Raw genomic sequence first — 144,179 nt, 5'->3', positions numbered from 1 at the left:
ATGACACTTCATATAAATACATAGAACAAAACAGAAAAAGTATGTTAAGGACTGAAAAGTTTCTACACCCTGATAAGCCTCTCTGCCAATACAGCAATCCAAATCAGACCAAAACAAACTGAATTAGAAAAAGCCCACATTTAATGGATACAGCTCTCCGAGGTAGCCTTCCAGCCCCCCAGAGAGGAGATGGGTAAGGGAGATAGAAACACCAGAAGAGAAACTGTTCTCTGGGGGACAGTTTAAATACCCTGTGGAAGTTGTCTTGAATATCTCTGGGAGAGGGGCCATCATTTTTGGGCTTTCTGAGATGCAGAAGGGTTTGGAGGGAGATGGGGGAGGAGGCTTGGGTGGAGCTTCCACCATAACATCCCAGACTCTTGGTATATGGATGCCAGGGTCTGGGGCAAAGCTTTTACTATAACATTCTAGACTCTTTGGGTATATGGATGCCAGCAACTGGAGCAAAGCTTATACCATAACAAGGACCATTTCAAAATTTTTTGTAAACTCTGCCCTAATCCCAAGCCAAAATTCATTTAAGGATTTTTTTTTAAAAGAAACTCAAATGAGTAATTAAAGTAACAATTTTTTAAAATCAAACTTTCTAATATAATAGATTCAAATATATATTAGCTTGATTCTTACAGACTAAGAAATATTGTAGAAAAATATTAACAATCTGTTTCATGTGTTAAATAACTCTGTTTCTGTAAGAGCAGAGAACTTAGTATACACATATAAAATCACTGTGATCCTGACAGACTCAAATCTGAGTCTGGATATTTCACACAGTGTTTGTTGGTTTTTTGTGACATTGTGGTGTGTGTGTGTGTGTGTGTGTGTGTGTGTGTGTGTGTGTGTGTGTAGCACAAAACTCAAGCTTGTGTGTTTGGAGTGGAGACTACAGTGAAGTGAAATGATATAACATGAGTAAGATCTACCAGAAACATAATAGATTCATAATGCCTTTGATTTTTTTTAAATTAAGTTTTATTCATTCCATATTCAAAGACCTTTTGTTATTCCTAAATTATCCATGGCCTTGACTTTAAGTTAAATAACTCTACATGGGAGTCATAGTTAAACCCATAGTTTAAGAAGCTAGGACATGACAATTTATATGAGGAAATACTTTAGCTTGTGGTTTTGGAGTGGTCAGACCACATTTTTTGGCTCTATGCACCTATACAGAATATAGAGTGGTAGCAGTATGTGGGGGGGGGGGTTGTAGAGGACCACCTTCTCCTGAACATAGACAGGAAGCAGAGAGCAAGACAAGAAGACTCCATGGAAAAGGTAGCCCCAAATGCCACTCAAGTAACCTACTACCTAGAGCTAGTTTCTAGATCATTCTGAAACTATACCACTAGCTGGAGATCAAGGATTTAATTAATGATATACTGAAGAAGATTTCATATTTAAATTTTACCAGGCCATGTGCTTCTATAGTCTGGAAACGGAGCAGGGAGATGGGTGCCTTCTCTACTTTTAGCCCTTGCCTATTCTATCTTCTTGATTGTTGACATAGGTTTATTTTATTTTGTGTTTGATGCTTGAATCCAATAGTTTGGTGGTAGCTGGCAGTTCAGCTTTCCAAGCTCTGCTGAGTTTTCTGACATCTTACTGACATCTTCTATTGGCTATACCTCAAACAATATAAGTAAATCAAATCTGAAATTCCTTATGCCAGTTTGTCAGTAATGATATAACAATGAAGCCAGAATTGACTCTGATATAGGGAGTATTACCAGCAAGTATCATGGTGTAGTCTATGGAGCAGAGACTCTTTACGTGACTTCATATAACAGCACAATGCATCAAATGTATTTGTATTTAAAAATAAAAAAGAATATAGTTTTCACAATCAATTTTATCCACCAGCCATTCATTAATATGACTTCATAAGATAGTTGTTGGTTTCAAGTAACAACAAACTCAGCACAGTGACTAAAGTAATAAAGAGAATGTGGCTCATTTAAATGACAGACCATAAAGTAGAAGAGACTCTAGGCATGAATAAAATATAATCAGTCAGCACATCAGTCCTGCTGCGATCCTTCAGGCTGTCTCCTTTTCTTTGTGCCTTTCTCATCTGTAGGTAAACTTGATTAGTACACAAATCAACTTCATACTTGTATTCCAGCCCATATGAAACAAAAGATGATGGCTTTCCCAGCCTTTTAATATGTCTGATTATTCTCGATTTGGTCATAAAAAAATTCCTGAACCAATTCCTTTGGCTGAAGAGTATGTTGTTCCAATTGCCTTGCTTTAAGTTATGCTCATTTGTTTTTGTTTGTTTCCTAGAGCTAATGAGTAGTGTTATTATTGTCCCAGAAAACACATGAAAGACAAAGTAGGGTCAGAGGCTATTGAAAAGTGAATGAAGACTGTGGAACAACCTAAAATGTCAAGTAAATGGGGGGCAAAGAGGGCAACAAAGATTCAACTGTGCCTTTTATTTGTTCAAGAAATCAGTACATGTTTTTGTGGTGAAAAGAAGAATAGAACTCTCTTGGTGGTTGTCTTTCCACAAAAGCATCAGTTTGAAGGACTCTGCACACATGAACATACTTTCTCAATAGCAAGAAGAAAATGAATTGAAGAGGTAGGAAGAATAGTTTCTTATTACCCTTACTTCCTTAGTGCTCAACACAAGAAACATAGCAAGAATGGATTTGTCAAATGGTGGGAGTGCAGTTAGAAGTACATATGATCAAAGTTATTAGAGTAAAATAACCTAGAAAATATTATTTGAAAGGTGGCCAAATATTATAGTGAATACCTGTGAAATAAAAACAGCCAGGTATGGTTATGCACACCTTTGATCCCAGCACTTGGTGACAGAGGTAAGTAGATCTTAGTAAGTACTGGGACATCCAAGGCTGTTAACGCAGAGAAGCCCTGTCTTAAAAAAAAAATCAAAAACAAAGTGCAAATTAAACAAAAATGAATAAAACCAAACCTGGGCATAATGTTATATCTATAATCCTAGCACTAGGGAGGCTGATTCCAGAGAATTTTCACGTGTTTGAGGCAAGCCTGATGTGGTTTGAATAAAAATGGCCCCTGTAGACTCATGTGTTTGACTGTTTGGCTCATAAAGATAGGCACTATTAGAATATCTGGCCTTGTTGGAGGAAGTATGTCACTGGGGAGGTGGGCTTTGAGGTCTTATACGCTCAAGCCATATCCAGTGTGACAAGATCTCCTTATGCAGAACTCTCAGTTCTGCATCCAGAACCATGTCTGCCTGCATGTTTCCATGCTTCCCATCATGATGATAATGGACTTAACCTCTGAAACTATAAGCCAGACTCAATTAAATGCTTCCTTTTATAAGAGTTCCCATGGTCAGGGAGTCTCTTCACAGCAAAAACAAAACAAAACCAACCAACCAACCAACCAACCAACAAACAAACAAAAAACCCAAAACCTATATATCCTGGGATATATCCTGAGTTCAAGGCTATCCTGGTCATATTGTGGGTTTCTGTCAAAAAATTTAAAAAAATAGTAACAGTAAAAAACAATAAATAAGTAAATAAATAAGCAACATGCCACTAGAGATAATTACTTGACCATACACACAAAAATAAGACAGAGACAGAGGAAGAGAAAAACAAATGGTATTTAACTATTGCAGAAAATATTAATAAATGAAAAATGTAAGTATTAGCTGTTTATCTATTGAAGTTACATTGAATGCAAACAGTTTATATTATTCAATCAAAAGTCATATATTGGCAGAATGGTTTGAAATATTTTAAATGACTCAGCTACATGCTACCCATAAGAGACTCCTTATTTGGGAAAACATACATTCATAGGAGGAAAAGGTTATTGCAATGAAAGTGGAAACCCAGGAGTATAGAAATATTTATATTTGTTGCAGATAAAATAGATATTTTAACTAATAGTTTTGAGAAAGAGACCTAAAAGTTCTTGTGCTACATAATGAAGAATGAGTCAATTCAGTAAGAAGACAGACTATTTATGCATATGTATGCACCTAACATTAAAGAACTTAAATATACCAATCAAATACTAATGGCCATGCAAAGAAAGCGTACAGTAAAGTTATAGCAGAGAACATCAACTTTTCACTGTCAGCAATGGGCAGATCATCTGGATAGAAAACTAATGAAAGGCTTTAGACTTAAACTAAACTCTAGACTCAGTGCCCCCCAAGATATAACTCATAGGTAAAGAATACAGATTCTTATCAATTCCATAGGATATTCTTCAAATTGAAAAAGACTCAAAGTCTGTTATGTATTTTCATTCACCACAATGGGGTAGAAACCATTAAGTGGAGATTCTTTAAGCAATCCATAAATACATGGACATTACCCAAGATACCACAGAAACACCAGGAGCCTGGTGGTTAAAGAAATTAAAAGGGAAATTTAAAATATCCTATTGAAAAATGAAAATAGAACTACAACACATCAAAAGCTACAAGACAAGAAAATACAATTGTTTTATGTGCATTGATGTTTTGCCTGCCTGCATATCTGTGTGAAGGTGCCACATTCTCTGAGCTGGAGTGACAGACAGTTGTGTCATGTGGGTGCTGAGAATTGAACCTGGGGCCATACTGATGACAGTGGCCTGTGCTGCCACCTGAGGACATGGGGATGTCTGGATCTGCGCTGCTGCTGACAACCCCTATCCCCATTCCACCCCCAACACCCTAAAGAAGGGTAACCGCTTAAATAGGAAGCCATAAAAGAGAGCTCTTAGAAAGTGTGATACAGATGCTGAGCTTGGCTTTCCACAATTGATGGCTTCATTGGGAATTTGGGAGGGGAATGACTCAGTTCTTAAGGGGCAGGCCACTGAGAATTTGACCATGCTCCAGTGAGTATATGGATAACACAAATTGAACTTTTATTTGATTTTTTTGTTGTTGCTTTTAATTTTAATTTTTTCGTGGGGGGGGCAAAGGTCACAAGGGAGGAGGAGGCAAACATGGAAGAATGGGAAATGAGAGTGATTGGGATGCATGACGTGAAATTCCCAAAGAATCAATAAAAATATACAAAAGAAAAAAGAAAAAAAACAAAGGAGTTGTTGGGAGGGGAACGTTTATAGAAATAGATTCCTACATCAAAAGGATAAAAGACCTCCATTAAGCAACATACTGTTATATCTTAAATTACCAGGAAAAGAAGAATGCAGTAAGTGAAAATCGATTAAAAGGAAATAAAATAATCAGATAGAACTAAAAGTGGAGATTTGAAAATTAATTTTAAAAAAGCAATTAAGAATAATGGTTGGCTTTTAGAACATTTCACAAAATTAATAAAAATTTAGCTAGTTTAAGATAAAAAGGGAGGAGAGAAATAATAATACAGAGAGAAACAGAGTGTTCATAAAATCAGAAATTATTAAAGAACACACTAAAATTGATGCAACAGAAATATAAGATCATAAGGTACCATTATCAGCAATTATACATCAGTAAGCAGGATATCTTAAAATATAGATGAAATGAGCCAGGCATTGGTGGCACAGGCCTTTAATCCCAGTACTCAGGAGGCAGAGGCAGGTGGATCTCTGTGAGTTCGAGACCGGCCTAGTCTACAAGAGCTAGTTCCAGGACAGCCTCCAAAAGCCACAGAGAAACCCTTTCTCAAAAAACCAACTATATATATGCACATGCAAGTTACCAATATTAAATTATGAAAAAATACAGAAACTCCAAGGAGGTTAAGAAAAAGGAATCTTCTATATAGCAAATGGGAGAATCAAGAAACTCAAAAGTCAAACTGTAGAATGAAAGGAAAAATTTGCACACTATTGATCAATAGAGTTAATATCTAAAACATGTAAAAACTCAAGCTCAGTTGTAAAAGAAAAGGTCCACCTAATTAAGAAAATTGTATAGCACCTGCATAGGCTTGTCTCAGAAGATGAAAAATAGCCTATAAGCATATGAAAAGATGTAAAACACAAAACCCCCAATATGTTAAAATGGCTATTATGGAAAAGTTAAAAGATGGAGCTGTTAGACTAGGGAGATAATTTTTGCACTCTTGATGGAAATATAAATTAGTAAAGCCATTATGGAAGTAGTATGGACATTTCTTAAGCAATTTGAAGTAGACCTGCTATTAGGATCCTGTTGTTGACTTTTTCTTTTTTACTCTTTACTACTCTTTTGGGCTCTTTTGGGGACCCACTACCCAGCTTCCAAATAAAGGCCTTTTCTTACTTTTAAATTCCCAGCCTTAGCTCAGCTTATTTTTGGCCAGCTTTTCTAAACTTAAATTATCTGACCAGAGGTTTTTTTTTTTTTCCCCTTTTTCTTATGTCTGTATATCTTACATTCACTCTTACTCCAGGTCTTTCTGTGTAGCTGGGTGACTGGCCCCTGATTTCCGCCTCTCCTTGTTTTCTCTTGCTCGTCCTTCCTTCCCAGATTTCTCCTCCTATTTATTCTCTCTGCCTACCAGCCCCATCTATCCTTTCTCCTGCCTTGTTATTGACCATCAGCTCTTTATTAGATCATCGGGTGATTTAGAGAGGCAAAGAATCACAGCTTCACAGAGTCAAACAAATGCAGCATAAGCAAACACATCACATCTTTACATTGTTAAACAAAATGTTCCAGAGCATAAACAAATGTAATACACCTCAAAATAATATTCTACAACAGGATCAATCCAGTAAGCTCACTACTAGGTATGTGTCCAACAGAAATGAAATCAATATGACCAAGAGAATTCTGCACTACTGTATTTAATGTAGCATTGTTCACAATGTCCAAGATATAGCATCAGCCATGTGTGGGTATAGAAAATATGAATACCTCTTCAGTGGAATGGTTTTCAGTCTTAAGGACATCCTTCTATTTGCTATGACATGGATAATACTAGTGGACATTGTGCTAGGTAGAAAGGAGCAAACACACACAAAAAAATATGTCACATGATCTTACTCATAGACAGAATTACAGCTACTAGAAACTAGCATGGTTAAGGTAGGAGAGTTTAGAGAGATGGAAAAGGGATAAAACTACAGGTGGGTGAAATCCAAAGATCGATTATAAACTAAGGTGAGTATAGTTAATAATAATATTCTTGAAAAATTCTAAGGGTGAACTTTAAATGTATTCTCCACACCACATAAGAAACTACATACGGTACAACAGAGGCTAATTAGCTAGCTGTGGTCATTTCATAATGAGTACACTTCAAAATGCCATATTGCACATGACAAATATAAATGCACCTGCCAATTTTGAAAGTAGAATAATAAAAAGAAATTTGCATGTGAACTACAAATTCCTCCATTGCTTCTGACGGTTAATTATCACACGTCCATTTTGTGATGACTATTATATCATGGTTGGTGCATGTGTAATAAAATTAAGGAAAATTTCTTTACCATCAACAAATTGTTCGAACATGTCATCACTGTAACTACTTTCTACAATTAAAAGCCTTAGTAACAGTAAAGTGTTACTGAATGAATTAGCTGGGACAAGATCCCAGCAACTTCAAAAATATTACCATTCCTAAAAATAAGCTGATAACAGTGAAGTACAGGTTAGCCCCTTTGCAGATTTTAAAACAAAACAAAGTAGCAAGTATCAGGGACCAAAATAAAATATCGAAAAACAGGACTACAGAGAACCAGAATAGAATATCCTAAAATGTGACTGTAGGGACAAGAATCTGAATTCTATATCTGACTTTTGCATGAGTATTATTTTGAGCTGATTATTTTAAGAAACAGCATACTAAGGACAAGCTTTGAGAAGCGGGTGCACATCTGTCTTTCAGAAGGGAAATAATTTGCAGTTTTAAAGGAAGTCACCAGTTGTACCAAGCCAAGAGGTGGACTTTAAATCTCTCTCTCTCTCCCCCTCTCTCTCTCTCCCTCTCTCTCTCTCTATTTCTCTCTCCCTCCCTCTCTCCCTCCCTCCCTCTCCTCTCTCTCTCTCTCTCTCTCTCTCTCTCTCTCTCTCTCTCTCCTCTCTCTCTCTCTCTCTCTCTCTCTCTCTCTCTCTCTCTCTCTCTCTCTCTCTGTGTGTGTGATGGGAGAGGGGTTATCAGATGACCACCTGCAGGAGTTTGGTTTCTCTCTCCACCCCAAGTTCCAGGGATCAAACTCAAGTCACCAAGTTTGGGGAGCAAGCACTTTCACCCACTGAGCTATCTCACTGGTCCCAGAGATGCTTCTTAGTACAGAAAGCACTGAGTTGAATTTGCAGAACAAAACTTACTCTTGTGCACATACTCTTTGTTACTTTTCCAAACTTAGCATTCCACCCTTCTTTTTTTACCATTACTTAAAGTTATATTCTTAAAATTAAACTTTATTATTAAAAACTTCAAATTTAAAAAATTACACTTGGAAATTAGTGAGAACCAAAGACTATACAACTCATTGAATTTCTATGCAGATAGAGTAAGCCACTCAGAATGGAAGCCTGAGAACTTCACATTGGATTTTATACATTCCAATTATATTACTCGTCTTACTAGCAAGTGTAATTACAAACACCTTGTTGGGGTTAGCTTGATGACTAGATATAACATTTATAAACCTTTCAAGTGTTTTTGTCACTATCATTATTACTCACAGTACCAGAGAAGAGAAAAATCCTAAGAAGCATCCTATGTTTTGACATCAAAAATTAGCTTCCTGCCTGTAGATACAATGTGACCAGATTCCTTATATTCCCACTGCCAGGACTTCCCTACCATAATAGACTGTGCCTCCAAACTATGAGCCAAATTAAACTTTTCTTTCCTTAAATTCCTTTTGTTGCATGTTTTGCTGCACCAGTGGGAAAATAACTAATGTAGTCACTATGTGTGTTTTCCTCCCTATAAAAGCCTTTTGTGTAAGTTCTCCAAAGTGGAGTTTGTGTTCAATAGACTTCCATCTTCCCATATACCAGTCTTTGAATAAACAGGATTCCTATTAACTCTAGTTGCTTATTGACCATTAAGCAGTGAGGGGATCCAGATCTTCTCCTAGGAAAATGATGAGTTCGTGAACGAAATCAAGTGAGTGGGTTCTTGGACATGAGCATGAGTTCATTCCCATAACTGTAGGAATTCAAGTCAAACCTCTCCAAGAACTGTTAAAACATGGTCAGGTACCTTGGAGAAAGTATCTGTGGTTTATAATATAAAATTGCATCATCTTATCTTTGAAGAAAGAATTGTCTTAGAATTAATATAGACTTGCTTTTGCCTTTGGGAGATGAAGAATCCAGGGCAGTACTGACTAAAGAAGCCAGAAGATGCTTCAAAACTTTCTAGTTCTAAATGGAGACTATATACAAACTCAGAGTATATATCCATGTAGTCTGAGTCAGACAACACATCAGGCAATGCTTATTTAAGTCACAGACATACAGTAGCAAAAAGAATAATCAGATGGTTAAGATTCCCAGCAAGCCGCCTAGTAGTCCAAGACCAAGGCAAGATGCACAGGATAGATGGATACATTTCTGTGCATACTTTACTTCACACCACAGCTGAAAGCACTCTGTCCTGGGTGATGTACCTGGATGTCACTGGAATCACTATGTAGTCTTCACCAAAAAGAAGAACACATCATACACTGTTGCAGATACTCCCTCCTTTTGCTAGGATATTTCATTCCTGATTTATTCTTCCCAAGAACTGCAAGCCAACAGGAGAAGTGCTAGGTCAGCCAAGGTAACCAAGGTGATTTCTTCCTGCAAATTCCTGCTTCACAGTCCCACTCTGCATTAAACCTATCTGCTTAAGGTTAAGAGTTGTCTTTGAAGGGGACACAACCACAAGTATTGCCTTGATCTATTCTGTCTGGCATAAACATTATATAGGAGGTAGTTGATGAATGACCAATACTGGTTTTAGAGACTAGCAACTTGAGGATCAAACAGTCAGGTGTTTTCAGATTCAGTGCTTGGTGGGGGCTCTCTTTCTCATAGATGGCACCATCTTTCTTGTCGTGACCCAGCATGCCTCAGCTCCAAGCCACGACAGCCATGAGGTTCTGCCTGAGTGAGGGTGCATGAACCTGGAACCTCCTAGCAACCCAGCGGTGATAAAGACCAAACACAAGCATCTTGTCATCTTTAGAGAGCTTTCAGTTCCATGTTGTAAAACTAGAGTCTCTTCTTTATTTTCCATCTTTTACGCTGTTTCTTAACCATGGTTCCATGGCCATGAGGAGATCATTTCTGTCCTCCTGTTCTCCTCTCTGCTAGATGACTCCTAGTTTCTGTCCATAGAGATGCAAACTAGGAGACGTTCCCCACTGAGGCCATGCCATTCAATAGCAAATCAGTTAGCATCCACCTTTCAATGCAGACAGGAGCTCCTGGTTCCTGGAATCCCTGGAAATCTGTCTTTTTATGTAATAGAAGGTATAAAAATAAGCTGCTGTACACATTTTTTGTTGGGTTTTGTTTTGTTTAGAGATAATGTTGCCTTGCCCCAGGTCAACCTGAGATTATATTCTGCTGAGTCCCTAGCCAACACCTTGATGCCACTTTGTTTGCTTGTTATTTTGATGCCCATGATCATACTCAACCTCCCATACACTATTTAAGCAATCTACCACTGAGCTACCACCACAGTTCCTTAATGTAACTTGGTAAAGAGTGTGAAGCAAAGGACTCAGATAAGACATGCTCAGTTCATAATGCAGAGAAACTATGTGGTAAGAATGTGTTATTTTAGGTGATTGCATTTTGAGGCTACTTGTTATACACAAATAGCTGCCTGATACATTATTTAAACTCTAATCTTAGAGATCAAATTCACTGCTCTCAGAGGCAAATTGCCCCACTCTGCCACCAACAATCACACAATACTTTTCAATTTCACTGGCAGTAAAAGCCAAGGTACTTAAATCAAACGCCAGTGTGGTTCTATATGATCACCACTCCTGTTTGCTCTCTGATTTGTTCTTTTGTGTGTCTGCAATGTCTTTGCTTCAAAATAGCCTCTTGATCATTCTGGAACATGAGCATATGCCCCATCATTCAAGAGTCTCTGCACTGCACTTTCACCTGAGGCTTTCTCCAGACACTTATATTGTGGTGGTTTCAATGAGATACCCCCCCAAAGTCTTGAGCATTTGAATGCATAGACCCAACCCAAGTTAGTGGCACTATTTGGATAGGCTTAGGAAGTGTATGTAGCATTATTGGAGGAAGTAAGTCACTGAGGACTGGCTTTGAGGTTAAAATGGTTTGCACCATTCCTGCTTTCCTTTATTTTCTTTTTTCTTGAGGTAGTAGGTATGAGCCCTTAGGAAGGCTTTTTCAATCATCATGGACTCTTATCCCTCTGGTACCATTAGCATCAATAAACTCTTCTCTATGTTGCCCTGGCCATGGTGCTTTATCACAGCAACAGAAAAGTAACTGAGACACATGAGGTTTACTCTTCCCTGTTTAGTCTTCTTCTGCTCACCCAGCCCTTCATTTGCCACTTTATAGAAAGCAGCAATTATTTGTCCATTGTAAAATCTAGCTTCCTTCCTACTTTGTTTCCTCCCCATTTATCACATCTAACCAATGCCTTCACTTGCACAATTCTGTCTGTCCTTCCATTCTCTATCAAAATTAAAACTCCAGGGAAAAAAGGACAGATGGATATGCTGCTGTTATTCCCAGCACCAAAACAGAATTCAACATACAATAAACACTCAGTAAAATAAAATAAAACTCTTGCCAAATATATGAATATTCTTGTGATTCTTTAGCAGTAGAACCAGTACATGTGACAGCTGTAAACATTTCATGGGGGAAATGAGGACAGTGCACGTTTTTTACACAGAAGCTATGCCGAACATAACACAACAACAACCCCAGGAACATGAATTACCATTAACAACCCACCATTGGTTAGGAGACAGAGCAAAATTATAATTCAGTGCTATTATAAACTAGTAATTTTTCACATAAAGAAAAAAATCTCTTCCATAATCACAGACTGTACCCCTAACCTTGGCTAATCATCTTGCAAATGCATGTGATTAGTCACCGTGGGTAATGGGAAAAGGAGTGCCAGGAGCTGGGGCGGCACAATCCATCACCCACACAGGGGAAATAACTCAGATTTTGTGCCCTCCTAATGGTGGGTCAGTAGCATCAATTCTGTTCTTGAAGGGCAATCCAAACCAAATTCCCTAAAGTGCACCAAAATTTGGATAACGCCTCTCTGCTAAAAGTAGCGTTATCTAGCAAAACAACAGATTTAGCATTAAGACCATTTGTAGCAGTTGGGAAAGCAACAGAATTAAAAGCATAAAAACAAATGGTGCAAGACAATCTTAGTGCTTTAAAAGCAGTCCTGACTATACAGCTATATTTGTTTAAGGGGATAGTGTTTTATCAAAATGTTATGAAACCTTACTCATTGCTTTATGGAACCCAATAATTTGTTTGAAATTGCCCTACAGTATGGGTACCATATACTGAAATCAGGTAGAAAGGTGAGTTATATTGCCCCACATGGAGTCATTGTCACATCAGTTGTGTGATGCAATGTTTCTAGGCTAGAAATCTGAGAGTCACCTTCTCAGAAATTGAATGCAAAAATATGTCACTAACCAAGATTTTTCAGGAATACAAAAATAAATAAGGGTATCTAAAAACAAGAAAGAGGCAGAGTGGCATTTTTCAAGGGAGATATTGTTGTTTGTGCACATGAATATCCATGTGAATCTGTGTGTGTGTGTGTGTGTGTGTGTGTGTGTGTGGTATAATGTTAAAAGGTGACAGCACACTAAAATATTTCTATTTTGTCTCCTTCAAGTTAATTTAAAAATTGTCTCCCCAATTTTTAAAAAAGGATTCTGGCTCAAGATAGTGGAAAAGATAATAAAAAAAGGCACAGAACCACTTTAAGTGAATTTAAGTCTCCAAGACCAAGCAAATTACATCCTCAGAAGCTGAGGGAATTTGTAGATGGAATCTCAGCCCTGTTATTCAGGATGAAGAATGGTGTGGGAGCCAGAAACTTGAAGTAGACTTATGCTGCTGATTTTTACATGGTATGAAATATATAATGTTTGTTAGGGATAGACATGGGCAACAATCAAGACTGAATTTTGGAAACACACTTTAAACACCTAGGAAATGAAGCAATGAAGCTCTGTGGAGGTTTATGATAACTGTCAACATGACATGCTCTACAATCACACTGGACATGAATCTCTGGGCAAGCCTATGAGGGATTATCTTCACTAGATTAACTGAGGATGGACGGCCCATCCAAAGTAGCACCTACCCTTGCACTAAAGTCCTAGACCACATGAAAAAGCAAAAGTTGTAACACAAATAATAAAACAGAGACAGATATTGGGGTTCAAGCTGAAGATCAGAGAAGCAAAGCAGCTAAGCCACCAGAAAGCTCTCACCTCTACCAATACTCAGACCAAAGGAGTGATCCACCGAACCTCAGATTGCATCTCCAGACTGCACTGCTCCTCACCAAATCACCGACTGCTGTCTGAGACTGCACTGAGCTCCTTATAGTCTATCTAGTGCTAGGATTAAAGGCATGAGCTGTTTCTCTCTTAGACTGATTCACTCTCATGAAGCCCTGGGTGGCCTTGAACTCACAGAGATCCATCTACCTTTGTGTCTTGAGTCCTGGAATTAAAGGTGTGTGTTACACCACTGCTCACTTTCTATGGATGTGGCTAGCTTTGCATTCTGGTCTGCAGGCGAGCTTTATTACATTATAAACAATATATCACTACAGAAAATGAACTGAACATTGGGTTTCCTTGCTCTACTTTCTGATATGGCTATGGTGTGACAGGCTGCCTCAAGTTCCTGCATGTATGACTTCCCCTCTATGAGAGACAGTATGTTCATCCTGAACATTCCCTTCTTTTCTTAAGATGCCTTTGTCAGGTATTTGTCCCAGTTATGTGTAACATAATTAATACACAAATCAGCAAAGTGCTTATAACCCAAGGTCAGAACACAACTAATGATTATTGCTGTTGCTTTGAAATTGTTCTTTTTGCTTTTTACATCCAGAAGGAGCAGATCTGGATATGAGGCCATTTGTATATCAGAGTCAGGAAGCTGAGCATAGATTGGAACTCAGGCTCTACCACCTTCTTCCTGATTGACATTGTGGAAAACCTCTCTCTCTCTCTCTCTCTCTCTCTCTCTCTCTCTCTCTCTCTCTCTCTCTCTCTTCCTCCTCTTCCTTCCTTCCTACTTTCCTTCCTTCCTTCCTATTCTATCTCCTTTTCTCTTTACTATTTACTCATGTGTATGTGGGTGTGTGTGGGGGGGTGCATGTGTAGCTGTGTGACCTCACATGTGTGTGGTGCATTAGAATGTCTGTGGAGATCAGAAGAGGGCATCAGACTCCCTAGAACTGAAGGCACACTTTGTCCTCTGGAAGGGAAGGAACTGCTCTTCATAGCTAGTGAAAGGGGAGAGCTATCTATCTCTCCCACTCGTTAAAGGCTTTTATAAAGATCTCATGGACAAAGCAAAGTAAAACGCAAGCAAAAAAGCATATCAAAGCCCCCCTTCACTATTTCCAGCACATACTGGGCTTAGTGATATGACTGGGTAGAAACACTCCATGTCTGTAACTCTGTAATCCCTTGAAGAAAGACTTTATTCTTGGCCTGTCTTCTGATTCCTCCTATTAACCTTATTGACAGGTATAGGAGAAGGAAGTAACTCTGGCCAGCTCAGACCCTCTTCTTGATTCTTTCAGAGCCAGTTATTGCAAAGATGCAATCATTATTATGACCGCTTCAGCAAAGCAGACAACTTATCAAGGTAGGTTTGATTCATATTAGGAGGAGGTATTTGGTTGTCAACACTGCCTGTCTTAATGTTAGTTTTTATGTGATAAAACACCATGACCAAAGCAACTTGGGGATGACAGGGTATATCTGTCTTACATTTCAACATCATAGTTCATCATGTGGTGGTTTGAATGAAAATGGCCATCATAGACTCATAGGGAGTGGCATTATTTGAAAAGATTAGGATGTGTAACCTTGTTGGAGTAGGCTGGCCTTATTAGAGGAAGTGTGTCACTGGAAGTGGACTTTGAGGTTTTAGAAACTCAAACCAAGCCCAGTTGCTTGCTGTCCCTGCCTGCAGCCTGAGGATCTGGATATAGAACTCTCAGCTACCTCTCTAGCACCGTATTTGCTGAGCTTCCATGATGATAATGGATTAAACCTCTGAAATTGTAAGCCAGCCCCAATTGAATGTTTTTTCTTTATGAGCTGCTGTGGTCATGGTGACTCTTCAGAGTAATAGAAACCCTGATTAAGACAATCATCAAAGGAAGTCAGGACAGGAACTCAAACAAGGCAGGAGCCTGGAGGTAGGAGCTGATGCAGAGGCCATGGAGGGGTGTGTCTTACTGGCTTTCTCCACATGGCTTACTAATCTTGCTTTCTTATAGAACCCATGCCCACCAGTCTAGGGAATGGGCCTTTCTCCATCAATCACTAATTAGGAAAATACGCTACAGTCATGCCTACAGCCTGATCTTATGAAGGCATTTTCTTAAGATTTCCTCCTCTCAGATGACTTAACCTTATATCAAGTTGACATAAAACTATCCAGCACACTGCCTGTGCTTACATAGGTAAAACTACTGCAGAAAGATATCCGAAAGGCCTCTGGAGGTAGATTAAACCCAGCTTAGTTTTATCAACCAAAAACTTGATATTCTAATTCTATCACAACCTGATCCCCATGTTTCTTTCACCTTATGGTCAGTTTGGGGTTGAGTCTCAGGTGTTTAAATGTCAGAATGTCCTACTGTGTTCTGATAAAGAAAATAGTGAAATGTATATTATTAGCTAAGTAATAAATGTCATAATGATCATTGATACTTTAGCTATAGAGATCTAAACTTTTCACAGGCCTTAGCCTACATATTCTTTGTATCAGCCACGTGAAACAGTTATCTTAATTCCCTATTTCACAAATGAGGTAGCTAACTGACTTAGTTGCTTATGGTCACAGCGCTACACAGGGCTAACAGTTTAAAAAAATCAGAATACAAACTGATCTAATTTCTTTCCTTAATTTTTTTCCTTGGGAGTTGGTCACAATGTCACAAAAGTCTAATATACATATATATACATATACACATATATATATACATACATATACATATACATATACACACACATACATATATATATACATATATATATGTATATATATATATATTCTTCCTAGAGTTTCTGGATTGATTTCAAATTACTAAAAATTCCTTAAACTGTATTGCTTGACTATAACAAATTTGACCTTTTGAATGAACCAGTGTGATGACTAATGATTATGAATATTAGGAACAGATTCTAATCTAAACATACAGAGATTTATTTTCAACTTTTTATTGCAAAGATTTTCAAACTGACATGAAATTAGACAGTACAGTTGATGTTAAGATGGCATGCATCCATTTCCCCAATTCAAAATTATCTACAATGAGGCTAATCACCTCTTACTTATAAGCTAGCCCTATCTCATAACTGCCATGGGACAATTTGATCCTAGTAGTAGATAGTATAATCTTTCGCCCATAAACATTAAATTTGACCTTAAAACAGAAAAGAGTACTGTTGTAAGAAGGCCGGAGCATATAAGTGCTGTCTGTACTCTGGAATCAACAGATCTGCAAGCATGGACAGACTCAACATCATAATACTTCTATCAGTTATTTCTCTATTTATAGTTCTGTGAAAAAACTCCACAATAAATTACAACTTAGGGAAGAATTTCTTTTGGCTTACGGTTCCAGAGGGATATGAGTCCATCTTGGTAGAGTGGGGGCATGGCTGCTGGAATGGGAAGCTAAGAGAGCTCACATCCTCAAACTGTAAGCACAAAGCACAGAGAGCCAACTGGAAACTGCATGAGTCTTTAAATTCTCTGAGCCTGCCAGGATTATCTCTCTGGGAAAATAGAAATTGAGCTTATTGGCACCTTATGAAGGCTTAAGGTATCTTTACCAATAGTTATTGGGAAGACCTTTAAATATTCTTTGCTTTTGTATATAATGCATACTGTACAGATGCTGTGAACTGGGTTTTTGGCAAAGGAAGAGAAAGGGACACACAGCCATCTGCATATCTCCAAAGCCCATTTGAGCGAATAAAACTCAGTCTGTTTCCAATTAGCTTCACAGCCTCAGGTGCCCTGCATTTGCTTTGCCTCAAATTTCTTCAGCAGAATTTTTCATGAAGGAAGAGCGAGGGAGGTATGTCAGTTGAGGGGTGTGTGTCAGTTGGTTGAGGGAGAGAATACAGCGTGTTTGTCACCTAAGGAAAATTTGTGACTTTCAGTGGTCTGCCTATTAGCTTGATGTCCTTTTTCTTTAACTTGACATTAATTTTTTAAATTTTCTTTTTGAGATTGTAATAAAAATCACATTTCTCTTATCCCCTTTACCCTCCAAATCCTACCATATACCTTTTCTTGCTTTCTGTTAAATTCATGCCTTCATTTTCATTAATTGTTACTACATGCCTATATGCATATATTCCTACATGTTACCTGCTTGGCCTTTATAATGCTACATGCATTTTCAGGTTTATTCATTGTGGAGGTGTCATAACATACCAAGGTACTTGTGTGGAGGACAGGGTAAAACTTGTATGAGTTGTTTCTCTCTTTTCATTATGTGGATTCCAGAGTGTTGAACTCATGTTATCAAGCTTGGTGGCAAATAGCTTTTCTCATTAAGCCTCTTCACCAGCCCTTAAGGTCATTTTTGAAAATAACTAATGAAAGTCAGGCAATAGTGACACATGTCGTTAATCCCCACACTTATAAGGCAGAGACAGGTGGATCTCTGTGAGTTTGAGGTCAGCCTGCTCTACAGAATGAGTTCCAGTACAGTGAATGCTATACAGAGAGATCCTGTTTCAAAAACCCCCCAAAAGAAAAAAAACTAACACTTTGGGCAGCAATGGGTCTATAATGGCTACCTCTCCCATCTGCCCCACCTAAAACAGTATCTTAAAATGTAGCTCTGACTGGCAGGGGACTCATGATGGGGCTATGGGTGCCCTCAGATTTGTGAGAATCCTCCTGTTCCAGTCATGTGCTGTCATATACCTGGTGCTGCTATTGACAGCTGTTCCCTCAATTCTCAGAAGCACTCACTCTTATTCACCTTCTAATCATGCACACAACTGCCAAGCTTATCTGCCCTGAGTGTGAACAGCAGCTCCCTTCGCCTTACTACTACTGTACTATACCACCAGAGGTACATTTGTTCCACTGTGGCTGATCTCACAAAAACCAGTATAATGCGGGACATACAGGTTGCTATGAGACACCAGGGTTTAATGTATATGTTTTTAAGCTTAATTACATCACATACATTCCACACTGAAGTCTTTAAAAGAGGCTGAGCAAGGGAAACTATGGGGAGACTGAGAACATGGGTTCTCTTGGGACATGGCTGTCACCTTGTCAGTCAGGGAGTTTTCTCAAGCTTCAGGAATCTACTAGTCTGAGGTCTGAGTCTGCAGGTTATGAACCAAATTAAGTTTTCCTAAAATTTATATGGTGAAATCTTTACTCCCATTTGTGGATGTATATGGAGACATGACTTTAAAGAAGGTAACTAAGGTTAAATGGATTTCAAATTGTAGAGTTCTGGCCCTATGGGCTCAATGTGCATTCCCTCCCTCCCTCCATCTCTCTCCCTCTGTCTCTCTCTCCTCTATTTCTCCAGTCTTCCCTCCCTCCCTTCCTTCCTCCTTCCTTCCCTCCATTCTTCCATCTTTACATTTCTTCTACCTTCCACTTCCTCTCTTCCATTGAGGACCAACTGAGAAACCAGCAGCCAACTGTTGGAAAGACAGGAAGATGCCAACACACTGGCATTTGATCTTGGATTAATCAGCTTCCAGAACTGCGAACAAATAGATTTTTATTGTTTAAGTCATCTAGTCTATATATTTTGTTACACTACCCTGAGCTGATTAGTATAGTACACTATTATCAATGTGTTAGGGACTTTAAATATTTGTCTTCTGTTTGGTGATATGGTATAATTACCTCTGTAGAATATCTCTCTTTAACTCATATTTCAAAGGAAGAAAATAATGAAAACATAAAATAGGGAAAGAATTGATCCCAGGTCATCTGAACAAATTGCTTTTATATAAAGAATGCATTCTGTGGAGAAATAATGTTGATTTTCTGAAAGGCGGGCATCAGACCATCTTGAATGTAAACCAGTCAAAAGGAATTTGCAAGAACTCTTTACTTAAATATATGGCAGATAACAGGGAACAAATCCAAAGAATGAGACAACTGTAAAAAATAAAAAAGTTGTACAGGAATCTGGCTGACTAGATAATACTGGTTCAAGGTCATTTCAGGCTAAAGGCTCCTGAGCATTCAATGTGCAATTCAAAAATTCATATTGATTTTGTAGGCTGATACCAAAAGAAGAACTTCATGTGCTAAATTCCCTCTCAAAATGGTTCTAAGTGCTTATAATTACATTTCAAACATCTGCTGTAACAATCACAGCTCCATGCTAGTTTTTGCAACACAGATTGACTGACAGCATCTCTACTGACAACAGTTCTGATTCAGCTTCAGCTTGAGTTGTGAGAATTTGCAGTTGGGAGCCTTATCTAAACTGTCACCATTATGTCTTATCACTCTCAAGCAAATAGCCATTCCTGGATGGTACTCACCAGTAGGATTGCCTTAAATTAGAATGTTGGTGAGACTGGACTCCAGTATTTGCCAGTATTTTTGCCCCATAAAGTTTCAAAGTTTCATTTTGAACAATTGGAATGTAACTTTCCAAATCAGTAATTGGGGCAGTCTAGCAGGTAGTGATAACTCAAGTAAAACCCTGCCCTGATGGTCAGCTTACTATCCATTTATACTAAACCCACTAGGTCTGCTGTCCTTTGTCGTGGACATGGATGGAGGTGGTCAAAATAAGAATAATACTTGGTAGACCAGATGGCTCATTGGAATGAAACAATTTCTCTTACAAACCTGAAGACTTGGTTTTCATCCTTGAATCTCACAGTGAAGGAGAAAACTGACTCCTGAGAATTGTTCCCTGACTTCTTAATGCATGCTGTAATGTGTACCCTCCCTCACACAATACTACTATTATTGCTGCTACTACTGCTGCTCAAAGACTACTCAAAGACTACTACTGTTGCTATTGCTGCTGCTACAACTACTAAAAGTAATAATAATAGTAAATGGGATTTAAAAATTAGAATAACAATACAGTTTCATGTCAGAATTATATGGAAGTTTAATTTTGGTGCCTGTTAACCAAGTCTGACTGGACTTGACATGCATTGATTTATTCATGCACTATTTCCCAGTGGTTTTGTCCTAGTAGTTATACCTGAGACCATACAGCAACAAAGGCTCACATACTTACCATCTGTTCTTTGCATAAAATGTTTGCTGATTCCTGTTGTGTAATCCATAAGACAATGGAAACTCCCTTGGAAAGTCAGTCCTAATCCTATTACCCATTTTGTTTTGTCCCCCCACCCCCCAAAAATAAACTTTTACTTCAGGGAATGTTTACAAGAAGACTAGCCTAGATGTTTAAGACACACCCATGGGCAAAAGTTGGCTTTAGTTGTGTCTTGAAGACTAGAATCTTGAGAAGCATACCATCAGATGAATTTTTAGCTTTTTTCCTCAAAGACTCAATTGAATGTGCAAGGAGCTGAAGGGGATTCAGCTAAAAGACTCGTGTTTTTAGGCAACATAGAGGCAAGCTCACAAAAAGTTGTGCCACCAGTTGCAGAATTATGTAAACATCTGAGTGGAGGTGTACAGAAAAGTTTGGGAAGGAAAGAGAATGGCTGGTTGTGGCATGAATGAGGATAGTTATGCACTTTTGATATTAGCATTATTTGTTCCTGACCTGAGTACGCTATGCCAAAAACATAGAGAAACTCATTTATATCTTTCTACAATGTTAGAATTTGCTGAATAACAATAAATTCATGAGTACTGGCCATTTTAATAGCCATGATTTGTCTTAAAATCCACCTGTCTTGGTAGCCTGGCTGAGGAGAATGCAAGTTCCTTACTTCCCTCTTAATTACTAAGATTAACTCATATCACACACCACATAGCACATGACAAATACACCATTTAAAGAGGAGGCTGCAGTGGCACTTAAGAGGTTTCAGAAGTGGGTGGAGAAAGTGTCTGGGTTGTTAAGATAATGAACCAACCAGTGCATCGAGGGGGTTGCTGCTGGAGTAGTTAGAGATGGTTTGAGAGTGAAGCTGCAGAGTTCAGCAGGGAGGTGAAAGACTGGAGCAGGAAACAGGGTCAGGTCAAATTCAGGTCCAGAATGGCAGATGGTTGACTATGCTGCTTTAATGACAGAGGACCAAAAGGAGTTGGGGAGTTCTTGGTCTTTGAGGCCCACAGCGGGCACCTGATGATAAGGTGGCATGAGGCCATGTTATTTAAGTTTTAGGTGTTCATCACTTTATGACATTACAACTTTTCCTCTACCTGGTATGTCTGATAAGTTCTTGGACTGTTTTCTGTGAAGTGGTTATAATATGCCAGTGTGTGTCCAAAGTCTTAACTCACTCCAATAAACTTATTGGGTGGCTCCTGTTCTCCCAGGAATATGTCATTTATCAGCCTGTGCTGAAGAGGTGGTGTCTGGAAGATAGTGAAGTCTCCAGGCCCACCTAGGGCCTATGGTCATTCTCTTCTCTGAAATGGAACCATAAGCTGCTTGTAACATGTGGACTCTTAGGGCAGTGCATAATGGGAAATCCACTTTATTTTATACAATACCAGTGGAGTAACCCAGAGTGGAAGGCAGCCTGATCTCAACAGTTCCTTTGCAGTTTAAACTGGTGTTTGGCTCCTCCTAAAGGCAATTTAAGAATGGTTAATTTAAACGCATTTTTGTCTCTGATAAACAAAGGTTATTTTGAATCTTATTTGTCTCTAAAGGATCTCATTAGCTATGCAAAAGTGGACAAAAATGAGATGCTCACAGGGATTAATCTTCAACCTTTGTTACATCATCAACACAAAAATGCAACACTTGGGCTTTATTCTCCATTTCTACTCCTTTCTCTGACACCAAATCCTTCTCTGACTCCTCCTTCTCCTCTTCCGATAGTTTAAAGAGCAGAGTAGAAACTAGCCACTCAATTTTGCTTTCTCTTTTAAATTTTGTGTTTAGAAACCCCCATCTACACCTATGGCTTCAAATAAAAGGTTTTTTCTTCAGTTTAAAAGAGCAAATAATTCTCCAACTTGTGCTGAAAATCTCAGACTTGTCATCCTGCTTGCCTTGGATGTATCACCACTGTTTTGAAAATGAATTTGAGGTTCAGTAAGTCCCAACATAATCCTCCTATGAAAACCAGTCTTCCTCCAGAGGTATTTCCTAAGAAAATGTCATCATCAATCACTCAGGCAAATCAAGACATCAAATGTCTTCTTGTCCTCCATTTCCTCCACTCAACCACAAAAAGACCCTGTGGTTTTCTGAAATACTATAGGATTTAGCTCTATCTACTTTTTCTCATCTTCGTCCCTTCTGTCCTATTTTAGATTGTCTAAATTTCTGATCTGTAGCTACAGGTTTCTAATCACTCCTAAAATCCACCCTTGTACAGTTCATTTTCCCCCTATAATCTCGCTCCTGCATCCAAAGAAGCATATAGCATGTAGTTTTTCTTGCTTTATAGCCTTCAATAACTTCCAAGTGTTATTACAATATGGGCTATGTGTGTGTACGTGTGTGTGTACATGGTACTTGTGTGTATGTAGCATATGTGTGTGCATGTATAGAGTATGTATGTGTATATGTGTGTTCATAGTACTTGTATGTATGTGGTGCATGTGTGTGCGTGTGTATTCAGATGTGTACATGTTTATGTGAGTTTGTAGTATATATGTATGGTACATATGTGTATATAGTATATGTGTGTATTCATATGTGTACATGTGCACATATGTGTACTGTATGTGTGTGCATGTATGTATACAGTACATGTGTATATATAGAGTATGTGTATGGGGTGTGCATGTGTACATGCATATGTGCATATGTGCATGTTTGTGTGTTTGTTGGAAAAGGATCCAGGTCCTTATGTGCTGTGGAATAATCTTTTTGTACACTATGAAGATAAGTCTTTGCCAAGGTACCTTTTTATTGGTTTAACAAAAAGCTAAGTGACCAATAGGTAGGCAGGTGGTATAAATGGGACAGCCAGACACAGAGGATGCTGGCAAGAAGTAGGGCAGAGTTGTGAAGAGATGTCAGGACTAGGAGGAAGACGCATGGGCAGAGTAATGATAATAAAGCCTCAAAGCAAAAGCAAATAAATAGAAATGGGTTAATTTAAGTTATGAGAGCTAGTTTATTAACAAGCCTAAGCTATTGGCTGATCTTTTATAAATAATAAGTCTCGTGTTATTATTGGGTAGCCAGCAGTCCCTGTGAAAAGGTATGACTACAACTGTATATATACATGACATTCTTTTGTTTTCCATAACATTCTTTTTTTTTTTAGACAGAATTCTCTGTGTAGCCTTGGCTGTCCTGGAATCCACTCTGTAGGTCAGAATGGCCTTGAACTCACAGAGATCCACCTCCCTTTGCCTCCTGAGTGCTGGGAATTAAAGCGTGCACCACCACCTCCTGGAAGTCCCAAACATTCTGAATAATGATAATAATAAACAAAAAACTAAACCAGGAGCATTGTCCCTGCTGGGTCTAACCTGCACCCATATCATGGATCTCATTGGATGGCTCTTTTCATGTTTGTTTCAGTGTTCTGGTCTTTAGTATTCCCATGTTCTGGTTTATTTTCAGTTGCAGGAAACTTCCACAAGCTGTTCCCTTTTCTTGGGTTTAATTTAAAATGTCTCTTACTCCCAATAGAACGACCTGAAGATGAAGTCATTAGAGATATAAAGCTTCAGAGGGGCCTTGGCCTTCAGAGTAGCCCTTTACTTCTGAGAATCCTCTCTGACCCCATGCAAACTTACAGTTTCCACCCAGTTACATCTGAATGACAACAAAACAATGGGTTTTAGTTAACCCATTGAAATAAAAACAAAACCAAAAAAAAAAAACAACAGAATCCCATAAGGCCATGGTTTCCTTCATTGCTTATATTCATAACTCCTGCACAATGAAGAGGATTCCTTCCAGGGACTCCTGAAACAGAACATTCTTTGGGATCATTTGCTGTCTATTGATGCCAGAAAATTGAAAAAAATGTGCTCATGATTGCTTGTGCTTTGTCTATTTTTAAATCAATATGTCTTTTGATTAAAAAGTAGAATTAATCTTTCTTTTAAAAAGTAAACACATAGATTTTAAAAAAGGACTCAAATAGTTTAATACAAGTGTATGTAAAATAATGTAAGTCATTTCCAGATCTTTGACCCTTTTCCCAAACATGAAGAATTCATTATCAATATTGTCTTTTTGGGGGGGTGGGAGACAGGGTTTCTTTATGTAATATACTGGCTTTCCTGGAACTTGCTCTGTAGACCAATCTGGCCTCAAACTTACAGAGATCTGCCTGCCTCTTCTTCCTGAGTATTGGGATTAAAGGCATGGGCCCAATTCAATAATGTCTTTTATATCCTTACAGGAATACTCCATGCACACACAGTACAAATACAATACAGACACAATAACAATAGTATTTCAAAAGTTTTCTTTTCTGAGCCAGGAGGTGGTGGTGGATTCCTTTAATCCAGCACTTTGAGGCAGAGGTGGGTGGATCTCTGTGAGTTCAAAACCAGCCTGGTCTACAAAGCAAGTTCCAGGACAGTCAGAGCTGTGACACAGAGAAACCCTGTCTCAAAAAATAAAACAAAACAAAAACAAAACCCACAAAAAAGTATTTTCTGTACCTTTTTGGAAGCCAGTACCAGGTTATCCTAAAGAAATAGTCTCAGCTCTTTGTATATCCTCTAGCCATCCATGTAGGAAGATGCCTATTTCCTTGTCACTGAAAGCCAATAAGTGTGGTCTGGTCCACTTGTTTCCAGTTTGCTGGGTAAAAATTGTTGTCTTATCTCAGTTTTTGATGGTGAATTGATATGATTGCTTATATTTATTTAATTATTTGATGGGGCTAAAGATTTTTCATAGTATAAGAAATGTTTCTATTGTTCTACTAGCTAGATAGTAATGTTTCATGTTGTTCAACAAATAATTTCTTACTAAAATCTTGATTTGCTTTTTCATAATGTGTATGGGTGTTTGTCTTCATGTGTGTCTGTTCACCATCTGTGTACCAGGTACCTTCAGAGGCTACAAGAGGGCATCAGATCCCCTGGTACTAGAATTGCAGACAGTTGTGAGCTGCAATCTGGGTGCTGGGGATTGAACCTGGGTCGTCTGGGAGAGCAGCCAGTGCTCTTAATCTCTGAGTCATCTTTTAGCTCAAAGTATATTTTCTTACATATTAAGAATAATTATTTTGTATATAGCATTTTTTAAAATGTCAATTTATCTTTTGATTTCCTGTGGTTGATCTAAAATTTTCAACAGATTAAATGTATCAAGTTTTGTCTTACTGTGGTACAATGTATACATCCACAAAAAACATATGTGGTTATAAATGCATATGCGACATGCTTTTTAATGTGTTAATCTTATATTTTTATATTTAGGAGTCTTGGTCTCTGCCTTGGAGAAGAGGAAATAGGAGGAAAGACATGAGCCTTTTTTGTAATACTTTTTATTAGTTCAAATTAGGAACAAGCTTGCTTCACATGTCAATCCCTTCTCCCTCTCCCTCCCCTCCCCTCCCCTTCCCCCTATCCCCCACCTACTCAACATGATCGATTATAACCAGTGATTTTTAGATGATTGTTATCCACAGCTGAAGGAATTTAAAACTCAGGGCAGCAACACCGCCCATGCTTCTTTATTCTCCCTGAGTGACATTAAACCACATAGCAGCAGCCAAGATTTTTCTTCCTTTAATTGGTTCTCAACACTCAGCTGAGGATTGAACTGAGAGCTTTGCACATGCTAGACAAATACTCTACTGCTGAGCTACATTCCAGCCCTCTTAGCACTCTTTGAAAGAATGATAGACTCTGGACAAAAATGATCATTAGTCCAACAAAAGAAATGAAGTTAAACACAATACTTAAAATAACAGTCATAGTTTATGTACATTTGAAAAACCAAATAACAATTTTTTTAAAACATAAACTAAAGCTCACCTATATCTTTGTCAACCAGATTTAACCATTTTGAGTTTTTTTTTCCTTCCTGTTGTTTTGTCTATGCCAATTACAAGCTAATAGGAATGAGAGCAGGATGGCATACAGCTTTGTTTTGTTTTCTTTTACCATCAGTGAGGACCTTTTCTCCCTCCAGCCTTCCCTGTTCCAGCAAGGGTTCATTTAGCCCATTCTCCACCTTCCCTCCCAGGCATCTGTGCCTCAAGACATATCAATCCTAACACTTATCAGTGTGCTGGGATGTGCATTTCTGCTTTGTTTTTATTTTACCTTGTGAGGGGGTTTTACAATGGGAGGACACTGTGTGGAGAAATGGCTGTCCCTTTACAGGTGAGCAATTCTCTTACTTGAGAACAAAGGTAACACTGAACTAAGAAGTAGAAGAAAGCATTGTTCAAACTGTTTTGGACTCAGCTATGCCCGAAGCAACATCCTATTGACATGGACCAATATCTTTCTTTTCGAGTTTGAACTAGTTGGAAGTTATGTTTGTGTTGCTTTTATTGAAATTGCTCCAGTTGATATTGGAAGAGTTTTGATAGTGTTTGGAGTTGTTACAGTGAGGACTCTGACGTCACCTCTCTTCCTTTCAGTGTTGTGTTACAGTGGAGAATGGAGGGCTTGGGTATGCAAAGAAAACAACAATAAAGGCAGAAGTTCTTCCTAGCTAACTAAAGCAACAGGCTAAGGTACAGATGGATGAGTCAGAGTGCTGGACAGAGCCCTAGGCAGAATCTGCTCAAGACTTAACACATTACCGGATGAGTTGCCAGCGAGGTTGTTTTTATTACATATTTCCATCAAAGTGGACTGAGCTTTATTTAATGAAGATTAGAGAAGTTAATTAAGTGGATTTAGAATTTAATATACAGGGCTTTTACTGCCAAACAGCTTTCAACTACATGAGTAATTTTCCTGATTGGGGCTGGCTACGGAGTCAGACTGCTTCGATTTTATCATTTTATCTAGCAGCAACAGCATCAGACAGTCAAAGCATTTCAAGAAGTGTGACAAGTTTCAAGGCACATCCACTGAGCTGATAGCCCAGTTCATCATACAAAAGTTTTGCGTACATTGTTGGGGACATATTTAATTGTGGATATTTGGTAGTTCTGAAATGACATGTTAGTGAGTGGAGAAATATTATTCATTCTCTTGTTTATTCATTCATCTATTCATCATTCAGTAATTTCTTATGGATCAGTAATTTCTTATAAATCTTGTGGTTAAAATGAGAAATGTTCCCCAGAGGATCATGTGTTTGAACACTTGGTCTCCAATTGATGGGGCTGTTTAGTGAGGTTATGGAACTCAGAGGTGGGGCTTTACGTGTTTATAGCCTTTTCTTACTTCCTGTTCTCTCTTTCTGCTTCTTCTCTGTGGATGAAGACATGATCAACCAGCTCCTGCTATTGTCACCATGCTTTCCCTGACTTTTGCCTTGCCTTTTCTACCATGATGGACTCTATCCCTCTGGAATTGTGAATAAGGATAAACTTTTTTTCCTTAAGTTGCTTTTGTCAGGGTATTTGGCACAGCAACAGAAAAATAACTAATAAAACCACTTTTGGAATGCCTATCACCATTCAAACCCAATAATAAATTAATAAATGACATAGAATTTTCCCATCATTCACTGTACATTTGAAGCATCTCAGTTACATTGAACCAACCTTAGGGTGCATGTGTATTAATCTGTGCAGTGATGGGTATTTTCTTCCAAAGTGATGAGGGCAGTAAGTTATTGAACTGCACAGATAGAAGTATAAATGTGGAGAACATGGGTATAAACAGACAATTCCTATCCCGAGTCTCCGTCCCAAATAACCACTCTGAGGCTTATATTAATTGTAAATGCTCGGTTAATAGCTCAGGCTTATTACTAACTGGCTCTTACATTTTAACTTATCTCATATTCCTTATTTATACCATGCCATGTTGTGGTACCTTTATTAACACTGCACGTTCATTTCCTGCTCTCTCTGTATCTGCTAGTGACTCCTCTGACTCCCCCCTTCCTCATCCCATCATTCTCAGTTTGGCTTTGCCTCCTAACTGTATCCTGTTCACCTATTGGCCAATCGGCTTGTTTATTAAACCAATCACAGCAACATATATTCATACAGTGTAAAGTAATATTACACAGCACATGGTCTCACTTTCTCTGAAATCTTCCTTTTGATTGTCTCAATTCTCTGCTTTGCCTTGTTAGTGGAAGGATAGTATAATACTGTGCAGGGTAATTACTTCATAGGAGTTAAGAAAGGGAGTGATGAAAGGAGCTGATATGTGTAATTATAGTATTATTAAAGATAAAATATTTTCATAATTTGTAATGATGACATGCTATCATTACATAGAAGTTTTTCCCAGTGATTTCATCCATGCATTACTTTACCTTTCTGCTGTGACCAGAAGGCAGGAGTTATCATTATCTTTCAGTAGTACAAATATTGAGTAAGTGTTTTTTGTATGTCAGTGTTCAACCATGTGTAAAAGAAAGTCTGATTATAGGTTTAAAGGGAGAAAAATCACAGCTGCAAAGTTTCCCCAGATACCTCTTTTAGACTTTTCAAGAAACAAGAACCTTAGATATAATCATTTAATTTCTGTAGGCTTAGCTTCTTCATCTGGAATATGAAGAAAGGGCCAGATTCCAATTCTACTTGCTTTTGAGCCATCCACTTTGGACAAGTCATGTGCTGTGTGCTCTCAGTTAGATTAAGTTAAATTTAAACCAGTCCTCACAACATATGAAGAAAACTTGTTTCCAAACTACACAATTTGCTTATAATAACTCAGCTAAGGACACAGTCAATATAGTAATCTGATTCCCTATCTCAAGATCAATGTTCTATGTACTTTTATATTTCCTGTATATTTTAACAGTTCTGGATTTATGTAAAAACACACATATTAAAATAAAAATGTATTTAAATTTATTAACATATAAACTAGTGCAATATTAACATATAGACTTATTAAAGATGTTTTGTGTCATGCTTGAAATAATGCACCTAAATTTTTATGTTTTGAAGAGTCTCTAATTTACACAATCTTTTTGAGATATAGTAATGCTTGTTTGAGGTCTCTAAGTGATAAAAGAACACGGGGGGAAAAATAGACACAGCTGTAGTTCATCGATGAAGGATTTGTGTAGCATGCACAAAGGAAACCCTGGGTTTGATCTCCAGCTTAACAGCAAAACCAAAAATCAAATGTAACAACAAATTGTCGTGTGTGTTCCAAAAAACCAGGATGCTTAGTGGTTCATATTCTGGATCAGAGGCCAAATCAAAGTGGTAATTACTTTGTTGACAAAAGAGTACTTTCAAACATATTGTCTCCTTCTGCTCAGCTCAACAAATGGATTTTGATCATATCAACTGGTCCTGAGAAAGCTATTATTGAAAAGAAAGATTTAGGTGGGCATTTCATGATTGGTAAATCTTCTACCGAGCCTTCCATTAATAGTTATTAGTCTGCTGATTGATGTTAACCACTATGATTTTGTATGCAGGGCTAAAGCTACATGTAGATAATGTAGATAGGAAACACAGGACAATTTGTGATATATTTGGGACAAAGACATGCAAGAAATATTGTTTTGGAAAAGCCATTACATTTCTGTAGTAGACAATAGTTCTAAATTTTCCCAAAGATGTTGTACTCTCTGTAAGGCATTTTCAGTAATAGTTGAGGATATTTAATTCTGTTCTAGAAAAGAAAAATGTAGGAGACATGAGAGAGGGAAAATATTAAGTCTACGAGCAAGGAGATGTGAGACTTGGCAGACATGGGAAAGTAAATAGAGAAGATGTGGTAAGCAGATAAAAGTGATGGGATGTATGAGAAAAGTATTTATACACACACACACACACACACACACACACACACACACACACACACACAATAATGGGAAGGCCCAGGAGATGCCCACTCTTCATGGTAAACTGAATATATATCGGACATTTGAAGCACTCAGTACTTACTGGCTTGAAAATCCACCTGATCATCAACTTCCAATCTAATCAATCTAGTTTAAACTAATCTGGCTTCACGTGTGCTGTGTCCAAAAAGCATATGCACAATCTACAGCCCTTTCTGGGTCGATTGGCTGGTTGTAACTATGGTCAGTAATCATTGCCTCCATCTGTCCAGTACAGCAAGTGGTCCCTAATATCTTATATCTGTCAGCTCACTTTGATTTCTGATCTCAGATCTGAGACTTAAAATCATACTCATCAGTGGGGGACATTGATGTGTCTGAGTTCAAAGATAGAGTAGAAACATATGAGTTAATTAAGACAGTGCCTATGATACTGTAACTCAATACTGAGATATAGAGATCCTTTATCAATTTGTGTCATAGCTTTTCCCAATTCTTTTTTTAAATTTATCTTTATGTGTGTATGCATGTGCATGTATGTAATATGTATATAGGCATACATGTGAGTAGGCAGAGTTTTTCCTCAGCTCTGTCCTGCCAGCTGCTCCCAAATTAACACACAGAGACTTAATATTAATTATAAATGCTCAGCAGATAGCTTAGGCTTGTTACTAACTAGCTCTTACAACTAAAATTAACCCATATTTTTATCTACGTTCTTGGTACCTTATCTTGGTATCTGTGTGACTCGATACCTTATCTCAGTATAGCATGTTCATCTCCTCTTCTTCTGCATCTCCTCACAGCTTCTGAGACTCCACCTTCTTCTTCCCAGCATTTTCTCTGTCCTGAAAATCATGCCTAGCCATTGGCCAGTCAGATCTTTATTAATCAATGAAAGTGACACATATTTACAGTGTACAAAATGGTTGTTCCACAGCACATGCATGCAGATGCTTGCAAAATCCAGACGAGGGTGGCACATCCTCTGGACTAAAGTATAAGAAGACCTGTGCTGCCTGATATCTGTGCTGGCAACTGAACTCTACTCCTTTGGAAGAGTAGCAAGTGCTCTTAACTGCTTGTGGTGGTTGACTAGAAATGATCCTCATAGACTCAAGGAGTGGTACATTAGGAGGTGGCCTTGTTGGAATAGGTGTGGCATTGTTGGGGTGTGTCTCAGTTCACTTCCTGTTGCTTGCGAACCAAATTGTAGAACTCTCAGCTCCTTTTCTAGCACCATGTCTGCCCACTCACAGCTTTGTTTCACATCAAAAGGATAATGGACTAAACCTCTGAAACTGTAAGCCAGCCCTGTCCCCTGGGCCCGCAGCTGTTTAGTCCCAAATAAACACACAGGGTCTTATATTAATTATAAACTGTTTGGCAGATGGCTTAGGGTTCTTCTTATTTGACTAGCTCTCTCTTAATTATTAACCTATTTCTAGTAATCTACGTATCTCCACTTTGTCTTGCTCCTTTGACAGCTAGGCAGCTACATGGCGTCTCTCTGATGGCTCCTCTCTGCCTCTCCTCTTCCCAGCATTCTCCTAGTCTGGCAGCCCCACCAATACTTTCTGCCTGGCTACTAGCCAATCGGCATTTATTCATCAACACATAAGAGAAACATATATTCACAGAATACAGAAAGACAGCCCCAATTTAATGTTTTCTTTATAAGAGTTGTCATGATCATGCTGTCTCTTCACAACAATAAAACCCTAAATAAGACACTGCTGAACCATCTTATCACATTGTCTTTGTTTTCTGCTATGAAACAACCATGTGATTTGAGCATATACTGAGCCTTTTTGGTCCATGAATCTGTGCTAGCCTATCTGGCAATAAAAACACTTAGTAGCTGTTGTTCAATCAAATTCATCACATGGCAGGGCTGGTTAAAATTCCCTTCATATTTCTGCCTTGTATTTATAACTGATAATAATTACACTGGAGTGGGGAAGGAAAATATGATTTCAGAAAAATATTTGGTCACTTAAAGAGAGTATTTTGCTGCCACAAAGATGCATTACAATAATAGTCTGACTGTCACACACAAACAATGAATTCATGGTTCATCAGGACACAAATCAGGTTTTAAACTCTGTGCCAGTTTAAGCACTCATTTCCAAAGGTGAGTTATAGTGACTTGCTGAAGGTCACAGCATCTCATAACGGGTGAGCCAGAGCAGGGGCCAAAGCTGTCTAGGAGGTTGGCAAGATATCTGAGCTAGTACTGCTGATCCATCTGGGTCCTAGGTAATGACCAAGCACACATTCTAGCACATGCCATGAAAATACTAAAAATACAAACCACAGCTGTCACAATTAATAGATTAACATTCAAGGACACAAAAACAAGCTGAGAATGTTTCTTCATCAGTGAGGCTTACTAAAGGTGTTACAGAGACATTTCAAATGCTAACAATTGCTGTCCTTCCCTGCTGTAAATTTGATCATGGCATTATACATTTCTATCTGATCCTAGACAAATGAACTTCCGTCATTTCACATTAGTTGACATTAGTTGAGAATTTGTACCTGGCCATCCAAAATGCTTAATTCAACCAAACTTATTCAATAGACAACACGGTTGAGAGGTAAAAACAGGCATGAGAAACATAAAAATGAGTAAAACTTAAATGATATGAAATAACAAATGCTTTTGAGTTCCTTCTTTGTGCCAGGAATGACCTAGGTGGTAGAATGTTATAACAATGCTGATGTAAACTCAAGGACACTCACCAATGAGAGAAAGAAGTCCAGAGGCTTGATTGACAGTTCAACCATGGTCTCAGTGAGCTGAATGCTTTCAATCCTTCAACATCCTTCTATGATTTGGAAGTTTTCCTTGAGGCTTTTGCCTTCTGATCATAAAGCACATGTTTTATCTCAAGGTAGCACGTTCTCGTAAGACCATGGCCAGAAGCTGGGCAACGGAAGTTGTGGGAGAAAGGGTTGAATTATTAGCTTCCTTTTCTCTCCTTTCCTTCCTCACCATTTAACACACACAGAGGATATTCTGAGATCTCTTATTAGCCTTCTAAAATTTTGTATTTTAAAGTGTATTTATTCATTTATTAATTATGTGTATGGGTACTTTGCCTGCACTGTTTACATGCATGCAGTGCCTGTGGAGGCCAGAAGAGGGCATTATATCTCCTGTGATTGAAATTACATATGGTTGTAAGCCTCTGTGTAGGTGCTGGGAATCTGGCCACTGTCCTCTGGAATAGCAATCAGTGTTCTTAACCCATGAACCCTCTCTCCAGCAGCTAGCCTCTTTTAAACAGAAACACAATGAAGTTTCTGGAACTACTGTAAAGTGTGCACAGTCCACAATGGTATTCATCAGTTGTGAGTGGTTAGGAAGCACTGACCTGAGGGACTAAGCAATACAATTTTTGGTTAAAAATCCTGACAAACTTTTAGTTTAAATTTATAGAAACTTAACTTTAAGTACCATATTGAACAGCATAATTATTGATTCCTTCTGGTAGGTCACATGCCATTAATTGTAGTAAGGATGGCTGGATAAGTGATTTGCCTGAAAAGTTTGAGAATGGCTTTTTGGCAGCAACCTACCTCTAAAGCCATAGGAAGTAAATAGGGAGAGTCATGGAGCCGAAACTGTAATAGGGGAGAAGTAACATACACAAATGTGAAATTAATACAAAAGGAAACCATGTTCCAAGTTTAGATAAATCACCAGAATCATCTAGACTTGATGTAAATAATCCAGATTACAGAGGCACATAACTGAGGGGACAGAAATGGCAGAGAACAATTGGAAAAGGGGATCAAGAAAAACTTCTAGAAGCTCATAATCTTGTAGAGAAGGCAGATATGTAAATGAAATTGTTAGTAATAGATTTGGATAGACACATTATTTGTGAATACATATATTAAAACATTTCTTACTATACTTATTCATGCAGACATACACAGTTAATACAGTTAATAGTTTTTTTCTTTTAAATCAAGAACAAAGCATCTTTGATATCTCTTACAAACCTTTCAAGACAAGATTCTCAAGACAAAGTGTTGGAATTTGGTCCATATACCATCCTTGAAGCAACAGTGGATGTGATACTGGACTGTGTGTGTACACATATGGTTAACAAGCAATATCTCAGTTTCTATAAGACTTTCTACACAGAAAGGACCTATGAAACCACACAGTTCCAAATGTTGCCATTTACTGAGGCCTGAGGAGGGATTAGCAGTCACTAGACCTGTCTGACAAGAAGCTGTCAGGGTGACAGTAGCTTAATTCATACTTAGGTTTTGGTGTGACTGAGGGGCCAGAGACTGTAAAGTTCAGATAATGCCATCCTCTGAGATCTGTGCAGTGATAAAAAACTTTTTTCACATCCTTGGTGTTTCTAAAGATTAAGAGAGCTCTGTACATTCCAAGGTACACAGTGCTATGCTATTGCTATGAACTTTTTCTTTTTTTTTTCTGTTTTGCCCCCCCCCTCCCCGGCCCCCACTGAAAGACACAGTTTCTCTGTGTAACGCTGGGTATATCAGAACTAGATCTGTAGACCAGGCTGGCCTCAAACTCAGAGATCCTCCTGCCTCTGCTTCTTGAATGCTGGGATTAAAGGTGTGTACCACCACTGACCAGCTGTTTTGTTAATTACTAAAGCCTGCTCAAGTTTGTGATTTTTAAAAATGAGTTATTTTTAAAGATGGTTTGAATGGCGTCCTTGCAAGAAGGCTGACTTATCCATATAATAAAACCTTTTCCTCCATATTTGTCTTTGGATTCAATGGTCTTATTTGTGACATCCCTTTTTTTCTGGTGATTTCATACTTTAGTGTTCTCAACTATAGTGACATACAAAGATAACATCAAACTTAAGGCTTATGCTAAGTACAGCTCAGAACAATCACACACATTTGCCTCCATGATAGGTATCAAAATTTTCATATAGTCTAAGTTCACAGGCCTATCTATAGCTGTATCAACAGCAACATGGCAATTAAAAGCTTTCAAATTACTATGGTAAGATTTTATCTTTATTCGGAGAACAGGTGATGATGGCATTGTTGATACCATTTTTGTTAGGGAATAATCATCTTCAAATAAGTTCTACAGAAACATGACTAACCTCATTTTAATACAAAATACAAGTTTGTCTCTAAAGTTAGTTATAAAGTTAAAACTACTTAACCGTGGCTATAGTCTCCTACTTTTCCTATTGTAGGTGCAGGCCTGTGCTCTTCAACACATGTGAAGTAGCATTTAAAGTTGAGTTTTAAAAAAAGGATATAAAGTAAAAAAAAAAAAAAGAGCAAAACAAAAACCCACTATTTACGGAATGGTAGATAAATTTCGAGGTCTATGTGGCTACACAAGGCTACCATCAGGTCTGGAACCCTCTTCCCCCCGAAGTGATACGCCAAGTTCCAGATCCAGGATAATTCTATTGCCATTAGTAGATGGTAGACGCTATTGGGCTTAGATATTGTTCAATCTTCAAGAAGTGTTAACAGATGCGCCGTTCACACTTATCTAAGTCTATGGTAAATACACGTAGATATTTACTATTGAGAAAGTCAAATATCTCTGAGACGTGACTTTGGAAACATTTTTTTGGGGGGGGTTTAGGCCCAAGTTAAAAAAAATTCCTGCTAAGGACTCTGCCTCTTCCTCCAGTTCTCTAAGTGTAGGACCAAGAAGCTGGATTGTCCACTCTTGTGCCCCTGTGGCAGCATAAAGGTGACTGACTGTCCGAAAGATCAGACAGACTGAATGGTCCAGGTGTCCACACATGTGCCATGCCCCTCCTGTTGAGTGGAGCTGGCACAGGAAGCAAAGCCAGCAGGGGATGGACCCCCAAGGGCTGTGTGATCCCATGCTCTCTTTATGTTACAGGGTGAGATTTCTGTATACCGAGCCGCTCTTCCTGGTTGTTAAGGAAGTCTGTTTCTCAAGGGAGAATAAAACTCATTTTGTTGGCTTGTATAGTGTCTATAAAATTTAAAGATAGTGTAGATGAGCCTTGGTCTTACAAATGTTAGGGTGGGGTCTGCCGTCGTAGGCATGAATAATGAATTCAACTGGGGCTTCTTGGCTGCTTCATCACTATTGCTCCAACTGTTAACATGAGAGATCTGTGGCCTCCAAATTTCTGTCTAAAGGTTCCATGGATCCTCAGCTGGCTCAAAGCTGTTGGCGCTGCAGGCTAGGGACAGCTTCGGAGTTCAGTTTATTGGAAAGAAACCTGTTTCCTGCTCCGGCGGATAATGGGACTGGTGAAACTTTCCAACATTGCCTTTCTTCCGAATGATTGGTTTCAGGCTCTTTCTCCTCCTCAGGTTGGAGGAAGGAACTTCACCCCCTCGGGCTAAGGCTCTCGGGGCGCACAGGGCGGCTTTGTCTGAAAGGCAGCGGCGCCGAGAAACGTGGAGCAGAGCCGTACAGCGGCTGGAGTTGGGATCAGTCTAGAACTTTCTTCCGCCCTGTGCAAGAGTAGCCGAGTTCCGGCCAGGACCTGGGGGCGTGCCCGGGTCGGGGTCGGGTCGGCCCGCAGCCCCGGTAGCGCGCGGGGCCGGCGTGGGAGGAGCGGCCGCGTGGGGAGGAGCCGGCTGGGAGGAGGCGGTGTTCCCGCGGGCCGAGCAGCGAGCTGCGACCCGGCGGCCCTGACCCCGCGTCTCCGAGGAGGGCGAGCGCGGCCGCGGACAAAGGAGCATGTCGTTGCGGAGCAGGACCGGTCCTCGGGCCGCCGGGAGGCTCGGGCCTCCGCCGGGCCCGCCTGGCCCCGCCGCTTCCCTCTAGGCCGGTGGCGCCGCTCGGCTCGCAGGCCCGGCCAGCGGCATGGAGCCGCCACTGCTGCTGCCGCTGGCGCTGCTCGCCCTGCTGTGTGCAGGAGAGCGCGGGGCCGCGGCGCTGCCCGCGGGCTGTAAGCACGACGGTCGTGCCCGGGGTACCGGCAGGGCGGCCGGCGCCGAGGGCAAGGTGGTGTGCAGCAGCCTGGAGCTCGCGCAGGTCCTTCCCCCGGACACGCTGCCCAACCGCACGGTCACCCTGTGAGTAACCCAGGATGCCTCCTGGCCTCTTTCTTGGGGGGAGGTGTGCCCAATGGGCGCGGGGGTCTCCTCTGTTTCCACACTCCTTTGTGTGCGCGCAGCGGCGGGGAGGGGGTGGTGCTGGGAAATACCTTTAGCTTAGTGTGGGGACCAGGGTGGCGGATCGCCCTCTCAACCGTCTCTGCTAGTTTGCCAAGAAAAGTTTTCGGGGTTCCCGGGCGCACCCCATCCCATTCCCTGCCCCGGCTGCCGAGTACCACGTGAGGATGCAAATAAACAGTTGGTGAAGTTAAAGTTCATTCATCCTGGCTTGGGGCTTCTAGAAAAATCTTGCGTGCTCAGAAGTGTTCGTGGAAATGAAGTTGCACCTGAGGTAGATCTTGTAGGACACTTGGGTTTGGGATGGCTCTTTGTGGTTCCTAAACCTTGCCGTTTTCTGCCTTTTCTTTAGTGCTATTTCGGAACAACTTCTGAAGTAAAGCTACTAATGTCTGAAAAACGTGAGATAAAAGTTGTTCAAGTCCATTTCAGCCCCATACTCCAGTCTGAGAGCTCACACTGGAAAGCCAGGAACTTCGGGATTGAAAACTGTGTTTTTTGGGTGAGCCCTCCAGAGGCTGGGGGACTTTGGGTTTTCGCGGTAGCTTTCCACCTGGAAGGAAAAAGTTTAGTCTTGGAAACGTAGTTCTTTGTGCCAATTGGACTGAGCCATTGGCCCAGTGACTTTAGATTCTGTTTTTTTTTTTTGTTTGTTTGTTTGTTTGTTTGTTTTTTTGAACGATGAATTGGTTTGGAAAAGTTTAAGTCAGAGTGTTTCTAATGGATATTTTGTCAAACTGAAATATGAGTCCCTGAGCTTCGTGTCCCCTCTATGTTGTTGTGTTTGGTTTCTTAAAAAAAAAAAAAAAAAAAGAATCAAGGCTACCACTATACACACATTAAAGGCAGAGGCATGTGCGATCTATGAAACCACTTAAAAGTAGGATTTTTAATTTAGCCCAACTCATCAGAAGGATATATGGTGGGTTGGTTACAAATAGATTGTCAACGAGTTTGTTGACTCCCCCCCTCCTTTTCGTGGCCTTATACTCTTTCTCTCTCTCTCTCTCTCTCTCTCTCTCTCTCTCTCTCTTTCCGATTAAAACGCCATTTAACATAAGAAACTGCTTGTATTTCCTTTGACACAGGTTTTTAAAGATGGGCAAAGTAGTTTTTGTTTTGTTGGCCTCTTACCGACACAACAGGTTACTGTTGTCCTTGCCATTTGGTGGTGGCAGGAGTTGTATTTATTTAGTTTTTGGCCAGATGCTTTGAAATGAAAAGTGTGGGTACCTTAATTACAGTCTGAGTCTGGAGGAGAAAGGCCCTATATTGGAGAAGTCCCTTGTGACTGTAAAAGTCAGTCACACAAGCAATGACTTGATAAACACTCAAATGCTGGGTCAGTGAGTGAAACTCAGTTTGATTCCTGTTTATGTTCAGTTTTTCTTAAACGGGTCAACTCCATGTAAATTGTTGAAAAAAATGTTGATATTATAGAAAATCACTTTTTAGCCTATTATCCATTGTACTAGATTTTGCATGAGTGTACTAAGACTTTTGAAGTGTCATTTTGATCCTTTTTTTTAAATATCTGAAAGCTGTTTTGATGAAAATAAAATTAATAAAATTAAGTGACTAGGAGGAAATAATTAAGGATCAGTTAAGCTGATGAGGAACATGTTAGGGTATTTCAGGTCTGCTAGAAGGCCTTGCAGGCTACTTTCTTTATTTTGCTAGGCAGGCTATCAAAAGAACTGTGGGTAAGTGGCAGATCCAAGTTCCCATAGTAATCTGGTGTCTGGGTCCTGGTCCAAGATTCCTGCCCTGCAGTTGAGATGTTTCTCATCAGAGACTCACATCTGCCTCCATCTTTCTTAGTTCAATGCCCATTGCTTTGAATAACTCCTTGGTGGAACATGTTGTGTGGAAGTTTGGATTGCCTGTTTGTTTCCTAAGTCTGTTGTAGATTGCTACACACTTGGCTTCTTGAAATAATAAATTTATTCTCCCTCAGTTCAGGAGACCAAAGTCCAAAAGCAAGACATTAATTTCTCAAACTTTAGGATAGACTCCTTCCTTGATTCTTTTGGCCTTTGATGCGCTTCAGTTTATGACTGGAAAACTCTAGCCTCTGCATCTGACTTTACCTGGCTCTCTTTCCTTGTGTCTTTGTGCCTTAGGTGGCTCTCTCTCTTGATCTCAAAAGGAACAGACATAGATTGAACTTAAGGTCCACTCTAAGTTCATAAGCATCTCATGTCAGGGCCCCTTATTCCATTGTACCTGCAAAGACCTATTTTCCAAGTAAAGTTACATAGGTAGTGGCAGTTATTTATGGCTTGGACAAATATCTTTTTTTGGGAATCACCATGTATTTCTTTACAGCACAGATATAAAAACAAGATCAGGGGTGGAGTGTAGTTCAGTGGTTGAACGTGATGGACCTAGGTCGTACAGTGTTTTGAGTTTGATTTCCACCACTGCAAAAATCAACAAGTTTTCTTCTTGAGGGATGCACAGGTATTTGGAGAACAGTTTCTGAATAAATCTTAGAGCAGTATGGTGAATGTTTTATTACTGGGATAAACAACTAGCAAAAATGAACCAGAGGAAGGCAACAAGTTTTAGTGCTTGGTGTGAGCCAGGATCTGAAGGTCTTGAGCCAATTCTGGGAACAACTGAAGAAAATAGTGGACATGGTGAGGGAGTTGGAGTCAGTGTACTCCACCATGCCAAGACTCTCAGAAGGCAGAACTCAGTTAGGATGCTATGCAGTTGGTGGCACTGGAATGTTAGGAAGCAAATGTCCGTTGCCTGGATGCTCACAAGAAGGAGAAATTCGAAGATGGTTGACTCTGGTTTAGTTTTTAGGCCCCAAGTGTGTGGCCAAAGGTTTCCAGGGAGTTGTCATGGTGCTGCAGACAGGGAATTTAATTGGTTCAGATTGTGAGATATCAAAGACAGCCTGGGTTCCTGTTTGGTGAGGAACATGACATTACTGTAGCTGGATTTTGTGAAGCCTTTCAGTGGTGTTAGTAAACAGCTCTCACTTCCAGGGCTGCATTCATCATAAGAAGTTGAGCAGAAATCTTTGGCTTGACCATGCTTGTTCCCAGGTTCTCTCCTAGGACTTTGTTAAGGGGTTAAATGTGTTTATGAATATTACATATGAGCTGACCCCAAAATGCCTGTATTTAATAGTTTTGTAGGAAACAACTTATTTACTACCTTCCTATGTTCTATATAAAATATTCAATATATTGTCTTAAAAGCTATGAGAACTTCATTGGTTGAAAGTTTTACAGGTTTAGCCAGGTTTTTCCATGTTTGCCTTCACAGTGATTCTAGGAGAACAAATAAGTTAGGAATTGTCACTTAGGCATGAAGTCTAGTTTTCTCTTAGATGGCTTGATAAATGAAAAGAGTATTATATGTTTGGGTTTTTATTATATAAAATGTCATGCTGTTTTCTGTCAGATGATAATTATTTAGGCATCTCTAGTATGACCTAGTATAAGGTACAAGAAGTAGAATTCTTGAATTCTGGAACTTCAGCATTGTTAGATGGAAAGGACAGGACAGTGGGAATGGGTGGCATTAAAGTACAAATGAAGAATGCCTGTAATTACACAGTAAGTCCTGCTCTGCAGAGTTTGTTACCGCATGTTTTAGGAGACTTGAAATGGGGAGAGTTCTGGGTAGGTATGGAGTCACTGGGAAGTATTTTTATCTTTCCTGCAAGAGGGAAGGACTTGAGTGTGGCCTCAGGGAAGGGAATGATTGGATTAGAGGACAGAGAGACTATGCTAGGCATGAGAAGATGACTGGTTGCCTGGCCTGATGAAAGGGAGATTTTGTGTTGGGCCACTAGTGTAGGGATAGCTGACAGTCACCAGCTTTCATGTACCCTGTATTTCATGGACCTGCCTTGTTGGAGTGGTTGGAAGAGACATGAGAAGGAGGAAGGAGTCTTGGGCAGAAACTAGAGGCTGTTAGAACCAGAGGAGATTGGAATGGAGACCACCTTCCTGGAGGAGCCACTGAGGCTGATGGGGCAAAGAGAAAACTGATCCTGAGAGCCTAATGACACTTATATATCAAGGTGGAAGAAGCTGTGTGGTGATGAGGTGCCCAGAGATCATGTGCAGACAGACCAGGACCAGTGTGTGAAGATTTGAAAGCTCTTCAAGCACTGTGTCCTTGCCACACAAATGAAAGGTGCCAGGCTGGGTGGCTTGCAGGGAGTAGGGGATTAGGGAAGATAGAAACATCATATGGATGAGGCAGGAGTTTGGGGTGAAAGAAAGCAGGAGAGTGCGGTGTTCTTAAAGGATGTGTGTTTCCTGGGGAATATGGGGGTGTGCTGAATAGGGTTGGAGACAGTAGCCAAAAGGACAAATGGTGGTGGAAGGAGAGAAAGAGAGAGATGGAGCTGAGCATAAGTGGAATGTGGCTTTTTTTGGTAGCAGGGACTTTCCTTCCCTGCCAGAGTGATAAGAGACAAAGTGTAACCAGGCCTAAAGTAGTAAGAGGACAGGCAGCTGTAGGTGGCAGGGGCAGGGCAGGGGGGGTCTCCTCCTCCTTTGCATCTATGTTCTCAGAGAACATAGGTGAAGGAAGAGGGTTGAAGGAGAAAGGGGGAGAGAAGGGGAAAGGAGAGCCCATTCAGAAAGTAAAGCCATTGGAAATCGCATAGTAGTCAGTAGGATGGGTTCCTGTCCAGGTCTGTTCTATAATGGGACTTAAATTCAGAAGTAGCCAGCAGGCTTGCTTTCTCCAGTTGCATTCAGCCTGTAGCTTCAGCTCCCTGTGGGTAGCATGTTGCTCAATAGTCAGGGGAATATAGTCACAGAGAAACAGTGGTTTTTATGAAACAGCCCCTCTCCCCTTTGATTAGCTTGTGATCCCAGGTAGTCACTTAGTGAGGTTGGTGTCTTTGAATTCAAGATCTTGCCTCCAGCCTGGTTGCTCTATATTCAGCACAGATTAGGTTTTCTTCCTACAGGTGTCTTCTTGCGTTACAGTACTAAATGCTGGTGGCTCTGGTCCACAAGGTGGGAGATGCTGCCCCAGCAAAAAGTCAGAGGGGTCAGTAGGAGGGAGGCCAGTCCATTTTTACTCTATGACTTCTATCTGGCCAGTGTCCCTCTCATTGTCCCAGAGTTTGTACTTAGCTGTCTGTGGAACTCAGTGACTTTCACCCTTGTCTTGGCATCTGTGCTCTGGTAAATTCTGGATCCTTCACAATCTGGCTCAACCTCTGTGAATTCTTCACTGACTGTCCTCTTGGTTTGGTCTTAGGTCACTTGGTTTTTGTCTTCTTTACCTTTTTTTCCTTCCTTTTTCCTCTCTGTTCCTCAGGCCTCATTCAGGCTAACCACACCTGTAGCATGGAGATACATTCTGTCCCACATTTTCCCTGATACTGGATAGCCATGTACATAGCCTCAAAGGGAAGAATTTGGAGGAGACCTTTCTGACCCAGCAAATACCCTTGATTGGCAAGCATATTGTCAACAAAGATTCAAGAGCAGATGGTGGAAAATCAAGAAGAGTGGAGGTTGAAAGAAGGATGTGAATTCAGACTTTCACGCTGTCACCACAAATGAGGGCATTTATTTATTTTCGTCTGACTCAGTAATGCATAGCTGTGGGACCCATGATTCAGAAATGGGTGAAGTAGGTGCATCTACAGTTACACTTGATATTATATAGCAACCCAAATTCCTGCAGTGAGTACTTTATAGAAACAGTGCAGAATGAGGGGCAGACATAGGCATTTTTGGTCCTTGAATGCCTATCTTCAGTTTTTCTGATATGATGTTAAAGTTTTGCATAACCCCACCCCCAAATCCTGTTGCTTCTTGCCTGCTTGGAGTCCTTGAGCATCAGAAATACTGGATAGCAGTTGGTGGGTTTGGCAGTATGCCAGGTCCAGACACAAAGGAACCTGGGAAAGTTTGGAGATGTTTGTTCCAGTGCTGTCCCTGCATCTTTCGCCAGGAACCTATAAAGATGGGTTTAAAAAAGAGAGAGAGAGAGAGAGAGAGAGAGAGAGAGAGAGAGAGAGAGAGAGAGAGAGAGAGAGAGAGAGAAGAAGCAACCAACAAAGAAAAAAAAACAAAAACAAAAACTCTTTTATATATATATATGTATATATATATATTTATATAAAAAGACCAATAATGGCAGTATGTTATGCATCAATAGCAGCAACAGCTTTTCCAGGTTCTGCAGTCATTTGAACAAAATTGTAGAGACATCCAGCACTCTCCATTTACAAAAACTCTTAAACGTAACTCAGAAAGTGACCTAAGATAGAGACCATCCTTTTATTTATTTATTGGGCTTTCTTATTGGCCTCTTTTCTTGGCAGTTCTCCTGCTTCTTCGTCTTTAGTGGAATACTTACCTTTGCTTTCAAGCGTTTCAGGCTTGCAGCCCCATGAATGGTGGATGGGTTTCTTTAACACAGCTGTTTCTTGGGATGCTGTTTTCTGTTCTTTCTTGACTCTGGAAACCTTATGTTCAGAGAGTACAACAAATGCATTATTATATTACCATTTTTCCTGTAAATAGTAGAAACAGCTATAGAGTACTGTAAGTTTTAGTGGCATGTTAATTTAGTCTACAGAATTAAAAAGATATAGGTCCAAACCTGGTCTTTCAGATTTTGATGGTTCCACAGCAACTCAGTTTGATTTTAATGTTCTTTGTATGGTTTATATTTCATGCATGTTAAAGTTCAGTGTAGCACAGAAGGCCATTTGAAAAGCAAGAAGGTCCTATCACTGTTTGGTTCTTCCTTTTGACTGAGTTTCCATGATTTTCGACGTTCAGGAAGGAAATCTGTGCATGTTGGGGTGACCTTCACAGGCTGTCTTGGGTGGCCATCACTCTTATCACATTGGTACTACGCTGCCTGTGAAGCAGACATTGGCTTTGCTTTCCTACTTTTTTTTTAGCGAAGCATTTCTTGTCCTCTTGATTCTTCCTGTTTAGACCCTGAGGAGGTCAAGTACAAGGTCAGACCCCAGCCCAGTGTAGAACCTTGCTGTCCTTCAACCCACAGCCTCTTCCTCCATTTCCTACTTGCCTGCAGACCACAAGCCTGTGTTTGAACCCCATGTCTTCCCACATACAGTGAGGCTGTCCAAAGACTAGAATTTGCTTTTACTTTTCTTGGTAGTATATCGTAGTCTGTAACTATTTGAATTCACTTAACTACTAGATGTTTGTTCATATTTATGGTAGTTTCAGGTCTTATCTCTGGACTTGACTGTTTTATTATTTTTTTTCCTGTTAGATCAAATCTATCCTGATCTTATGTTGTCATTCTGGAGCTCTCCTTCTTGCCTCCTAGCTGCATAATATCTGTCATGCCTTTCCTTGAGTGATGTGGCCGTCAGTCCAGCTCCTCAGGGTGTAAGTTAATCCATGCTCTCCCACAAGCTCATGTCTCACAGTTTGCTGAGATAGAGCAGAATATGGAGATAGTTTATGGGGCTTTAGATATACTAGAGGGAGCTATAGTTCCCAGAGGGTCGTAAGACAGGTTTAGGCAGGACTTTGCCAAAGGGGCCCAGTGATGGATCCTTTTGTTCCATTGACCATGGCTGTGTTGTTTTCTCTTTCTTGTCCATCTCCTGGGCGCAAAGCCTCTCTGCAGCTCTGCTTCTGAGTGTCTCTGGCTTGCAATATCTAACCTCGTCATTATTCATGGAAGTTTCTCCAAGATTTTCAGGCTAGGACTTGTGGATGAAGGATGCTCCATGCCTGTATCCCAGCCCTGGACCAATTGTCTCCGCTTTCCTGAAGCCTGATGGGAATGTGCTGTTGGAAACTTTTATTTCCATCACTCAGGAGCATTAACTATTCCCATTCCTGGACCATAGGACCTGTGTTCTGATGCAATTGTTCAGGGATGGAGCTCCAGACATTAGTGATTTCTGTTGATTCCAATGTCACCTGGGATTAAACACACATTATAAGGTATCTTGGCAACCTTAAGGGTTAATGTAGCTACCAGCTGTCCTGTGCTGCAACAAAGGAAGATGGAAGAAGGAGCATAGAAACAAATTGAGGGCAGCTGCCTCTGGGACAGGAGAGGGGAGAGGGGCTGTACTAAGTGCAGAAAAGAAGGATGAAATTAAGAGACATTCCTGGAACAGTTAGAGAGCTACAGGCTGGGGCCTTGTTCACAGGAGGCTAGAAGAATAGTTTGCAGAGCTAGGCATGACATCTAACACTGGATTTCACTTTAGGTTTGTGGGTGAGGGCAGGATGGTGTTAGAGATGTGCTGTGGAGATGAGTGAATAAACTTGAAAGGGCCTGACAACTGCCAACATTTGTCCCACTGGTATCTGAGGGCCGGCTGTGTGTTTGTTTTTGGATGGGTAACAAAACAGAAAGGGTCCCTACTCAAAGTCCCCTTAATTGTTTCCCTAAGATTTAAAACTAGAAATCGGTTCCTGGCATTACTCAAGGTCTAGTTTCCATGCATGGACCTTCTCAGAGAGCAGGGGCTGTCGAGTCAAGATGATGAGTCACTGGCATCTTGGACACAGTACAACTAGTTGCTAAATGAATTCAAGCAGTTTAAAAACTAGGATTCCCCACTGGGAAGAAAACCACAAGAGAAGAAGAAATGGCAAACACCAATTCCGGTTTTTGGACAGTCCTCAGGGTGTGTGGGAAGACACAGATTCAGAGGGGCTTGCTGTTTACCGATGGCAGACAGGTAGGAGAAAGTAGATGACGATGAGGGTGGGGGGCAGGGTGGGTTTAAGTTTAAATCCGGTAATATTTCTGCACAGAGCTCAGGTCTGATCTTGCACTTGTATTTTCCTCAGGCTTTAAAAGAGAAACAAAAATGTTAAATGAGTGGTCTGATAAAAGAGAACAAAAAGAGAGATGATTTAGTTTTCAGTTTGGTTTAATATAATTTAATGTATAGAAGGATGGATCATTCGTGTTGGCCAACTTCTCTGAACATTTTCTGATAGTTTTTTTTTTGTCCCTCTTGACATCTGAGGTTTGCATGGAGGTAATTCGCCGTCTGATGTTTATTTCATCATTTTCTTGCTGTTTTGGCTGGCCTGAAGGTGGCACTCCTGCAGACCTCCTTGTGTTGTAGACCTCACAGTTGGCAGGTATGCTGGGGATATGGCTGGAGATGCAGAGCACAACACTCCTTTGCCAGGCTGTGAATCAGCTCAGCTCTCGGGCATGTGGCAGTTGCTGTTAGCTCCTTATCAGTTCCCTTGACTAGTATTCTTGGTTCTGGTTTTAAATAAAGCACAAATCTGACATCTGTTCTTTGTGTGCCTCCCATAGTTTGCCTTCTTAAGTTTAAATCCAGTAGTGTTTCTACATTTGTCATATTTTTCCAGTCTGTTCACCATGGGTGTGGGGGCAGGGCACACACAGCAGGTCTGTAGAATTATGTATTCTAACCAAAGAAGGTTGAATTACTACCCTGGCAGTTTGTTAATAACTTTTACTGATCTTATTTAGGGTCTTGCTCAGTGACCGTGTCACCATAGCAAGAAAGAGATTTTTTCTTTCATCCATTACTGTGTTTCTCTCTGTAGCCCTGGCTGCCCTGGAACTTGTTTCTTGCCTAAGAATTCTAATGTTGCAATGGGAGCTTGGAATCTGCATTGTACCCTGTTTAAAATCAGTTAGCTCATCTTGCCTGGCGCTCACTTCCTACCTGTTGTTGGCTTGTGTTATGGGACTTGTCATGTTTATGTGGAATGACCACGTTTGCTGTTCCCATTCTCTGACCAGGCTGGGCTCGAACTCACAGAGAAGAAAAACCTTTATAAGTCTTTAGCTCTGTATGTGAAAGTGCTGTCCCATCCACCTATGGTTGGTGCTTGCAGACTGATGTTTTTCCAGGGAGGCTAAGCATACCATCATCTGGGGTTGGAGGGAAAGGAAGGTTCCTGGGGTCATTTCCTCCCAGATCTCAGTGCCTCCCCTCCCCACCACTGTGTGTCGAGTGTGATATATATGAGAATTCCATTGGCACACAATATGAAGACATTTCTCATTTGGGATGTGTAGTTCCACTGTGTGACTGGTCCCATCCAAATTACTGTCCAGGACTGCTCTGCTCCTTCTGCCAGGATTGCATGCTTGCTGTGGGACAGACAGTTAACAGGAGGACTCCTGTGCTGGCCTGACATTTCAGTCTAAATCCCTCTTGGATTTAATCGAAGGAAACTCTGAGCAGCCTTTCCCTGGAATGGTAATGAAGGTTCTCTAACATGGTGCTAATGTTTTCTTTCTTTAGGCCTGCTTGATTCAGAGTCTCATTAAATTGATTCCCTTCCCATCAAGATAAGACTTAAAGAATCTTCTTGACTGTGCAGTTTTCCCCGACTTCTTATGAAAAAGGTGAAAAGAGATCGCAGTGCAGTGTTGAAGATGCCCTTTCTGTTAGTCTTTCTGTTTTTTTTTTAATGTTTTTTTATTAAGTATTAAATAGAAATGTATATCAAATAGTGCCTCAGTAAGCATGGATATTCTCATCCTTGGGATTAGTAAATAGAGCTTTGAGGCTTTCCCAAGTTGTCTTGTTCTCCTTCCTCAGATACCCCAATATCTGGATTCATCATGTTCTAGATCTTCTGTATAAGCCTATCTTACATTTTCCAACAGTGTGCCACTGTTCCTGCTCACTCCTTCATGTGATTGGTAGGATGATGCGGTTAATATCCTTAAAAATACTACTATTCTACGTGTGAGCCAATTCATTGTTGATGTCCATATGGTCCATAATTTATTTGATATCACATAAGATGATAGATATTATATATCTACAACATATGCATGTATTGTTACTCAGCAGCCTCTTGCTAGTGATATGGGTATGTACTCATGTGAGTGAATATCTGTCCATCATGTCTCTCAATTATATATTTATTTTAAAAACGTTCAGTCAAGTGTACCAGGAGGCACAGACAGATGTTTTCTGTTTTAACATTGGTTTTTGTTTGCCATTCTCTAAGTTCAAGTGTAAGCTCTTCCTTCATGGCCCAGCCTAAGAATTCTAATGTTGCAATGGGAGCTTGGAATCTGCATTGTACCCTGTTTAAAATCAGTTAGCTCATCTTGCCTGGCGCTCACTTCCTACCTGTTGTTGGCTTGTGTTATGGGACTTGTCATGTTTATGTGGAATGACCACGTTTGCTGTTCCCACTCTCTGACCAGGCTGTGGGTTCCCATTGATCACACTGATCTGGGTATCAGCTTCAGGCACAGGAGCTTTCAGTATTTCTCTTTAAAGGACGCTCCCAGTTCCCTGATAGACTCAAGTTGGGCTGGAGAGTGGCATCTCTCCTTATTCTTAGTGGCATGGGATGAGTCTGTGGTAGCCAAGCCTTGGAACATTCACAGCAGACTGTTGACATGTGAGAGTCCAGCTTTACCTCCTATATTCTTCGTCTGATAGTGCAGTGCTTGTCTCTCCCAGGCATGCAGTTCTGTTTGTAGTTCAGTTGTTTCCTGCCTTTTGGAAAGCTTGCCTTATCTTTCCTCTCAGAACTACTTGCATGGTTTGTGAAGGTGTCATTGGCTGGTATGTCTCTCAGCCTCGATTTAAAGCTCCCCAAATATCCCCTGTAGCACCTTGCTTCATGCCCACCCTGCTCCATCTCTGAACGCCTTGAACCTCACTCTGCTGTTTCCTTCCATCTTCCTTCATTCTTAGGCAGTTGCTCTCTAGTTTCCGTCCCCCTTGCACTCATTCAGGCTGCTGAGAGTAGAGCTCCTGGCAACCCCATGGCATTCTCCTTCTTATTTTGGGTCCTTTACTTGGACAACTGCATTTGAAATCACACTCCCAGGTTACTAAATTTCAGCAACTGAATCCACCTTTTTATCTTATGTGACTTGGGCTAGAGAGCACCTAGAAACAGTCTGCGTGGTTTCCCTGCCAAGGTAAATAAACCCAAAAAGATAATGGCCTTTGGGACAAAGGGGTAGGTGTCATGTGGTGTGAATCTTAGGGGAAATTTAGACTGTTTTATTCCAGATTATTTTACATTATTTCTTGCTTAAAAAAAAAAAACTAGATAAATATTTTCAGGGCTCTTTGGAAGAAAACTTACTCAAATTTCCCCATTTATGGTAATGGGTGTATTAGTTACACTTTTTTGACAAAATACCTGACAAATCTCTAACATATTGGAGGAAGTGTTTGCGCTGGCTCAGAGTTTGAAGGAACAGTCCATCATAGCGGGGAAGGCATGGTGGCAGGAGCTTGAGGTGGCTGGTCACATTGCATCTAGTCGGAAGTAGATGGACACTGGTGTTCAGCTCCATTCCTCCTTTATACTCTGTCATGGACCCTTGTCAGTGGAGGGGGGCTGCCGCACATGTAGGGTGCTTCCTCACATCTCAGTTATCCCAGCCTAGAAACTCCCTCACACATGGACCCAGAGCTTTGTCTTATAGGTGATTCTAGATCATGCCAGTCAGTATTTCTCTATGCGACTGTGACTGAACTCAGGCATTCCAAATAGTTATCTGAAATAGGTGAACAATCCTGTCCATCAACTCGCTAGAAGTTAGCAACCATGTACCAGATTTGTGGCCCTTAAGAACTTTTAATAGTTAATATTGTTTATTTAAAAAAATGGTGTAATCCTTGTTTTCCTGTGTTTACTTTTTTATTGTCTAGCATCTGAGTGATTATAAAATCTTTTAGATTGGGCCGTTGTGCTGTTGATGTGAGCAGCAAGTGTGGGGTAAGAAACGGGAAGATCTTCCATCCTTAGTCTTAGTGCCTAGGGAGTCTGAGCAGCAGAACGGTGGGAGGGATTCAGGACCTGCCCTGGGTGAAAAAGAGGCTCTCCCTTCCTCGCCTGGAGGGGGGATAACAAGGCTGGCTCCCAGGTTTTCATGCTCTTGAGTTTGTGTTTTACACTGGTCTATGAAGCACCATCCCCTTGGCCTAACAACCACCATCTTCATCAGAGCAGCTGTGACTACTTCTAAGAGGTCTGTTCACTTTTGGCTTTCACTCAGAGAAGGAAAGTCTGGGGAAAAGGAATCATTGCACTCTCACCTGAGATTTTGACAGCTTCCATCCTGGACCTATGTGTTTACAGTTCTGTCCTAACTGCACATGGTCTCTGGAGGTGCTAGAGTGTAGTATAAAGGGTGAACAGCTAAATTAAAGAGGGCAGGTATCTTGTCTGTGAAACTATAAGGAAGTCATCATCCATCATAGGGTGAGACTTTGAGGAGGTGTGGCAACTTTGGGGTTACTCATGCTTTTATAAGTATCCCTTCACCTACCCTTTGTAAATAAGCCAAATAAACTCATTGGTTTCCCAAGGTGTACTTTGATGGACTAGTACCTTAGTTTGTGTCCTGTAAGCAGAGAGTAGACATTACTTTACAATTCCTCAGAGAAAGAGTTCCTGTTAAATGCAACTGTTACCTTACTCTTGTGTTCTGTAATGACACGGTTTATTTTCCAGTGGTGAGGTTAGTTTTTGTTGCGGTATTGAAGGGAAGGACAGTAAAATGAAAGGGCCTGTACTTAACTTTCTTTTAAGGATAGGATCAGAAGATTCTTTAGAGAAATAGGAACAATAGGATGGGGTATGGCAGGTGGGGAGGGGGGGGAGGTGATGTTACAGCAACTGGCTCATTTGGTTGTAGCCTCTATAAGGAGTAACCCAGTGTACAAACTGGAGAGCCAGGAGATTCTGTGGTGTGATACATCCTCAAGTCAAGGCTCTAGAAGCTGAGCATCAGGTACAGGAGTCACAGTGATGGTGCAAGCCCCAGCCTGGATCTGCAAGTATCAGGCACACAGATGTCTCAAGACAAGAGAAATGATGTTTACCAGCTATCCGGGCACCCTTAGCCTGACATGTGGACATAGAACATTCATTACCTGAAAGGGTTGAATGTTTCTTCCCAAACTGGTTTGGTAGTTACCTTGAACTGTCAGGGCTTGGGGAGCCTAAGGTGTGTGCAGAGCCAGCTCCTTGATTGTAGAATCTCAACATCCTTGGCTGATTTTCAGGTTCTAGAGATAACTGGCATCTTGATATTTGTCAGGTAGTAGCTACTGTGTCCAACAAACACTTTATGAGCAGCAAGTTCCTGGCTCTGTCAGACTTACATGAGGGGTGGTGGTGGTGGTGGTGGTGGTGGTGGTAGCATCCATGATTTACAGGTACTCCAGCTGAGGCACAGACAGCGAAATTCACCTTCTCCAGTTACATAGGCTGCAGATTGCAGAGCCTGGCTTTTGGGTCTTCTCTGTGACTTCAGGACTGCATTTCCGACTGTTGTTATACCATAAAAGCAACCATTTGGCAGTAGGGTTGGCTGTAACTTTGTAAAGTAGTTGACACAAGAGACTGGTGTACACTGAACAGGTTCCTTAGCGATAGCTGACTGACGGGGAGACAGGGAATGAGAAGCTGCACTTAGTAGCACTTAGGTCCCAGTGGCCAGTTTACCACCCCCTTTTCTCTCCTGCAGTAGTTGGGGGAGTGACCAGGGCAATCCTGCTTACATTTGTAATGCAGTGTTGCCTATTAATTAGGTCTGCTCAGCTCATATGCATTCTTGAGATTGACTGTGTCATCCTGTAATCACAAATGACCCTACCTCAAGCATAGTTGTCCTGCACTCCTGAGAGGACTAAGACCATGGCAGGGGGGCATAGCTGCCTTTAGGCTTCATCGGAAGTAAAGCCAGCCTTTGCTACTCTGCCTGACTTTTAGGGAAGGTTCAAGTTTCCCGTGGTTTTGAGCTTCCAGGTCCCTGTTTAATAATGACTCTAGAAAGGAAGAAGCAGAGGAAATAACACCAGACTGAATGAGTTCAGGGAATTCACACTGGCTTTGCCAAGTGTGGATTGTAGCCCTTGACCATTACTACTCTGGCCTTCAACTTCCCCAACCGGGAAGTGAGGCTCTGAGCTAGATTGCCCTTAAGGGCTCTTTAAATGCCAGAATTCTATGAATTTACATAGCTCACAAAACCAAATCAAACCTGACAAGATCACTGAGGTGTTTTTTAAGAGGCACAGACGCTAATGAAGCCCCAGTAGTTTTATTAGAAGGGATTCATTGCATCATTATATGGCATTCACACAGTAAATGCAGGGGCTGTCTTGGCAGAGGCAGCCAGGGAGGGCTGTGGGGGGGGGGCTGTGATTGGCATCTGGCCTGCCTGGTTCCTTCTGTCTTTATTCGATGTTCTTAGCTCCTCTAATTGCCCCTCACTTGCCAGTTGAGACTTGCCCTCCTTCCCTAGGGCTAATCCCAGCATTGGGACCTTGAGCTGTCTGTGTGTTAACCGGATTTCTTTCTTGTCTCACAGTTCCTGTCTTTAAGACTTGAGCACGTTAGGATCCCATTTAGCATGTGAACCCTGGTATATCCCCATTTCTTCCTTCGACACAGGAATACAAATTTTTAAGTTCCAGCTCCATGAGTAGCCCAGATGGCATGTCTGCATTTCTGAGCTCTTGGCGAATGTGTGGGCATCTCTCAGTATAGGAATCACAGGCATTTTTGTTAGGTAGTAAATGGCCACTCTCTCTCTTCCTCCCTCCACTGTCTTAAACTCACTCTTTCACACACACTTTTTCTCTCTCTCACACCCACTCTTATTCTGTCTCTGTCTCTCTGTGTGTCTCTGTCTCACACATACACACACACACTTTCTCAAACTCTTTCACACACACTTTCTCTCTCACACACACTATCACTCTGGCTCTGTCTGTCTGTCTGTCTGTCTGTCTGTCTGTCTGTCTCTGTCTCTCTCTCTCTCTGTCTCTCTCTCTCTGTCTCTCTCTCTGTCTCTCTCTCTGTCTCTCTCTCTCTGTCTCTCTCTCTCTCTGTCTCTGTCTCTCTCTGTCTCTGTCTCTCTCTCTCTGTCTCTCTCTCTCTGTCTCTCTCTCTCTCTCTCTCTCTCTCTCTCTCTCTCTCTCTCTCTCACACACACACACACACACACACACACACACACACACACACACACAGACTGACCTGGACTTTACTCAGGAATTCTCCTGTCTCTACCTCCTCAGCACTGGCATTAGACGTGCTTCACCACACCTCTCACACTTGCCTTGCATTTGATCTCTCAGAACCCTCAAAAGATGTTCTCCCTTCCTCCCTCCCTCCCTCCCTCCCTCCCTCCCTCCTCCCTCCCTCCCTCCCTCCCTCCCTCCCTCCCTCCTCCCTCCCTCGGTACTTATTTTGAAACCAGTGTAATTATTTATTATCTATGCAGGGTAGTAAGCTCTGTCATTGTCCAGATATTGATTCGTGGCTGGGTTCTTCAGTTGGTGAAGTGCTGGCCCAGCCTGCAGAATATCCTGGGTTCAGTTCCAGCGGTGTGTGGATCTGGCATGGTGATGCCTGCGGAAGTAAGGACAGACCAGAAATTTAAGGTTATCCTCAGCTTTGTAGTGCTGCGCTCTATGCCAGCCTGGGATGCCTGAAACCTTGTCTCAATAAAACAAAAATGAGGCAGACCAAACTCCAAAAGACCAAATAACAACCCCTCCTTAAAAACAAAACAAACAAACAAAATAGCCCAACCCAGTTTGAATCAGTCATCTTTTCTCATGTATTCTCTCCTAAGTATTCTGATGGGGAGTGGCTCCCATTGGCAATTACAGATCTTTGGGGACTGTATTGGGGGAAACCAAACGAGAAAGAAAAGACTGACAAGCCATCAAAAATAAAGCCAATCATAACATAATTTTGCTGGATGTGCCAGGTACTGTGATATTTGTGGGAGTGTTGGAGTTAACTTTACAGTTCCCTAACCGGGTTATTATTATGGGAAGCCCTGGTTCCAAGGTCACTGAGCTGCTGAGAGATGGAACCAGGCTTAAGCTCAGGCAGTTGCCATCCATAGCCGGTCTTAAGAGTGATAGGACAGTTTGATCCCAGCAGTGTAAGCTGAGTTTCTTCAGCTCTGAGTCCAGTGTGAGTAGAGCAAACACTGGTCCATGTGCCTACACTGATGAGCACACAGTAGCTTTCACTTTATTTTAATGCTGTTTAGTGGTTTTTTGGACTTATCATCCCTAACTCAGTCCTGTGTTAGCACTTGGAAAATGTCTATAGTTTCTCACTTTTTATCATTCCTATTAATTTCTTAGCTCATGTGTGCTTATCAAAGAAGCCTCCCCCTGACCTGTAAGTTGGTTTCCTTAAAGTTACTTCTTTTACAATGCATTTTTATTATTTTTATTTATGTGTATAGGTGTGTGCCTGGAGTATGAGCTAGTGCCTTTGGGTGCTGGCAACTGTCCTCTCTTCTCTGCAAGAACAGGCAATATTTGTACTCTCAACTGGTGAGCTGTCTTTCCCTCCCTGAGGTTACTTTATCCAGGACAAGCTAGATAAATAATTGGTCCTTTCTTACCGTTTTCAAAACAATGAATTGGCTCTATTTATAGTTTTTAATCTTTTATTCATATAACTGTCTTACTAGTTAGTAATTAAAAATAATCCTTTAAATTGAAAATGCAATGATTATCTGCTTAAAATTTAGTGTTTTGACCCTATGACTCCCTCTGCACTCACACACTCTCTCTCTCTCTCTCTCTCTCTCTCTCTCTCTCTCTCTCTCTCTCTCTCTCTCTCTGTGTGTGTGTGTGTGTGTGTGTGTGTGTGTGTGTTAGTGAGTGAGTGAATGTGAATGCAGGAGCTTGTGTCATGGTATATGTGTGGAGGTCAGAGGGCAGCCTTGTATTTGGGTCTGTGTCTTTCTCCTTGTTTGAGAGAGAATTTCTTTGTTGTTCATCTCTGTATACACCAGGTTAATTGGCCATGGGCTTCCAGGGATTCTCCTATCTCTCCAATCTTACTATGTGAGGGCTGGGATTTTAGATGTGTGCTACCTTGTCTGGCTTTTTGCAGAAATTGGGCATTTGAACTCAGGACCTCAGGCTCACATGGTGAGTACCTTACCCACTGAGCCTCTCCCCAGACCTGTCTTTAGTCTCCTAACAAAACACGTCACAGTAGTGTCCAACTCTGCTTACAGTTGGTAGTAATTTGCGGCAGTTTCATTTAGTACACTGCATTTTAAGTGGTGTCTTTTGAAGTAGGATGGAGTGATCCCTTTTTAGTAGTTCGAAGATTTGAATGCACATTCAAATCCTGGGGAGGCTTGTTCAGCAGGTTACAAGGCTCTGCCTTTTAGGTCCTGGTGTTTCATTCTAATGTCCCAGTAGCTCAAGATACAAAAGGATTGGGAACCTCCATCTTTGATAGAGACAGTCTGCATGAATCAGGATGTAGTATTTAGGACTGTCAAATAGCACCACCGAGGATCTCCCACAATGTCTATATTGATGGTGATGATGTTTGCTTTTGAGACAGGGCTTTGCTTTGTAGAGGAGGTTGTCCTGGAAGCCACTGTGTACCTCAGGCTAGCCTCATGATCCTATCATCTCAGCCATGAGCTGTTACTCCCTTAGTAATATTTGTTCATTAAACAAAGTAGGGTTAAGCTGTGTTATGTTGCTAGTGACACATTTAAAATATAGGTGTGGTCTTAGGTACTGGTTTAGACAAATATCTGTAAAAGATCTTTCTGAGATATTTAGAAATTTGATTGTGGCCTGCAGATGACAGTATACCGAACTGGAAAGGTTGAATCTGTAGCTGGAATAGCTGGCATCCCTGGCGATTGAGATAGGATCTGTGTCTACAGAACCCACCTCTGTCTGTATATGTGGTAGACAGTGATGGAATCTGAGCTTTATGAAGTTGTAAACACAGCTATTTATACAGAAAAATTGTAGTTTACTTTTCTTATCCATGTTCGTCTTTGTTTTCTAGTTCTTTATGCATACAGCCACTGCTACTGTAAAACAAATTACTTAAAAACAAACTTTTTTTAGTGAGAATTGCCATTTACCACTCAAGTTGCTCTTTTCATCTTAGCTAGACCTTAATATCTGTTTTTTATATGTGTTATTTTTCTCCAGTAGATTTTTTTTTTTTCACCAGCCAGCACACTAATATTTTGCTGATTTGGTTGTGTCCCCCTGCCCACTAGTATATAAACTTCGTGAAGACTGGGTTTTATTTTGATTTGTTTCCCCTAGCATCTCTAAAGCTCTCAAGCATGTAGTTGACACTCAATAAATCTCCATCACCAAGTACCTGAACGAGTAAAAATCAATGTGCATGTATATGGAGTTCTCCGAGGGAACTGTGGGTTTCAGTCAAGTTTCAAAACCATTGTATTAAACTATGTTTTGTAACAGACCAAAAAGCCCTTGAGATGAATTAGCTTAAATAAAGTTCGCTTCTGTAAAGTTACTTCTGTGGGGAAGTTTCTAGAACTGGGCTGAAAATGATTTAGTGTATCCCCTCCCACCCCCCACCCCCACTTCTCAGAAGGTACACAGGTTATCTCTATAGCCAGTGGTGAGGAAATGGCCACAGAGGCAGCCCGATTGGCTTGTTTTGGCATTTTTCTTACGAGTTGCAGCTTTCAGCCTCCTCACTGGTAGGCAGTTTATCTGCTGTGACTGGCCAAATGCTGAATTGCTTTGTCAGTGGTATACTTCTAAGTTCCTTTTCAAATCAAGGTGTGTTCAGAGGCACGGAGGCTGTTTTGGGCCAAGCTCTACCACTCCAGTAGATGTAATTTCCCATTTTCTTTCCTAAAAGTTCTACCTGTGCTTAGGGGGCGTATGCCTGGCCCTGATTCCATGGTTGAAGATCTGCTTGTATGCAATATTGATGCACGTTCATTCACCCATCCCCCACTTCCCCCTCTCTCCCACCTTTGCTCTCTCCCTTTTCCTCAGCCTCTCCTTCCTCTTAATAGACCTAGGCTCAAGAAAAAGAGAGGACAAGGGCCTGGGTGCATTTTACCTTCTAATTTCCTTTCCACAGGAAGCTAATTTAATATGCCCCTGTGTTTTCTCCCCACACAGCAATGTTTTTTCCTTTAGTTACTATAAAGCCATGGTGTAGGACTTGCCTTGGAGGAAATTTGTGTAGTAAAGTTTCATGGCAACTTTTGTTTACTGCAAGCTGTACATTGTCAAGAGCTAGGCCAAACACTCCTGTTCTGCCTGTTTTTGTACAACCTGGGAGTGAAGAAATGGTTTTTTACAGTGGAAATGGATTTGATATTCAGAACTTACTTCAGTTAGTGAAATTTTACCTTATCTTCTCCAAAAAGGAAACTGCATTCTTCTTTTTCATTCACGAGTATGTTAAAGAGAAAGTGATTATGACCCTTGTTAAAATGAGAGAAAGGACTCTATTCATGACCATTTTGATGGATGTTAGTTGGGCAGAGACACTGGGCTCAACTCCTAATGTAGTGCTAGCAAATGGAGTGGATTGCCAAGGAAGTTGGGGCAGAGGGTCATTGGATGGAAAATTACTATGTGAAGACATCAAGGGAGAGACAGTTGCAAAACTGACCTAACAGGATTCTTGCTGAAGGCACTAGGTGATTTGCTGTCAGTAGGGATGTCAGGGAAATGAGGAATTCAATCAGATATCAAGAGAAAGGGGAGGGGGTTCTAACTTAACAAGATCATTGTCAAACTAGACTCACTGCAGCAGATGCAGGAGCCAGAGGTGAGGCCTTCTAAAGAGGAGGGTCCAGAGTCACCTGAGTAAGGTTGAGGGGAGCACCTGTGGGGGGTATTATAAAGAAATCTTGCTCCTTTGTTACTGTATTTTGAGCTTCATCACTCAAAGTTTGTGAAATTAAAAAAGTACTGTAAAAATTTATTCTCCATCTCGTTAAAGAACCTACCTACGTTGGATGTTGTGTCTCTGCTTGTTAAACTTGGGGCACTTGTGACAGTATGGTGAGCGCTGCTATAGGGTTTCAGGACTGCTCTTGTGGGTCTCAACAGCTCTACAGTGAATAGGAAGTGTAAGGTTAAGAGTGGCTCTTGTGCACTGTGTTGAGAATGTGGCCACTAGGAAAGCACTCTTGTCTTCCATCTCCTAGTAAGTTCCCCTCTTCCTGAACATTTGCAGCTGCACCCTGCAAGTACAGTGCCGGTGCCACTTCAGTGCCCTCCCCTTCCCTTCACCCTTTTGTGAACCCTGAATCTTCCATGTCCTTGATGCCTTGCCTTCTGTGGCCGGTTCAACCTGATACAGAACCCATCTACTCCCTGCCTGCACTTCTGACCTGCAGAGTTGTGAACTGTTGGTGGTAACCTTTGCACAAGGATTTTACTCTTCAGTCTCGCCAGTACATTCCTATCCACTGGGAGTTGGGGAGGGAGATGATATAGAGTATAGTTCAGAAATGGATTTTCCCAATCAGCTTATTTTCAAACACCTTAAAGTCTATATTCCCTTTGGACCAGCTATACATCCTTCTCATTGCACTTAATACCTGGACCTTGTGTGTGTGTGTGTGTGTGTGTGTGTGTGTGTGTGTGTGTTTATTAGTCCTTGAGGTCTGTTTTTAAATCCTTGGTGTCACTCCCAGCCCAGAGTAGTTACTCAAATATATTCTGAGTTAATGAGTAATTGATACATCATCAAAAATTTCAGCTGAAAAATCAAAACTCTGAATCCTCAAGAACCTCAGTATGTTCCCAGAAGAAAGCTTTCTGTTTGATTAAAATGCCAAATAAACATGCTTTTATTGTACTCATAAATATCAAGTTTCCAGCATTCTCTATGATACACCGACACGACACCTTGAAGAATGGACTTCCTTTGTTCAAGGAGCTAATGTGTTTGTAAGACATGATGGAGTGTTGTTTAATAAACAGTTTTTCATTTTTAGACATTGTTGAAAGATATCTAGTATGGTGTTTAAAAATCTTTTAGATTTTCTTAATCAGTTAAAATCTGTGTAACTTTATGTACACTCACTGTGTTTAATGCTAAGGCTGAAAAATAGGTTATTTACTTTTTATTTATGAAATTGCTAAGTAAAGCATTGAAAACAAATATGGAAAAAAATCAGGCCTAAATGTATCATTTTAACTGTTGGATCTTTAAGAGAAATGCCTGGGAACTTGGAAGGTTATTTAATGAGCCATTTGGAGAGTCAAGGTTTACTGTGTTCCTGGGCAATGCTTGTTGTCTTCCTGTGCTTATTAGAGGCACCTTTTAATCTGAAGACTCTGTAATCATGTGTTACATGCTGATGTCTTTGACTTGTTGTCTCATTTTATATAATTGTTCACTTGGTGCAGATTGAAAATGGGTGATGTGTGCAGGTTTGAGAACATAGCTAAGTTCTACAGGCTGAACTCTGCAGAAACAATTTCTTGGATGAGTAAAGAAATTCTGATGTCTTCTGTTTGGGTTGATGGGGATTCCTGAGTGTGCTTGGTCAGAGAGTTCATTGGCAGGCTGCTGATGGGAACTTCTCTTCTAGCTCTGGCTACATTGTCAGTGGTTGTGGGGCCTATGTGTGTACCCCACCATCCTTAGTTGTGACAGGATACCACCTAATCTCTTGCCTACATACGATACCCTAAAACTAGGAAAGATGCACATCAGCAGTGGAAGGCAGCATGGTAGCCTTGTCTAATTGGCCGTTACCAGTGGGCACTGCTGAATGGAAACTCCTGCCTGCCTGCCAGGCTGACTGTTGTCTGGATGTTGTGATTTGCTTGGGTCTCATGAAGTAATAGTAATGGCCTGCTTTAAGTACCTTCCCACACGTTTGCTTATATGTTCACTAATGCCTTTCATTTTCTCTTGTACATACCTAGAATAGTTTATAGATAAGATATTCAGTAGCAGAGGTTAAGAACCTTGTGTAAAATGATGAAGCCAGATCTTAGTATTAAGGTAGTTTGTGTGCCAGGGTCTACCCTCTATCACTGTGTTTCCTGCTCACTAACTATTGGGGGAAACCTTGGGACTGTAAGCATGGCTCCAACAATGTATTTGTTGATGCATAGTCAGGGAACAGTGCCACATCGTTCTCCTCAGCTGGTCATGTGATTCACTTTGGTGATGGGGTAGCCCCCAGTACTATGCCCATGGCACAGAGTGAATGAATTCTTAGGATTAGGAATATCATATTGTTTTCATAATGTTTCTGGACCTTAGCTTTGGTCCATAAGGCAATTTGTGATTAAAGTAATAATTCAGTTAAAAAAAAAGATGTTTGTAATTTTTTTTTTTTCATCTTTCTCTCTCATTTTTATGCTGTTCAAAATCATGTTGAAAATGATAGCAGAAACCCAAACAGGACTGAAAAATGAGAGAGGTGCTCCTGTGGCCCTGAAGCGCTGGGGACTCTAGAGTAAATACAGCAGATGGATGAGATCTGATGGTGAGATGGCACAGCAGGGAGCTTACGACCCAAGAGACAAAGTGCCAACGCACTAGAAAAATGAATTTTCTGAACAGCATCCTGGAAGAGTCCCAAGAAGTGCAGCTATGGGGAGTGGCAGCAGAAATGGGTAATGAGAGTGCCCAGCCAGGAACTAATGACCTTGAAACAGATGCTCTGTTCAGCTGAACCGCTGGGCCGGGAGGAGGGGATGGTGATCTGAGTTTGCCTCAGCCACAAAACCATTTTGCTTGGTTTCTGACTGTCTGGTAGTCTGCCAACGCTGAACAGAGTGGGAGACTGCAGCAGAAAGCCCCACAGCTTTTGTGTCTCCATCCCCAAGGTTCCAAGACTTCTCAAACTTGGCATATAGAGAGCTTTGCTATACCAGTCTGCCCCAATTTTCATATACGCTGACGAAACCCTCTGCTGCCCCTCAGTATTGATCAGTCCAGGGAGCAATCAGGACGGGCCATTAGACATTTGAGAAGAAATCAACATTGCGAGCTAGCAACAAACTAGTCTTTTGGAAGCAGTGGTGAAATGTTAACACGGGAGAATTCTAGTTGCATTTCAGATCCAAAAGAATAGCAGATCCATAGGGCAAGAATAGTTCGTGAGAAAGGATGAGAAGGGAGTTCTGAGTAGTTAGTCCTGGGATTGAGATGTGAAGGAGGCTGTTCTGGGGTCAGTGGATGGGCTGAAGGGCAGAAGGGAAGCGAGTGGGGATGTAGAGATTAGTGGTCTGGAAAATTGAGCAGAGGATTTATTTGCAAATTCAAAGCAGAAGGATTAAGATGGAAGTTGTGAAGCAGGAGTAAGAGCTAAGAGATGAGTATTAGCTAAGGCGGAGACAGAATCACAGGGGCTCTGGGGCTGGAGAGATGGTTTATTTCTCTTCAGAGCTGGCTTCTCCAAACATGGACGTTACTTTCCCCACACCACAGTGGTGCCAACCCCCAGTCCTCTCTCATCCAGAGTTCCCAGTCATTTAACCATCCAGGGTTTACATAGGATCACTTTAAAACAATGCCTTTCCAGCTGTGATTTGAAATAACTTAGATGAAGTTACAAGCACTGGCTATGGGTAGAAACTACTAAAATTTTTAACCCAATATTGCCTAGCTTTTCTATTACATTTTACCATTTTTAATCAGTGCTTTCTTTATCTTTTTTTAATAAATGCTTGATACTTTAACTGTTGTGGCATGCACTGCATGTGCCATTAATTGTGAGGATTTAACAATTATATTTTGCTTTGCTTTTCTAGTAGGAGTGTATGTATGTATGCAGTGGTGTATACTTGTGTACCATGGCATACTTGTGGAAGTCAGAAAAAAAACCTGTTTTCTCCACTGTATGTGTGCTAGGGATTTTAATAATGAGTTTTGTCTGTGTCCCCCCCCCCCCAGATAGGATTCTTTTCTGGGACTTACTTTGTAGACCAGGCTGGCCTTGAACTGACAGAGATCTGCCTGCCTCTGCCTCCCAAGTACCAGAATTAAAGGTGTACACAACATACTCATTGAAAAATGAGTTTTTAGAGTATCTTCGGTCATGAAAATATAAAATATAATTTGGATGGCTCTGAAGCATTTTAAAAAGTTGTTTATTTACCAACCTTCCTTTTCCTCATTCTTCCTTCACCTTCAATTGAATATTGTTTCTAGAAATGTCAGTATTTGTTTTATAGCTAGATTAGATGACTGCTTAAAAGAGAGATGTGGTTTCATAGTTTTCTATGGCATAGGAATGGACTCAGCCAGCTTCTCTGAAATGTTAAATTCTGAGAGCAGCTTCGTTCGTTCATTCCTACTTATGCTGACCATCCTGGCTTATGATGTACCACTTTTAATTTCAGTGTTGCATCATAATGAGACCTTGATGTGTAAACATTAAGCCATAATTAAAGATCCAGACTTAAAAATTCAACCACGGATTGTACATGTCCCAACAATGGCACTTACTGATAAATTCATGGTTTCTTCCTTTCCTAGTCAGGGGAGATTTCTTTCCCCATTAGCTTTAAGATGAACCTAATGTTAGAAGGGCAATAACGTGGACATACATCTTACGATATTGAAGTAGTAGAAGAAAGACAACTAGACATTATCTGGTAGATTTTCAGAAAATTCCCTAGAGCTTCTGAGAAGAAGGAGAACATGGCCTAGATTTATGATTCTCTATACCACTAGAGGCCACTAAATTACCTACTCTGTGTCTTGTGGTCCTCAGGGGAGGATCCTTGAACAGAAAAACTTAAGCCTAGCCATATTTTCATTTCATTCATTATTGAGCAGATGTTGTGAGCACCTTGTCATGTGGGCCCTCTGGGGACCACAGGCTAGGATGGAGGTTGAAGTACAAGATAATTTACTAGGGAAAAAAGATGACTGAAAAAAAAATGAAGGGGAGCAGGAGGTGCTAAGGGTCCGGGTAGAGCATATCTGACAGCAGAGGCTAAAAGGACAGATGGTAGGAGATAACTTTGCCTCCCCTGCAGCTATAAGCTGGTTTGGACTGGGTCAGCCCAAGTGGCAGTGTAGACACTGCCCAAGGGACATTCTGTACTGAGCAGACAACTGGAATTCTATACTGTGGTCATCAGCCCACTGACTGGGCACTGATTACAGAGTGAGCACCTTCAGAAAGCTGAAAGAGACAAAGATTCTCAACAGGCCAGCAGCTGGGCCCTTTCAGCCAACTGCTACCCTGTGCTATAGCTTTGTGAAAGGAGACATGTGTAGCACCTCAGTGGTTGCAGGTGACACATGCTGTCCTGGTGCTGTTAGAATCTGAACTCCACTGGTGAGTATGAGTGTCAGTCTGAGTGAACTGCCTGACCTGTCATGCAGATTCTTTATTACTGTTTTGGAGGATGTGGTATGTGTGAACTTTGTCATGAGGTTCTCAGGAAGGGTGAAGAAATCCACTTGAGGAGCAGACATGTTCTCCAGCAAGGTTGTTTTTCTGTCTGTGAGATTGATCAGTAATGGTGAAACAAGAAATGAGACATGAACCTTATAGATCTTATGGTGTCTGCAACTTTACTGGTTGTGTATTCAGTTAGTGGAGTAATAGCAAACATTTTGATACATACAAAAACATACCACTGGCATCAGTGAATTCTGTGAGAGTGAATGAATGGATTCATCTAATTGAGTGGAACTGTTGGTGAACAAAGGGCTCAGTTGGATATAATGGGCCCTGGACTAGGTAGAACGTTGAGCACTGTTGGGCTTATAGTTTCATTAGCAGAAAAACAAGCAAAAGCCAAAACAACAACAAAAACCCCAAGCACTACCATTCATTTATAAGGAGTTCCATTTTTGACTTTGGCTGAGGGCAGATGGCCATAAAGGTTTTGGGTGTATGCCAAAAAAGGCTAATGACTCACCAGGCTCTAAACTTGGCCTGCTTTCCTTTCTTTTACACTGTAGAAAAGGTTGTAGGAAGGGCATACATTATTCTACACAATAAACTTAATGTGTATCAATTTGTACTGTAGCTTGTATTATGAGAATAAACTAGACCTCTCAACGTACAGAGACTTAGTGTGTGAATATATGCCTTGTTTTTCTTTTCCCCCTTTTTGGAGACTGGGTTTCATATTGCCCCTACTGCCTTCAAACTTCTTAGCTTTAGGCGGCCTTGCACATATGCTCCTCTTGATTGTACCTCCCAAGTGCTTGGATTATAGGCATGCACCACCATGTCTTGTTTATGAGGTATCAGGTCTTGAACCTATGGCTTTGTGAATGATAGAGAAGCACTCTATCATTTACTTAAACTACACCCCTTGCTCCTGTGCCTAGATCCATGTGACTATTTAGGGAGTTTTATTTCCTTAAATCTGCAACACTTAGTTGTCTTAATACTCATTTGGTAGGCAGGAAAAAAAAACCGGAACCCATAGTAATATTTAGCAACTAGCTTTTCTTAGTTGTAGGACAATAATTTTGCTATACTCATATAATTAAGTGACATGTAGCATGTCATGTATTTTACCTATGTGCATGTATCTGTGTAGGATGGATTTTCAAAGAAGCAATCAAAGTGTTTTCATTGGCATGTTTTCTTGCCACAGTTGTTGTATTGATTCATTGTAAAAAAACTGAGTGATTTTTCCTCCACAATAGGTTACATTTTCCCGCTGTGATAAGTGACGTATAGTGTCTTGATTAAGTCTATATTATCTTCTGATTGGGGATGCACATTCATTCATAAAGTCATGATCCTTTATGGTTTCCTTTTTTTTAAAGATTCATTTATTATGTATATAGTGTCCTGCCTACATGTATCTCTGCATACCAGAAGAGGACGCTGGATCTTATTACAGATAGTTGTGAGCCACTATGTGGTTGCTGAGAAATTGAGCTCAGGAAGCGCAAGTGCTCTGAACCTCTGAGCCATCTCTGCAGCACCTTTTTTTTTCAAGGAGAAGTGGGTCTCACTTTGTCCTTGAGCTCATGGCCTCAAATGATCAACTATCCCATCTCAGCCACCCTCATAAATGGGGCTAAAGGCTCTGTTAAATGTTATATGTTTGGTTTTGTTCTTAGGTGTATGGGTTATCTCTTTAGTCTTTGCCTGTTTTTCTGTTAGGGATTCTCTGAATTGAACTGTGATTTCATCTCCCTGTGGCCCTCTCTGCATTTTCTTGTCTAATGACACCTCTCCCTGGATTTGGGCCTGCTGTGATTCAGAATGGTTTTATTTCTAGATCCTTAATTTTATCTACGTTAATAAACCCTTACTTTGGTTCTAAATAGTCCCTTCCCAGATACCAGGTAGACTTATCTTCCATCCCATTCCACCTGTCCTAGCTTCATTTCCTGTCTTGGATGAAACACCCTGACAAAAAACAACTTAGAGGAAAAGGGGGCTTACTACAGTGTACAATTCCAGGTTAGAGTTCATCATCACAGGGAAGTCAGGGCAGGAACTTCAAATGGCTAGCCATAGTCAAGAACAGAGAAAAGTATATGCATGCTTGCTTGTGTTTAGCTTGATTCATCCACTCTCACCCAAGTCAGAATGCTCAGCTTATGGAATGATACAGCCCACAGTCGACTGGGTCCCCCCTCCCCCCCCAATCAGTCAACTTAAGACAAACCCCCACAGACATGCCCACAGACCAACTTAATGTAGATGATCTCTCACTGAGACTCTCAGGTAATTCTAGGTTGGGCCAAGTTGACATTTAAAGTTAAGCATCACATTCAGTGTGGTTCCCTAACCACACTGGAATTTTTACCAGGCTTTTCCCCCAGCAATAAGTATCCCACATTATGTTCCTGAGGTTGATCTTATTAGTTAGTGCTCTTGAAGTGTATTTTCAAGTTCCTTTCACAAAGGAGGTTAGATTGTGACTCTTGCCTTTCAGTGAGGTTTCCATTGATACTTTCAGGGTTCTGATCCATTTTGGTTCTAATAGTAGCAAGCACTACTAATCCATATCATTCCTTTTGCTTTTGAGTTTTTAAAATCTATCTTGCACATAAAATCTATCTGGTTCTTCCTTCATACTTGAGTGTAGATGATATATCACGCTAATTTGGCCCTCTGTGAAATGATAGTGGGTATCAGCCTCTTCCATACGTTTCTGAATTGAAGAGGTGGGAGCCTGAATAGCATTTTACTCATTGTCTATAGATTGTGTCTTGTTCACATCATTAATATAGAACAGAAATGGGTCTATATAAGCTCTATTACTCTGGCCAAGTTTGAAATTTCAAAGGTGTCAGCAAAAATATTGATTATAAACGGGTTTTAGGTTCATCGTGATATATGATGTTAAGTACCTGCCGGTTCCACAGCCCCCCATTTCAAAATTGAGTATAAAAGCTGTCTGCAGAATAGATTTATTCTTTCCGATCTTGTTTTCCTGCACAAAAATCCTTAAACACATCCAGTAATGTGTAGACGGAATATATTAACTTGAGGTTGTAAACTATATTTTAAGGTTACAGTTATAACTTTTTAAGTGTGATGAAATGTCTTCCTTTTTACTTTCCTCAATAAAACCTATCATTTATTGCAGTAAAGCCTTTATGAGTGAGGAAATGACAGTCCCATTGCTGAAGCTATATGAAATCACAGGCAGAGCCATTCAGTCAGTGCCCACCCGTTCTGTGCAAGTTTCTTCCATATCTGGGTTTCATTCTTCGCTCAGAAATGGCACCTTAAGTTACTGAGCTGGGGAGAGTGTATATTTTCCCCCATATTTTTGGGTTAATGCTTACATATTCTTAGTCACTGTCAAGCTTAGCAGCTTTGCCTGTTAGAACATAAATCAGTGTAGAAAATTAAAAGAAGCTGGGAGGGATTTCAGTACTCCAATGTCCTCTTTCTTAGTCCTAAGGATGTTGTGAAGGCTTCTTGGAAAGTGAAGTGACTGACACAGCCCCAGCCATGTAGGTTAATACCTGGGCTCCAGACATGATTGTTCTTTCTACTTCTTTCGGCGCATGCTAAGGTGACGACTGTCAGTCACTGTATGACCACTGTTTGATCTAAACAAACAGATAAATAAATGGGACTCTGAAATCTCAAATTGCTAGGCATTTCTTTTAGCTTTTACTTTTGAGACTATATATACATATTTTCAAAATAACTCAGTTTAAAGCAAAGAACACTTAAGATTCATATGTTTACCCCTGGTTGGGATGGAGGAGAGAGGGGAAGAAACCCTGAAAGTAAGTCTCACTGTAGATATTTCAGAACTTACAGCATGAGTATAAATAGTCAAAGAGAAGTGAATGTCAGCCTTGTCTCTGAGATAATGTGACATGCACCATGCATGCCTTCTCTGTATTTCTTGTCTCTTTGTTGTTACATATAGATTCTTTTCTACCTGTGGTATGTATTTGGTTGTTTGCTCTTAATTGGTGTGATCCTATCCTTTCCCTCAGGTAGCAGCTTTACTGGATGTGTAAACTTGCATTGCTGGATTGTATTTATCCTCTGATCTTGGCCCTTCACTAGCCCCGGACATTTGTCTGTTATATGCATCATGTTGAAATCGTGGTGTCAGACTCAGGATGCACTTGGTGTTATGTTCTATTTGGTGACCGGGATCCCAGGCTCTGGCTAACCCTAACCCTTGCTCTCTACTGCCTGGCTGCTGGAGAAGCATGCTTGCCATTCTACCTTGGGGCCATATGCATGTATTAAGTCTTCCTTTCTGGAGCCAACTACCTTTCTTTTTAAGAGCTTTGCCATTTTTGTTGAAGAAAACCTATTGTATTTTAGCCAGAATGTTTTTGCACCTTGTTTTTTCATAGTCCCTCTGGTTTGGGCTTTGTATTTGTTTCAGTGATGCCTTGGAGGAGGACAGAATGCTGCCTAATGAGCTACTTTGATTGCAAGGTACACACTGAACCGAGGGAGGATATATATACTTCAGAATCAGGAAAACATATCCTGTATCTTAATGGCTGCTCACTGGGTGTGTCATGCCTTTGAAAATTTCCTGTTAGTGTTTATGAGGCTGTCCTTAGTCTTCATGTCTTATGAGTAAGGAAACTCTTACAGAGAGCTGGAGTGACTTGTTGGAGACCAAGGTTAAGTTGAAAGTGGTATAGCTGTGGCCTGAGCAGGGCAGACTTGACTGGCAGCTCTTAAACAAGTCACAAAAGCTACTCTGTTGTATTTATCCCAGGGCAGGGGTCTCTCCCTTTCTCTTTCCCACCCCTTCTCTCCTTCTCTCCCCTTCCTTTCTTCTTTTTACAAATCTGACTTACATCCGAAGAAAGCTGGATGAAAACCGGCTTTTTTTTCTTGTTTTATTAAGAAGTTATGGTATACACAGATACTCACCTACAATCCTGCCTTTCAGAGAACCCCGTTAGTCTTTGTGTCTCCATGGAATGACTTTTCTGCCTTTGGAAAGGCTGCTCCTGAGAGGTAATACCTCTTGTGATTCAGTTTTCTTCCTCTTGTGATTCAGTTTTCTATCCCAAATGACAGTTGTGTGGCTCTTGACCAATTTGGTTGCATAGGAACATGGGCAGTTCAGATATTGTTTGGGTTCAAAATCTAGCTGGTAGACCTGAAAGGTGGCTCTACAGTTAAGAGCACTCTATTGCAGAGGACCTGAGTTCGGGTTCCAGCACAGTGTCAGGTGGTTTACAACTGCCTGTGAACTACAGCTCTATGATAGCCAACTCCTTCTGGCCTCCGAGAGCACCTACACACACACACACACACACACACACACACACACACACACACACACACACACACATATACATAAAAGGGAAAAATAAAATCTTCAGAATCTAACCACTCTTTACTAATGATATCTGGCAGTTCACTTGATTCTTGACTCAAATATCTCATTTTCCCCCCCTCTTGATGTCCCTACCCTCTTGAACCAGGTTCTTTAGTGTTTCTTTGTTTTTGGAAACTGTTGACACTCAGGCGCTTACCACTGTAGAAAATTAGACTGTAAAAAAGACATAAAATACATACAGTCTCTTTGTGTGGGGAGTTCTGTCAGGGGCGCTGTTCTACCTGTGGCTCTTTGAAAGCAGGTTTTTGTTTTTAGTTTGTTTTTTAGTGAACACTCTACTGGCATGTGAGATAAGCCCTGATGCTGCAGCCACTGTGTCAGTGTAAAGCAGGCATTCACACATATAGATAGTTCAATTGCATATCTAAACTGCAGGTGAGAGCCAGCATTTTCAGCCTGGTATCTCTAATATATTTCTCTGTAAGGTCAGTACTTTTTGGGCCGCATGCTATGCTTTCTATTAAGTATCTAGTAGTAACATAGGTGTTTAAGTTTCTATGTTGACTTAGTGAGTGCACACGGTGACCAGCTTTACACTGTATATTGGTCCTATAGCTATTGTCTGTTCATTTTTCTCCTTTTTTACATTTTCATACAAGTTCGACAAGAATGACAAGATGGGACAAGATCTGGAAGCTATTTTGGGAAAAGAAACTACCTTACTCTCAACTGCCTAAAAAATTCTGTTTAATGATTTCTGAGCATTCCTTCTCTACTTCATCAGTAACTTTGGTATTGATGGTGTGTGCTACACAAGTCATATATATATTTTTGTTGTCATTTTTAGGATTCTGAGCAACAACAAGATATCTGAGTTGAAGAATGGTTCATTTTCTGGCTTAAGTCTCCTCGAAAGATTGTGAGTATTCTCTCATGGTCATTTCTCCTTATTTTGTATAATTGATGTGGTTTCATTGTAAACCTGCCAAAGGAACCCCCAACAATTAAAAAAAAGTTTTCCCAACATTTTATTATGTAAAAGTTCAGGAAGTGACATTTCAAAGAGAAGCAATTACACAGTCAGAGGTCAGCATGCTCTCTGGGAATAGCCAGATGGTAATTCCAGATTGACTTTGCGGGCTCTACGTGTGGTCACAGTGTCTGCACTCTGCCCATGATGTGGTAAAGCAATCTAGACAGCAATGAGTCAGTACTTACTGATGTATTGTACATGACAGCATGATGATAATGAAGGAATTTGTGCGGATCTCTTCCAATAAAGCTGCTCACTAAACAAGCCATGGACCACAGTCTGCTGACCACTCACTGGCTTAACCCAGATGATGTTTTGAAACTGTGCATCCTAAAATGATATGTTTCTTATAAGTAAAACAGAATGCTAACATATCAAGGGGGTGGTGTAGATAAATTGGTATTTTCTTCAGTATCTTGTAATATGATTCTGTGTTTTACTTAGAAGTTTTCTCATGAGTTGATGTATTACACGTATTCATTTTGGGTGGATTTTAGGGAATTGGATATGCTCTTTACCTGTGATCTGAATGCTGTTCAAAGATCCTGATAAAGGTTCATTTACATATAACTTAAAAGTGTGTAACAGAACCACACCGTGTATGCAGTGTATGTACATTTCTGTGAAGTTACAATGTACCCTTATTTTTTTCAATATCTTTGCTCTTGATATTCTGAACTCTACCCCGCTTTCCCTTCATCATTCATCCAGGGGCTTCCGAAGTCAAACTCCCATGGCTTCTGATTGCTTAGGGTGCTGAAGTACTGCTTCAGCACATACCACCTAGAGTTCTGTGTCCTTTTGTGCATGGCTTTGTTCTTTTCACTTGACTATGTGTCTTTAACTTAGGTTATATGTATATACTTATCAATATCCATACTGTATAGCAGTACATTTACATAAGTATATGCATGGACAAAGCATGTGAATAGGCAGGGAACACACTCCACACAAACATATATAGGCACCTCAGGACTTAGTGCTCACTTTTTTTTTTTCCCTACTGTTTCTATTGATGTAGTCTTGTCATAATCCTCACAGTCCATGGATCTCAACTTCAGGCCTGACAGTGCTGAGATTAATCCTTTGTACACATTCTCAGGTTGTTTCAGCAATGGGTGTTTAGATAAGTTTGGTTGAGTGGAGATCCTCATTGGGCTTGAGGGATGGGATTTCCTCACTGTCAGGAAGAGCGAAGGAACTTCTGCATGCCAGGACCAGGTCACTAGAGAGCAGGTTGAGGAGTGACTCTAAGCAGTGGGGAGACTATGTTGAATTCACACCACTCAGCATTAGAATGGAGAAGACAGCATCTTCCCATCACCCATTCTTCCTCACAGAACAATGTTGTTGGCAGATATCCCAGTATTCCCAGCATGCAGCACAATGTGAGGCCTTTAGTATTTGCTGAACTGATAATTGAAAAAAATCCATGTGGTCAAAGGAAGGGATTCAGGCACTTGTGGTTTATTGGTGGTGTCTGTTGTATAGAAAAACACTCTGCTTGGCTTGATGTGGTAGTTCATGTGCACTATAAACAATGTAGCCAGCACAGCTAATACTCTGTGCTTCACTGTGAATTATGCCTTTTGTCCACCTCGTTTTTAGCTTCCTTTGTCTTTGACCATTTTTCAGCCTTTTGTTGATAATAAATCTCTACATAGTTGAAACAAATTAAGTTGCCAATGTGGATGATATTAAGATGAATTAAATGTTTTTAGCCAGGGGCCCATTTATACCTGAATCCCAAAATACCACCATGCTTTTTTGAGAAAAAAATGTTTATACACAAGGCAGACTGCTGAGAAACTCTAGTTTCCGACTGATCAGTGTGTTAATTCCCAATTGTTAAATCAATCTCATGTGTTATGTTGGGGCCACTGGAGTAACTTGGCATCTCTCTTCAGCTGGTGACAGAGTCACTTTAGCTCCTAACAGAAGAGGGACTTTAGAGAAGGAGTTCTTGGTTTCTAAGGAGATATAAGAACAGGGTTTGTTTTTTGTTCTTCCTTTCATGGTTGTGCCCAGAGGGTTTTGGGCACCTGGGATACCACATCACAAATGAGGACTGTGTACTTCCATGCAGTGTAGGGAGCCATCCACATCTGCTCTGCTCCATTTCTGTTCATGTGTGGTTGTAGTTTTATTATTATTACTACATGTGAGTCAGGGATTTAGTTTATAGTCCTGGCCTTTAACTTGCAAAGAGCCTCCTGCCTCCTGAGTACTGGGATGACAGGTGTGCACTGTCGTAGCCAGCTGAGATGAGGGTTGTGATACTTGCTCTAAAGGTACCTCATCCCATATGTCATCTATTCTTTCCCAAAGAAGTCAGTGCTCCCACCCTTTCTGTTGCTGTGGTAAAACACTATGACCAAGGCAGTTTCTAGAAGAGTTTCTTTAGGTTGATGGTTCCATATGGATAAGAGTATGCTGTTGTGGGATACTTTGTATACTCTATGAAGACATATTTGCTGTGATTGGTGTAATAAAAAACTGAACAGCCAATAGCTAGGCAGGATGTTTAGGTGGGATTTCTAGGGAGAGAAAGGAAGAGGAGGAGGAATCTAGGTGACAGAAGCCAGGACACACAGAGGAAACAGGGGATGCAGGATGGAAGACAGGTAACACTAAATGATAGAATGAAGATTAATATAAGTGGGTTAATTTAAATTATAATTGCTATTTAGGAATAAGCCTAAGCTTTCACAATTAAGAAGTCTCTGTGTTATTATTTGGGAGCTAGCTGGTGGGACAGAAAAACATTTGTTACAGTCTGCCATAACTGAGAAGCTTGCAGCAAGAGGGCAGCATAGCACCTGGAACAGGAAGCTGTCAGCTCACATCAGCAACCATGAAGCAGAGAGAACCACTTGGAAGAAGGTGGGACTCTTTGCTCTGGAAGCACTCCTTTGGTGACATACTTTCTCAGCAAGGCAGCACCACCTAAACCTCCCCAAACAGTATCACAAACTAGAGACCAAATATTCAAATGCACAGACTATAGAGGACATTTCTCATCCAGGCCACTGCAGTGATTCTTCTGTTGCTGCTGGGAAGATGGTGGAGAGATTTGTTTTGGTATACAGCCCCGGAGAATACAGTTTACTGAGGCAGGGAAAGCGTGGTAGCTAGAACAGGCTGGGAGGCAAGAGCAGCTGCTTCAGGCTGTGTGAGTTGTCACTGGTCAGTCACACAGTGATGGTAGACAGGAAGCATGCTGGCGGTAACTCTGAAAGGCTAGCCCTGAATGACACATCTCAACCAGCCATGACCCCACGCTAGAGGTTCCACAAACTCCTGGGAACCAAGTGTCCACCCAGTGAGCCTGAGGGAGGACATTCCCTCATGGGACCAGGCACATAAAACAGGCCTTCAGATTTTGTAAAAACATGTCCTGTGCTTCTTTTCAGGTAGGCTTTTATGACCTAATGCATTATGACTTAGCACTACATTCTAAAGTTGACTACTGTGTACTAGACACACTTTGCATTGTTGGGGAGAGAAATATTAAATGAGAGAGTCTGACCATAAATATCTTTTGGCAGTGTCTGATTAATATGGCTATTATTAAATATTATATAATGTGTCAGGATTTTTTATTATTAAAGAAAAAGTGTATCTTTAAATCATATTACAGTACTCAGTTATTCATGAGAGGTATTTTGTAGAAACACACACAGTTTATCACTGACCACAGATTTATGAACTGTTATAGTGAAATCAGTTCTTCGTGTAGAAGCTGTTGAGAATCTTGAAGGGAAACTTATGCTTTAAAAGAAAAATAGGGCTGGTTATTATATATTTCTATTTGCAGAGTTTTTGTTTGTTTGTTTTATTCAAAATAAGTGAATACCAGGATTGTTTTCTCTGAAACTCTTACCACTTTGAGTTGTGCAGTGATGGTTGTTTGGAGAGTGGGGAGCCAGGACCTAGAAAGTCAATGCTGCTGAAGTATGTGCCTCCTTCTAAGCTCTGATACATTGAAGAAAGTTGGGACAAAGGGCATTTTACTATGAAAGCTTGCGTACTGCTAAAGAATGGAAAGGGCCATGTTACCTCTCAAATCAACAGTTTACTCATATTCCACAATTTAATAATAATTAACAATTTACTACCCACCATCACTATTGGAATATGCCAGTACATCATGTACACATTGGAAGTATTGCATGGATGTAGCAACATACATCATGACACTGTTGTTTCTGAGAAGTGTTAATACTTTGGGAAATGCCATGTTCTTCACTCTGTCTGGCTTGGTGGATAGCTGGCTAGTTTTGTGGCTTCCTGTAGTTGACTGAAGTATTTGTATAGTTAAGAGTTGCTCATGCAATTTTGTCTCTTAACTTTGACTTATTGTTGCATAAATTTGTCTTTTTTCCAACCTACCCTCTGTAGATGATCTCATTTCCCTAAGGCACATTAGTCTGTGGTCTGACTTATTTACATGCAAGTCCATGGTCTTACTGAACTTGATGTTGGGGATGGAAACCAGTGCCTACAGGGTGCCAGAAAAGCTTTCTGCCACTGACTACATGCCTAGTGTGAAAATGGTCCTTTCTAGAAAAGTTGCAAAATGTGACCACAGTAAATGAAGATGGGAACACTTTGTAAATGCAGGAGCGTGAAGGAAGGGGTCATATGAAAGATGGACATGGTCAGGGTCTCAGGGATTCTTGCAAGTTTCTTTAAAGACTTTGCTTTTTTTTTTTTTTTTTTTTTTTTTTTTTTTTTTTCCTCAAGTGATGGGAACCTATGGAGGTTTTAACAAAGAGACATGATCAAGATTCTGCTCAGGGAGATCACTTGCAATGGAGAATAGCTGAGGAGATAGGATACACTGTTAAAAAAAAAAAAGTCTGTGCTCAATATATAGTACAAACTGTATTAAAAAAATCTGTGCTCCACATAATGCCATGGGGGTTGAACAAGACCTTAGTGACTTGAGACATTACTATCATATACAATAATTTATTTTTCAACTTCATTTTCAAACATCCAGTGAGGCTGAAAGAATATTACCTCCAGCACCTTGATTTAATGATGACCGACTTCATAGCATGTTTGGTTATCAATTTTTCAATTGCTCTAGGTATAAATTTCCTTAGTGCCTTTAATGAATTTGTGCTGTATGAAAGATGTGCCTAAATCCTGACATCAAAACCTTGACCATATTTTCTTCTTTGTGTGTGAGGGTTTATGAGGAGGGAAGATTCATTTTGCTCTTTTTAGTCCACATGAATGTTGGGTGGGTATGAGAATGCATCTCCTATAATGCAGATAAGAAGCAGAGAAGAGGAAAGGCTTGGTGGCTAGCTGTTTACCTCCAATTCCCACCCCTAGTGAGACACTTCCACCAGTGAGGCTTCACCTCCCAGAGTTTCCACTCCCTCCAAAAGTAGCCTCACCAAGCACAGACCAAGTATTTAATACATGAGCCCTTGGGGACATTTTATTTTCAAACCTTAACTCAGTGGAGGCCATGACTCAGACAGGATTCATAAAAGTGAAACTGGTGTAGTCTAGAGTACTTCTAGTCTATCTCGTAACCTGTGTGGGCAGTGTGGGAAGCCACAGTGCCAGTGACACATCAGGAATGTTGTCTGACAGTGAGTGAGTGAATGACTGCTGCCGTGGATGAGCAGAGACCAGCCTCACCTGTAGAGAGTGAATGAGAGTGTGTGTGTGTGTGTGTGTATTTTCCAGGAAACCTTTCTAGAAAGCAGCCCCTGTATTGTATTTTTGCTGCATTGGTAATTAAATAAGCTTTTAGAAGACAGAAAAGAAAAATAGAAAAGGATGTGTGAGTCAGGCTGCACAGCAGTTAGTTTTCATTAGCTGGGAGAGCAGTAATGTGGAATGTGCCTCTCAGAAGGGATGGGCGAAAACCCAGGACTCTGTGCTCAACTTAGTAAGACTTATGCTTCAGAGTCTTTTCTTAAACATGAGTAGTGAAGGGGTCCTGGTGATTTCTGAGCTGCAGTGGATTTGACAAGGCTTCCAGAAGAATCTAAGAGACTTCCCGAGCATAGGTTTGATTGTCCTTGGTAGAACCATAGTTCTTAGATACCCATGGTGCAGGTTACGTCCATGTTGTAGGACAAGGTATTGTGAAAGTTCAGGATCTGTTTCCAGGACTGCCCTTTTGCATTATCCCAGTTGAATTGGAGGGGACTTTGGAATCCAGAGTTACCTGTCCCGGCTTGGTGAAATTTACCTGCACATCTCTGTTGTCGGCCATCAGTGTGTGTGTGGCCAAGCCATGTGTGACAAGAAGTGGCACTGGACATTCAAGAGTGGCTATGTAGGGGCAAGGTTGCTATCATTAGAGACAGACTTGGGGAGAAGAGCAGCTTAAGGATTTTCTGTTTGTTTGTTGCCATCCATCTTGCTGACAGATGACTAGAGGACACCAATTCAGTGGACAAGGCTCGGAGTTGGTCCTGACATACAAGCTTACTTAGGGCATCTGGGTGGGCCACCTACTGGTATTAGGAGATTGATGGAAGTACTGGCCTTGCTGCAGAGTGACTTCAGAGGATTGACTTCAAAGGCCTGAGCCTCTCGTGGGTAGGGAGACATAACTGTGAAACTCACTGCTGCCCTGCTGTGGTTGAGTACTGGCATGGAAATGTCTGACTGCTTGAGAAGGAGAATAAAATAAAATGACAGGAGATACAGGCCTCCTCTGTCTGTGCTTTGGGCTATGTATTGTGCTTTATAATGTGTTTATTTATAACCTCACTTTATGGAGAATTTCAATATAGAGTCCCAGAGAGGGAAAAGAAAACAAATCACATGAAATTCACAGTACAAATTTTAAAGATGTTTTTTGGAAAAATTCAATTTAATGATGTTTGTGATAAGCACAACCACCGAGGTGCTTAATAACCAAAGTATAGCTTGCTGAGGAAGAAATTACAGACATAATGGGTGTGTGGTCCTGGCAAGCTGACTTAGTGCTTAAAATGTGGTTTTGTAAGTGGGAGGATCATCGTTTGGTTCACCCGGATTATAATCCATATGTATGCCTGTAGGCATGACAGCCTGCCTGTGATTCCAGTCTAGGGAGGCTGAGACAGGAGATCCCCAGGTAAGCTGAATAGAGGACAAGCCACCAGCAAGCATTGGGATTGATTCAGAAGGCCCTTCCTTAGTGAGCCAGGAGGAGGTGTTATTGAGGATGGCTGATTCCTGACATCAACCTTGGGCTTACACATGCATGCACGCATGCACTTGCACATGCACCCCCATGTCTGCAAGCATGCTTACAAACAATGCATTCCACACATAAGGAAAGAACAAAAGAAATATATCTGGTGGGAACTGATGGCACTCTGAGTAGTTAGGACCCTGTACCACTTATGACATCTGCTTTTGTTGATGAAGACAAAAGATTTGATGTCTGATTTCTCAAATTTGAATTCATACTAGCACTCACTGCCTTAACCTCCTTTGCTGTGTTTTCTCCCATACTCGTGGCTGTGTCTGTGGCAGGTAAGTGAAGTATGCTGAAATATTGCAAAGCATTGGCCATTGACTCTTACTTTACCTTTCCCAGGGACCTCCGGAACAACCTTATTAGCAGGATAGCCCCGGGTGCCTTTTGGGGACTGTCATCGCTGAAGAGATTGTGAGTTTTGAATTGCTTGCTTGGGAGTCTGAACCATTCATTCCTTCTGTAGCTAGCAGTGAATTCCAGCTTGACAAAAGAGGCTCATCTGGCCAGGTCTCTGACGGAACAGAGAGGATTTAGTGTTCTATCAGTATGCTTTGGGTGCCTCTCTTACACTAACAAACTCATTATCATGTCAGCTCTGTAGCTATAACTACTGTAGCGACAATCCTCAAGCCATGACTCCAGTCAAACTGTACATCTTTTGAATTCCAGAAATTCAGGCTTTCCATTAATGATATAATGGCTTGCCATTTCCTTGGGTGTTTTACTTCAAAGCCTAAAGAGTTGGTTTTATTACTCTGAAAGCTAACCTCCTGCTGGTTTCTCACACTTGGAAAGTGACTGCACTAAAGACACGTAGATCATCCTCCACTCTGTTTTTTGTAAAGACAACTGCTGGGCACTGGCTGCTTCCACACTCCCACTTCTGGAACAACTCACAGACTCTATGTGAGTGAGAAGGTGGAAAGGAGGAGGACTGACCTCGGTGCTTGATCTGGACTTTTATGATAAAAGACAGACCAAAGAGAGAAAATTAGATTTGTTAACTTGTGTGTGTTATACACTGTGGTCAAAGAGTAGGGAGGGAATGGCCGCCAGACAGCAACTTATTACTCTGGCTTACTGAACCTTTTCAAGAAGGCATGATACTAATTTTTAGAGAAGAAGTAGGATGAAGGAAACAGATTCTGGGGCTGTACACAGTCAATTAAATGAAGAATTAATGAAAAAACCCTGTCCTGTCTGGAACTCTGGAGCTGGGACCAAATTTGTTTTAATCATCCCTCTCAGTAACTAGTCCTAACAATCCATAATGTTTTCCTCTCCAACTTTTTTCTTCTTTGATCATTATTTGTTATCTGTTTCCTATATGGTCCACACCACTGTCTTCGCAGCTGTTTGGGAAGAAGAAAAGTCAATGCTTATCACACCTCCATGCCAAGATATAGGCCAAAGGAACTAGACTGTCAGTAAAAGACAGTTTGAGTGTTTGAAGGTGCCTCAGAAAACCTTTGGGTCTTGCTTTAGTTCCTTATCCTAAATAATGTCTCAAGTACTGCCATCTAAAAGTTTAATAATCTTGTTCAGTAGCATTTAACTTAATTACTGGTAATTGTGCTGGGTTTTGCCTTAGCCTGTTTGCATTGCATTGCATTGCACAGTAAGTGCTCTTCTGGTGTTCCTGCCTTGGAAGGTAATTGCCATTTACAGTGTTCTTCCTGCCAGAAAATACATTCTTAATTCCAAACAGCTGACTGGTAATTGAGCTTGTGGCATACAGCTTGCAAGCTGAAGGATTCCTATGTGTAGACTTAGTGGGATGTAAAGATAGCCATGTAGTTAGTAGTTAATGGTTGCTAGTTTTTTATAGACCCAGACTCAATTTCTTGCAAAGCTTTAGGTCATTCATTTCAGTGGCCACACAACGTGTTTTGTCAGTGTCCATGCTTTTGTCTGTAGTTATAGATAATTGGAGTCAGGAAGATTAAGTAGCTTTTGAAAGATAAACTACCAGGAATAGTTGAAACTCAAACCCATTCACTTTCTTCTTTGCTTTATCAAGGAATGTAAGCTGATTCTCAATCCAAATGAAAACTCATTATCAATACCTAAATTCCATTTAAGTAGGTATGGCTATAATGGAATTGTTTCCCAAAGAGTCAGTGTAATTATATCACTTAAAGCTCAGAGGACGTGAGCTAGGAGGATGAATAGGACCAAAACATGCTGTTCAAGCAACAGCCCACTAGATGATGCCTCATTTTCTTAAACTGTAAAACCTAGAAATAAAAGGAAAATCCACTTTAAAAAAAATCCCACATGATTAAATGCTTGGCTTTAAAATCGTAAGGAGCTTGAGCTACACAAGCCAAGAGCAAGTTTTGTGTGGCTTAAGGTTATTTGAGCCATAAGAGAGGGAAACCAGAGCTAAAACATCCTGTTTTGCTCAGGGTGGCTTTCAGATGTGGAAGGGCCAAATTCAGTGAGGAGGTACCCAGGTCAAATGCCCTGTGCTTAGAATTTATAGTCAAATGCATGCTTTGTGCTGTGACCAAGTGCACAGTTTGGAATTCAGCAGCTTTTGTTTGGAAATGAGCACTCTATCCCGTCTCTATTTTACAGTGTTATTCAGAATGTAACAAAGGATGCATTTCTCTATGTCACAAAATCATGTGGACATTAGTGATTTTGGTTTAGAGAAGTTCTTTAGTTCCTCTGTTAATATTGTAAGTGGATTGAATTACTCAAAATGTAACAACTTATAAAAGGAACGATTCATCATAGGTTTTTTTTTTTTTTTTTCCTGAAGTTAGTAAAGTCCACCAATGAACAAAGATGAAAGGCTTGGCATTCGAAGTGAAAGTCTGAAGTTGCCTTCCAATGTAGTTTTCACTGCAACCTTGGTTAAATGTAAACCGTGTGTCCCTTGTTCCACGTGAGAATTACAGTGAGAAAGTAAAGAAGCAATTAATGTATTCGATAGAATTTCACAGGGCCAGTGAGAGGGCTCCATAGGCAAAGCACTTGTCAGCAAGACTTCCATGAGTTCAGTCCATGGACACAGGGTGGAAGGAGAGAACCAACTCCCAAAAGTTGTCAGTCAACCTCCATAGGCATGCTGTGTCACTTGTGTGTCTTGTGTTCCTGCTTGCTCTTCCCCATTGTCATAAATAATAGTGAATAATTATGCATAAATAAAAAGGAGGGCAGTATAGATTTGTAAGAAGAAAATATTTAGAGGGTGACAGTTGCTAGGAACTGTTAGACATTAGAGCAGACTGGAATAATGGGCTGTTATCTAGATGTTGTTAAAAATCATTTGGCCTGAGAGTAAATGACCAACTTGTAAGGTTAAAGCTATAGTAGTGTTTCTCCCCCTCAAATGTAGTGTCTAAAGGATGGAGTTATAAAAGTCATGTTGCAAATGCAATTTGATGGTTGGGCTAAGTCCTCGAGCCCTCTCCCTTGACTGACACTGTAGGGCGTCTCAGGAGTTCTAGCACATAGTAAGATAGAGCGAGTCTCATTTTACTGCTCTTGCTTTATCTTCAATAATTTCAGAGAGTAAGTGGTTGAAGCATAACTAAATGACATCTTGTCTGTGTGTGCCAGAAGGAAGGTAAACCAAGAACCATTTTCTGGAGTGCTGTTTGTATCTCATTTGAGGGAGGATGCAGAAAAGAAGGATTTTATGTTCTTGACCTGAATCTGAATCTGTCAGACCTGTATTAATTAAGAGAACTAAATAAAGTCATCTCCTCCCTCTTCCCTTAGGGACCTGACAAACAACCGAATAGGTTGTCTGAACGCAGACATATTTCGAGGACTCACTAATCTAGTTCGGCTGTAAGTACCTTTTCTACTCTATTAAAATACAAGGTATTTGAACCAGTAGGTACCCAAGAGTCTGAACATCAGTGGTATGTAGCACTTGTAGGTCTTGTAGGCACCACAGGGACAGGAAGCTCACTACTGGGTCATGAGATGTAGTGTCCTCAGAATAGAAGATGGGTTGAGAATCCTTTGCCAAACATGCTTAGGATCAGAGTGCTTCCGACTTGAGGAGATCTCAAATGTACAAGGAGATACTCTGCAGGTGAGACCCAAATGTAAATGCGAAATTCTTTCTCTTTCATAATTACCCCATAATCAGAGCTTGGAGATAATCTTACACAATATTTTAAACACTCAGTTACATAAAACACAAGTCTCATGCTATAAAATTTTCCGTGCTGTTGTCATGGAGCTCAAATATTTTGGTGTGTGTTGGATTTCAGATTTTCAGATTAAAGATTTATAATACATTATCCCACCACGTCAGTCCTGTGATCACCCTGGAGACCATTGTGTACTGATTCTGAGTGTTAGCGCTTGTGTGATAGCAGGGCTCCATCCCCAAACCCCCCTCCCCCAGCCCCAACCCATTGCATAGGTATGACCCCATCCCCACCCCACCATTCTCTGCCCTCTGTCCCCAAGTGGCACTCCCTGCCACACTGAGGGATTCTGCCCATTCCTTACAGGAGAGCTTGGCCCATTCACAACTCCCACACTTCTGTCCTGTGCCCCTTTCTGTGTTCTGCTCTGCCACACCTCTCCTTTTCAGAAACTCTTAAACTTTGGTGCACAGTAGAATAGATCTTGTGGTGTTGGAATGATGCTGCCAGTTTCTCCAGAGAGCTCCATGCTTCTTTTAGTGTTAGAAACCACAGGAGCATGTGCTGTCTTTCCTGAACATTTACCACCACTATTGAATACCCATTTTCTTTCTTTTTTAATGATAGAGTGATATTTAACTTGGAGATTACAACAATACAAGTTAATATCATATTGCTCTTTTTACCTGTCTGCTATATCCTTAACTTGTCAAAATTTTAAATAAAATACTTTTCTATGCATGGAAATACCTTGTATTAAAAAAAAGAAAGAATAAAGGTTAAAGAAACCTGGGGTACCTGTTTTCTACCCCTACCTGTTAGAAGCACTACCTCAAATAAGACACACTGTTCCTTTTTTACTCTAGTTCCTGAGCATATAATCAGGCATGGAAGATACTTTAGTAGTTTTTCTGTTGCTCTTAGCCCGTTTCACACTATAATACTACTACTGTTGAGTTTAATCATACAGCATGCTGAAGGGTTTACACTGCACAGCGTTTGACTGGGAGTGGACCAAGAGAGGTGACATAATTTGTGCAAGGCCATAGTTGCCCTGTACACTGAGAGTCCTCCCAGCCCCAGGACATACTTAACCCTGCTCACATCTGCTCAGTCTTGGTGTGTGGTTAGTTACTGCTGACCATGAAGGCTGCTCTTTCAATGTCTATTTGTTGTTTTCCTGAATGACCCCAAGTGAACATTTGAGCAGGCATTCTAGTGGGGAATCCATATGGAATGTTTGGTTTCCTTGATACTTATTTAGCATTAAGGTGTTTCTGAAGCTTTTGTCTAGAACATTGTGTAGATTGAGGACCACTGCCCTCCAGCCTCATGGAGGCTTTTACACATCCCCTCTTCTGTGTAAGAATTCAAGCAACTTCCATGAATTCTTCATTACATTTTGTTCTGATCTTTGGATATTTGAGACAATTGTTGCTAATTATTTTATAAAGTGAACCTGTTTTCTCTTTCCCCTTAGAAATCTTTCAGGGAATTTGTTTACTTCGCTGTCTCAAGGAACTTTTGATTATCTTGGCTCATTGCGGTCTTTGTAAGTAAGAATTCTTTGTTGTATTTAGTTTATATTCAGTGTTGAAAAAAAACAACGAGCAAACAGTGGTTTTGTGGCTTATGAGAGATTTCATGAGAAATGTCTCACAGATTTTAAAAATGAATGCTTTTGCGGGAGCCAGTGTCTTACCTGAAGCGCATGAGGTAAATCTCAGGGAGATACTTCAAATTGAGATGCTGTCTCCTCAGATTGTGTCCCTCCCAACTGTAGTCAGAATGAATAAACTGGTGGCAGTTGTTTATTGTGACTTAATTTTCAGATCCAGAAGTTTTTGTTGTTGACTAATTAAATGCCTAATTATAGCCCATTCTTCCTTCTGAAAAATTCCTTCTGGGACAACTTTATACGATAAGGATTTAATTCTGTCCCATCATTTCTGCTCCACATTAAATCCCCAGCTTGTTACTGATATTCCTAGGAGTGATTATTGAGAAGTCCCTCCGTGTAAGATCAAATTCACACAGTTCTCTGTAATGACATAGACTGTTGTTTATCTCAAGGTTACAAAGGAACATGTTTGAAAATTAACTATATTTTCAGATTATACTGATTTCTGTTAGAATCACATTAAATTGTCTATCACATCATTATATATAATTTATTAGTTTGAGTCATTTTCTAGGGAACTCTTTTTTTAGTATATGTTGACACCCTATCCCCAAAATCAGCAGTAGAAGTGGCAGCATTTAGGCCAAGAACATGGCAGTGATGTTGTAAAATTTGGGAAGGCTTCAAGACCCCAAATTATTATCAAGTGCTTTCCAGTAAAAGGTAAAGACTTGATAGGATGGGTTAGGACCTGGTCAGAAGAAGGACCCCAGGATTTGGAGAGTTGGTGCATAGAAGAAGGATAAGCAGGATGCCAGACAAGTATTTTGTTCTGTTAATTTAAGTCACCTTTGATCAGAAGTAATCCCAGGATCATGGGAGGTGTTGGTGGGATCCAGCACTCTGAATGACAGGGCGTTGGAAAAGGCCTATAACTAGTTGACCATCTGTGCCTTGTGCTTTATGACAAAAAGGTCAACTGTTACAACAGAAAGGAACCAGTACAGCTGCTTCATGATGCTGCTCACTTCACTGTTCTTCTGACTTGTGTGTTACAGAGAATTTCAGACTGAGTACCTTCTGTGTGACTGTAACATACTGTGGATGCATCGTTGGGTAAAGGAGAGGAACATCACTGTGCGGGACACCAGGTGTGTTTATCCTAAGTCACTGCAGGCCCAGCCAGTCACAGGGGTGAAGCAGGAGCTCTTAACATGCGGTAAGGGAGAAACCAAACTGAGGAGCATTTACCATGTTTTGATTTGCTGCCATGTTTCTCTTGACAGACTCTGAAGTTCTTTTGACAGAATCTCAGCACAATTAATCTTGAAGAATTTAATAATACTCAGTGTAAACCAGTGGTTAGGCTAGCCAGGTTAGAAAACATTTCTTTCATTGACCTCTAGAGTTCTTGGTTCCGAACAGCTTGCTTCGTGAGAACCTGTTTCAGAGACTAACAGTGTTCATGTATTCTTCAGTAGGCAAATGGAGAACTCATGGAGAGCAATACAGGTACAGGATGCTCTCCCACTGCTCATTGCTAGGGATGGGGTTCCATAATAGCCTTTGTGGTGTGGTTTGTTGTTTGTAGTTTGCACTTTTGCTGTGCTGGGAATCAAACTCAGCCTTACACATACTAGGCCAGTGTCTTGCCACTAAGTCACAGGCTTAGCCGAATATGACCTTTGAACTAAAGTTCATCAGTATGTATGTGTCTGTTCATAATGGATTGATACATAGTTAAGATAAAAGAATTTTATATCTTAGAGATAATTCAAAGGAATTGATCACTTTATGTATAAGTGTATGCTGAAGTTCATAATAATAGAGAAATGGTTGAATGATTTTGGGCACATCCATTCAGTATGTAGCATGCAGTTATTGAGAAAACATGATCTTTGGAAATTTCTGCAGACATGAGAGAAAGCGCAATTATGATATATAAAATGATAAAATGCACCATAGGAACTGAAAGTGACACATGATGGACATGAAATAAAAGATCTTGTCTTTCTTTTTTTTTCTTTTTTTTTTTTTTTTTTTTTTTTTTGGTTTTGAGACAGGGTTTCCCTGTGGCTTTGGATCCTGGAACTAGCTCTTGTAGACCAGGCTGGACTCAAATTCACAGAGATCCGCCTGCCTCTGCTTCCCGAGTGCTGGGATTAAAGGTGTGCAAACCACCACCGCCCCAAATCTTACATGGTGACAAAGACTTATTTTCTTTTCTTTTCTTTTCTTTTTTTTTTTTTTTGTCTTTCTCCCCTTTCTCTTTATTACCCATAGTATTGTTAATTTATAAGCAAGGTATGTTCTCTGAATGAAAATTAAGACCAGATATGAAGCAAAAAAGCACAAAGAGAACAAGCTACATATCTGCTTTCATGTTACTCAGGGATGGCTCATGTTGAGAGCTTAATGTTTTGCTTCTGCACTACTTCCTGTGTTCTGTCAAACAAATGCCATCATATTTCTAAAGATAACTTTCTGAAAGTTAAAATAATGTAAACTTACGTCTTTGTATAAAATAGATCCCACTGGTGCATTATGTAGCTGTGGCTATAATGTAACAGCTTTCTTGTTGCTGCATTTTTAGCTTGTTAATAATTTCCCACTCCATAAATAACCGTGATTAATTTCTTTGTATATATTTTTGCATATTTTAAATTTTGATTTCTGCATACTGTTGCTGACAACAGAATTGTGTTAGATAAATGAACTAAATATTTTAAAGTCTTTTTAATGAATCAGTGGTATTTGTATACTGTTTTTTACATATATATGTAAAATCTTTCCCTTTTTCTGACACTGGAAGGAAATACAATCTTTTAAACAGTGATTGAAATAGGAGTTTTTTGAATGACTTTTCTTTAAGTGTTTTAAAGTTTTTCACTATATGCATAATTTTATAACCATAAGAAAGCATTGTAATTCATGGAAATCTTCAAAATGTGTCTTAAAATGATATCACCAACATTTGTTTTTCTGTAGTTCCAGTCTCTAGGTCTCAGTGCTTTATGATTTGGTCTCTTCCTTGGCTTTTGTTTTTGTCTGTGTTAGGCCATCCTTGGAAAGGAAGACTTCTGAATACCAGAAATAAATGTCTGATGGTTTCATTGTCCACTTTCTTCTCATCCATGACCTATTTGTGTTACTTTGTTTTTGTTATAACAAAATGTGCAAAGCTGAATAGCATTCTAGATAAGAGAGAAACATTTACTAGTTCAGTTTTGGATTGAGGGTCAAGATCATGCTTCTGTAGTGTTTTGGCCTCCAATGAAGGCCTCATGATTAATGGCATCATGATGGGAGTATGTGTAGAAATAGGAGATGACATCTCAAGACAGGAAGCCATCTGGTTAGGAGTGGGGATCTGGCTGCTATACCACCAGTTCATACTCAAAGACTCAGCCCCGGAGACCAAGGGCAGTACCCCTAGTGTTTTAATAATACCCTTGGGGGGGGGGGGTAAACTCATCGTCTCGTGCATTGCCACACAGGGCACCAAGTTTTCTGGACATGAGCTGGGAGGCTGGGCGAACAAAGCTATGACTTGATTCACCAGTTACATTGGTACTAGCATTAGAATGTAGGTCCTGAGGAATGTGTGTGTTTCTGTTTTTACCAATTTCCACAGAATATCTGTAGCTAAGGATTGTAGCAAATGAAATGCTTTGTTTGGCTTTTGTTCACTCAGTTCTTTGTTTCTCTGTCTCTAGATCCCCCCCTTGAACTGCCATCCTTCTACATGACTCCATCTCATCGCCAGGTTGTTTTTGAAGGAGACAGTCTTCCTTTCCAGTGCATGGCTTCGTACATAGACCAGGACATGCAAGTGCTGTGGTATCAGGATGGGCGCATCGTTGAGACCGATGAGTCTCAAGGAATTTTTGTGGAGAAAAACATGATTCACAACTGCTCCTTGATTGCCAGGTACAGTTTCCCTGAGTGTGTTGCCCTTTGTGAGTTGCAGTGCATAGCTGGAAGTTAATTAACCATCTCCTCATCCAGTTTTGGAAGAAAAAGCTGAATATAAAAAGGAGACACTTAAAGTCTTTTTCTTTAAAGTTTTAAGAGGAAAATGTAAACTTTTAGTGCCAAACCTAATTGCTAACCATTTCTGCTACTAAACTTTTATTTCTCTTTTAGGAATCACCACACTTTCTCTATTTTGTTTCCTGATTAATGGCTGTGTTTTTAAGATACTTTATCTCCCCACCTGCTTGTTAGTGTAAGAGTATAATTCTGAACTGTCAGCCTTGTGCCTGGTTAGTCTTGAATGAACTCTATAAAGTATAAAAACAGCTTTAAAATGTATGTCCTGTCACTCTCAGGGTACTGGTAGTGTGTCTCCTCTCCCCTTGCCTTGCTCACTGCTTCCTTGCCTGCCTAGAGTTTGGCTGGAATTTTTGCTAGAGTAAGCTGCAGTTTGCACTGCCAAGGCAAGGTTGCTGTGAGAAACTTGCTGAGAAAGTAAGGATTCTTCAAACTGAAAATCAACTCAGGGAATTTAGGGATCAGTTCTCTATTTTACAGTTTCTTTTTTGAAAACCAGTACCACTTTGCTAGAAGCATAAAAGGAAAAGCAGTTTCTGTCTTCTCATGTTTAGAATAGATGCTTTTACACCCTTGCTCTCCAGCTCCGGTATCTGAGGGGAATGATCACTCCTGACTACTTTTCTTTTAAATATGGCTTTATTCTTTAAGAATATGTGCACAGTAATCATGTTGGGTTAAATCCCTGACTTTATTATAAGTGTTTGATGAAGGAAATAGTGACAGAGCATTTAAATTGTCAGCTAACTCTGGCCCACTGAGAATTGACATTTTCAGCAGTCACATTTCAAATGGTTATATAAGCATTTATGAAATATCATGTTTGTGTTACTTCTTAGCTCTCAGAATCTAAAATATTTACAGTCTCATCATGGAAACTATTTTACAACTCGATTCTTCTGGGTTCTGTTGTATTCCTCTTAGGAGAACTAAGTTTTGTTTGGCTAGGTAGTTAGCTTGGCTAACCTAGCTTTCTGTCTCTGGTAGGTGGCAACTGAAATATGTGTGTGTTTAGTGCAGGTGGCACTAGGGTAAACCCATGGCTTACTATGTGCTTAGGGAAATGCTCTGCCCCGAGCTCTGTCCACAGTCCTTGAATACATTCTCTGTGTAAGGCATCTGGACTTTTACTTTCCTAACTCTTGTCTTCTAATTTTTCAAGCTCCAAAATTTGTATATTTACAATTTAGTAGAGCCTTGGGCCAAAGCCATTTAAGAGTGCTCAAGTTATTTCCCATTGCCAATCCCTTCTTCCTACATCAAATTGTCTTTAGTTTCTGCCTGCTTTTGATCACTCTTTATGCATCCCAGTACAGTTTCCACATACTCAACATTTCATTAATGTGTTCAGAGCTGCCGACTGCCGACTGCAGGAAGAATGATTTAATGTGGGTTTGGCCTCAGCAGCTGAACTCCTTATTAGGGGTGCTGTTAATTGTAAGGAATGATGTATTCATTGTTATACTGTCTTTACTGTGGTGATAATTACACAGGCATATACATATGTCAAAACTCATCTAGTTACGAACTCTTAGGGAGTTTATTGTATAAATAGGTAATAATTGACACAATACAATAACAAAACTTTAAAAATAATAGATTTGTCTTTATACAGAGAGCTTTGGTTAATTTAAAAGTCTAAGTTGTATGACTAAAGTGGATTTACTTTATAAATCTGTTTCTGAAGTCATGTTTAAAGTATATATAACTCTTTTACAGCAGTACAAAACATTAATTCTAAGAAAAGCAACTTGGCCTAACATTTTTCTTGGTAGAAACATTTGACTGACATGACAGTCTTTCATATGAAGATGGAGACTTCATCAACCAGAGTTCACCCCAGAATGTGTAGTGAAAGGAAACTCGTGGTTGTTGAAGTAGGTGAGGTTGAAGCTTATTGATCCCTTGTAGGTCTCTTGATGTCGTCCATCCTTTATTTATAAAACTTAGTGATTGTTTTCTTACAAGATGACACTCAAGCTGCTTTTTTCTTGTATCCCTTGTCTCTAGATCTGCTGTCTGGGTGATACCTGGGACTTTGGTTCCAGTGGATGCTTTTAGACATTGAAAGCATTGTTAAAAGTTATCCACAAAAAAATAATGGCATAGTATATGAGGACCCATGGTTCCCAGAAGGGTACCACCAACACTGGGACCCACATTAATCCTCTGAGGCAGTGACATTGGTTGGACACCACATGGCTGCTAGCACTGTACAGTGTCCCCATCGAAGCATGTCATGCTTCTTTTGATGGTACCATATTTTGAGGTGTGCAACTTTAGGCCGATGTGGTGGTCCAAATGAGTCAAAAACCTGGAAGAAAAAGGTGTTCTTTGCCTGAGAAGATTCTGAACTCAGATTGTTTCCATGGTGGCTAGCAGGCAGTCACATCTCATGTGGAATCACTGTATTTAGGTAAAAATTTTATTTTTTGGTAATTTTTAAAGCTATATCTTTCAAATGGCTAGGCTAGTAATTTATTAGAATGTAAACATACAGTATATTTTGTTGTTTTATGAGCTTACGTTGGCCTTGTGATCCTCCTGTGTTAGGTCCTCCATGTTAAGATTACAGGTGTGTACCCCTATGGTTGAATAGAGACTCAGTTTTGACATTTATCTTACTACTTGGAACTACCAGATATTTTTCTTTTTGAGGACTAGGCACATAGTAAAGGAGTTACATAGTGAGGCTCTTGAGCTGAGCTTGAAACCTGGATTACTTAGGGGCCATACTTTGTATTTCGTCCTAATTCATTATAGCTGCACAGCATAGAATAGCTTTGGATTTAATGATTATTTAATAAAGAATTTTGCTTTTTATGTCACTCATCATTAAAATATTGATTACAACTGTTGACTTGTTTCTTAACTTAGGAATGCTAATATTCATTTTCTTTGATGATTCTGGATGTAACAGTGCCTCAGAGTCTATTAGAATGCTAGCCAGCCCTTGGTGACTTAGGAGACCACACAAATGTGTATTCACTTCCAGACATAATTTGATAAGTTAATTAAGATGATACATGCTTTATGTCTAATTATATCTTACCATTTGTTTCTACATAACGGCAAAGCATGGTGGATCATATAGAGGAAAGGGGGTTAATTGAAGGTTTTGACACTTGCTCTTTAATTAATAGGTTTATATTAGAGAATTATGATTTCATACTAAGAATGAGATTTACTGACCATTATGGAGAGATTCAGCTCTAAGGTGAAACATAGCTTCACATAGACACTTCTTTAGGAATCATTAATTGGTCATTTACTAATCTTTTTAAAGAGTTACATTTGTTTAGTGTATGCACATGTATTCTTTTGTGAATGCCAGGCTGTACACGTAGAAGTTGGAGGCTTTTGCAGCAATCGATTCCCTCTTGCTGTGTGTGGGTCTCAAACTAAAGTCACCCAGCACATTGGCAAGCATTTTTGCCCACGGATCCACCTGTTTTTAGAATAATCTTTCTCTTCTTTCTCTACAAAGTATTTCCTGTTAAATACTTTTATTTATTTGTGTGTGTGTGTGTGTGTGTGTGTGTGTGTGTGTGTGTGTGTGTGTGTGTGTGTGTGTGTTGTTCATGCACCTTGTATGCATGTGGTACCCTTGGAGGTCAGAAGAGGTCATTAGACCATGTGAAACTGGGAGTTACAAATGGTTTGTGAGCTGTTGAGAACTTAAACCTGGTCCTCTTCAAGAGGAACAAGTGCTCTCAACTACTGTGCCATCTCTCCAGCCTCTTCTCCTTACATATTTCTTTTTAAATCACTTCATTATAGTCCTGTATTTCATAAATATTTTATTCAAAGTCTTTGAAATGGTGTGACTTAAAACCATTTTCCACCTGTGAGCTGGCTGTTCTGTGTCCCACCATGCTTCTGGAATTCCTTTGTGTTACAAACCATTGTGCTCTGTTCCTACCCCTCCTATGGCTCTACTTTATTTTTAGGATCCTGATATTTCTCTCTTTAAATTTTTTTTTCTTTTTTCTGCAGTGCCCTAACCATTTCCAATATTCAGGCTGGATCTACTGGAAACTGGGGCTGTCATGTTCAGACCAAACGTGGGAATAATACAAGAACTGTTGATATTGTGGTATTAGAAAGCTCAGCCCAGTACTGTCCACCAGAGAGGGTTGTGAACAACAAAGGTGATTTCAGGTCAGTGATGTGAAACATACTAGAAAATGCTGGTTTGTCCCAAAGCTTTATAGTCTCAAAGATAAATAATTGGTCTCTCAACCTCAATAACAAAAATTGAGATGAGTGTGTGTATGTGTATCCATACATACACATATATGTGGATATTCACACATAGATATGTATCTAAGGAATATTCTTTGCAATAATAATTTCAGTATCATAGAAAAATAATCAGATACTTGAACTTTATTTGATACCTATTGATTTAAGAGTCACTGAAAGAATAGTTATTTTAGAAAAAAGGTGTGTTTTGAAAATTTTAATGCATGCACGCAGTGTATCTTGATCATGTCTCCCCCCATTCTCTGCTTGTCCCCCTTAACCAATGGTTTGCTACAGGTCTTACAAACTCCTGCTTTAGGGAAACAGTGTCTGGCAAGTTGATGACACTGTCTCATGTTTCTTTGTTTTTTTTTCCAATGACTCTTAATGATAAATCTTGAAAGGTTTTCTATTCTTAAGTCATTTAGTTCTAGACATCGTCATTGGGGGAGACACATAGACTTACTTTCTTGCCCCATTCAGTAATTCTGGCAATTGAGTCAAAAGGGATTGGGGAAAGGAACACCATTTCATAGCCCAAGACAGCTGTTGGGATCTGGTGGGTTCCAGGGCTCTTGTGAGATCTGCTGAACCAGTTAAGATCCTTTTAGATGGAGGAGGACCTGTGAGAGTTAATGACTTTCCAAGTTGATGTAAATCATCTTTCCATAGATGAGTTACAGCAACTTGTGTTTAGAGGCTTTTAGTAATGAGTTTTTAGTGTAAACAAAGGAAATACATTGCTTTTCAATCATGTATAAAGATTATTTAACTCTAAGTTCACATTGTTTCTGGTGTGTGTTGGGGGGTAGCTACCTCTTGGTTATAGCCTCTACAATTTTAGAGTGAGAAAGATTTTAATATATATCTTTGTAGTTTGGGACACTGTAGGAGTGCTGTCTCTCACCTTATTCCATCTCTCTGTCTCTGTCTCTGTCTCTGTCTCTCTCACAGAGAGAGAGAGAGAGAGAGAGAGAGGCAGACAGACAGACAGACAGACAGAGACAGTATTCATTATTTCAAGCGAGTGAGTAAGTTCATGTGCATAGAACACTGTCTGTGCATATACTTTTAGTTCTTAAAAGTATAATGTGCGACATTGGTTCATTTTGTGACATTCAGCATCTTTTATGAAGTAATCATGTTTTCCATTTATGTTGGGTTTTGTCTTTCATTCAGTTTTTTAGTGTTTTGCATGCTTAATTGATTAACGAATTATTTATCATCTGATACTCCTTAAGGAGTATCAGCACTGCTGTATTAATGATGTTTGGTATAGTGTTGCTTGATTTGTTTATGTAGTGTTTGATCATGGTTAATATTTTGATATGATTGATCTCTCTCAGCAGTTCCACTGCTATACATCAGTTATAATTTGTATTAAGTATGCACAACTTCCTTTTCGGTCTTCAAGAAGTAAGAGTTCAAATACCAAAGCTTTTTTCCAGCTCTGACAGGTGATGTGCTGCATCAGCAGGTTTGAGTGGCTCCTGGTAGAGTAACTTTTCACTAATAAGTTCTATTGAATACTGTGATGGAGGTATTCAGAACTTCTCTACAAAGTCTCTTATGTGAAACCTTACTGTACGATCTCTTTGTTGACATAGTTGGAGATTAAAGGTAAATGACATAGGCAGGTTCTGGAGGAATTCATGGGTAAGCTTCACACATAGTTATTCCTCCAGTAGAATCAAAAGGGCATCCAGTAGAATCAAAAGGGCAGCCAACAGCCATCATGCAGTGTTTCTGCGCAGGAACACCCCTCAAGACTCAGCACCAAGGCTGCCATTGAGGGCTGGTCTTTTAGGCTCTTTGCCCAAACCTCACAGACTGTAGGAGGGAGGCAGATCTTCAGCTAAGCCTGCAGTGTAGGCACAGCCGGTTACACTTAGTTAAACAGATCACAGGAATTCACCCCTCCAGTTCCCAAGAAGCCACTGATAGGGTCAGTTGTGCAAACAGGGTTTTCTCAGGATAGACCTAAAGGATCTGCCATGTCATCTTCACGCTTCATATTTCCTAGTCCTTGTTCAAAAGGCCAGATTCTGTTTTTATTAGGCAAGAATCTTCTCCCACATCGTATTTGTTACATAATTCCAAAGATATAATGACATTTATTAAACAGGACCATAGGATGATATATAGCACCCGTTTTCATTATTCTTGGCTGTGAAATAATTTCCTTAAACATTTGTAGCATCATTTAGATGTTGGATTTTTTTTTTTCAGAAAAAGTCATTTCATTTATTGTATTATACTATCAAAATATTCTCAGGTGATAGACTGAATAAATGCACCCATAGTAACTTTAAAAAGTATGGTGATCTTTACTCTCCCAGGATCTATCTTCTTTGTGACTTTTCACATTGATCACATTCATGTCTTAATCCTTTTTTTTTCTTTTCTGTGCCATCACCATTCTTGTTAACCTCTGCCATTCTAGGTTTTCTTAGACTATTTTGTCTCTGCCTGTGTAGATGGCCCAGGACACTGGCAGGCATCACAGCGTATCTTCAGTGTACCCGGAACACTCATGGCAGTGGAATCTACCCTGGAAGTACACAGGATGAAAGGAAAGCTTGGCGCAGATGTGACAGAGGTGGCTTTTGGGCAGACGATGATTATTCTCGCTGCCAGTATGCAAATGATGTCACGAGAGTTCTGTATATGTTTAATCAGGTAATTATAGGAAATTCTGATTCACCTGGATTGTGAATGAAATGGTGGTATTTTTTTTAAATGCCAGATAAAGGGTGAGTGTTGCGTATAAACTCTTTCATGTCTTTGGGATCAGGTGCTCTGTAATAACCCATCTTTTCCCATTACTGCTTGACCAGCCAGACTCCCAGATATATCTGGGTTTCCATAACCCCTTTTTTTCAGAGAGGCCCTAGAATTCTCGGCTGAGTCTCATTTTCATTGCTTCTCTGTACCTTTTTAACCTTCCCTCACCAGAGTGTGGTGTGTGTGTGTTAGATGTTTTCTCTGTTCCCCAGAACCCGCTTACCATTTATGTGTCAGTCATTGCCGTTAGAGTGTCAGTCAGCAAATCAGTAGATGAGAAACACTCCTGGCAGTGCTCCAAATCATGGAGATCAGAACTAGATAAGAGTTGCTGCTTTAGTCACCACTTGCAGCTGGAGAACTGGGAACAGCTTTCCTGAGCAACTGGGAGGGAGGTTTGTGTAGAATGTGGATAGAGTAGATAGAGCTGTGTGTTAACCTAGTGTGTCTTTAGGTATTGCTTTATTTCTTTCTGAGATTAATTTATTCCCCTTAAAAATTTAGGCTTTTTTTTTCTTTTGTCAAAATGTAACTTTCTTGAACTTAAAAACCTTTTGAGAAGCCTATTGGTTTTAATTCCTTGATAGATTTTATAAGACAGTTAACGATGTCAGTGTTAGTTCCTATGTACAGTGCTTGTCTGCCTTTTTCCATAGATGCCCCTCAATCTTACAAATGCTGTAGCTACAGCTCGGCAGCTGCTGGCTTACACTGTGGAGGCGGCCAACTTTTCTGACAAAATGGATGTTATATTTGTGGCTGAAATGATAGAAAAGTTTGGAAGATTTACCAAAGAGGAAAAATCAAAAGAGGTACGTTCCTACGTTTGGACTGGCAGTGTCAGCCAGTGGTAAGCTCTACTGGGAGAGAGCCCAGGGCTTCTTTCTAAAGTTGGTTGATGTTTTCTGTATTTGAACTCCATATACTTTTTTGATTTCCAAACTTGCCATTGAGAAGCTTATGTGGCAGTAGTGATGAGGACCTGTGTATCTGGGAGATGGAGGTGAGCTGTTAGCCCTTGAGCACTGAGGAGCCATGAATAGCGGAGGTAGGTGTAGTGAGAAAGCAGCCTCCACTATCTTGTGTGTTAGCCAGATGCTTCTTGTGGCTTCTGGGATTCCCACTGTCTACACAGCCACATTCCCCTCTTATTGGTTTAGTCAACTGGACCTTGTTGTAAACTGCCCCATTACTTTTCTTATGTAACAGAAGTGAAGGGCTGCTGAGGAACTTTTGTGTGCATGTCTGAAACAACATGGCACCCGTATACATAGATGATTTGTGTGTGTCTTTTAAAGGAAAGAGTGATTTTTGAGAAGGTGTGTATTTAAATAGGACACATTAGAACTATGATAAAACTATGGCATTCCTTAGGGGGGAGAAAACCCAACAATCCCAGATTTCAGAGCAGGAAATAAAAGAAAATTTATTTAATTTTTCAGGCAAAAATGATGTTTGTGTAAGTTGTGGTTTTGAATTCTTTACAAACTTGATATATTCTTTCTTCTGTGATGCGCCCACTTAACTGAGATGGAGTTAAAAGCAGGCAGAAAGAATGTAGGTCAAGTAAGAACTGAAGCCTGTTGAAAATGATCAGTGCACAGTTAGGCTACGGCTGAGCTGAACACAGGTCATGGGAGTCCTCACGCAGGATCCAGAATTGTATGCCACCTTCACTTTCGTCCTTGTCCTATAACCACAGGGAAGTTGCTAGTTAGACAGAGTCTATATATTTCTTTTTGGAAGAACCCACAAGTTCACTGCTGGCAGTGCTAAAAGGTAAAAAATATACCCTCTTTCTCTACATCATTTAACTAAGGATTTTCCTTTTTTTTCTTTTAGAATATTCCAATCTTGCATGCTGCTAGTAAGTTATGATTAAAGCCCTAGTCCATTTGGTGTTTACTTGATAGGGTATAGGTAATGAAGGAAGGAAAAATAATGTATGTATATAAATGGAACTCAGGGAATGGCAAGTTTGCTGGAGCAGGAGACTGTTTCAGCATGGTTGTCTGAACTCATGGACCCTGGTTTTTGGCAAGGGCCACTCCCCCCACCCAGGGGAAGTTTTGTTAGCCCTGGGAGTAACTGCTTGGATTCTGACTGGTGTGCTTACCCTCTGTTGGTGCTGATAATCACAGGGTAGCTGCCCACATGATTGCTCCTGCTTCCTGAAAATGGAGTGCTTCAAGTTAGCAGAATAATTACAGTGACATTTGGAATATGAGCACTGAGGCTTTATGTTATGTATCCCTCCTGTGCTGTGAGCGAAGGTAAAGAACTGCTTTTCAGTTCTCAACTTGTAAAGAGCAACAAGGAGGCCAGTGAGATGCTGGCAGTGCACACCTGGTTGATCCCTAGAACCCATATAAAGGTGGAAGGAGGGAGAAACAGCTCCTGAAAACTGTTCTCTGCCTCCACACACACACACACTAGGACATGCACTCACACTTGGACAGTGTACACAAACACCAGTAATCATAAATAAAGCCCCACCCCTTTTTTGACAAAAGGAAGATGGCACCATGGGTTACAAACTGTTGCCTGGTACTAGTGATGAATAGTCTTGCCTCCACGTCTTAGGTGGCAGGCTCTTGTTGGGTTATTAAATAATGGTTACTATGGGCTTTTTTCATTTTTAAAATTAGGATGATACTGGTTCTGTTTAGCTTACAGAGTTTCTATACACAAGTAAAAGAATTCAAAGGAAATGATGATGTGCCTTGCGTCTGGTTTTACAGGAAAAATGTGATTTTCTCATCTCAGAACGTATTTACTTTACAGTACTGTGGGTCCGACCTTACAGCTTTGTGTGTTCTCTCTGTAAGAGCTATCACAATCTAAGGATGCCCTGTCAAAGACTCCTAAGGGCTTCAGTTACTTCTCTGAACACTTAGTTTGGAGGGTATTTCTGACAATTTCTGTTTAATTGAGTAAAGTTTATTGTTTTTACTGAAAAGATGTCATGTCATCTTATTAGAAATCAAGAAAAGATAGACCCTGTGGTTGAATCCTGGAAGTATAAATGTATTTCCCTGTGATGTGGTGACGGTCATCCTGTGTGATCCTTTGGGAGCTGCTAGTTTTGCCTTTCACTGTTTATTAGTGTAATAAATAGAAATCATGGGAGTTAAGGACCGTGTTTTAAGTTAATTACTGATGCATTAAATTATGCAGAGATACTCTGAGATGTACATACCTAAGATAGATAGGCTGTTAAAGGAATTCCTCAGTTATGTTCAGCAAGGTCCTTGCAGTGGGTATACCCTGTGCTTCTGTACAGAGCTAATATATCTTAAGGTGATTTACTCCTTAAAATCATGCTTGATTTCAGCCAGTCCAAGCCAGGAGCATTGTATCAGGATAGCCACTGATCAGTAGATACCACCCTGACATACCTGAAAGGCATATTTAGTGGCCATAGAAAGGTAGCCAGTGTTGTCTGCCTGGGTATAAGTAAGTTCCTCTAGTCAATATGGATTTTATATTTATTAGAAGAACTTTTCTGATGAAGCCAGCCATTACTGTGACCAGTGATGAGAAGGTTCAGAAAGAGCAGGTTTGGTTTGGCATTAGAGTCCCTTTGCTTGTTTGGGTTTGTTGGTAGACCATCTAGCTTAGCCTACTTGGTAAGTTTTAGGCTTATGGAGAGCTTGTCTCAAAAGAAAAACAAGCCAAAAGTTGGTTGATGGTTCCTAAGGAACAATACCTGTGGTTAAGCTCTGGCTTCTGTACATTCAGATATATACATACACACACACAAACACTCCCCACCCCCCACATTCTCCCTCTCTCACTCGGTGTAGTATACTCAGAATTAGCTCTGAGTCCTTTACTGCCATCAGACTTGTCTATGTTTTTGTCTTTGATAAAGCTCATTCGTGCATGTTTCCGGTTGGTCCTCTCAGTTCAGTGTGATGAGTGAGTATGAAGAGGACCCTTTCCTTCTGACCCTTTGGTGACTGGAGTGGCCCACAGGAAACGAGCCTCAGGAGCAACTTCATGCTTCTTTAATACAGGCTGAAGTTTAGTTTTGTTTATTCCTTGTGTCAGGTTTCAGGAATTTTTTCTAATCTATTTTAGTTTTTTCTGCCACTGTGACAGGTTCTGAAGTCTTTCTGTAACGGAACCATAGAAGCATGGGGCATTTAGTGATTATCTGCTGTAGGGAAAATTTTGGTGACAAATCCTGAGTTCTTAGACAATCAGTATGGAATAATGAGAAAACTTGCTCATTCTCAGCTAAAGCAGTCACTCTTGTTAGCTCTATACCTCTTTCTAGGTTTTTTTTTTCTTTTTCCTTTACAGTGATTAGCATTAGTTCCTGTCTGATTCTGGCATTATCTGGAGGGCCAGAACAGGTGTTATTTGTTCATGTCAAATCATAGGTTTTCAGGAGGGGTGAAAAGTCTGGCAGGCCTTGAGCCAGATCCTCAGAAAGTTCATGTGTTTAAGTCTGGGAAAACAAACAAACAAACAAACAAACAAAACACTAAACACATTTCATTGCAATCATGCCAGTCTGTCATAGCTCATATTTGTGGTTTTGCCCTAAATGCAATCAATGCTTTGTATATAGTATCTCTGAAGTTTTCATAACCAAAAACAGTTCAGTTCTGGTGGTCACTGAGTGTATCTGAGGACTCCATCACACTGCCTGCTACACTTTTGCATAAAGTCCTGAAGTAATAGCAAGCCATAATAAAAGGCAACTAAAAAGAGCCATTCTTAATCTGCATTTAAGGATGGAGTTCATTCTATTCTTGTCAATGTCTGGTTGACAGGTGCTGAGAAAGGAGCATGTAGAGTTAGTAGTTATCTTCATATACTCAGAAATAAGGATGCTGGCTGCCATAGTATCTGCTGTTAGTAGGAAAGCATAGGATGGGGATATTCCCATGTTGCACATGAAGTCAAATGAGTGAAATTGTACAAATTGGGGGTGGCTGACTGCTGTTGCTCCTTCTCTTTGTTGCTCCCCTTACCCTCCTCCTGCTTCCCTCCCCCTCCCTTCCGCTCCCCTCCTCTATTTCCTCCTCCTTTTCCCTGCACCTCCTCCTTTTTCTCCTGTTCCTCATCTTCCTCCTCTCCCCCCTCCTTTTCTTCTTCTTTTTCCTCCTCCTCCTCCTCTTTCTCTTTTTCTTACTTTTCCTTCATTTTCATTTTGACACAGGTCTCACACTGTTGCCCAGATCGATCTTCCCAACTCTTGGGCCCAAAGAATTGACCCCTTAGCCTTCCTAGTGCTTCGCTTGTAATTGTGCAGCTCTGTGCCTGCCTAGTTGTTCCTAATTTTTCGACAGCTGATCCTGCTAATGCTTTATGTTTGGGAGATACATTCCTAGAGAATGTGTAAGTCCATTGAAATGGAATATTTTGATTATAATTCATTTTTCTCCATAATATTTTTACTCTGCTTAGTCCTCCATTGAAGTGATCTCAGTGGGAAGAATTCCGTGCTTGCTTTCTTTCTGTGCTATAAGCCTGAAAATGGGACACATTTGATTCCTGCTCAGAATCACGGTCAGTCAGTGTTTATTCAGTGATAATGTAAGTGGATACCACTAATAAACATTGAACCATGGAGTAAATGACCATTGATAGCCATTGGCAGTTCTACTGAACCTTGTACAGGGACTAAAGTATACATTTAAGTAACACACATTTTAGTTCCCTGACTGCAGGGAATTAAAACTAGGGCACCACTATGATGTTCTGTGGTAAGTGCAATACAATACAGCTCTTAGCTGCTTCAAGATGACAAAGGGTCAAAGATGGAGGGGCAGCAGTCAGGTGCCTCAGTAGAGGCCATAGTAAAATGTTTCCAGTGTTGATGAGTCAGAGCAGACGACAGACATTTGGTGATGCTATGTAGTCTTGGAACTTGTCCTGTAAGTGAAGTAGCACCTAGATGAATTGGTAGTCTCCAAAGAAATCTAAGATAAGCTCCCCAAATGATACAGTCTAGATGTCTTGATCAGGTTCATTTTCTCTTCCAGTTAAAGAATTAAAGGGCAGGGAAAAATCTGAAACATAAAGTGCCCTCTTTTGGCTCCCCTATAGTACAAAGTTTTATGTTTTAGAAAACAGGCCTACTTTGGGGATTGAAATGGTTATTTTTTTTTAAGACCAATAAAATAATGAAAGAAGCAAACATAGGTTGTGTGCTTGCCATGAGCTAGGCTTGTTTTTAGGAGCCTGGTATCCTGGAACTTAGTGTGCTCATCATTGAGAAGATACAGGTCTGTTGCCTTTTTTCCCAGTAAAGGGAATGCCTGGTCCAAGAGGTCTGTTCACTGGCATACTCTCTGAGAGAGATTGCTCTGCCCCATGGTCATAGAGCTGGGATCTCGTTATTCCCACTGGCCTGTTTTCTGTAAAGTGGACTGTGGTGGGGTGGATGGGCTGAACTTCTTTCTAAACCTCCATAGCTATCATTTTCATTCTTCCTGTGCAGAGTATCGGATGCAAAACAGGGTTGAGGGTCTTAGCTGGGATCATCTGGGATGATCAAAAGCCATGTTCTAAAACAGCCCTGGCTTTCTGGCTTGGCATTGCAGCTTAACACCTTTGATGCTTACTTTGTGGAATGAGGACCAGCCGGCCTGCAAAGCTCTGCTCCAGCCTCTGGAATATTTTTCCTTATCCTCTGCCAAGAAGTCCCTCTCATTAACATTTGGTGCTCTTCAGAACTCCCTTGACTTCAGTCTCCTTAGCCATTAGGCTTCCAGTGCATTTTCCTGTGGTAACTTGGCTGTAGTAACCAGTAAGAAAGTGAAAGTATTCCTGGTACTGCTTCATGCTGATGTCTATAGGGTGCAGGTGAAGAAATAACAGCAGAGTAAATGACATGAGTGAGAGAAGCAGCAGAGAAGTGAGCACCTCCTAGCATCATCTGTTGCATGGCTTTGTGCTTTCGGGTGTCCTTTGAGTTTCGATGAATAATAGGAGTTCATTCACAGTGGGGGAAGTCATACGTGTACATGTCTGAGAGCTTATAGTCCACACTGGCTATTCAGAGTGGTGGGTGTGATAGGTATTTTGAACTTTCTAGAAGGTGGAAGGGATACTTAATACACAAAAAGTGTTCATAATGGTTTTCTAGATGATGAGCTGACGTCTTTCAGTGACAACGTGTCACCTTCTCCTCCTTAATTAATCTAATTGCCTTTCTTTTCCTCTGAGATTCGGCCCAGCAGGCTTGTCACTAGTGATGTAGTGGCTACTTAAGTACTCTTTTGAGCTAAATATTACCAAATGACCATAATTGAATATGACGTTCATATCTGAGGACTTTAATGTGATTTAAGTGCAGATTTAGACAGAAGCCACCATCACTCTTTAATTTTCTTTAAAATTTTATTTATTTACTTTTTTATTTTGAGTATATTCAACAGCCTGACCTGGCTTTTAACACCTTTCTCTTCTCTCTCTCACCTTTCTCTTCAACAGCTTGGTGACGTGATGGTTGATGTGGCAAGCAACATCATGTTGGCTGATGAGCGGGTCCTGTGGCTGGCACAGAGGGAAGCAAAAGCCTGCAGTCGAATTGTGCAGTGCCTGCAGCGCATCGCTACACACCGCCTGGCCAGTGGTGCTCACGTGTACTCCACAGTAAGTGCAATATGGTCATGCGCCACAGGAGGATGTGATTATGGCCACTCCCACCTACCTAGAAGGGCCCCATCTCTTAACCCCATCAGGGGGTTGCTATCTCTTGTGTACTACTAACTAGCCTAGGATATCTTTCTCTGAAACATTTGAGAAGTTAATTTTGCTTCTGAGTAATCTGTTTTCTCCGTAACTGGAACATACTTTTGTATTATGTAATTTGAATGACTGCCACTGAAATAAATTCTACAACAAACATAAGACATGTTTTTAGGGTTCTGCTGGCATGCCACCACTGTCCATCCAAGGTAATACTTGGCTCTGAGCCCTGAAGTATGCTTTGGGAGATTGCCTGATAATTCATCTAGGGTTTGGTCTTAAAGGACCAGGATACCCTCCAACACTTGGAAAGCTATTGGCACCCTATAATAATCTCTCAGTGAAACAGTATTAAATTTTGCTCATGCTAAGTTGAACTCGTGAATTTCTTGGTGTATTGCTCATTTGTGTCCTAAAAATGTGATGAGCTAGTGTGTTATTCCCTTAACTGTCATACTCTGATTGATTCATGGTTTTCACCTCCTGACTATTACATTGAAGTTGAGTGTTCTACAGTTTGACCTGTGTACGATTCTGTGTAATTATTTTCCTGAGGCCATTTTGATCATGCTATGCATTATTATACCTTTAGCTGTATTAAGATTAGAATTTCTTTCCTGAATAATTAATAGAGGCCAAGTGTAGCTACTGTCTCAAAGCCAAGTTCATGATAGTTTCACTTGTAGATGCATGACCTGACTGGAGACTGACTTGTCAATCAATAGCCTCCGCAACTGCTTATACCTGGTCCCATCTTACAGCCTTCCTTATTACTCAGCTGAACCTCACAGAGAAGGGTATAATAAAAGTGGTAGTACATGAGTGAAGGCTGTTTCAGCATGTAGGATAGGCTCTAAAAGTTACACATTTGCTTACACAGCTGCCTCCCTTAACCCTGGGAAAGTATTCTAAGACCCCAGTGCATGCCTGAAGCCATGCATAGTCAAGAACTCTGCATATGCTGTCTTGTCTTCTGTGTTCATACCTTTCAAGCTCAGCTTATAAATCGGGCACAAGAAGAGACTGATAATAACCCCCAGTGATAATGTGGGATTATTGTATTAGTGAAGAAAGTTATTTATAACTCCTGAGTTGTTTATTTCTGGAAATTTCCATTTAATACTTCAAGACAGTGGTTGACCCTGGGTATCTGAAACTGGAGAATGTAAACCAGGAATGTGTTGTGGGTTGCTATAATAAGAAGGTATGTTCCCAGAGTATCAAGAAGAGGGCTTGTCCAGAAGGACAGCTAGTCCCCATGGGAAGATTCCTGTCTCAGCTGTGCTGGGTAAGACTCACCAGCAGCTATACTGGATTTTTGTGTGTTGTGATCCGGCAGTAATTTGGAGTGTACATTGTTAGTGTACATATATAATTAATGCTGATTTCACAGGGTTAGTGTGAAGCAAAAGCTTTGCATATGTAATTATCCTCACATGTCATCACTTGTGAGGCAAGTCATCACATTGTCCTTAGACTTACAGTTAATTTTGCCACCTTGGCAAGTTTGGAAGTGAAGCTTGTCACCTTTTCTTGTCCTGTGCCTTCCCTGGTCTGGGTGGTGAGTGGGAGTCATGCTGGGGGTCCTCCAGGGGTACCGACATGGTGGCTCATGGATTGACAGCTTGTACATCTTAGTGATCACCTAAGTTCAGGTCATTTTTGAATTTCTTTCAAAAGCTGGAGGGTCAGCAGGTGCCATCTGTTTTAGGCAATTATTCTGACCTAATTTACTTTTTGACTCTGTTTATTCCCTACCATTTGGATCAGCATCTGCCTTACTTTTCTGGGAAGGTGGAGAACCAAACAGCTGCTTTTTCCCCCCTCTTTTTCTTTCTGTTTCCCCCCTCTTTTTCTTTCTTTTTTCTGCATACAGTGCAGACAGCCTGCTCCACACGAAGAGACAGTATGGGTGATCTCTGTGTCACTAGTGTACCCTCCATTAGTTTTTCCTTCCTTAGTTATTAAGGGGGTCACTGATAGCTTTCTCACTTTTATTTCACAGCTCCTTGTCTAAGTAAAAGAATGTATTTTTTTATATAAGGTATTTTTCAAATTATTTTTATTATTTTATCTGTAGTGCTGAGCTTCATACCTGGGCCTTGTGTGTACCAGGCCTCTGCTCTATAGCTGAACTATATTGCCTGTCCTTGGGTTATTTTTATTTTTAATTTTTTTTTGTATAATTAAATTTTATACCATTTCCCCTTCCCCCTTTTCCCTCCAACCCTTTCCACACCTGCCTCTCCAACGACTTTTCTTCCAGAATCAGTCTTCTTCTCTTCTTCAACATGTATTTTTCTGTGTGTGTGTGTGTGGGGGGAGGGGGCATGCATGTATGTCTGAAAGAGTGTGTTGTGTTTGTGTATGTGTTTCTGCATGTGCTTGCATGCATGCATGTGCATGTGTTTGAGAGTGTGTGTGTTGTGTGTGTGTGTGTGTGTGTGTGTGTGTGTGTGTCTGTGAGAGTGTGTTCCTGTGTGTGTGTGTGTGTGTGTGTGTGTGTGTGTGTGTGTGTGTCTGTGAGAGTGTGTTCCTGTGTGTGCCTGTGTTCATGAGTGTGTGTGTCTATGTGTATGTGTGGGTCTGTGAGAGTGTGTGTCTGTGTGCATGTGAGTCTGTATGTCTGAGAGAGAGTGTATTGTATGTGAGTGTTTGTGGCTGTGACAGACTGTGTGCTATATGTTTGAGTGTGTATCTATGAGAGAGTGTGTGTTGTATGTCTGAAAGTGTGGGTGTCTTGACAGTGTGTGTCTGTGTGTATGTGGGAATATGTATTGTGTGTTTGTGTGTGAGTGTGTTTACCTGAGTTAATAAGAGACTGTGTGTGTGTGTGTGTGTGTGTGTGTGTGTGAGAGAGAGAGAGAGAGAGAGAGAGAGAGAGAGAGAGAGAGAGAGAGAGAGAATACCTTCAAAATCCCCTTTATTCTGTTATCTTTCAACTTTTGTTTGGTTGACTTTTGCAGTATTCGCCCAATATTGCTCTAGAAGCTTACGTCATTAAGGCTGCTGGCTTCACAGGGATGACCTGCTCCGTGTTCCAGAAAGTGGCTGCCTCTGACCGCACAAGCCTTTCTGATTATGGGAGACGGGACCCTGACGGAAATTTGGACAAGCAGCTGAGCTTCAAGTGCAATGTTTCCAGCACGTTCTCCAGCCTGGCACTGAAGGTGTGCTGTGTTCATTGGTCATTTAAAATTATCTGTGCTTAGATTCCAATACAGTCTTCTGCTTTATACAGAAATCTCATTAAAGGCTTTTGTTTCTAAGGGGTGGTGGTAAGAATCTTTGGAATATTGTGTTGCTGTTTTTAAGGAAACTCTGACGGGTAGAAGTAGACTTGACTGGCCCTATACATTTTTGCCTTCACACTTTCTTTCTTCATCTGGAAGTATCAAAAACTGTTTTTCTGATTGCCATGGTATAAAGGCAGATTCTTTAATACTACATATTAAAATATTTTTTAGCATATAAAAGTTTTCTATTGATTTAAAAATACTAAAGCATTTTCATACTGCTTTAGAATTATTGTGAGCTCTTGGCACTGTGCCCACATATCTACAGAAGTTAGCCATGAAGCTGGGCGTTTAGTCAGTCATGATGTATTTCTAAGTTTTTGGCAAAGAAGTGCAAATATATGACATGTATTTTTTTAAAAAAAAAAAATCCAAATCTGTGGTTAATATTTTTAAAAGTGACTTTTTGTTGTTGTTGTTGTTGTTTGAACAATGATAAGAAAAGCTTATTTACTGACTTTCAGAATTTGCCTTGGCTACATCAAAGCAAAGAACTCTAGTGCCAGAATTGCAGCCCTCTATAGACCCTCGTGTCTTTCACTTAGCTCCATTGTGTTCTCTGTGGCTCTTAGTTACAAGGAACTTTGTTTCTGTCTTTCCCTAAATGGCCTGGGAAACAGTTTTTTAATGCCCGCAAAATAATTGGTCACAGAGGTGCTCTGGTCCACTGATGGTTCCTGATATGTGTCCAATCAGACAATGGGTAATTTATGTACTTCCTCATCGCTTACCCTGGTGCCCTTCGTAAGGAAAGCAGGTATGCTAAATGTAGAAATACTGTAGCTTCCAAGATACAGTACATCTGATGAGAACATCTGATATTTGCCATATATTACTCCATATGGTGTACTCAGTGGCAGATTGGCCAGATTAATCCTTTAATCTTGGCTGATGAGAGTATGTGGCTCCCCAGCCTACCACTTGTAAGTCTAGCTCAGCTTACCTTACTGCACCTTTTATTGGCAAAAAAAAAAAATGCATTGTAAAGTGATGTTGAAGCAGCAGTAGGCAGAGTCCATGAGAGATAGGCATGTGTTTCTGAGGACTTAAATTTGGTAGAAAGGGAGAGAAATGATGCCACCCTATATTTCATCAGTTTCACAGCCTGCTCCATGTGTCAAGAGAGTGTCTCCAGCTAACAGTGAGGGCTTCAGGTGAATACTCAGTGATTTGCCCATTTCACACCATTCTTTTTTTTAAATTTTGGTTTTTCGAGACAGGGCTTCTCTAGTGAGCTCTGTCCTGGTACTCTCTCTGTAGCCCAGGCTGGCCTCAAACTCACAGAGATCCTGCCTGCCTCTGCCTCCCAAGTGCTGGATTAAAGGCATGTGCCACCATCGCCTGACCAGACCATTCTTTTTAAGTTCATCCTGTGACTAGAGAACAAGGCCCTCTGTGTCATTATTCCTATGTCATGAATGGTCCTGGAGAAGCAGCTTGGGAAAGCACATGCTCTTCATAATCCAGATTTAGATGGTTGAGTGTCGATAATGAAAAATGTACTTCAGCGTTGTCACTTTAACACAGGATTTTCTTCTCCCATAAACATTTATTCTGGGCAGTTGTTTATTCCATCTATTCATTCTTTAGAAAGTGTTTTTAAAACTAACTCAACTCCTTGAACATGGAGTCATGTGATTGTGTGGACAGACACAAACACACAAGCTGAACCTTTACAAAAGATGCCTTTACTTAGCAGAGGTGTCTGGCTTGCTTGCTTCTTGCAAATTCTGTTTCGTCTTTGTGCATCCATGCTTGTCCTCACTCTAGCTAATTTTAATTTTCCTATGCAGTCCTTCCTGACTTATAGTGTGGACTCTTCCTTATAAAATAATTTTGGTTGAAAATATTGTTGTTGAGAATGTAGGGGATGTACTTGAGCTCCTGTATATTCTAGATGAACAGTATATGATGCTGTGGAGTCTTGATGGCCTGTGTGACATCATGGCCTTTGGAGACCTGTGCTTGCTGATGATGACCAGCATTACAAGACACCACCAATTACTAGCCTAGGGAAAACCAAAGATCATGGGATGGTTGCTGTTGAATGTGTCCTTTTGTCAAAGTCCGTAATTTAAGAAGACATCCTAAGGAGCTGCCTGTATTTACAAGATCATTGTATGTTCCTTAAAGTCCTTCCCTTACCTGGGCTACTGAACACTGGCTGCATGTACCATTATTGCCAAGCTAGTTAATGCAGTATTGAAATGCAGTACTGCCATGTAGCTGCTGCCCCAGCCCTTGAGTGCTCCCTGGCCCTACAGTGTTTCTGTTGGGAGCATTAAGCAGACCTTTCCATGTGTCAATATGGTGTCCTCCCCAAATCTGCCCCAGTGCAAAGTTGACCTTGTGCTCCCCCTATGTGAACACCAAGTCTCTGGAGGAATCTGCCATTGACTTGTGCATTTGCCCTCAGCTCTCCTGCCCCATACCTCTTGTTACTGCTTCTCCTCTCTATCTTGCGATAGCAAACTTCCCTTGGTTTGTATCCCAATCACTTGACCCCTTTGAGGCCAGGCACATGCTAATTCTGCTACTAGAATTTCTTCCCCTTTCTACCCTTCCAGCTCTTGGTTACATGTTAAGATGCAGCCCAAATGCCACCTGCAAGAATTTTCAGTTAACACCATCTAGCCAGTCTTCTCATATCCTACTCCCAGGTCCATGCTCTGGTGACAGTGCCCATTGTTTGTTGTCATGGCTATGTATGGGGGCTACAGGGATCATGTCAGGTAGATCAACTTCTCGAGATTGAATTTGAAGCCTGGCCCCAGAGTTCCAGGACAAGAGTTCCAGGTGCCTGGAATTCACTTCTATGTGTTATACCCAAGGCTATTCTAGTATATACCTCTACCATTGATTGCTGTTGCTGTTGCTATCATAGTCTAGATTTGTTCATATTGCTAGAGCAGAGTCTATTCCCAATAAACTATGGAGGGATGTTAGATGTCAGCTAGGGTTTTGAGTTAGCTGCAGTGTAACTAAGTGTTGACTCTTCACAACTGACTAGAAGCCTGTTTTCCTTGAACATCCCTCATGTCTCTCATCCCAGACATCCAGGGCTTTATCCAATTTGAGGACGTCTCAATTTCCCACACCAGTCATTATGCACCTTCGAGGTTCCTACCTTGACTCCTGCTCTTTCTCAAGCATGCAGCTCTTCCCGGCCTGGAAGACACTATTGCTCTCCCCATGGGGCTCCGTGTAGACTGCTTTTTTTTTTCTTCAGACAGAATTACCCACTGTCAACCCCAAGCTGCTTCGTTCTTTCCTAGAGTAGTTGCCAGACTTCTGATATTGAGTTGGCTCTCAGAAGTCATGTGATGTGACCAAGAATACTGTTTCTGCAGCTAGGTAGCCTAGGTTCCTGTTCTTTCCTGCTAACCAAGCTGTATGAATGGTAGCCAGTGTCTTAGCCTCTCTGATTGTCAGTTCAGTGCTGTTGACAGGGGCTCATGACATGGTACCAAATTCAAAAGGTGTTGAGAAGATGAAAGTAGGTAAATATGTTGACATTCACAACAGGACTTTCTCAATGTTAGCTTTATTGTTACTACTTAGTGGTAGCAGCTGTCACCTCTTTCTTATTCTATGAGTATTTGATACCAAGGACATGATGACTTAGGGTCTACACAGGGTCAAGCCCAAAGTAACCTGTTCACTAATAACTGTTGAATGAAATTAATAGTTAAACTTATTTAATAAAGAAAGTCAATTGAAAATGAATTCTAAAAGTACCCCCCCCCAATTATCCATAGCAAGGTATGTTAGGACATACCACTTTTTTACCGTTACATGAGTAAATGGGGAGCTGTGAATAAACTGATATTTCATTGTTTTGAATTCAGTGGTTTTGACTCATCTTGATTTTAGTGTTAGAATTTTATGAACATTAAAGAAAGCTTAAAATTTGAATTTTACTTACAGATGAAGCCTGTATTCTTTCACATGATGCTGACTTCCATCCAAAGTGCTTTCAGGTTTGAGTTAATGTCTGTCACACCCCTTTTTAGTGAACTGCCATGCTTGATAAAGGCACATGATAGCATGCCTTTCATATGTTTTATCGTTAAAATTAATACTGAGGCAGAAGTACAGGTGTTAGAACATGGGGTTCTGGCTTATTGTTAATCCATACCCCCTTTTTTTTCTTACCACTTTCCTCCGCTGCTAGAGGAATAGTAACCATGACACCCAAGCTCTGTAGGCTTCAGTGCCTCTCGTGGCCACACTTCTCTCCATCCTTTGTTACAGAGGTCACTGGGTATGTTCAGAGGTTGAAGGAAACTGTTACTCTGTGAAGCAGCCACCTAAAGCATGTTGCCTACTTTTTTCTGTAAGGCCCACCTTCTTTCAACAATGATTACTGGAAGCCAGAATCATGCATTTCTCAAGGCTTCTTAAGAGACGTTTCCAGTTTATTAGCTGTAATTTGTATGTGAGTTATCTTCCTCATTGCTGTAATCCACACATTTTTAAAACCCACACATGATTAATTGAAATTATAAACTGTGTTTCCTACTTCCAGGCCAGCAGACAAAAGGTATAGTCATGAGGAATGTAACAAATTAAATGTTCTTCAGTGATTTCTAAAATTAGATTTACAACCTTGCCAACAATAGTGAACAACACTTCTTTTAAAGGAAGGAAGCATTGTTTTACATTCTTATTACAAATGCTGGACATTATTGATACAGCTGGAATTCATCTTATCAGCATCCCAGGGTTCCATCTCTCATCCCACGGAGCCTGTAATTATTATTTGGTAATATTCTTTATTGGGCGTGGAAGGTTGTTCAGACAATCTGAGTATGTAATGGCCCTGGGTCTCTAGCTCTTACTATGGACTTTTTGTTTGTTGATTTTGATTAGTTTCACAAGCTTAAGGTTGGACTTTTCCCCCTTAATTTCAAAGTATTGTGTTTTCTTTTTTCAACTCTTGTTTAGAAAATCTTAGCCAGGTGTTGCACTCAGGAGGCAGAGGCAGGCGGATCTCTGTGAGTTTGAAGCCAGCCTGATCTACAGAGCAGAGTTTCAGGACAGGCTCCAAAGCAATACAGAGAAATCCTGTCTTGAAAAACCACAAAAAAAAAAAAAAAAGATCTGACATTTTAAATACAGTTTGGTTTATCATTACTAATACTTTCCTAGAGAGCTCTATATATTTTTCAAATAATTTTGAGTTCTTTAGTAAGATTACTTTATGAATTTTATGGTTATTAAGTTTGAATAACTATTATGGAGGATTATGAACTATTAATTGATTAATATTTTGATTTTCATCATTAGGTACTTTCTTATACATGTAAGAGAAATTTATATATTTTACAGAAATTTACTAGGTTAATAAATAAGTGGATTTATAATAAATACTTTGATTTTATACCAGCTTATATTTGATTTTTATTTTTTCATTTTATTAAAAATAGGTTCTTTTCTCATACAGTATATCCTAATTGCAGTTTTTCCTCCCAGCTCCCCCATCCCCCAAAACCACTCTCTTTCTGTCTTTCATTAGAAAAGAACAGGCCCCTAAGAGAACATCATATTGAACTTCAACAGGACAATCCAACAGGAGGAAAAGAGTCCCAAGAGTGGACACAAGAGTCAGAGACCCACTCATTCTCACAGTCAGGAGTCCCATAAAAATATTAAGCTAATGTTACAATACTTATGTAGAGGACCTGGTGCAGTCCCTGTGCTTGCTGCTTCAGTCTCTGTGAGCTCATATGAGCCTTGCTCAGTTGAATTAGAGGGCCTTGTTCTCCTGGTGTCCTCCATCCCCTCTGCCTCTTAAACTTTTGCTGCCTCCTCCTCTCCATGGATTTTACTGAACACTGAGGGGAGGGATTTGTATCATCTTATATTTGTAAAAATAGTAGAAACCTTTGCATGGTTTTTCTTAGACAGTAATTCTGACAGATATTTTCATGACATCTTTAATTTAAAAGTGATATGTAAATGTAAATTTCTCAAATAATACCCAACAGATTATTGTCAGATATCTGCTGTGCCTGCATCGTAAGCAAAGCACTTACTTAAGTAATTACAAAGTCAGTCATTTGCTTCAGTAGAACCATTAAAATTTTTTTTTCAATACACATGCCATGTTGACTTGGTTAAATTTATTAACAGTAAGCTGTTTTCAGTAAATGTAGTGACAGGAAGTAGTACATACATGATAAAAAGATGAATAATGTTATCTGTTGCACACATTCCATCCTGTCTAGTTTAATGAGCAGAGGGTGAGGCATATGTTGAAGCTGCAGGCTTCGGTTGTGTGTCACAGGTATACATACTGTCCAGAAGAGCAGACAGCTACCTCGGAAAGCTACTGGGCTGACTCTTCCACAAAAGAGCTCAGACCTCCTATAAAGTCTTTCTCTTAGCTTCCAGCCACGTGTTCTAATCTGCTTCTCCCATTGTCAACAGAATTATTTTGTTAATAGCAAGTCAAATGGATGGATTCAAGACAGCAGAATAGCAAGTTGGGTATGGTTGGGTATAGCAGTCAGGGCCGCATCTGCTCAGCACGAGGTATGTGGAGAGCAGAGGACTCCAGCTGTGCGACTCATGCCACCGCAAGCATGGTAGGACTTGGATTTAAGCAGGAGTCTTTAGTCAAATTATATGGTGGCTTAGGATTTGGTGCAGTGTTCTATGGAAAGTTCAGAAGCAAAGTATTATTAAAGTAAAATAATAGTCACCTTTATTCTTCAAGAGGAGATCTTTTTGGTGCCCTGAAGATAGGCTTTGAGGGAAAAGGGGTTGGTGGCCAAGAGAAATGACTTTGTGATAAATTCAACTCTTAATGAATATTTTCACGTTAGTTAATTGTTAGCTCCTGGGCATATAGAATTGTTGTTGTCCAATGCTGTGTAACTTAAAATCTGCAGCAGTCCCTGAAAAGTTGCTGCTTTGCCTTTTGGCTGAGAACAAATGTGAAGAAATGAACACAATCTGTGGTCCTCCAACATGTTCAGTTTCTTCTCTTTATGTTTGTCCAAGCACTGGTTTCTTGCTTTCGAAGAAATTTCGCTGAAATTTAAACTTCTATATTCTCTGTAAAATTCTGTTCTTATATTGTGTGAACTTGGCTGTTTTTGTCCCTCCTTATCGCTCTTGTTCACTGTAAAACTGATGAGTGACCACTGGAATCCTTGGTCTGTTTAATGCTCTGTGCTGCAGCCGTGTGCATTGTGCTGTCATGGGAAAATTAGCAATTGAATTAGAAATTGCATTTCTCTGTTTTATACTTTTGTTCTAAGTTATACTATATTTTTATATACATTTTTAGAAATTGTTTAGCATATAATTTGAACATTTTTATCACTATCTGATGTTGCTTAGGGTTTTTAAAAAGTAATTTATGGGCTGGAGAGATGGGTCAGAGGTTAAGAGCACTGGCTGCTCTTCCAGAGGTCCTGAGTTCAATTCCCAGCAACCACATGGTGGCTCACAACCATCCATAATGAGATCTGGTGCCCTCTTCTGGTGTGGAGGCAGAATATTGTATACATAATAAATAAATAAATAAATAAATAAATAAATAAATAAATAAATAAATAAAATCTTTTTTAAAAAAGTAATTCATTTAAATTTTTTTTATGTGCATTGGTGTGTAAGTGTCAGATCCCCTGGAACTGGAGGTACAGACAGTTGTAAGTTGCCATTCTGGGAACTGAACCCTGGTCCTCTGGAAGAGCAGTAGTGCTCTTAACTACTGAGCCATCGCTCCAGCCTCCATTGTTTAGGTTTTTATATACTAATATGCTGAACTTTATACATATTTGGTTTTGTTTTTGTTTTTCCAGAATACTATCATGGAGGCCTCTATTCAGCTTCCTTCCTCCCTTTTCTCACCAAAACAAAAGCGAGAAGTCAGAGCAACTGATGACTCGCTCTATAAGCTTCAACTCATTGCATTCCGCAATGGGAAACTTTTTCCAGCCACTGGGAATTCAACAAAGTTGGCCGATGATGGCAAGCGACGGACAGTAGTGACCCCTGTGATCCTCACAAAAATAGGTGTGTGTGGCAGAAGTTACCCGACGGTTGTGGGTCACCATAGCTTTATTGGTTGAGCTTCCTTTAAAAAGCTCATTTTTGTTCTTTGTTGTTTTAATGAGTCACTAGTGAAAAAAGATCTTGCAGAGTTCCCGTTGGTGTATAAGTTGGCATTTAATTGTTTATGAAGTTTGTTTGAGAAATACCACTGTTTCCCATTTTCTCCAGATGGTGTGACCGTAGATACCCACCACATCCCTGTTAATGTGACACTGCGACGAATCGCGCATGGAGCAGATGCTGTTGCAGCGCAGTGGGACTTTGATTTGCTGAACGGACAAGGAGGCTGGAAGTCAGACGGGTGCTGTATACTCTACTCGGATGAGAACATCACCACCATTCAGTGCGGCTCCCTGGGCAACTACGCTGTGCTAATGGTGTGGCCGTTGTTAGCTTGATGCATAAATACTAAATATTCTAATGTGTTTCTATGCATAATTAAGCTCAAACGAAGAATTTACTTTTTAACTTAACACAAATGGCTCCATTTAATTATGTAAGAGGTGATTCTGGATTTCAAGGGAAATTGAGTTACTACCAAGTGAAATGAACAAGCCTGTGCTTGGTAGAGGATGCTCTGGTAAACCCTGTATGGTGTCAGATCAGCTAAGCTCTGACATCTTTAAAACATGGAGAAGGTTACCTTGGTTGTATGAGTTCAACTTTGTTAGTTTAGGTCAATCTGTTGGTCTGTTGGCCAAAGGATGCTCAGTGGGTAACAAAAGATTTTCCCTACTGCTTTTTCTACTCCTGGCTTTCTGATCACACACCCATAATGCTGGACTTTTAAGTTGAGGAAGAACATGGGGATGAATAGTAATGACTTTGAGTTTTGTGACTGTATGAACAGTATTGAAGTCAGCCCCATTCTGCCCACTATTCACCATTGTTGTTGCCCGATAGTCATTTTGTAAAGCAACTTCTATTTAATACATGAGATGAGGTCTCTTAAAAACTGAGGTACTTGCTTCCATCTTATTCCTGAGCACACCACACTAAAATGACCCACCTTAGTATTATTCTAACTAACTTACTTGCAGTTATTTTACTGTTGTTACATGGTGCTAGCATCTTGGTTGTGTGTGTGGAGCAAACAGGAATTACTGCGGGTCTGAGAGACATTGCCCCAAAATGGCCAGGACTTCCCTGTTTTATTTAGTTCCAATCTGGTGTCTAGGCAGTATTTTATCCAAGTATAAGTAATCTTAAAACATATACCTGATGAATTTTTTTTTTTTAATATGGTAGCATTTACCACTAGAAGGGATCTTGAGGCAAGTCCAGATTATAATAATCTTCCTCAATGTTTGCTTCATTTTCCTTTCTGTTGTGTTTTAATGCCTTTCCTGGTCCATTGGCAGATGAGGCAGTGAAGTGGATAGGTTGTTTTGTAGGTGATAGGATTGTCTTGTCAATGACACCATGAGTCTTCGCACACAGTTGGAAGCAGTTCATTTGTACCATATCCAACATACCTGTCCTTCAGCACGCATACTCTTGGGACCTTGGATGGGTGGTGGAGTATGTATCATTAGAACATTCTTCTTCTTCTTCTTCTTCTTCTTCTTCTTCCTCCTCCTCCTCCTCCTCCTCCTCCTCCTCCTCCTCCTCCTCCTCCTCCTCCTCCTCCTCCTCCTCCTCCTCCTCCCCCTCCTCCCCCTCCTTATTATTATTATTATATTTACCCTTTTTGGCTTTAAGTTAGTGTTGCTAGGTAATGATTTTCTTCACAAGGTGTCTGGTGTCTCACTATTTTGTGGCCGTTATTAAAACCAGTCATGGGCCTATGAGCCAGCTCATAGACGCAGTGCTTGTTGCCAAGCTTGAAGGTCTGAGTTCCATTCCTAGGACCCATACATGGTGGAAGAAGAGAACTGACTCCCTCAAGTTCTCCTCTGACCTCTACCCATGCCACATGGCATTCAACTGCCACCCCCATGTGCATGCAAGATCCATGATCTCCAAAAAATGATCCTCCCCCAAGTTGACATTATTTAAAGATTGAGACTATTTTTGTTAGACCTTTAAGATTTTTTTTTAAGATTTTAGTACTTTTTTTTTTTATCATTCTTTCATTCCCCTTCCTCCCTCCAAAGCTTTCATATACCCCTGCTTGCTCTCTTTCAAATTTGTGACTTCTTTTTCCCATAATTATTATTGTTGATAGATAAATACAGCCTGCTCAGTCTATAATGTTCCTTGTGTGTGTGTTTTAAAGGCTGGACATTTGGTATTCGATAACCAACCTATTGGTATGCTCTTCTCTGGAGAATACTATTTCTCTCGCTGGACATTCCTCAGTTTCCTGTTGTTGTTTTGTGTGTAGGGTTGACACCTGATGAGCTCCCTTCCACTTCCACATTGGTCTGTGTATCGGAGTCCTCCTTGTTCAGCTCATGTTTGGGCAGTCATGGTGGTGAGATTTCTTGGGTGTCGCTTTTGACATACCTAAGAGACAGTCTCACAGCAAACTCCCTATTCCTTTGGATCTTAAAATCTTCCCATGTCCTCTTCCTCAGTGATCCCAGAGCCCTAGTAGCAAGAGTTGTGTGGTTGATGTGTCGGTTGAGACTTGGTTCCATAATTCTGCATTAGATTAGTTTTGGTTTAAATATATTTTTCCCCCTCTCACATTTGAGGATAAAATAATCCGAAACTATGTAGTGTTTGAAGGAGAAACAATAGGCAATACAAAATTGTCTGAAATGTATATAGTACTAATCAGAAGTTGAGCAAAATAAACGAAACACAGAAATACTGCATTTTAATCTTCACCCTGATACTACACTGTGTGAGACTTTTGTTTTTGTTTAATCTAATACGAGTTGAAAGTTTCTATTTTTGAACTTCCTAACTGTTCTTCTAAACTATTTAAATTAATATAATCCTTTTCTAGAAGGAATAAGCTATTCTTTTATCTTTCAGACTTTTAATCTTTTAAAAAATGTAAGACACGGTTTTTCAAAGCTGGAAGACTGCTAAGATCTTTCCCCCTATTTTCAGAGTATCTTGTTTTATGAGATGTAACTGCCACCTAGAGGCAGAACATGGAAACACATCCTGGATTTCTGATAAAGTTGAAAAGTTACCAGTAGTGTGTGGAAAATTCAGAGTTGTTTCTTCATCGTACAGGCATGTAATGGAATTAAACCCACTTAAGGCTGTAGACATTTCTGTGAGTATGCATTTAGCATGTATGAAGCCTTGGGGGTCCATCATCCAGACTACAGCAGAAAATTAGACCTGTTCTATAGTAATTAACATCAGTTAAGACAGAGGTAATGCCTTTAAAATTGAAAACGGTTGTCTTTGTTTTCTTCTAAACTTTCACTGAGTCATAAATGTAATCCTGCCTTTCTTCCACACTGTCTTCTCAGAGCCTGAGGGGGAGAATCAGCAGAAGCTGGGTTGCTGGGTTGGGATCCAGGGTCACCACAACATGAGGAAATGTATTAAAGGGTCACAGCATTAGGAAGGTTGAGAACCACTGTTGTAGTTGTAATGACCAGGGCTACTTCTTTGTTCCTCTAATAATGCTTGCAAGTTTGTTTATATGAAGTGTGTCTGGTGAAAGCAAACCAGTTCTAGCTAGTATGTAGTTGGCTCAGTATGCCAGCAAGGTTTCTGCTTAAACAGTCTGTAAACAGCACAGTCCTCTGCATCAAATGTTTTAATTTCTTTCGTATGTGAGTATGCAGTGGGAACCACTCAGCTATAAGTTTTAAGTAACCACAATTAATAGCTTCATGCTTGTTGAAGAGATTTGTATGTTCAGACACCATGAATATGTAGTCTTCTTTTCACCCATTTTCACACATGCTTGCTTGCTGTATATATTATCCTAAATCATGCTTTCTGGGTGAAATATGGCTCAGTGGGTAAAGTCTTTGCTGTGAAAGAATAAGGACCTGTAGGAAAAGGGCAGATGTAATTGTGGATGCCCTTAGGGATAACACTGGGGTAGGGTAGAGACAGAGGATCCAGGGTGCTCTGTGGCCAGCCAGTCTACTTGAATTGACAAGCTCCCAGTTCAGTGAGGAACCTGTGTTAAAATATAAGAGGGAAAGTGATCTAAGAAGACACCTGATGCTGACCTCTGGACACACAGTGGTGCTGTTGCATGCTAAGTAAGTGGAGATGGAGTGCTGACAGCTGATCTTCAGTAGACATGCATGCATTAGGCATCTCCTGGTGTCTTTGTGGTATGTGGCAGTTGTCATAGCCTCCTGTCCACAGGCCTGGAACTAAGATAGGTTAGCTTTGGAACCATGGTTAGAATCCAGGCAGCGTATTCCAGAAGTGCTGTTCTATAAACACTGTAGCACCTCGTCTCTTGAATCTCACATCTCACAAGGAGATTCTTTTTTCTTTTTTCTTTTTCTTTTTTATTTTTTTAAGCTCTGAAGAGAGTATCTCTCCTGGCCCTGCCCTAATTGCCTTAGATTTTCTCTGCTGGGTCTATTTCCAGTGGTTTGCTTACATAGTGTCACTTTACACATTTCATGATGTCTCTGCAGGATAAATTTCTCAAAAATCAAAGTAATCATCATAAGGTCTAGCTTTTTTCACTTTTTCATTAACTTTTAATACTGGGCAGAGTACAGAAACCCTTGAGCTTGCATTAATACTGTTTCCATGCGGGCTATGCCTACCCCTAACCATCATGATTGCTACTCCAGCATCTAGAATCCCCATGTTCTTTTTTCTGATGTGGTGTGCTCTAGGTAAGAAGTGATTGGACTCACATTCCACACTTGGCAAGCAGTTTGTATATTTTTAAAGCTGTGTATCAGTCCATGTGAGTCTATGCAAAGAAAATCCTGAAAACTGCTTGTTGTATGATAATGAGCATTTGAGTGGAAGCTGATCTTGACAATTCATGCTTGCTTTTGATTGGCCGCATCCTCAGGAGTGGAGGCCAGGATGCTAAACCATTCACATGCTCAGCTTCAGGGTTAATGCCCCACAGTTGACCAAATCGCTGGTACCAGGTTCGTCTCAGTTTTTGGGATGTTTGTCTGTTGTTCCTTGTCCTTGCTAGTCCTTGCGGTCATCAGTCTTTGTGTGAGTAGTTTCACTTTGTCTGTGCCTTTTGTTACAAGGGCTGTAATTCTCATTTATACTCTGGTGACTGAGATGTTGAACCTGTATGGATTCTGACAGACAGTTCATGATGGGAAGCCTCAATACAACTCTTTGTGCACTTAGGTTTTGCAGAGCCCTTTTCAGGCTTTCCTCTTCTACAGCTACTTATATAAACAGAATGCCTTGATGGTTTTGTGCCTGACTTCTCAGGGTTTTTTGTTTTGTTGTTTTTTTGTGGTCAGTGATTTTTTACATCCTGTTTAAGAAATCCTAGTCTATCCCAAGTTCATGAGGCTCTTCATACTTGCCTTTCCACCCTTTTAAATTTTTTCCTTTTTTAAATTAATATTCTTCATCTTTGGTTTCTTCAAGGCGTTCCAGTATGATTTTACTAACACATTTAGTTTTCATTATTCACCAACACTAATTCTGAGTGTTGTGTGAAGTAAAGGACCCCAATATTTTAAATAATTCTTTGTTCTTTAATGAGATTTTTAAACATTGGTTCTTTTTTGGCTTTTCGAGACAGGGTTTCTCTGTGTAGCTTTGGAGCCTATCCTGGCACTCGCTCTGGAGTCCAGGCTGGCCTCCAGCTCACAGAGATCTGCCTGCCTCTGCCTCCCGAGTGCTGGGATTAAAGGCATGCATTGGTTCTTAAAATGTTAAATGATTTTTATTTGTTGGCCATGTATTTGAATATCATGACTTTTTCCTTAAGGGAATTTTAAAGGCTTCCTAGGAACCATTGTCTGTTTTCCATTCCCCTGACTTTCTTTTTTCTGTTCTGATTTCTGATCCATTTTTTATTTGTTTTATTGGTAAGGTTGGATTATATCTGCATTGTAACATATGAGGTCCTGAGGTACCCACTTTCCAGAGCAGATCCTGGAACACCCAGGCACTTGTTCTTCCCAATGTTCTTGTTCATGACATGTTGATAATGAAAAAATTAAAACTTGTACCCATTTCATATTTAGCCTTCTTGACCTTGAAGTAGCCCTGGTGCTCTGCCAAGTGACCGTACATCAGAACCTGAATGGGGGTGTTTCTTTGCTGTTCTGCTTTTCTCTCTCTCTGTGGAGCGTCCTGCTTGGGTTCTGTTCTCCTCTGCTAGAAGAAGCCTGACTGAAGTTATCATTATTATTAGTCTGTTGTGTTGTGGGTGTCCCATGTGGGCTTCTCCTGTCTCTCTAACAGCCTGGCTGAGATTACTATTAGTCTGTCCTGTTCTGAGTATCCCTGGTGGGGCTTCTCCTGTGTCTCTAACAGTGTTACTAACAGGAATGATAGGTTCATCTTTTCTTAGTGATGGTTTTATACAATGTATTTATTAAGTTTTTATTTCATAGTCTGTATTACTATATATAACATGTAATTCATAATAACCTCACTCATAATTCTCTTTTGTTTTTTGATCTTTAGGTTTTTAATGTCCTTCTAACCTAATCTTTTCAGTGGCCTCCCCTTCTTACATTGTCATATAGTGCTTAATCCAGCAAGCTGCTCCCTCTGCCTTCCCCCTAAATGCTGAAAATCTAAGGGTGGTTTTTATGGTTTGGATGATTCTGTGTTGAATAGTTAATAATTACCTACTGGACACCATGCAGATGCTGAGGGTTTTACTGTCTGCCCTCTGCACATTCATCTAGGTCTCCTATCAACTGAATTTTCTTTGCATTTGGGTAGGTCACTTACCTGTGGGAGTAGTATCCACCACGATGGAGCAGGGGTTCTGGCATTTGCTGTTCTTCGGTTTTCATTGGAATTCTTTGGGAGCAAACTGGGGTGCTTTGCGATTCTGCACTATTATCCTGCTTCTGTGACTGTATATCATGCTGTGCCCAGGACTGTGGGAAGTGTCTTTGCATACCCTTCTTCAGTCCGTCCCCATGTCCTGTGAGATGATGGTGTCTCTGTCTTACAGGAGATGACAGTCCCAAATCGGTGCCTGAACAGAGTGTGATGGCTCTGTCAAGACCCTGAGAGTTTATCCTCAACCCTTAACTTCTGTGCTGCTATGGCTGCTTCTCCTTCTCACTAAATGTGTTTCTTGAGGCCATGCTCTGTAAACACATATTGTGGGCCCCTTACTACGGCACACTGTAGAGGGTCATTGGTGAGGCCTCTGTCTGTTTCCTTCTGTGTACCAAGTTCACCCTGAGTCCTCTGAGGTATGTCACTGCTCTCTTTATGACTGCGTATCTGCCGCTCAGCACTGGGCCTCCAGTTCTTGGCTGTCAAGTAAATGGAGGACTTGCAGGCTGAAGCTTGTCATGGCGCAGTGAAACATTGAATTTGGAATTCAGTTTTCTTTGTTTGCCCTCTAGCTTCCCATTAGCTGTTTTTGGTCGTTAACTGTTCTTTTCTGTTGTTAAGGTGTTGCGTTTAAGATGATCTGATACCATCTTTTTAGAGTTACAGCTTTATATTCTTAGCTTCCCTTTCATCCCTGGAGAACTTGTTCATTCCCTCCCTGCCCTGTTCAGGGTGTCCCTCCCTTTTACTCACTGTTCCATTGAAGATGCCCCCCCCCTTCCCTCCCTGCTCAGTTGAGGGTGTCCTCTCCCTCTCTGATCAGTTCAGGATGTCCTCCACTTCTCTTCTTACCTTGTTAAGGATGAGTTCCTTTTCCTTGTGTTTTGTCCACTATCCCATCCTTTTCCATCTAGCTTTTCTTCGTTTAGATATTGTCAAGGGCTTTCTGGTTATAGATACATCACTATTAACTCCTTCCTACATCCAGCCACCCTTTTATACCCCTATGAGTCGTTGTGGAAAGAGAATTTAGTGGGTATCTTGTGGGTCTACAGATTGACCCCTGCCCCATACAGCTTAGAGTACAGGTGTCTTTGTGATATTGGTCCTGTCTGAGGAAGGCAGGATTAAGATGCCTACTCTTTTTGAGCAAAAGAAAGTATCCGTATTATGCTTGGGTATGCACTTGGTAGCTAAACTTCCTCACAATACTAAATTTCTACATGACTCAGTTTTGTGACCTATAAAATGGAGCAAATTATTTACCAACCTCAGGACTGCTCTAAATAAAATGCTTTATGGTTAGTGTCTGGGTTTTGCTCTGTTAAGTGGCTTACTGCCATTGATGACCGAGCTTTATCTTATACAGGACTTTTTGTAGTTGGAGCTCCAGGAAGTGCACTCAGGCTCTGTTCTGTCCCCTGTCATACCCCCCAAGTGGTTGTGACCTGCAAGGTCAGGAACCACTTTTTGCATGATATTTGGTCTGTTCATATTTTTGGAACTTGAGCGTAATGTCTGATGGTTTTATTGTATTGGAGTCACTGTCACCTACCAATGTTGTCTCAGCTGGTGACTATGAGAGTGTTAAGTGGTGAAAGGCATTAGGGAGGGTGGTGTCTGCATTTTCCTGCAATCAGCTCCCCTGGGGTGTTGCCCCACAATGGAGCAGTAGTAAGAACATGGCCCAGCATTGAACATGACCATTTGACTCAGTGAGTTATACTTTTAAAAGGATATAAACTTGGGAAAGAGCTGTGTTGGTAGAGACTTGGGGGAATTGATAGAAGGGAGTAGGGTGTGGACAAGATCAAGATACATTGTATACGTGTATGAACTTTTCAAAGAATAAATTTAAAAAGTACTGCATAGATTAAGTGTCCTCCAAAGTTCTACCAGCTAGAGGTTGGGTTAGCAGCTTGTACTATTCTATATGGAAGAACTGGTGGGGTGTAGTAGAGGAGATTAGGTGACTTAAGGTCCTCTGTAAAGGATATTAGAATCCTCATCTCCTGTTTGTGTTCTAGCCCACATGAGGCAAACACCTTTATCTACTGAGTACTTCTACTATGATATGCTACCTTGCCACAGGCCTGACAGAGAACCAAGTGGTTATGGGCTGAAATCATTAGTCAAAGTGAACTTTTTCCTCTTTGTAAGTTGGTTTAACTTAGGTGTTTTGGTCACTGTTTCAGAAAGCTGGCTAATGTGTTACATAATAGAAGCGTCATTAGAATTTTATGGGATACTATTATGTGTTTATTCTATTAATTTTTGCATGATATTTGGTCTGTTTATATTTTTGGAACTTGATTTTAGTATATGCAGTCTATGTTCTGGTTTTGAACATGGAGATGTGAGGCTCGGGTTCTGGTGACTGAATGAACATCATGTCCATATGATACAAACCATAGGTGGCGTGGTGTTTTTAATAAGTGGTTTCCTTAGGCTTATGTTTTTGAACACTTTGTTCCATGTTGATGATGTTGTTTGGAGGTTATAGAACTTTAAGGAGGTTGATCTTTGGTAGAGAAAGTACATCACTGGGGTAGGCATTGAGCATTTATATCCTCACCTCACTTCCTACCATTTTTTTTTTCTGCTTCCTGTGTGTAAAGGAAATGCAGTCTTCCAGATTCCTGCTCCTATGCCCGTGCCATGCTTTCCCAGCCATGATGGACTCTTACCCTCTGAATCTGTGATCCTGAATAAACTCTTCCTTTCTTTTAAAAAAAAAAAAAAAAAAAAAAAAAAAAAAGCATAGCAAGGGACATTAGTCCTTGAATAGAACACAGAAATGTCAGGTCCAGAGGTTTTGGTAAACAGCATGATTCAGGCATTCAGGAAACTTCTAGTAATTAAATGTGTATAATAGTCCATGAACTGTTTTTGTCCCCTCAGGATCTGACAGGGTCAGAGCTGTACACTCCAGCAGCCAGTCTCCTGCATCCTGTGATTTATACTACTGCCGTCATCCTCCTGCTATGTCTCTTGGCCGTCATCATCAGTTACATGTACCACCACAGGTGAGAGAGTGTACCTGACCACTATAGATCTGTGCACTTGGATCGGAGGACTTTATTTCACTTTTGTAAGGGTACCATGGTGCCCTTACAAATTAAGGATGCTTACCACAGACTGTACACAGGTCTTCATTCATGCCCATCTGGGATATGCAGAGTCATGACCTGAGATTCCAGAGCTAATTTCAGCCCTGAGGAATTTTCTCATTCCTCCTCTACTCTGTTAAGGACATTTTCCCCTTTTCACTTTGCAGGGGTTCCTGGAAGTGAAGATGGGAGTGTGTGTTGGAGGCTGGGGTGGTGGGCACAGGATCAAGAGGGCCTGAAGGAGGATGTTTTTGTCATCTGTAGGGGTCCCTGTAGAGGTATCTCTAGGTAGTAGACTATCTGTACTTGTATTATACAACTTTTTCAATGTCCTGATATCTTTAAAGATGGCACTTTTAAGAAAGTTGGTGACATTTTAGTAGAGAATTTGCTTTCTGTTAATTGGAGACACAGCTATGGAAACTTACTTTCTGATTGGAGGTAATGAACTAAAAGGATTTGTGAAGCAGGAAACTCACTTTACAAAAGATTCTGCTAGAACATATTTTCCTATTTAAGTTGGACGTGTATGGCATTTCTTGACATTTGCTTTGGAAACAAAAGGTGATTTTGATGTATTAAAAAAAGAAAGAAAGAAAAAGAAAGACTTCAACACTTCATTACAAAAGGCCAGGAGGAAAGGCATTGGGCATTTAGACCATGTGTGCTATCATCCTTTGTCAGAGCCAAAACCCATCGGCACACTGCAGACATCTCCACAGAGCCAAGTGTATAATCCAGTCTTCTTAGACATCAGTACTGACATCAGTTGTCCATGTTCTTCTGACAGTGGAGAATTTTTATAGCTTTAGTGGGTGCTGTGATCCCGTAACTGTCTTTTTAACACATAAAGTTAAATGTTAAGAAACAATGGTAGGTTAATGTTTCTTCAAATTGTTTGCGTGTATGTGTATTTATTGTACATGTCCAGTAAGTAAGATTTTCAAATTTGAAGCATTTAAATGTCACCTTTCATGCAGCTGGACTTAACCTGTGGGTGCTCGTCAGAGCCCTGCTACCAGTGTTGCAGTGTTCACATTCCTCTTTTTCCCCCCCCCGACAGTTTGATTCGCATCAGTCTCAAGAGCTGGCACATGCTCGTGAACTTGTGCTTTCACATTTTCCTGACCTGTGTGGTCTTTGTGGGAGGAATAACCCAGACCAGAAATGCCAGCGTCTGTCAAGCAGTAAGTCGAACTTGAAAGGTTTTAAGATGGAAAAAATATAAAATAACTGTGTTTCGTTAACTGTAAAACAAAAAACTTGTTTTTCTGGAGTCTTTCCTTTACCGGAAGCCCAGCCTAACGCCTGCCCTGCTCACTAAGCAATCTAGCAATGTTCTTAAAGTTTTGAGTACTATTCTCAGCCTAATGAGTAGCTCTAAAAGTTTGTTTCTGTCTTTGGCAATTGCCTGTTATCTGTCAAGCCCTTTGCAGTGCATAACGGTTCATTTAAATGTTTATTAAAGCCCCTTTGAGTAAAAGATGGATGGCATTTTTTTCTGACAGTATTTTAAATAACCCAATCCACTGATGAAAACAAGAGGAATTGGGCAAAATTCAAAAACAACCCATTAGGTTTGAGAAATGTAAAGAATTAAATATTTAACTCTTGTTTTTAAGTTATTACCTTTGCCCTTCAGATATAACTTTGCTAACTTACTTTCCTCCACATAAGAGTAGGAGAGAATGTAGTTTTATTTCCTTATTTGTATATTGCTTACCTAAGAATAAGAAGGGTAATACAACAAGGAAGAGTTGGCCTGTGTATAAGAAGGGTAATACAACAAGGAAGAGTTGGCCTGTGTGGATTTACATCTCAGTTCACCACTTGTTGACTGTGTTGGTGGGGGGCAGTTTGTTGACCTGTTTTGGAATTGTGACATAAAACATAGCATGTAAGCTCTGCCTCTAGCAAATAGTACACAGGTGTGCTGTTGTGCGGTGCTGCACATGCATCTTATCTCGGGAACTTCCTGCTTCATGTGACTCTGTGAGTGTTCCCTCTATACCCTGCAAACAGCTGCTCCCATGTTTGTGTTTCTCCAAGAGCTAGCTAGCGGTTTCCCCTCCTCTTGCTTCACTGCCTTTCACTACCGGGGTCTATAACATTCAGTGTCCTTAAAGTTTGTGTTGTTGACTATGACATAATTTCCTTCTTTATTATGATCAAATAATACTCCACTTTAGGGTCTCTGTATATTCATTATAAACGGCATCGTTTCCACCCCTTGGCTGTTGTAAAGCTACAGTGAACATAGAATATAAATATCAGTTTGAATCCTGATTCCCATAGTCAGTGCATCTATCTCATTTCTGAACTGCAAATTGTGGTGATAATTGAATCATTGGGTGATATGATTGTATATGTTAAAAAACAAAAATAATTCACACGTATATTACTAGAAATGACATGAAAGTTTAGAAAAGACTGAATATGACTTTAATGTACAGCTACCTCCTGCCAGTATGCAGACATGATGTCTTGCTTACTTTCTTATCACTGTTATAAGACAATATGACCAGCTAGGCATAGCTGCTCACACCTTTAATGCTAGTACTTGGGAGGCAGAGGCAGGCAGATATCTGTAAGTTCAAGGCCATTCCCCCCAACCCCAGAAGACACCATGCAAGACAAACTTACAATAGAAAGCATTTAATATGGGGCTCACTGTACCATGCCAGAGAGCATGACAGTTATGCAGGCATGGTTCTTGAGATGAGTGGGTTAAGTCTCAGGAAGAATATATGTCCAGAAACATCAGCTCAAGTGGACTAGAAGGATTTCTGATGGTTAGATAAAAGCCAGCATTCCTCAGGAACTTATGAAACAGCTTCCTGGCTCCCAAAAGGAATCTTTTCCCTTCTCTCTGGCAGAAGGGACACATGATCCTCCAATGACATATGCCTATGGTGGCATATCCAAGCCCATTCTGGTCTCCCATCCCCCTCACTCCTTATTCACAAGTACCTGTTAGACACTTCAAAGCTCCTGTGCTATGCTAGCCTCCTGGCCCTGCTTACTTCCCCCAGGCTATTTCAGCTCCTTGGCTCCATTGATGATGGGAAAGTGTTTTTTCCCCTACTTTTGCTGTTCTCCCTTCTCTCACACATTGCCCTGGCCATGTCTAGTCTGCTCTCTGCTCGCTGCTCTCGCACAGAGAGCTTCCATGTAATCCACAAGTATGACTGATGAGCATGTGGGTCCCAGGATCCTGTTGTGCACTGTTGGTGCGACTGTGAGTAGACATATCCTGTGAGGCTTTACCTTCGGAAGTAAAAGGTTTTCAAACTATGGAGCCTGCAGTTTCACGCTTAGGTTTAATGACCTTGCCCATGTGGGTATGAGTATGCACATGGGTATGAATATTCATGTAGTGTTATATTCAGTAGCAGAAACCTGGAAGCAACTGAATGAATGCCTGTCACAGACACTGAGAAACTTAGGCATGTAGTGAATAGTGAACAACATGACCAGCCAGAGGCTTAGGGGAAAAAGGCTGAGAAATCATATTCACACGGATAGCTATTTTTCTTAAGGTAAAAATGGCTAACGTAATCTACTTTCAACAAAGATAGGTAGTTGCAAGAAAATGAAAGAGTAAGAATAGAGGGTGATAGTTACCTTGAATGGGGGCTATGTGGTTAGATCAGGTTGTTGTCAAGGTCTGAATTTTATAATGCTAGTGGATTTTTGGATGATTATTACATGATGGACAAATTTATTAACACAGTCAGAGGCTGTGCTTGGCCCAGTCATGTTGTGTTATGGCTTGCTAGTGATAAATCCATCATTGCATTATTGAAAACTATTTTTAAATATTTGAGTAGTTATAAGAATCGCCAAGAGGACTCTGACTGAGTTTCAATGGTAGCAGGCTTGTACTAATTTCTCAGGAAGTGTTAGCTAGTACTGCTGCCTGTATTATTGACACAGTCATGCTCATCTGTGTGATGTTGTTTGTGTCAGCCATTCCTCTGCCCTTAAATGCATACTTTCAGATAGTAAGTCTTGGATCAGCACAATGCACAGATAGACGACAGCTTCTTTGTTCTTGCTCCTTCCGCATTCATGTCACTGCTTCTGGCTTAAGTTGAAGGTACATCAGTAACAGTTTTAGAGATCCTGCCCCTCAGGGCTTGCTATAATCCCATAGTGCCTAATTACTTTTCTCTGGACTCTAAGCTGTTGCTGGATTCTTAACTTCTTGCTAGGTGAGAATTGTTATCATTTTGGTTCTTCCACATTCATCTAGTAACCAACCCAGGATCTGATCCAGAGCAGGCTCACTACAGTTACCAAAAAAAAAAAAAAAAAAAAAAAAAGAAGAAGAACAAGAAAAAGAATTAGCCTGTGTTTGCATATAGAAATTAAGCTCCAGGCCTTGTTGAACATAGTTCCTGTTAGTAGAGCCCACAGCAACTGTCTTCAATTTCAGCTCAAAGTGCTCCTTGGTTTCCTGAAACAGACATGTTAATTTATTCATTAAGGAAATGGCTAGGAAGAAACCATTGTAAAGATGCCCACATGATGTTTTATAGCCTCTCTGCAATGAAAAGGAGAGCTATGGCATGGACTTCCCAGGACCTCAGAATAAATGCTCCAGCTAAAGGAGGCTTTCACTGTATAGTAGACGAAGCAACATCGTTCTGGTATTCGTGACTCAAGGTTCCTTCCTTTACTCTCACATTGTAACAGGATTCAGTTGGTTGGTCTGGCATGCAGAAACCTGGGTGAAAATTCCAGGTCCTGGTAGGTAGGCAGATATTCTATGCTTGCCTCATCTACCTGTTGTAGTAATCTCTCAACCTAGTTGAGGCTTCTGTATTTCTCCTGCCAAATATGGGCAAGGCTGATTAAATTAGCATGGTCTTTGTGTCCCTCCAACTCTAAAATGTGCCCTGTTAGGTGTGCCTTTCATCTAAGCACTTGGGAGGCAAAAGGAGATGGGTCTCTGAGTTCAAGGCCATAGGTTGGTTGGTCTTCAAAGTGAAGTTCCAGGCCAGCACAGTGAGACCCTGTCTCCATATAAACTGAGAGTTTTGACATCAGATGTATAAACTGATACCATGACTGCTCAAAGGTGTGGTTGAGGAGGTTTTTCTTGTATGTATGAAGGAAAAGTCCAGAGGAGACAGAGAAAGTAGTATATTGAACATGGCCAGCAGACTGTACTTGGCCAGGAGAGGAGAGGAGAGGGAAAAGGGGAGGATGAGAGGGGAAGAGGGAGAGTGCCAGCAAAGGTGACCAAGAGAGGAAGAATAAAAAAGCACCTGGAGAACTGTGCTGGAATGGCAGGGTTGTATAGGAATAAGAAGCTAGGGAAAGGGAAGCCCAGGAGCTGGAGAAGTTTAGGGTAGAGAGAGGGTCAGGTGAGAAGAGCGCAGGTGGTTGTGTTGCTGAAAAAGCCAGCAGGCCAGCAAGTGCTTAAATATGTTAAAGGCATCCCATTTAGTAGCCAGGTTCCTTTAGTCCTGACAGTATCAAAGTGGACCAGCCACTGAGCCCTAATGTGTTCATTTGTACGTGCCGTTTTGCATAGGCATGTCATTCAGGAATCACCTACTTTACCCATAGGATGGTGGTACCCACACGTTCTGTTCCACAGTGATTGATAGGGAGTGTTAGAGGTGCCAGCTGCCGGCTTCCTAAATCAGTTCCAGTTTTCTGCTCCCTTGTACTGTTTTGCTGAAGGAGCTGGAGGAAGAAGCAAAGCGGCAGAGTCAGGAGGGAGAAGGAGCCTGGCCTAGGGTTGGGAGGCATCTGTGATCCAGTTCACCATGTACCACCGAGTAATTGCTTGATTGTTCACTTTCTGCCTTTGGTTTTCTTAGCTATGTATTAAGGGATTTGACTAGACCTTGTTTGGTTATTCTACTGTTCCATGATTTAATCTACAAATATAGTGCCAGCTTCCCTTCTCCAGTGTCCTTTTAGATCTGTTATCTGGAGAATTGCTATGCTGGCATGGGAGAGCCAGAAGGGAAAATCTAATCAGGAAACAGGAAGTACTGTCTACTTGCAACAGTGTCTTTAGCTTTTCTATTAACCCTAGGGGGTACTTTTTGCCTATTACATATATAAGTGTGTAAACTGAATTGTATAGAATTAACGTAGTGTCCCAAATCACTAGCGGTGTTCTGCAGCAGAGTCATAATTGAAATGCTGAGCAGTTTCATCTGATCTCTCTGCTTCCATGACTGTGCTCTGCTAAGGGCTAGGGCCGTATAGATGATTACACTTGAGTGTGAGTGTGCAGAGCCTGTTGGCTTGCCAGGGGACCTTTGTCCTGCATCTCCTGGTTAGTAACTGACCTCATAGTGATACCAGGATCCTAAAGTCAAGTAACTTACAGAGATATATTTGTGGGGATGTCTATCACTATTGGAAGCTGTTGCTTTTATTCTCTCTCTCTGCCCCCCACTCTGCCTTCCTCCCTCCCTCCTTCCTTCCCTTTTTTTTGATTCTTCAAGACAGAATTTCTCTGTGTAGCCTTTGGAGCCTGTCCTGGAACTCCCTCTGTAGACCAGACTGGCCTTGAACTCACAAAGATCTACCTGCCTCGGCCTCCCGAGTACTGGGATTAAAGGTGTACACCACCTTCACCTAGCCAGAAGCTGTTTCTCTCTCTCTTTCTTTCTTTCTTTCTTTCTTTCTTTCTTTCTTTTTTTTTCTTTCTTTTTTTTTTTTTTTTTGGTTTTTCGAGACAGGGTTTCTCTGTGTAGCTTTGGAGCCTATCCTGGCACTCGCTCTGGAGACCAGGCTGGCCTCAAACTCACAGAGATCTGCCTGCCTCTGCCTCCCGAGTGCTGGGATTAAAGGTGTGCGCCACCAACGCCCGGGCGAAGCTGTTTCTTATCATTTTTGCCTGTTCACATATAACTATATTCATCATACAGGTGATTTCTTTTTGTTTGGTTTTGTTTTTTGGGGATAGTTGTGTCTATTACAGTATATTTTAAAGTGATTTAGTTAAAAAAAAAAAAAACCAAGTATTTCAGAGTATATATTACCATATAAGTGGGATGTACTCCTTTTATGTAAGATTTAATTATGTTTTTAATTATGTTTATGCATGTGTGTCTGTGTCAGACATGTGCACATGCGTGCTGATGCCCACAGAGGCCAGTATACCGTCTTAACATACGTACCATCTTCCAGCCCTGAGGCTCATACCTCTATATATTGTGGGGATAATTGTTCTTTCTCCTCTACCCCCATTTCTTGATTGTGTTTGCAAGTGTGTGTGTGTGTGTGTGTGTGTGTGTGTGTGTGTGTGTGTGTGTGTGTGTGTGTGTATCCCCCTGTGTGTGTGTGTGTGTGTGTGTGTGTGTGTGTGTGTGTGTGTGTGTGTGTATCCCCCTGTGTGTAGAGGCCCAAAATTGACATTGTTTTCCTGTTTCATTTTCTACATTTTTTTTTACTGAGGTGGGGGTTTCTCTCAGAAGCCTGAATCTTGCTGATGTGGCTAACTTGTTCTAACTAGCTTGCTTATTCTAGGCATCCCTATTTCTTGAATGCTGGAATTACAGGTGGCTGCCATGTCTACCCAGCTTTCCTTTGGGTTCTAGAGATCTAAACTCTGATCCTCAAACTTGCACAACAGTGTTTCTCTCTGCTCCAAGGTTCCTTTCTTCAGGAATGATACATTACACTCATTAAGTCCTTTACATGCCCCATGGATTACTTATTTCTAAACTGTTTAGAAAATTTCCAGGCTGTGATTTATTTGGAAGTGTGACCACCAGATTGTATTTTATGAATTTCCCAAGTGCTGGATGGAAAGTACCACACAACCAGGGAGCCTCTGTCCTGGATCTCAGTTCTATTTTCCTGGTTCTTATCAATTGATGATCTGTTGTGTGACTCTCAGAACATCTCTATTTTCATGATTGTTTTAGTGACAGGTATTCTGAAGAATGAACACTTTTTTTTTTTTTGGAAATTTAGAAATGCCATAGAAAACAGTGGCTAACTCTTTTAGGTTTTCTCCTTGGAAAAAGTATCCCATAAAAGAAAACAGCTTTGCCCCTGTCTTAAAACATTTATAACTTACTGTATTTAACAGTTCTACTTCTCCAGCAATAGAACCCATCATTTCGAATAAAACTTCAGTGATTTCCCTTGAATTTACTGGCTTCTATGCAACAACTTTACTCATGCTATTTTTACTTAAGGGGCTTAGTGTGACTTCGGATGACACAAAGAGATGTGTCATTTTTATCTGTGAACTTTCCTTTCCTAGGAAGTCAGCAAAACTGGTGGGAACCAAGGAGTTATTTTTGTCCTTAGGAGATCTCCATGACTTCTGACTTTTCTTGTTCAGCTAAGCGGGATCCACTGTCCTCGAACTTCCAGTCTGTAAGCTTTATTCTGGGCAGTGACAATCCTGGTTAAGAGCCATTTGGACTTTTGTGCCACTGGGCTTTACTGTAGATTGGCTCTTGTCCTTTTGTTGCAGACCTGGGTTTGGCAGTGTCAGCTTGAGTTTTCTGAGGGTTGTAGAGTTAAACCCTTTAATGAGATTTTTCTTGATGCTTTCCACTCCTAGAACTTCACCTGTAATAATTGTGTGAAGGAAAAGTACTGATCCGGGATTCGATCCTCAGCACTATGAAAAAGTATGTGTGGTGGAACACCCTCTACTTTGGAACCCAGGAGGTCGAGGGGTTTGTAGGAGGAGTTCAGAGTCATCCTCCACTACATAGTGACATTGAAATTAGCCTGGGGAACTTAATATTCTGTCTCCAAAATAAGCAAAGAAGAAAGAACCAACCATAGGAAAAGATAACAAGTCATTAGTTAAGAAAGCTGGCCATATGTTGTGGTTATATGTCTAGAACTTTGGAAGCTGAGACAAGACCAGTCTGGGTTACACAGTGAGTTACAGGCCACCCTGGGTTACAGGTCATGTCTTAGTCTTATCTTCTACCCCCCATCCCATAAAAGAAAAGAAGATTATTCTAGATTGTATCCTTGTTCTGGTATAGCGTTCGTTTCTTTTTTAAAAAACAAACAAAAAAAAAAGTTTACTTGCATCTTCATCTAGAATTTCATCTTCACCCAGAGGTGATGTGACAGGTCATGTGATCAGCATACTTCCTGTCATCACTAGCAAATGAGTTTAATCTGTGCACTGCAGTTATACTGTCAGGTGCCTGCTGTGCCCTTGGTTTTGTGCCCATCAGATGCCTACTGTGCCCTTGGTTTTGTGCCTATTCTGTCTCTGGTGCTGTCTGTTGGTGAAGTCCTAGTTCTCAATCAGAGGCCAGGTGTCTTTCTCAAGAGCATACTATGTGCTGTTGTGTTCTAGTTGCCTTTGTCTTCTCTGTTCCTTCTTTCAAGGACAGAAGATGAACTAACTGATAAATTGTGTTATTGTTAACAACCTTGATTTCTTCATGAGCATGTAAAGGAGTTAATTACAGTACACCTTTGTATGCTTTTTAACCAGACTTGAGGAAACATTTCTTCCTTTAATTTTCATATGTTGTCCAATATTCCTTGTAGGTTGGGATCATTCTTCATTATTCTACCCTTGCCACAGTATTGTGGGTCGGAGTCACTGCTAGAAACATCTATAAACAAGTTACTAAGAAAGCTAAGAGATGCCAGGATCCTGATGAGCCACCTGCTCCACCACGGCCGATGCTCAGGTATCTCAAGTGTTCATTAAGCACCGTGTTTGCTTTAGTTGAAGCACAATCATAAGTTATAACAACAAGAAACATTGGTGTGTATTTTAGAAATAAAAGGAAGGACTTGTAAGCTGGACTGACTGACTGTAAGTGTTATCAGTGTCTGTATCTCCACTGTGGGTTACATGCAGAGCACGGAGGTGGGATTAGCTCTATTGTCAGCTTTCCGGAATGTTAGCTTTTTGAATTTTTTTGAGGTCACATGTCATTGATCTTAATCTCAAGAATTAATTTATTCTCCTTGCAGAAGACAAATGAGTTTTGGGTTATATATCCTTCCTGCCCATTATAATAAAAAGAATTATGAATGGATTGATTATGGTAGATGAGTAAAATTACCAGTGGTGAGTGGGTTTGCAGAAGGCCTGATATGCACTTGGCTGACAGTAACCCCTGCCCTTGAGTTTGCAGAATGGTCTGTGGGCTGTGGAATACCTGTTCTGGCCCCGTGAAAGTGCAGACTTGGACATGCAAAGGAGAGCCACTCATTTGGGAGGAGGGCATATGCTAAGCCACTGGCATGAACCTGGCTTTGGGGTTAAGGTGTTGACTTAGGGGAATGAAAACTAAGAAGTGTAGATTGCTGAGCCAAGGGTCTATGGCCTGGAGGAGGGGGAATTCAGGGGGATAGTTGTCAGGGGAGCCTTTGAAGTTAATTTTTCTGGGAAGTCTATTTTTATTCACTTCATATAGAAGTCACTTGTAGATGGAAGTTTCTGTCCTGGCCTGTCCCACAGCTGTTTAGTCCCAAATAAATATACAAATGCCTATATTAACTATAAACTGTTTGGCCGATGGCTCAGGCTTCTTATTGGCTAACTCTCTCTTAATTATTAACCCATTTCTATTACTCTATATATCTCTACATGGTCTTGGCTTACCGGAGAATGCCCAGGTGTCCTACCTTTCCAGTAGCTACATGGTGTCTCCTTTGACTCCACCTTTCTCTATCCCTGTTTGGATTTCCCGCTAGGCTAAATCCTGCCTGTCCATTGACCAAAACAGCTTTATTTATCAACCAAAAAGAGAAACATCTATATTCACAGCATACAGAAGGACATCCCTCATCAGTCAGTGGGAGACCTAATTAATGATTTAAGTCCACTGTGGGGAACTAGTGCATTTGTTAGATTTACCTACATGAGCATGGTTGACTCAGATAGCAGTGCACTAACTAGTCCTACTCCAGCATAGGAAAGCTGCATGACTGAGGTTTCTGGAATTTGCAGATGACTACTTACTGGAGAGGTGGCTCTGCTTTAGGAATTCCTTACTGCCTACAGTACCTCAGGGAAGATCCCCCAAAGTTATGTAAGTCTTGAAACTTTGATGAGTTTTGTAAATTTCTTGGGAGTTTCATGCATCTGATGCTTGCCTCTTCCAGGATGGAGTGTCACAATCCAGAGCAAAGAGCTGCACAGTGGATAGTCATATTAAAATATGTGTAGCTGCAGGAGATCTTTAACTCAGGAGGTGGCCTCACAGTGCCATTTACAACAGTGTGGCATTAGTATGGAGTATAAATTGGGATGCCTGAAAATAAGAAATGGCAATGAGTCACTGGGGTTGTCCCTAAGAGGACTGAGCCAGAGTGTAGGGTAGATGTGTGAGGCAGCTTCTGTGGGATTGCCTACTGGTTGGATTGAAGAGTGTGAGGGTCAGAAAGTTGAAGGAGGCTGGATGGTTCAGTGAGCTAGCCACTTCTGCAGGTGGTGTTTCCATCAGTTGCAGATGCTACAGGAAAAGTAGCTGTGGTAGAAGGGTGTAGGGATAAGCACCAGGGAGGTCGACCAGTGCTTGCTCAACCCAGTTCATTTCCACAGGCTGCTGTCCCTGAAGCCCTGATAATGAACAGGGTCTAGGGAGAAGTTAGAAGTATAGTGATCTGGGCCGCATCTATTTTCAGTAGAGTAGATAGAGTGGATAACTCCAGAGCTCATCAGGTTTGCTCACTCAGCCTGGAAGGAGTCACAGAGGATGAGGTACTTCTGTCATTGTGTGAAAGAGCTGGACAATGTTGACTTCGCTGAGAGTCTGGCAAGTCCCATGCTCCACAGTGCTTCCTACTGGGTTCTAAGAAAAGCACCTAGCATTAAGGAAAAGCATCATGTAACATGAGATCCAAACCCTAGCAACCCTGCCCCCTGAAATGGCCAACATGTATTCCCTCTGCTTCTGGCATGTGAGGCTAGTTGGTACTTGCTCCTCTTGCTCCAAGTCTTGGATTTAGTTAAGGCATCTAGCATTGATGCTACATGCAGGGCTGGCTGGTGTGTCACCGTAAGTGGGAGATGATATGTGTTTCCTTTGGTGTGACAGAGAAAGAAGCAGAAAGTAGTTCAGGGAAAGACAGAAAATGGAGAAACTTGAACATGTGTATAAACAGAGCATAAGAGACAGTGAAGACAATCCGGAGCTGTTAACAGGACATTACAGGAGGGGTCATGAGGCAATGCAATTGTAAAAGGAAACCTGTTTTCAGATAAAGCCAGTGGGAATTAATGTGGCAAGAGGAGGAGGTCCATACCTCTTAGAATTCATTTTATGTGAAAAGTAGAAGGCATAGTTCTAGACTTCCAAGGCACCTCATGACTTCAGCAAAACTGACATCATATTTAAGATATTTGTAGCTCAGTCTGATGAAGAAACATATTCTGCAAGAATGTTTCAGACATGGTTTTTATGTGGGCCATTCACAGTTTGGAGCAGCTTTTCAGGAAAGGGTAAATACAGGCTGGCTGTCCTGGATGGTGTCTACCTGAACAGAAAAGCCTTTTTAGGGGGTCAGAGAACTAGCTACAAACAAAGCTTTCCTTGGTAGGATTATCAATGCCTTGACTACCACAGTTCATTGAACAGAATCCATTTGTGATTCTGTTTCTATGTCTGAGTGTGCATATCAGTGTATGTAGAGGCCACAAAAGAACTTTTAGTGCCATCCTCAAGAATAAGGCTAGATTAACTGGTCAGCATACTCAGGGATCTCCACTTCATCTCAACAGCATGGGAATTAGAAGTGTGTGCCGCCATGGCCAGCTTTTACCTGGGTACCAGGGATCAAACTCAGGCTCTTACATTTGGAAGACAGACTCTTTCCCAATTGAGCTATCTTTCACCTTTCCTCCTTTCTTATTTTTCAACTGTGTCTGCTTCATGGGGAAAGACACAGGTTTTTGTAGTCTGAAAGCTGCTGGGGTCCGGACACCCTCCCTACCCTCAGTTTGTGGTAGAGATCTTAGTTGAGCTTGAACCAGGCTCTAATACATCACCATATTTTATGTACACGAATCTTAAAAGTTGCTGTGTAATAGACTGACACTTTTGGTTCCCAACTGAATTTCATGGGAGCTGCTTTCCCTGAATACTGTCAGCCAAAGCCTTACCTGGACCCTAGTGTTCTTGTGCCTGGCCACAGGGTGGCAGCAGCTGACCAGCTTTCCTCAGCTCTGAGCCTTTTTGAAAAAGAAACAAGAAAACAACAAAAGCATGAAAGAACAAAAACGTCACAAAAAAGTGGGGGTCACTTAAAAAAGCAGTTACTGAAAGTTGTTTCAGGGTGTTACTGGAGTGAGAGTAACTAATCTTCACAGAATGACCTGTGAAGTGTTTAGATGTTGTAGTAAGTCTATCTGCTGTACAGACAGGATAATGAGCCACTGTCCCTCCTAGGTTCTACCTGATTGGTGGTGGGATCCCCATCATAGTGTGTGGTATCACTGCAGCAGCGAACATCAAGAACTACGGCAGCCGGCCCAGTGCACCCTAGTGAGTACTCTGTGTTCTCTGTATGCCTGATCCTACCCACTGCTTCTTGAGCAGTTTGTAGGCACTATAATTGATGGCAAACTCCTAAGTGCTTTGTTTAAGTACAGACTGTCTAAACTTGTTCCCCATGCTCTCTCCTAGTTGCTGGATGGCCTGGGAACCGTCCTTGGGAGCCTTCTATGGACCTGCCAGTTTTATTACTTTTGTAAACTGTATGTACTTTCTAAGCATATTTATTCAGTTGAAAAGACACCCTGAGCGCAAATATGAGCTCAAGGAGCCCACAGAAGAGCAACAGAGATTGGCAGCCAACGAAAATGGTGAAGTAAATCATCAGGACTCCATGTCTTTGTCTCTCATCTCTACATCCACGTTGGAAAACGAGCACAGTTTCCAGTCTCAGCTTTTGGGGGTCAGCCTGACTTTGCTCTTATATGTCACCTTGTGGATGTTTGGGGCCATGGCTGTTTCTTTGTATTACCCTTTGGATTTGGTTTTTAGCTTCTTTTTTGGAGCCACTTGTTTAAGTTTCAGTGCATTCATCATGGTACACCATTGCGTGAACAGGGAGGATGTGAGACTTGCATGGATCATGATGTGCTGTCCAGGGCGGAGCTCATACTCAGTGCAAGTCAATGTCCAGCCCCCTAACTCGACTGGAACTAATGGAGAGGCACCAAAGTGCACCAATAGCAGCGCAGAGTCATCGTGCACAAACAAAAGTGCATCCAGCTTCAAAAACTCTTCCCAGGGCTGCAAGCTAACAAACTTGCAGGCTGCTGCAGCACAGTACCACAGCAATGCCTTACCTGTGAATGCCACACCCCAGCTTGATAACAGTCTGACAGAACACTCAATGGATAACGATATTAAAATGCACGTGGCTCCTTTAGATGTGCAGTTCCGAACAAATGTGCACCCAAACCGCCATCATAAAAACCGAAGTAAAGGACACCGGGCCAGCAGACTCACAGTCCTGCGAGAATATGCCTATGATGTCCCCACAAGTGTGGAAGGAAGCATGCAGAATGGCTTACCTAAAAGCCGGCCAGGAAACAATGAAGGACATTCGAGGAGTCGGAGAGCTTATTTAGCCTATAGAGAGAGACAGTACAACCCACCCCAACAAGATAGCAGTGATGCTTGTAGCACACTTCCCAAAAGTAGCCGAAATGTTGAAAAGCCCATTTCAGCTAGTAGTAAGAAAGATGCACCAAGGAAACCAACTGCGGCCGACCTTGAAAGTCAGCAGAAATCTTATGGGCTGAACTTAGCCATTCAGAATGGACCAGTTAAAACCAATGGGCAGGAAGGACCCTTGCTAGCTACTGATAGTACTGGTAATGTTAGGACTGGATTATGGAAACACGAAACAACTGTGTAGCATTGCAGGGGCGTCCAACACAGAAGTTGATATAAACTGTGATACTCACATTCCTTTAAGCTATGAACTCTTAGAAACAAACTGTTTACAACCACCTTAGGGATTCAGAACAGTTCCAAATATGCTCGTGAGTTTGGGGATTTACATATTTTATATTCCTAAATTGTCACCCCCTCCCCCAAGAATTTTAAAATCCTTGAAAACATTGTTTTATTTGTCAAAGCTCCAGTAAGGTATTTTGAAAGTTGAAAATCTAATTTCTTACAATCTGTTATATCTACTTAAAATTTCAGGCTTGTATTTAATGAAATAAATAGAAGTTTGTTTTTGTGCCGGTGGTTTACTTTTACATTGTAAAAAGCATTTTAGGAGCTGGTAAGATGGCTCCATGGTAACAAGGTACTTGCCTCCCAGTCTGCTGGTTTGTGAGTTGTAAACCTGGCGCTCATAGGGTGTAAGGAGAAAACTTTCATTAGTGGTTCTCTGGCCTCCATATGTGTCTACACACACACACACACACACACACACACACAAATAAATAAATGGAATACATTTTAAGGTCATTTTTAGTTCAATTTTAATAAAGTTTGTGTAGTGATGCCTTTTTGGGATGAATCAGGCATAAATAAATTATCAGATTTACTGTTGGCTTAATTATACTGATTATAACATTTAAGTCTTAAGGGATTTCTGAGTTGATGTTTTATAAATACAGTTTTAAAGGTAATAAGGATTTAAAAGACCTCACAGAATGGATTTTAAGAACTGGAATACTGTATAATCCTGTGTGTAAATTGCATAATTTTGCCATATCACTTTTATCCTATTGATACTATTTTCCATAGCTTCTCAATGGTTTATATTTGAGTTAAACATTCTTTTATCTTCCCTTCACTTTCCTCCTTTCTTCTCATGTAAGGATCTCATGTATCTCAGGCTGACTTTCAAATTGCAGAGGCTAACCTTGAACTCCTATTCTTTCTGCACCTCCCAATTGCCGAAATGACACATATAAATATGGCCAGGTCCAGTTTATGTAGTGCTGAGAACCAAACTCAGGGCCTTAAGTTTAACTTTCTTAGTGGCTGTTTTTGGTGTGGCTGAGGGTCATGCATGTGTGCTGTTTCTTGAATACACAGCACACTCACATATGAGGCTCACATTCTCATTGGAGTTTCCTTGATTGGTTCTGTGTTGATTTATACTATGTGCTTAACTGAAAGTGTTCGTTTCTCTATGCTAAAGTACTGGCCTTTCTATCCCACCCCAATAGGAAACAGTTTTGATACAGAAACATCATCAGTTGTCAGAGCTCTATGAGCCTTAGCCAATCAAGTGCCCAGTCTTTCCAGGTCTCTTTACTGTGAAATACAGTACTAGGGAAAAAAAAATGTCACACACCTTAGCAATAGAAGTCTCAAGGTTTGAATCCAATCAGACTTAACAGCACATGTTCAAGAACTACTAAAAGAGGCAAGCGCTTACCTTAAATGTCAGACTCAGAGACAGTGACATGCTCACTCCCTGTGGGCATCCTCAGCTACATTCCAAACCAACCATTCAGTACCATGCTATTCTTCATATTCATGCTGTGCTGCCAGAGAAACAACAGGTTTTGGGTTACAAAGAAATAAAAGACATTTCTGTTTAAGCCTTTATTGCATGTGATGTGAGCTTTTGAGCAGCCAGTAGATTGCTATGTGTATACTCTGTCTACTTTTCAGCCAAGTGTTGGGAACCTGAAGTAGCCAAAGAGTAGAGTGACCGATTCTATTCTTGTTTTCCTGATAATCCTCAGTGTGTGAGTTCAGTGCTCAGCCTGTTTCTCTGTGCTGCTGCTCAGCTCTGCTATGAGGAAAACATCACTGTTGCTCCTTCTCTACCTCTCCAGCCAGTTGCTGAAAGTGCTGTGCTCAATGGCTGTTAATAATTCAACTCAAGTCACTGGGAGGGGGGATTATATAAGAAGCCATACAATTGGACAAAATGAAACTTCTGCTTTTTAAATTGGGTTTTACTCTTTCTTGAGCCAGGGTGTCACATAGTCCAGGTTCACTTTGAGTTCTGTGTGTAGTAGCTAAGGATGAACTTGGGTGCCTGCTCCTCCTGCCTTCATCTTCCAAGTGCTGTAGAAGATTCCACTATTGAGTGACAGTCTGGTCTCTGAACTCAGTGCTCAGATACACAGGTCTAAATGGGGAGTGTTGTTCACCTCATGGAAAGGGATGAGTGATGGCTTTCTGTATCCTTTGTATTGATGGAATTAAAATTTGATGTTCCTGTATAGGGCATGAATAATGCAATCTGTTTACCCCAACCTTTATCATTCATGATTTATGGTTTGTTGCTGGCTGAAATTTCTGTATTTTTCATAGACGTGTAACCTATTAACAGGTATTTTAGTCTTAACGGTCAGCATCTCATTTTTCTCATTAAAAATTTGACAGTTAAGATTCACAAATTTCTGAGGTTTTGACTTCTGCTGAGTTTTGCCATCTCTTGGAATCCAATGCTAAAGTAAATGTGTTTAATATTTCAGATGATAGATTTCCAAATTTATACTTCTTTGCATATATTTATACTATTTTGCATATATAACAGCATAGTCATGTTCAGTTTATTTATGTAAGTGGTAGATGTGTGTAAATGGAAAGATACATCTAGATGCTGATTGGGCTCATTCTGGAGGAATTGGCTTGTGTGTTTCATGAATTGAATTCACAGTGCCTCAATTGAAATTGGTTGAGAACATAAAAATTGAAAAAGGAAACAGGTACTAGAGCACAGCCTGTCCTACATGTCCATAGACTGGCCAAAACTAGGTCCTTGTACATCACCCACTGGAATACTGAGAATGTAGGTCTGTACTACTATACCTGGCTTTACTTCATTTTAATGTAATCAGCTTTTTATGGAGGTATTTGTTTTTTATCTAGATTCAGCCAATTATGAATAAGATAGAATTTAAAGTACAGTTTGTACTGAGCAGTACAGGCCTTCTCTCACCATCCCCTAAATAGTACAGTGTGACTATTGCAGATGTACTGTTGACATCATGAGATATGATGTGGTCAAAGTATGAGGCTTTGAGGAAGTCATATGCAAATACTTTACTGTGAGTGATCTGAGCATCTGGGATTTTTGTGGGGGGAGGGGTCCTAGGAACAAGTCCCAAGATGCAGAGGGATGAGGTTTCTATTTTTTTATGCAAGAGATGGTGTATTTGTAGCTACTTATTTTAATGTTTTTGCAATTCAAATTTTCCATCATTGCTTATTTTTCTGTGGTGTTATTAACATCTATATTGATGCATTCATGTGGATTGATCAAATCATTTGTCTTCATGGAACTATAAGTAGTAATAAGCACAACTGGTATGTTTATTTGTGAAAAGGAAACATCTGAAGAAAAAATTGCAATTGTTGATGATTTGTCAGTACTAAAATCTTGGCTGTGATTGTTGTTCCAATTTCACCTTTGACAAAAATGAAGCTGCAATCAGAGGATTCTGTTCTTTGAATCTCTAAACATCTCAACTGTTCAGCCATGTCTTTTGTTGGCCTTTGCTCTCCTACTTAACAGGAGTATTGGGATGTAGGGAATCCATTCATATATATAAGAACCATATATATATATATATGTGTGTGTGTGTGTGTGTGTGTGTACGTGTGTGTGTGTGTGTGTGTGTGTGTGCGTGCGTGCGTGCACATATATATGTGCACTGATTTAGTCTCTATAGGATACTTCACCCTTTGTGTGCTCACCTTGATGGAACACAAAGGTCCAGGCATCCTTTTGTAGGGAGTCAAGGAAGCCTTGAGTGAATATGTCAAGATTGGATGAGTGTCCCCAACGAATGTATATTGCTTGATGTGGGCACCACCAAGTCAAGGATACCAGTGTCTCAGACCCATGAGTGTAGCAAAGCCTTCCCCCAGGGTAAAGCTCAAGTTAATAGCAAAGCCTTCCTCTGGTCTGGATGGGAATATTGACAGTTGAGTGTTTTAAAACAAAACAGACAAAAACTAAGAAACAGTGCAGGTGCCTTTTCCCCAATGATTGCAACGTAAGGCTGCTGCCTTACAGAGACCTGAGTCTAGCTAACCCATCCCTCTTTACTATACATGATAAACTTGCTGAGGTTCTAGGTTTTGTCATAGTTGGTGCTGCTCCAGCAGAGCAAGCATAGCCCATCCTATGATCCCATCTTTTCTGTGTATCTGCCCTTTTTTCATTACCTGTCTCTGTAGTCAGGTCAAGTCCTTTGTTCAGTCACTTCACTGGAGATGGAAGAGACGGAAAAGAAGGTACTGACTGTGAACCTACAGGATTATGTATTATTAAGTAGCTCTCATCATTTTGTAGCCAGTGACCATCCACTGCCCTATCATATGGCTAGCATGAAATCTATGTATTACCTCAGTGTCATCAAAGTAAATCTTCCTCATGCTGGTCAAGACACAGATTGACCTTCTGCTTGTGTCCTATTTATAAAGTGATAGAGAATGTGTATGTGTGTATTTTATCCATCATCTGCCTTTGCCATCTGGGGTAATCCATTATCTGCCGCTGCCATCTGGCCTGAGAAGATGCTGAAGACCATTAGCAGAGATTCCAGGTATCTTTAAAAGGTAGTGAGCGAGTTGTTTCAACAGTGTAAGGAATCCAACTATTATCTTCAGTTTTATAATCATTGTGTTCTCTCTGGCCTGGCATGCAGTACAATGAAGATTTGCTTTTACACACAAACCCAGATGGTTGAAATGAGGAAGTGTATTTGCAAGACTGGGTTGTTTTCAAAACTAGTTATGAATTCCAACTCATCTTGAAACATATTGCCTAAGAAAGAACTGGACTCCAGTACTGAATGGCATTTTTTTAAAGCAATGTCCATTTCTTTTTAAACAGAATAGAAATGTCAGTGATTAACTATGACTGATATTTTTTATTGTTTAATGAAATTTCTTTCGTTGATTTTGTTGTTGTTACTCTTGTCTTTTACATTGGGCCCAAGTAATCTGCTGTGTAATAATGCAACACTGCAGTGTCTTAACATAATTTCTCAGTGAATTAATAATTGCCATATATGCTATATATAACCTGAAGCTCCCCTTGTTAGTTTTGTGTGTGTCTTCCCCATTAGTGCCTTGCTTAAAAAATAGACAGTGACACATTTGGGAGGGTGTTATACTTCAGACCTGGGGATGACAGGTCATATCTACTTAATAGATCCTTAGCTAGGACTCATTGTAGTCATCCCTAACAGAGAAGAAGGTTAGGAGATGTACTCTGGCTGTTAAGTCCAAGAGCGAAAGGCAGATGATTGGGTAAATTCATGAACAGACCACCAAAGGATCATTTATGAACTTTGGTCCCACCTGGTCTTCCCTGTGTTGTGGGATATTTGATTGTACTGTGAAACCTGAAACTGGGTTGTTAAAGTCATCCTTGCATCAGGAAGTGGAGCCAGCAAAGGTTGACAGGAATTAGCTATAGAGAGTACAGAGGGGTACAGGAAGAAGTAGGGAGGGACTTGGAGTTTCATAGACTTTTTGGTTTGGGATGACTGGAGAGAGACTTTCTTGCTGGGTCTCCAGCCAAAAATGAAGTTCACCTGGTTGCTTCTCTGAGCTACCAGGTTTTTCACCCCAACATTGGATTCCAGAGTCTTTATTGGTAAATAGAGCGATAGAGACTTGGTTAAAAAACTATTTTAGCAGCAGCAGAACCAGTGCCAGTGGGACTGGAAGTCCCATCAAGCCCCAGTCCAAGTGTCAGCACTGACGTGGGAGGGTGGGCGTGGGGTTGAAGGGCTGGAGATGGTAACAGTGGTTTCAGTTGCAGCCATTAAGGCAACAGAAAAACAATATCCTTGGAACACATTCTTGCTTTTAAGTACCATTCGACTATGGATCCCAAACAAATGTTTTTATGTCAGTTTCATGATCAACATCATAGTTACCTTGTTTTTGCTATGGCAAACAAACCATAGATTGTGGAATTACTAACAGTTTTGCTACAGGCTTGATGTCCAAGATGAGGGTATGAATATGTTTGGGTTCTGTGGTAAGGTCCTTTTCCTGGCTTGTAGAACCTTCCAACTTGCTGTGTTCTCACTTTGTGGGGAGAACATTTCAAGTCTCTTCTTAGAGTATGGTGCATTGGATAACAATGGTCCCCAGGGGCTAATGGGGAGTGGCAGTATCAAGAGGTATGGCTTTGTTGGAGTGAATGTGGATTTGTTGGAGGAAGTATGTCACTGGGGTTGGGTTTTGAAGTTTCAGGTGCTCAAACCAGGCCCAGTGTCTCACTCTTCCTGCTGTCTGTTGATCTGGGTGTAAAACTCAGCCACCTCTCCAGTACCATGCCTGCCTATGTCTCAGCATGCTTCCCACCATGGTGACAGTGGACTAAACCTCTGAACTGTAAGCCAGCCCTAATTAGATGCTTTCCTTTATAAGATTTGCCATAGTTAT

At 40.6% G+C, this 144,179-nt stretch overlaps 1 protein-coding gene across 1 annotated transcript; it reads left to right on the top strand.

Moving 5' to 3' along the window:
- Window positions 1-36,727: 36,727 nt before the first annotated feature.
- Window positions 36,728-140,154, top strand: Adgra3 (adhesion G protein-coupled receptor A3). The gene is made up of 19 exons (XM_027386973.2): window positions 36,728-37,178; window positions 69,605-69,676; window positions 77,355-77,426; window positions 80,748-80,819; window positions 82,611-82,682; window positions 83,810-83,970; window positions 86,468-86,681; window positions 90,801-90,965; window positions 93,527-93,728; window positions 94,490-94,645; window positions 101,286-101,447; window positions 104,510-104,713; window positions 112,654-112,867; window positions 113,075-113,283; window positions 122,648-122,772; window positions 123,920-124,043; window positions 132,367-132,512; window positions 136,224-136,319; window positions 136,461-140,154. Exons 1-19 carry the CDS (start codon window positions 36,967-36,969, stop codon window positions 137,701-137,703), a joined length of 3,921 nt encoding a protein of 1,306 aa, XP_027242774.1. The 5' UTR covers window positions 36,728-36,966; the 3' UTR covers window positions 137,704-140,154.
- Window positions 140,155-144,179: the final 4,025 nt, after the last annotated feature.

This window comes from Cricetulus griseus, assembly GCF_003668045.3.
Source record: "Cricetulus griseus strain 17A/GY chromosome 1 unlocalized genomic scaffold, alternate assembly CriGri-PICRH-1.0 chr1_1, whole genome shotgun sequence".
In the NCBI taxonomy this organism is placed as follows: domain Eukaryota; kingdom Metazoa; phylum Chordata; class Mammalia; order Rodentia; family Cricetidae; genus Cricetulus; species Cricetulus griseus.
Note: the sequence above shows the minus strand (reverse complement) of the source record. Positions and strands in the feature narration are given on the sequence as shown.

Bases quoted from the DNA above. Each gene is read 5' to 3' on its own strand.
- Adgra3 (XM_027386973.2), top strand. From the start codon at position 36,967: ATGGAGCCGCCACTGCTGCTGCCGCTGGCGCTGCTCGCCCTGCTGTGT. The intron at 37,179-69,604 runs GTGAGTAACCCA...TGTCATTTTTAG, and splicing joins CCCAACCGCACGGTCACCCT to GATTCTGAGCAACAACAAGA. The intron at 101,448-104,509 runs GTAAGTGCAATA...TGACTTTTGCAG, and splicing joins GTGCTCACGTGTACTCCACA to TATTCGCCCAATATTGCTCT.